At 38.9% G+C, this 112,625-nt stretch overlaps 1 protein-coding gene across 2 annotated transcripts; it reads right to left on the bottom strand.

Annotated features, from left to right (window-relative positions):
- Positions 1 to 48,243: 48,243 nt before the first annotated feature.
- Positions 48,244 to 107,744, bottom strand: Ube2e3 (ubiquitin conjugating enzyme E2 E3). 2 transcript variants are annotated; one of them, XM_028884601.2, is made up of 6 exons: positions 107,323 to 107,744; positions 105,995 to 106,216; positions 104,185 to 104,235; positions 55,512 to 55,644; positions 51,728 to 51,875; positions 48,244 to 49,024 (listed from the first exon to the last, which is right to left on the bottom strand). In XM_028884601.2, the coding sequence occupies exons 2-6, from the start codon at positions 106,186 to 106,188 to the stop codon at positions 48,927 to 48,929; spliced, it is 624 nt and encodes a 207-aa protein (XP_028740434.1). In that variant the 5' UTR covers positions 106,189 to 106,216; positions 107,323 to 107,744; the 3' UTR covers positions 48,244 to 48,926. The 2 variants fall into 2 exon arrangements, with proteins under 2 accessions (XP_028740434.1, XP_028740435.1); XM_028884602.2 differs by lacking the exon at positions 107,323 to 107,744 and adding an exon at positions 106,673 to 107,021.
- Positions 107,745 to 112,625: the final 4,881 nt, after the last annotated feature.

Below are 112,625 nucleotides of genomic sequence, written 5' to 3'. Positions count from 1 at the left end.
ATCCAGAATATATAAGGAACTCAAGAAATTAGACATCAAAATGCCCAACAGTCCAATTAAGAAATGGGCTATAGAACTAAACAGAGAATTCTCAACAGAGGAAACTCAAATGGCTGAAAGACATTTGAGGAATTGCTCAACATCCCTAATTATCAGAGAAATGCAAATCAAAACAACTCCGAGATACCACCTTACACCTGTCAGAATGGCTAAGATCAAAAACACTGAAGACACCTTATGCTGGAGAGGATATGGAGCTAGGGTGACTCTCCTCCACTGCTGGTGGGAATGCAAGCTTGTACAACCACTTTGGAAATCAATATGGCACTTTCTTCGAAAATTGGGAATCATTCTCCCCCAAGATCCAGCTATACCACTCTTGGGCATATACCCAAGAAATGCTCAATCATACCACAAGGGCACTTGCTCAGCTATGTTCATATCATTATTGTTCGTAATAGCCAGAACCTGGAAACAACCTAGATGCCCTTCAACTGAAGAATGGATAAATAAAATATGGTACATATACACAATGGAATACTACTCAGCAGAGAAAAACAATGACATCATGAGGTTTGCAGGCAAATGGATGGATCTAGAAAAAAATCATCCTGAGTGAGGTAACCCAGACTCAGAAAGACAACATGATATGTATTCACTCATAGGAGGATACTAGATGTGGAACAAGGATAACTGGACTGCTACTCACATCACCAGGGAGGCTACCTAGAAAACAGGACCCCAAGAAAGACACGAGGATCGCCCAAAGACAGAGAAATGCATGAGATCTACATGAACAGCCTGGACATGAGTGAGGGTAATGAAGGGTGAGGATCAAGGGAAAGAGAGCTTGGGGGAGCGGGAGATCCCAGCTGGATCAAGAACAGAGAGGGAGAACAAAGAATAGGAGACCATGGTAAATGAAGACCACATGAGAATAGGAAGAAGCAAAGTGCTAGAGAGGCCCACAGAAATCCACAAAGATACCCCCACAATAGACTGCTGACAATGGTTGAGAGACAGCCCAAACTGACCTACTCTGGTGATGGGATGGCCAGACACCCTAATTGTTGTGCTAGAAACCCCATCCAAGGACTGAGGAATCCGCATGCAGAGATCCACGGCTAGGCCCCGAGTGGAGCTCCGGGAGTCCAATTAGCGAGAAAGAGGAGGGTTTATATGAGCAAGAATTTTTGAGACCAAGGTTGGATAAAGCACAGGGACAAATAGCCAACTGAATGGAAACACATGAACTATGAACCAATGGCTGAGGGCCCCCAACTGGATCAGGTCCTTTGAATGGGTGATACAGTTGATTGGCTTGATCTGTTTGGGAGGCATCCAGGCAGTGGGACTGGGTCCTGTGCTCATTGCATGAGTTGGCTGTTTGAAACCTGGGGCTTATGCAGGGTCGCTTAGCTCGGCCTGGGAGGAGGGGACTGGACCTGCCTGGACTGAGTCTACCAGGTTGATCTCAGTCCTCGGGGGAGGCTTTGCCCTGGAGGAGGTGGGAATGGGGTGGGGGAAACGGGAGGGGCGACAACAAGGGAATCCGTGGCTGATATGTAGAACTGAATTGTATTGTAAAATAAAATAATAATAATAATAAAAGCTCATTCAGTTCCAAAATTCTATGTGCACATCTTGTTGACAGTCAGGATTTGGGGCACTTAGCTTAGGCTTCAATACCCTACCTAGTGAGCATGATATTCCTGAGAAAACATGAATGGATGTAGTCTAATGTATGGGTTTCAGACTGTCAAGACTGGAGCCCTAAAGCACGTGTATTGCAGGGAATTAATTTGAAACTTAGGAAAGAGTTTGTAGTGCTTGTTAAAAAGTTCTATCTAGTCAGACTAGATGAAGACATAGCTACTCTCATTTCAGCTTTATGTATTATAAATTTGCACATACGGCCTGATTCAGTATACACTGCTTGCGGCCACTATATCTAGCAAGGTAAGCGCTTTTTAACTTGTTTGTACATGTGGATATATTTTTTGATGTACATTTTGAATGTTATCTCTAGTCTTATTTTCATGAGTCCCACAAGAAGTAACAGAGTTTGATTAGTATCCATTCAAAACTTCTCTGCAAGATCTCTTTTTTTGCTTAGGAAAGAATAAATCAAAGTACCTTGAAATGTATCTTACATCCTGACACAAATCCCACACCTAGACTTGGCTCTTCGCTATCTTTGAGCATTCTTTGTCGTGTAAGCTTTAGTTATTTACGTTCATCTCTGAGTGGAAGTTAAAAACTCCCCACCTAGTTCCCTGTAAACCGAATCACCCCACCTGGAAACAATACTTCAGTTTTGAAAAGTTTAGTTCTTTATTCTCAGCTATAATGAGATCTGTTTTCTGAACTTTTCCAGGGAAGATGCAAACAAATACCTCTCACAACAGATAAGGGCACCAAGGACAGACCAAAGTCCAACCAGGCAACCCAGTGAGTTTGTTGGCCTTGATTGTGGACGAACACACATCGGTTTACAAACTTACCGGAGCATGGGTAACCCCTGAAGCACCCCAGCTACACCAAAAACTCCACCTTCAGCCTAGAAACCGTCACGTGCTCCCTCCACTTTCTACTGACGCCCTCTACGTACGCCAGTGCTTGGTTTTTTTTTAACAGTTATTCTAGCCCATTCAATAAAAACCTGTACAGCATTTTACAGCATTTCCGTTTCTGTTTAGATGGCATGTTGGCAAATAAAATCACATATTAAACACACAAAACAGAGGGAAAAAGGCTTGTGATTCATTTTGGCTATAAAATATTAACCCAAATTATTCTAGTTTCTTTGTTTGGGGCAAAGAAAGGTTTAGTTCTTAAACAGGAAATAAATTCCCTTTTCCCAGGTTGCTGGTTAGAGAGAAAAATGTCTAATTAGAAAGTAAAATAATAATAATAATATTATTAATAATAACAATAAAAGTGGAACCCTATAAAGACTGCAAATGAAAGAAAAAGCAAGTATATAATTAATAATGCCTTACACAGTGGCTTATTTCTATCCCAGATCACAGCTACTCAATTTTAGTCTGGAAAGATAATGTGAGTGTACATCCCTCTGAATTTCTCTTCATCGTTGGCCTGAGTGAATGGGAAGAGAAGCACTTCAGATCTCTTGCTTGCTATTCCTGTTGGTCTGATCAGACACAATTACCGTAGAATATTAGGTAAGGCAGATAGTGGGTGGCTTGCCAATCACATTTACTATGGAAAAAATGTTGCCACTTTTTGCCACTTCTGACAGTACTGCGAGGAATTAAACAGTGACATTAACTCAACACAATTAGACTACAGAGACTGAGTCAGTCACCAGTTTAGGCCCCCACCCCCAAAAAGTGCAGGTAGAGATGCACTAGCCACGGCTAATAGCATGAGTGAGCTGGAGGCTCTGGCCAGTAGATAAGCATTTACAGGGCCTTTGTTTTTTTTTTAATTCATCAGGCCATATGCTGCCAGGCTTTCATGCAAATAGACAAAATTACAAATAATAAAAAAAGAACCAACTGTTTTAGTGGTCAGCTGTTTTCTGTCCTCATTGCTATCCATGTGAGAGGCCAGTTAATGAAAGGGGGTTCTTGGACTTCCAGCGACACCAACCTAAGGGATAGACACTTCAAAAGCCAAGCCTCATTGGAAGCATGTTAAACCTCTGCCCTGGAGTACAACCATGCCAAGTGTCTATTTGGCTGAGAAGCAAGGCTCCTGGCCCTCCAGCTGGCCTGGACTCTGGGCACAAGGCTCAAGTGCTCCGGCAGCTGAGGCCCATTGTCCACCGATGTGAGAAGAGATAAGAGGTTAAGTTTCATTTAGGCAGGGTTAAGTTGAGGCTCATGGGTTTATCAGATTCACGAACTTTAAGTAAAGTAATCATCTTTTAGAAACAGAAAGGATTAGTCAATGCAATTTCCAATTCTAAAACTATAAGAAAATTAGCAATTATGGGCTTTTTAGAAATCTCTAACTCTTTAATAGCAAAGACTGCAAGAAAATCTCTCCAAGCAGACTCTAAACCCTTCCCTGAAATACTTGCATTTAAAACTAAAATGTTGTTAAACTTTTGAATAATTTCTGCTGTCTCTCTCCTTATTACCAAATCTTCCAGTCTGTACAAATGGAGAGTTTCACACCCTTGATAGAATTCACACATTTGTTTCCCATTTTAAAGCAGTAAACCTCTAACCAAAAAAAAAAAAAAAAAAGAAGAAGAAGAAGAAGAAGCAAACCAACTGAATTCATATCTATGTATTTAAAATAGAGCCATTCTAGAATTCTAGAGATGTTATGTTAACGTTCATTTACACCTCTATTGGGTCACTTTGAGACAATAATTTACACCTTTTTAAAGATGATTCAAAACCAGTTGTAGTCAATTAGTGTGCAACATGTTGCCGTTTGAGAATTGTCAAAATAAAGTTATCACAGAAATACATTTAGAATGCATGTGGGTCCCCTGCAGCAAAGAGAGGGTATGCTTAAGAGAGCCCAGGCCTGCAGACCAATGTTTTGTAGGCATGCAGCAGCAATGTGCTTTCTATGCTGTCCACTCTACCATGCCACTAAACATTAGTGTCTTCCTGAGTTTGATTTGTTCAACTGACTGATTGTAAACTAACTAGGAAGGTCACCCGGGCTTTGCTCTAGTGCCAAGAATGGTTACTAAATCCACTAGGCACATATCATCATAGTGATTAGAACCTTGCCCTCACCAGATCCTCATTCACATGCCCCACCAAAACGATGAGTTCAGTGGAGAAAATTTATGTTAGTACATAGAGGAAATTAACGTTCCCAAGGAAAATTAATCACACTGTAGATAAAATAGGGACAGAATATATTTCTGAGAAACTGTCTTAGAGACTCCCACAATTGGAAGTAGTGGCTTCCACTCTTACTGACACTCATGATCCTGTTTTCCAAATCAATTGAAAATCTCTTCTAATGCTTGCTTAGCTGGGAAAGGGGGTTCCTCCATGTTGCCCATTGCATATGGTCTTACACAGAATGGTCCAAATTTCTAATTTAAAGCTGAGAAAAATAGAACCCAGACTGACTCTAACTTGAACGGATATGAAAGCCAGAAGTATTTATACACAGTTCACAGGGATAAGACAAAAATTTCAGACATTTTTATGTTATGGGAAACCATGCAAGTGAGGCGTGGGAGAACAAACAGGCAGTGATCTCCTGTGGCACTGGGGCACTTGGAAGTTTAGTACTTTTGACATGCAGAATTTAAAATTTGCATTTAATGGGGTAAAAATCCTTCTGTTGTAGGAAAATCCATGCCAGAAATAGGCAAGTTTATTTGCATGGTGTAAACGAGATACTGCTATCTACTCAAGTACAAAGTGTCTATCAAACAGTGCTAAAAAACTAAGCATATAAACAACGTATTAGTAAAGCCCCAGTCTTCATCAGGTAGACTACTAATGTCACATATAAATAAAATATAGATACTCTGATACATATCAAGCAAAGATGTTATCATCTTAGCCATTTCTTATATTCTTTCTTAGCATTAGCAATACTATGTTTTTAGTTTTGAAATAGGGTGTCATGTATCCCTCTCTATGTAGCTAAGGATGACCTTGAACTGTGACTACGCCTCCTCTACTTTCTGAGTGTTGGGATTATGGCCCTGTGCCAACACACCTAGGTTAAGTGGTGCTTGGGACAGGTTTCATAAATGTTAGCAAATCACTCTACCAACTGTACTACATCCCCAGCCCTAAGTTATTACTTTACATCTTCATCTAAATTTTTCAACAGATACAAACACTAAAATGATATACATTAATAGGGCAATGTAATATTTTAATGCATGTATATATTATATATAATGTTTGAATCTGGTTAAATATTCCTTTTCAATTATTTGCCATTGCTTTACAGTATTTCTAAGTATGCAGGCCATTTTAAGTCTAGAGTCACCTACACTTTTCATTCCTACCTAACTGCAATTCAGTACCTGCTGATCAATCCTCTCATCTCCCTCCACACTGCTCTTTATAGCCTCTGCTAACACCACCCTATTTCTTAGTTTCAGAGACTGACTTTAATAGATTTGGCATATTGGTGAGACCAGGGGGAACCTGTCTCTCTGTGCTGGGCTTACTTCACTTAGCATAGTGATTTCTGTCACCATCTGTGTTGTGGCAACTGATGGAATTTAACCTCTTTAAATGACTGAATAGTTTTCCATTGCATGTAAGTACTGCATTGTCTCTATCCATTCATCAGTTGGTAGACACTGAAGTTGTTTCTGTCTTGGCTATTGTAAGTAGAACTGCAGTGGACACTGTGTTGCCGATATGTCTCTGATGCCGATTTTGTTTCATTTAGATGTGTATCCAGGAATGTGATTATTGGGTCGTGCAGTAGGTCTACTTTTAATTGTCTGGGGACCCTCCATTTTGGTCCTCTATTGGTTATATTACATGGACGGTGGATACAAATGAACTCCTAGTGGAGCTATTTCAAAGAAGACTGAACACTGGGGATAAATGAATCCATCCATCTATCCACCCACAAATATTGGTTGACTCTCCATTGATGTGCCAGGCTTACACAAATAGTTCCCTACAGTTCACTAGACAGCCAGCCTTGGTCATTGGTGAACTCCAGATTCACAGAAAAACCTTATTTCACAAAAACAAGGTGTGTGTGGACGAGGGGTGCTAGTGAGATGGGTCAGTAGGCAAAAAGCCCCTTCCTGCCAAACCTGACACTGAGTTTGATTCCCGAAATCCACAGAGTAGAAGGAGAGAACTGATGCCCCATAATTGTCCTCTGGCCTCTACATACACCCTATGGCATAAACATGTGCACACACACACACACACACACACACACACACACACACACACACAATGAATAAATACAATATAAATTCAAATAAATACAATAAGAAATAATTTAAAAATATAATGTGGAAAGTGATTGAGGAAGACATTCAACATCGATCTCTGGTATCTACATAGAAGCAGACACATATGCACATATGTTCATGCAAAATGGTACTCACACATGGACAGGACACATGAGTGGTCATGCATACACACACACACACACACAAAGAATAACTGCTTGAGAAGTCAAGAGTTGTCTTAGATATCTAAAGCTGGTACTTTCTTGTGGAAAGCCCAGACTCATTCATTCACTTATGGAACACTCCTAGACCCACACAGTCTTTACACAGCCAAACTAAGCCCTTAGAAACCATTCAACATTAGTGCCTCATTTGTGTGTGTGTGTGTGTGTGTGTGTATGAGAGAGAGAGAGAGAGAGAAAGAGAGAGAGAGAGAGAGAGAGAGAGAGAGAGAGAGAGAGAGAGAGAGAGGAAATCTGACTGGACTAAGTGGGCTTATCTGATGTACCACAGCTCAATAGACAAACAGCTTTCACCACTGAGGAGTAGAAAACATAGTGTATCTCAGTTTGCTTTATACCCCATGTTAGTGGGACATGCATCTAATGCCATGAGGAAGTCTTTGAATCCACTTCAAACAGGAAGAATCTATGTAAACAATGGCCTATTTAATGAGATCGCACATAATGGCACTCTTACTGAATACCTGGCTTCAAGTTCCCACTTTCAAAATACAGTTTTTCCTTTCTAGATTCACATAAGAAAATTATTTTCCTGGGGTACTACACATATATTTGTGTAGACAAAATTGGTAACAATGCTTTGAACATTACAAGATGGATCACTATGACATTATATATCTATACAACTAGGTTTTATATTTAATTAATCACATTAGAGAGATAAAACCACAGAACACCTATAAAGCAGTTGTGACTATTTCCATAATCCAATTTGTTCTTCAAATAAATTGCAATGGTGTGAGTGGGAAAGCTATTGTAACTCTTTTAGGGATAGAAGATAGGCTCAGAAAGTGTAAGCAACCTTATCTAAGGTGACAAAGGTCTATCAAAGACAGCTGAAATCTGTGCTTCTCATCTCAGCCTGTGTGTTTTTATAAGAACATCTAACTCTCCACAGATGTGTCACTGAGTCATCGGTTCCTTAAGCTACTGATGTGATCAGGGAAGCCATGAAGAAAAAAATCCACCCATTGTTCTTTAGAATTCTTCACTTAACTGTAAATATGACTATGTTCATACACACACACACACACACACACACACACACACACACACACACACACTCACACACTGAAATGAATAACTCACACAAGGAATGAAAGAAGCATGTCCCTCTGTCCCTCCACAGCCAGCCTTTCTGCAAAGTGTCTCATCCACACTTGTCTCCCTTTCAAAATGTTACAACAGTGTATTCCCAGCCATTTCGGCTCCCAGTGTTGGAGCATTGTCTGTCTGACTTATCTCTTGTGGAATATTTCTTTAACTAGGCAAAGATATGTTACATTTGTTTACACTGCATTTGTTTAGCTAGGCAAAGATGTGTTGCTGTTTTACCTTGCCTGCCAAGGATACCTGATTGGTCTAATAAAAAGCTGAATGGCCAATGGCTAAGCAGTAGAGGGGTAGGTGGTGCTGGCAGGCGGGCAGAGAGAATAAGGAGGAGGAGGAATTTAGGTTTGGAGAGAATGAGAGAAGAGGAGAGAATGAGAAAGAAAGTGAGGAAAATGCCTGGGGCCAGCCAGGCAGCCACCAGCCGTCAGACACAGAGTAAGACATACAGAATGAAAGAAAGGCAAAAGTCCTGAGGCAAAGTTTAGATGAAGAGAAACAGGTTAATATAAGTTATAAGAGCTAGCAAGAAATGAGTCTAAGCTAAGTCCGAGCATTCATAACTAATAATATGTCTTCATGTCATGATTTGGGAGCTGGTTGGTGGTCCCAAAGAAAGCCCATTACACTTATCTTCTTGCTTCCTAAGAATACTCCAAGGAAGCGCATGTGAGTAGTTTCAACAGAACAATTTGCTTCTTGCGTAAACCTAAATGTAATGGATTTAAAGTACTACAGACAATCAGAAGCAAACGGAGATAGGAAGATGTCCTGGGCATCCAAACTGTTTCATTAGCCAGAAAATTTGCACCACTATGTTAGAGAAATTCATGGCTTGCAGCTAACATCACTAATGTGTGAGCCCAGCACAGCTCAAGCCCTGACGTAAAGGACTTTACCTTGGGATTGCCAATGGCTTGCTCGTTGACTGGTATGCAAAGCTCCACTCTACTCTCTTAAATCAGGAGGTTCAGAAGCACTTCATGCCCCTGACTTCTAGAAGAAGCATGGGTAAATAATTAAGCCAACAGACCCCACTATTTTATACTCACTGTGTCATACTAAGTTAACAGTCAGAAGCCACACTGTTTCCACTGAGAAGCATTTAAGCAACACTGCTTCCACTCCCACGTTCTTGTCTTCCATGGGCTTGACTCCAATGACCAGTCACTGGCCTGCCATTCCATCAGCCCTCAGGTTTTTGTTTGTTTTTCCCTCACTGGGAAAGCTATTTCTAGTCCTTCTCACTGGTGGTGCTCAAATGTGGTGGGAAAGAAAAGAAAACATTAGCAGGAAGAGACAAGATACAGAGCTGACACTCTTTATGCCCAAAGATGTTCAGTGTGCATAGGAGGAGGTATGATGTTGGCTGAAGGTAGAATAGTAATTTTCACTCTACTACATGTTTTCAGAAGTACTGTTGATTGGCCCTAATGAACTGGTTATAAGACAGCTACCCATTAGGGAAAAAGGAAAAACATTCTTCCTTGATCTCTGCTTTCTAATTAGTTGATTTATACATTTTCATTTAGATACATTGAAAAAAATCAATTTTAGAACTTCGGTTGTCGGTAGTGATTAGTGATAGCACGTACAGTGCAGCTTTCACCACTAAAAAAAAAATGATTGAAAATAGTTGTTTATATTAAGTAACTCTAAACATAAAACCTAGAGAACAATGAACATATTTGGGACAAGCTCCCTAGAGACCATGTCTTCTGATGTTTGATGTACAGAGTTTTTCAAGAGAAATCATAAAGACAGTGCTATGGCCATTTGCAACTTAAATACAGAATTCAGCATTTTTATTAAATATTTGTGATACAAAAACCCTTTCCTACAAAACTAGAAATATAAATAAAAGAAAATTCTGTCTCTTTAATACTTTGTATTTACTTGTTTCTAGATTGGCTAATAACTCATTGTGTGAGAGAACATTTCTGTCACTATGGAGAAAAAGTTCATCCCAAATTATGGTCTGTCTAAATTATAATAAAATAATTCAGTTTTGAAAATGTCATTCTAACTGATTAACTAGCTCACCTTCCAATTGTATGGTCTCCGCTTCCAGATAGCAGGTGCCTCTTGCAAATCTCTACACGGTCCCCCCTGCTTCCCCAATCTCCTATGATGCTTATTTACAAATAGATAAATCCTGTGATTGTCAATAGAATTGCTTCAAGATGCTCCACTCATAGAAGAGCACCATCTTTGTGTTGCTGAGTGTGGAATACCCCCACTGAAATTATCTGATGGTTTTCTCTGATATTTTTAAGGCAACTGCCCAAGACACCGCTCTAGGGTCTGTCTTGCTGATTAACTCTGTCATTTATTAGAAAGCCACAGGCTTCTCCCTGTCAATTCAGGTTTGTATACAGATAAGTCATGTGTTGAAAGCACACTGAATGCCACCCTAACAGATGTCCAGAAAACCTGAAATATAGAGGTCAGCGTTTAAAAGCATCTCGGGAATGAAATCATTTGTTGAGACTGTCTTAAGGGCCTACTGAGGAATGCAAACTTCCTATGGTTGTCTGGGCGCTGACTGAGTTTGTCAGAACTGGACTCCCAAATTATTTCAAATGTATGAATGGAAGAATCCTTGTGTGGAGGGTTGACCTCATAAGACAGCAGAAACCACTTGACATAGTGACATAAAAAGATTCATTTGAGAAGGTCACCAGTCACTCAAGATTGTCTTTATTGGCTTAGAGCATAATGGTACATTCAGCAAAACTACAAACACCATTGGCATGGAACAAAGGATACAGAAAAGATTATGAAGCAGGATGGAGACCACAGGCAAGCTTCATTTTATATATTTTATTATGGTTGGCCCTTGGTTTATAAAGAGAAAATTGTGTAGATTAAGATGTAAGCACTTTCCCCCACATTAACAGTTTTGAACTTTGAAGCAAGATTACTGGTCCAGATCATCTGAAATGCTCTTTTTCTCCCCTCAGATCTAAGTTCTCATAAATTAGATGTGCTTGGGAAGAATCAGTATACATAAGAAAATTGTACGATTTGCATCTTCTTGTGAACTTTCATGATTATTTTAAAATTTAAAAGCTAAGCCTTGATTCTTCAGTTAAAGATCACCTGGAAAATGTTAATGTCGGCCTTCCTTCTCATGCCTGAGATAGAAAATCTATCCAGCTGCTGCATCACCACTGCCACCAATGACTCCTTTTACTCTGGACCCTGCACTGTGTCCTGTCCTCCAAGCTTTGACTTTCATCCATGTCTACCAGCTCCCCCTCTGCCTGCAAGGCATCAGCCTGCTTCTTTCTGCACCCGCAGTAGTTTTGAAGAAATATTCCCAGCTAGATCCCCAAACCTTGTATTCTGAATCAGATTTTAGGTTCCATCCAGCTCTCATATTTAGCTTGCCTAGATTCACCTTCTTCCCCCTTTTAATAAAATTTGATGATCCCCATTTGTCTGTGTTGTCCAAGCATTCCATGTTCTTCCAGCACTTTTCAAGCTTTACTTTGAGTCACTGGAATAACTTGTTATAACACAGCTGCTTCTCACTGAAGCTGGATGGATCAGACACCATACATGACTATTATGCTTCTAGGTGATGCTCACATTCTTCAGATAGGTCCTTATGCCACGGTACCCACTTGCTCTAAACTCATCCAGGTCAGGCACCATGCATGGTTTTCTCAAGTTTATATCTTCAATGAGTCTTAGACTGCTGAACATATCACAACACTCAATAAATGCTTATTAAGTGATTGGCTGGATGAATAAATATGTTATCAATATGCCCTGGAATTTAGAAATGTCTACTTAAAATAGACTGTTTTTAGACCTCCACACTCAGTTTTTGTTTTTAACTAAAATTAAGTTAAGGATGGGTATCACATTGTATTATATCTTCTCAAAGAATTATATATGCCCTGTGTCCACAGAAAATAGACAATATAAATAGTAAATAAAAATCAATAAATAAAAGAGTTGATTGAATAGGTCACTGGAAAAAGAGCTGTATCAGGTGTAGCTTGTTCATGAGGTATCCAGAAAACCGGCCATATCAAACTGGCCATATTTTTGGATAAAGAGTCTCAAATCCAGTGAAGGAAGACGGAGAGGAAGGAATATTCAAATGAGCAACCAGGAAAATATGGTCTTTTGTAGACACAGACACAGTCTAATGAGAAAAGTGCTTCGGTTAGTTGAAATGCCAAGTCAGTGGTTGATGTGCTTGGGAATAAAACCAAGCATTATCACAGGGGGAGGCAGATGGCACATTCTCCCTTCATTCAAAGCTTCACTTTGGTAAATAACAATGGAAATTGAACAACTGGCACATTACATTCCGAGCTTTGCAGACTACATTAGGAGTCTCAGAAAATGAAACTTCTCAGCCATTTCTGCCTTTAGAACACATAAGTATGTGCTGGCTTGCAGGGCTATTGAGTGGGTGTTTTCACCTGCATGGTCTAGATCCGTTCCCATGCAGGCTGTAGCCAGGGGTGGAGACCTTAGCTATATACATGCTCAGTGCACTGTGAGGCTTGTTAAATAAGTAATAATTGAGCAGATTTTGGATGGCAGACATCCCTGGTTCCTGAGATGGCTCTGGAGTTGAGGAGAGAAGAGCAGGATGGGCCAGCAAACAGAAGTCGAGGCATGGCACATGAATGGATTCTCAGGCTAGAGATGGGAAGCCACAGACAACATCTATAGATGTTTTTCTTTCTGGCATTTTCCTTGCTTTGTTCCACTGTATTTACAGAAGGTGAACTAGCTTTGAGTTCTGCCATTGCCTCATTCTTTAAAATACTATCATGGAAAGAGGTGAAAACTGTGCTGTTCCCGAAGCTTCCACCACCGTTTCACCGAGCATTGAGTCTGTCACCAGATTGTTATAAGTAAGCTAGATGCAAACAATTTACCACCAGAGGCGATGGACTTTTATCTTTTAACTATATAATATTTAGCAGGAAAGTAACAAAGGCATACATAGTCTATTTAAAGAGAGTCATACATGTATGAATGGTACAGATAACTACACAGTTTGAAATAGACTGTCAATGTAATGAGATTATGTTCATATTTTAATCTATTAACTACCTACCTATTATACAATTACTGAAAAGATTATGCTTTGATTTTGTCCAAAGCGTGGATTCTTGCAGGACCATAAGAGCTTCTTGTGTGTAGAGTATTTAAAACAGAATGAAATTAGCAGTCTGTAACTTAAAATTATACATAACATTTAGCTTCATTTAAAATTAAAGCAGTGGAAGGAACAGATTTTCATGGCATTTCCATTATGCAGAGAGGTAAACAACAAATAAATATGCCACACATGAATATGAAATTCGCAGCATGGTAATTGCTGTACTCCGTTGGCATGTGCAATATTAAATCCTCAAATAAACACTTACTTAACCTCATTCTCACACATGCCTATTGCTTTTATCAGAGGCAGAACCACCTGAAACACTCGAACACAACATCCCCAGTGAGGTACAAAGTCGGCAGGAATCACTGCTGTTCCCCAGAAATTTCAGACCTATCTCTCCACCAGCTTCAGTAGTGCCAGTATTTCCAAGAAGCAGGGACAGGAGAAGCGGAAGTCAGTTTGAAAAAGTGTTGTTCTCCCGTGATTGTTTTGCCTGTCCCTCATCCTTAACTCCTCTGCTGATGTTCAAAGGCCTTATTATGCAGACCAACAACTTTACAGTCATGCCTTCCTGCTGAGACCACACCCCAGCTCTCTCTTTCTCTAGTGCTTGTTCTATAATGTTGGTGCTGAAAACTGTTAAGCCTCATTTTCTGCAGAGAGCCTACACTCTTTATGTATGCTCTTCATAATAGCTAACGTCTGTCTTGTGCTCTGGGCCCAAGCTTGCCCTAAATTTAACCCTAAGCAATGGTTCTCTGTTTTACTCACAGCCTTGAACTGACTCATTTATGAAGAGGCCTCTGCTAATCCTGGAGTTTTTCAACAGGCAAAGGTTAAAAGGTCAACCATGGTGTCATTTCTGTCTTTATGTGTAGACAACTGGTAGAATTAATTTACATGGAGGTAACATGCTGAAGATGTTTCCTCATTTTCTACAATGTGACCAACGGTCAGGTTCACGAGAGATGCACGGTTTGAGTACTTGAGGGACCATGTGTCCCAGCAGGGGACATCAGCCTCTCTTTTAGAAGCTAGGAACCAGAACATAAGTTGATTAAACTCAATTTTAAAATAGAAGCCAAAGAAGTATGAAATCCAAAGAAAGGAAAACTGTGTTGCTCCACATAAATACCTCTAAAATTCATCGGTTTTCACTGTCCTGGTGATGAAATTAATACATCTTTGTTGATCGAAACTTAAATTTGACTCGATGGGTAAATTCAAGCCTGAGGCTTTTATGCCATTATCAGAGGCTCTGTCAGTGAGTGCTTTAACCTAATTACATTTGATGCAGCAAATCAAGAAAACCACTGCTGGTTATGACCTCTGCCAAGAGCACTCACGAGCTAGACAAATGGAGCTTAAGATGTTATTAGTTGTTCATCGCAGAGTTCCAGATACAGCCCGCCAGGAGTCTGCTGCCTGATGTGGGCATGCACCCTCCAGATGGCACTCTGCATTGGCTTGTGGCAAGGCTCTCGGGGATGCTGGCACATTTTCTCCGTCAAAATGAAAGTTTTCCAATTACAAGGAGATAATGTGAGGAGATGCAAACTTAATCTCTTGAACAAAAGGTTGCAAGCTGTGTAATAGCCATTTCAGGGGAGAGATTTCACTATAGTTCAATTGATTTAAACGTTGCAGATCACAAAATGGGCTATCTTTCCTAATAAAATGAAGGACCCAGCTGCAGTGGCTTCTATTTCACGGAGCAGGGTGCCAGTGGGCTCCTCATCTTAGGGACTGCTTCTCCGAACTCAGTGTTCTTCTGTTGAATTCTAGTCAGTGATTATTTTTGTCTTCTCTTCTGTGTGAAGGGATAACAAGAAGTCATTTCCTTCTTTAGTTAAACAGCAAATGTCTTAAATGAAGGCTTCCAGGTGTAACAGTAACACAGCTACTAGACAGCAGATCATAGAGTTTCATCAAGACATAGTAAGTGGCAAGAAAGCCTCCTTATTATCAAAACCCTTCAGACAATTAAAATGTTAGTCTTTTTTTTTCTAAGTCAGGCAACCCTGATACAAATGGAATGATAGACCTCAATACTTGCCCTCAAATAACTGACTCATTGAAGTTAGTAAGCCCAAACTTGAGTGTAAGGATACCTCTCAGGAAGACATGCACTTGACAACTGACAAGAGCATGCGGTCACAAAACAAGAAGACATCATATACCCATCCCCACAAGCCAAACAGGGACACTGCCAAACAGGAGAAAGAATGTGTGCCACCCTGCACAGAACATTTACGCTGTGTGTTGGAGGGGTGGTGGTGCTGATAACACAGTCCTCTGCTAAATGCATTGAGCTGGTTTTCAAGAGTATAAATGTTAAGTTCATCATGTAGCTCTAATATAAGCAAAGACCCTTCAACATTGTTAGATTCCTTTCTTCTGTGATTTGAGAAGAATTTACCAATACAAACTTTTACAGCACAGATTCCCATAGATTCTCATAGAGGAAACAGACACCTCTAAAAAATTAAGGCAATTTGCATGCAGAAAAATACTTCTATAATAAATTCCAAGATATTAAAAACTACATTTTAGACCTTGAAGTGGTGGATGAAATGTGTTTATATAAATCTCTGAATTGCAGCCGATGGGGCAAACCATAGCAAATAGCTGCCTTCTGTCATTTTAGGAACTAGCAACAGAACTGCCATTTCTTCACTGAAATTCAGTCAACTAAATAAAGCAGGATTATAAATTCTAAGTAGTCTCAAATGCAACATTGTAGGACCTGTAAATCAGTCAAGAATATAAGCAAGCCCTTCAAATCACTCAGGAAACTTACCAGATTCCCACTGAGGAGTTAATGTATGCAAGCAATGAGTGTTTTTAAAAAGTCTCACCATCAACATAAAGTGGGCCACAGCAGCTGCGGAAAAGCTCACCATCAGTGTTATGTTGGCTCAACTACTAAACAGCGATCACAGTGATGTCCCTTAGGAGGCATTTAAGGGCCCCAGTGGATAGCAATTTAAAAACTAAGCAGGAAATGAAAACTAGCGCCTAATCTGTTTACAAACTAGTTCTCCCTGTGTGCTTGTACCACCATCTAGTGGCTACACAATTCCCAATCTGATCATTAATAGGAACGTGATCTGGAGGAAGAGGAGGGAGGAAAAAAGAAGGGTAAAAAAAAAAACACAGGAGAGAAATGAAAAAGAAAACGGCAAGAAAAGAAGAAATTAAAAAAACAAAAAAAATTCAGGTGCATATAATTTCCAGATCTTAAAATCTAATTCATAAAATCCATAGGGCTTTGCCAATTAAAATTAAGACATTATTTAAAACCATTTGCTAGATATGAGAATTCCACAACTGATATAACAAATGCCTTATTTTTACAAATATAACTACTTTTCTAAGGACTTATCCCACAATGTAGAACCTAGAGAAATGTTTGCTTGTGCATCTACAGATGTGAATACAAGATCATATGACTCTTTGAATAGACTCAGTGTAGGTAAGTAGATTCTTTACATAAAGTATGGCACTTTACATCCTTAAAGTAAAGCATGAAGTCAGTCTTTATGGTTACTACAGAACCATATCTATTGTACTTAGTTAACTGAGTTAATTATAAAGCAATTATATGGAATGATGACTTTCATATTTTACCACTTCTATAAAGCGTATGTATTGTATTACATGTGTACAGTAGCAGGAAAGAATCCTTACACAGGAGAGAACTAAATTAGTTGGAAGCCAAGGATGAAAGGAGATACACTATAGCTTAAATCATATGCATGCATATGCATTATGTATTCAAAACTAAGTGAATTTAAATCTAGACTATTTCACATGATTAAAAGAAACTGCCACCTGTTTGAGCTTTAAATTATTAAAAACCCTCCCTGGCAATTTCCCATAGGAAGAAACACATGAAGCATTTTATATAATTGTACACTTATTACAAAATGACAAAGATTGAAACTTCACTTTTTCTATATATAAAGAAATTCATGGTCTGGAGAGATGGCTGAACAGCTAAGAGCACTTGTTCTTGCAGAGGACCTGGATTCAGTTCCCCACACCTGCATGGCAAGCAGCTCACAACCCTCAGTAACTCCAGTTCCAGGGAACCTGATGCCCTCTTCTGGCCTCTGGTGGTACCAGGCATGCATGTGGTACACATACATACATGCAGGCCAAACCCTCGTATACATACAACAAATAGCATTAACAAAGTAAAGACATTCAGCAGCTCAAAGGGAAAAATTATTTGTAAATGCCATAAAAATCAAGTGATGGAAATTCAAAACTATTTCGCCATCAACTTTGATGTGCTGTCCAGAGCCAGGCAGAGGCACATTCTTATGTGGAGATTCAAGATGTTCATGACCTCTTGTTCCTGTCTGAAATGCTTAGACCGGGGAAGGAAAGTTCACTGGGACAGCTCTAGTTAGCAAGCAGGTGACTAAAAGTAGAATTGGACTCAGTGAGTTAAAAAGAGGTCGTGGAGTGAGGAGGGAGACCTGTTTGGGAGTGGAAAGGTACAGGGGGAGCTGGAGGAGGGGGTGTGGTGGGAATGATCAAAATACATTGCAAACAGGTCTGGAAAGATGGCCCAGTGGCTAATAGTACATGCTACTTTCTTAGAACCTGGGTTTAGTTCCCCGCACCCACATGGCAGCTCACAACCATGGGCCATGTCAGTTCCAGGGGATCCAACATTCTCTCCTGACCTCAAGGACACAAGGCACACATGTGGTGCACATACATACAGGCAAAACACTCATACACATAAAATAAAGAAATACAAAACAATAATGCTGATAAGCAGAAAGGGCAGGGTCTGTCATGAGCTGGCAGAAACAGTGAGAGTACACGAGAAGGTGTTCAACGGTGCAGAAATGTGATCAAGATGGATGCAGTTGGTCATTCACAAAAGACTTGAGCCCAGATCTTCCAAAGGCCTCTTCCACAGCCACAGAAAACTATTGACATTGGTAAGATGAGAGTCATTGAAGACCTTTGTGCATTTTTCATTCATGAAATAGAAATGCTTAATTATATGAATTATTTTTGATTTATGATTTAGGCATTCCTTGTTATCATCATATAAGCTTTAGGATATGAACATTGTGAAAAGTCCCAGAGGAGACCTAGAAAGCATGGAAAGCTGGCAAGTAGGTTTGGAGAGAAGAAAAAAAAAAAAACACAATTAACCAGTTTTAGCTCTTGGGATTGTAGGACAAGAGAGAGTTCATAAAAGCCCTGATCATCTGTTAACATGTTCATCATTATCATGATTTTATCATTTCAAGAGCATTGCATAGATAGAGTCATTTAGTGTGTAGTGGCCTTTGGGGTTACTCTTTTCACTCACAGCATAATTATCTGAGGAGATATTCAGTTCCAACCAGGTGACTGACAGACACTGCTTCTTAACTCCTGAAAAAAGAAGAAATTGCATAGTGTACCTGGTTTTTTGTTTGTTTTTTGTTTTTGTTTTTCTAATCTCATTAAGGAGAATGTTCTAAAGCCAATAGACCTATTTCTCTTTTTATTTCTGTAGTTCGCTATATCTTCAAGATCCTTATATCTTGTACAATTTTCCAGGTGCTAAGTTCTGTATGATATTTCTCAAGTAAATATGCAACATACTTAATCTCAGAACCTACAAAAAAGAGAGTTGTTGGAGATCAAAGGTAAATTATCTACAGTTAGTACAGGCTACTAAGCCAATATTTGGAATATTGAAAGCTGACACCAAATCATCAAAGACTTTAGTATATACCCAACTGAGTAGATTCTCTTTGGTCAAAGCTGTAAGGAAGAGTACATAAACATGGAGCACAGTGAGGTCTTTGCTCGAGGAGGTTGGTTGAGCAGCATAACTTCGCACTGCACTACACTGACGCTCACTAGCAAAAGAGCTGACACATTTCTACATCCAATTTATATGCTATGTTCAACAGGATTCTTTTTTTTTTTCAATCAAACCCTTCACTTTCAAGACCTTATTATATATTTGCCTGCATTTATAAGAAATTAGATTCTGTAAATACCACACACACGTTCTTTCAAAAATAGCATCTTATAAAATTATAGTGAAACATCATCAATAGGGGATTGGCAGAGGATAAGATACAGACATTCAGCATCACAACCATCCCTTAGGTTGCCCTTTCTAAAGCTTCAATCAGTTCTTACACATCCCACCATCTATGTGATACTCAATGACCACTAGTTGTTCACTATTTACTATAATTTCAGAACTTCAAGAGCATTGTATAGACAGAGTGGTTTGGATATAATCTTGGGGTTTAGTTATGTTTACTCACAGCATAATTCCTGGGAGAGATATTTGGGTTATTGCCCATACCCATAGTTCATTCCTTCTCTCTGTGAGGTAGTGATGTCATTCCATCACATGAACCATATAGATGCACCATAGTTTGTTTTACTGTTTATCCACTGCAGAGCATCTAAGGTTGTTTTTAGCATGGGGAAGATGTGATTAGTTTGAAAAGGTTTCGAAGGAATATAATTACTCACTTTTCTAGGTTCTTAGAAGCTCTATTGCCATGGATACAGTAACTGAATAGTTTTTGTTTTATTTTTTGGAATATCACATAGCTGAAATAGGGTATGAAGCCTTTTCAGATTGGCCTCTTTCACTTAGCAATGGGTGTTTAAGTTCCCTCCATGTCTTCCACAATTACTAGCTCATTTCTTTTTAGGGATGAATGATTATTTCATTGTCTGAATATACCACAATTTATTCATCCTTTCTCCTATTGAATGGCATCTCGGTTGCTTCCAAGATTTGGCAGTTATGAGCGAAGTGTCTATAAACATCCATGTGTACATTTCTGTGTGGCAGTAAGTTTTCATCTCCGTTGAGTAAATACCAAGGAATGTGATCATGAGAACATACCGTAAGTGCAGAGCTTCATCTTTGAAGCATCTGTCAAACTGCTTTCCAGAGTGAAGGAACCATTTCACATTACTACCAGCACCATTGAATGATTTAGTTTCTCTGAATCCTTGCCATCATTCGATGGTGTTATTTTTTGTTGTTGTTCTTTTATTTTTTTCTAAGAGGTATGGAGTAATATTTGGAGTCTTAATTTGCATTTTCTAAATGGCTCCACTACTGAGATGTCTTGTGTCTTTCTCTATCCATTTTCTCATAGATTTATTTTTATGAAGTTTTAATATTTAGTACATGTTGGCCTTAGACTTTCATCAATCCTCCTGTCTCAGCCTCAGGAGTGCTAGGATAAAGGGTATATGTCACATGCCTAGTTATTGAATTTCTCTTTAAAATCTTGAATTTTAAGGTGCTTCCTATATAGAAATATGAAGAACATATAGTTATCAGTCATGTTTGTAACTGCTTTCTCCATGTCTGTCGATTATCTATATCTCATATTTTTATTCTTCAGCTTAATATAATAGACTGCATTTTTTATTTTCAGTATCAACAGACTTAATAAATCATTTTGCTTAGTATTTTGTTACCATTTGATGAGACATTTGTATGAGACATTTGCCCATTTTGTTATGTCTTCTGTCTTGTTATCAGGTTTTTACTAATAACTTAAAATAATTTTCATCTCTTTTCTAAAAGAGATTATGTAGAATTTCTGTTAACCATTCTTCATATTATTAATAAAATTTTCTTGTGAAAATACCTGGATCTAAAGATTTTTTTGAGAGATTTATATAATGAATTAATTTTGTTAAAGGTTATGAGGCTATTAACATTAGGTGAGTTGTGGTAGCTTGAATATATTAATTCTTTGAGAGTTTCAAATATGTATACAGTGTATTTTAATCATATTAACTCCTATTCCTCCCCTTAGCTCCTCCAAATACACCCCTAAACACCCACCTCCTCCCTATTTCACATTCTTCTTTTAAAAAATAATCCATAGAGTCCAATTTCTGTTGCCTATGTATTCACGGGGGTAGGACCATCCATTTAAGCATGGCCAATCTACAAGGGACCACACTCTTAAAGAAAACTGGCTCTTTTTCTCCCCAGAAGCCATCAACTGTTAATAGCTCCTTGGCTAGGGATGACTAGGGATGAGAAGGGTTCATGAGGCCCTCCTTTCCCAGTATTTGGACAGTTGACTGCCTTGATTTTGTGCAAGCAACCACAGCCTCTGTGAGTTCATGAGTACAGGAATCCTCTCATATCCAGAAGACATTGCCTTAGTCTGGTCCTCCCCAAACTCTGGCTCCTACAATTTCATCCTTCTCTTCTGAAATGGTTCCTGAGCCTTGCAAGGAAGCTGTGTGATGTAGATGTTCCTTTTATGGCTGATCGCTCTACTGATGCTTACTCTCTGCACTCTGACCAGCTGTGAGTTCTGAGTTAACCACTACAAAGAAATGTCTCTGGTGAGGTCTGAGAGCTGAACTAATCTATGTGTAGAAAGAAAAACAAATTGAGAAGGTAGTTCAATACCATGTCCATTTAGCAAATAATCGTAGTAGGGTTACTCCTGGCTCTATGAACTATTTGACCATGAGTACTTGCCATGACTTACAATAACAGGTGTGTGTTTCCAACTCTGAAGGGGCTCTTACACCCAATCAGGGAATAATGGGTTACTCTCATAACATCCATGGCACTGTTGTACCCATAGGCATAGCCACAGATATTATTGTCGTTCACAGCTTTCCTAGCTGGGTAAGTCTTCATTTCTTTCTGACCTCAGCATCCTTCTGGTACTGTGAGAAGTAGAAAGCAGGAAAGAAGCATCTAAGTAATGCCAACTTGAGTTCTCCATGTCCTGTGACCAAAGTATGTGGTGTTACCAGGAATGAGCCTTACCAGCAAGTTGGTAGCCTTTTTTTTTTTTTTAAATTTCTGAAACACCTGACTAATAACTTGGGAAATATCTATACACAACACTGGCAACCTATTATTCTGTATTGGGATAATCCATGGAGTCTATTTAATGATCAAACAATTTTATTTGGAGGTTAACTCACGAGACAGAATAAAAGAATTTCTCACAGGATCCTGGAAGGGTGAGATACTGTCCAATGCAGTTCTCTGGCGAGCTCTGCCCTGGTTGGCACCAGCATCCAAAACCACAAGGTAGCAAAGCTAAGAGAGACCTTGTATGTGCATCCTAGGTCTTAAGGGTCCCCGGTGGCCACGCCCCAGCGGCATGTACCTCAAGGTCATAGGCATGTGTAACAGCTACCTGCTATCTTACTATGGGTGGTGCTTCAGGGCATGGCTCAAACAACCCTCAACAATTCTGTGTGTAGAGAAACTGCAGTTGATCTCTAAAAAGTTTTGGTAAACCTTTCCCATCTTCCAAGGCTCAGCTCAGGTGTTTGCTTCATCTACAGAGATTTTGATGCCTCTTATGGAAGGAGTAGGTTTACATATGGCCTTTTCAAGCATCATTAATGTTAGTTATCTTTTTCTCCACTCCACACCTTTGCCTTCCCTCCCTTTGGCTCCCCTAGTTAAGCCTTCCCACCATCCCCCCTTTCTCCGTCATATCATCTATGTTCTACCATCCTCCACTTAAGGTGTTTCTTTCCTCTCTCCACCAATGGCTCCTTTCTAGTTTCCCAAAATGGAAAAATAAAAATTGTAGGGAGATCAGAGGCAATGTAATAAGGCAAAGAGCACATTTTAAAAAGAAGATGCTGTACTTGTGAGTGCTAGATAAAAACTCATGAACTTCAGTCCTCACACTTGTGCAGAAGGCACATGACTGACAGTTATCTGTAACCCAAATGCTGGGGGAGAGAGTGGTGCTGAGTCAGGCTGATCCCTGGAGTTCATTGGCCAGCCAACCTAGCTGAATGGATGAGTTCAGCAAGAAACTGGCACATACATGGATGTGCATATACACCTACATACACACTGTGCATCACACATGAACATGCACACACACACACACACACACAGAGAGAGAGAGAGAGAGAGAGAGAGAGAGAGAGAGAGAGAGAGAGGAGTTTAGAGCTCTAGCAAACAGCTTGAAAATGTGTTAACAATAAGAACATAGAAAACAAAGGTCAAAATAAAATAAGCAAATTTTAGAATGACCAAGTTGAAAAAGAAAGGAAATGCAATTAATATTCTTTGTTGCTTTGCTTTGGATTTTTTAATTATCATAATAATGCAACATTGGGTGCATTGTTTCACCAAATGTGAAATGATTTGAGAGGAATGTGATGAGGGAAAATGGGAGGAGATAGGGTATGCGGCACGACAGAGGCCTGGGCAAGCTTGGTAGTTCCATTTCACTGTAGCCAAACACTGGGGTTATTTTGTCTAGAAACTAATTTGAAAAAATAAGCAATGGGGATTACAATTCTTTCTGAAGACATTTGACCAACACAGAGCAATGCTACTCACAATACAAGTGTCTCGTGTGTCCACCTTCCTTCCCTCACAAAGAGGTCCAATAGATCCTCTCCAGGAAGAGTCTAATGTATACACTTGCAGGTATTTGTCAGCACACACAGATGGATGTCTCAGAAACGGAAGCAGCTCAACAGTAAGCAGCTATGATGTTAAATGTATGCAGCAATAAGGTTAGATTACCATTTCCAGAAATTCCATCAAATACGATTTTAGATGCTCTGTAAAGATAATTTTGTGATGGGATTAACATTTATATCAGTAGATTCTGAGTAAGGCAGATTACCCTGCATCATGAGACAAGACTCTCATCAGTTCAACACATTAAGAAACAACAGACTAATGTGTCCCCCAAGGAAGATGGAACTATGTTTCCAAAGTATCCTCAACAAGCCACACCTGTTCTCTGGGTATCCAGCCTGCCAGTATGAACCACAGTTTGGGCTTGTCAGCACCATAATCACATAAGACAGTGCCTTAAAAATTAAATTATAGTACACAAAACATGGGTATGGAAGGGAGAAGAGGAAAGAGAGAGGGCTTGGGGTTCGATTTCTCTTACATAGCATGTAAGGGCATACAGAGAATAGATTTGGACTTTAAAATGGATAACTCTGAGTCTGAACTAAGTAAGCTGGGGCAACTGGCAAGGTGGTTTCCATGAACACAAATGCATAAGTGTTAATTAACAAGGCACGCTTGGGGAAAGAAAAATTTCAATAGTATCATGAGAGATTCTATATGGGTAAATTTTCACAAAAATCTAGTTGCAAATCTTCTTTTAGCCAAATCAAAGATGGGGGGGAGGGGAGCCCTTGAGAAGCTTAAGTTGTAGAAAATAGGAAGGAATCACACTAACCTACTTTCAAATCATGGAAAACAGCTTCTAATCCCTACTGTCTTGAATTCGCTGTCTTATCTTGGATACATTATTTCATTCCTCTAATCTTGCATTCCGACATCTATCACAATGGGAACAATTATACCTTTCATATGGCTATGGGGATAATTAAATAAGAGGATGTATGTGAATATAAAAGCCACATTACACTGGACAAGAAACCATTAAAGAGTAATGAGTATTAGTTGCTTCCAGGGAGCAGTTTAAAGGACATCAGGTTTTAAAGTGACTCTTCTGACAGAGTGAGTTTAATATCTCTCCCACTATCTCAGAGGAGGGGGAGGGGAGGCAGGAGGAAGAAAGACAAGGTACTGATCTCTGAGAAGTAAAACCACCACTGTGGAGGGTAAGAGTGTAGCTGGAGGGTTCTCTTTAGTGCAAACTCCATCTACAGGAGCAAGACAAGGGGAACTGGGAAAATGTATTTGTTCCTCATCGAATGTGTAATGGGGTTAAACGTTGAAGAATGTAACACTTGGCACCATAATTTCTCTTAGGAAGAGAATTACTTCATTGAGGAAAACTTTGGCCACTTTCTCCAACACGGTGCAGAGCGTAGAGGTCAACAAGAAACAAGACATCATAAAGACAGAATGCTGCTTGGCACACGGGAGGGATTTCTTTTTCTTGTCTGCTTTTGTTGCTTTGTTTTGTACTTACTGGATAAAAGAAGCGAACACGAGTAAAAGCAGAGGAAAACGAGAAAAGAAGAGAGAGAAAACAAAGCTCCCTGGGAAGAGGTCAGATGAAGAACCAGGTGAGTTCTCTTGTCTCAAGATGATGACAAAACCCGGTGATGATGTTCTGAAAACTCACCCTGGCTGGGCACATCTGGCAGGTACAAAGGCTCTGGCACAGGGACTTTCTTTCTTAGGAACTGACAGTTTTTCGCTGCGCTCTAACCCTTCGAGGAAAAGTCACGAAACACAACAGAATCCACTAACACAAGTTTTTTTTTTTTAAGACAAGGAGAAAGGGATAGATGTGATCAGGCCTGCTGAAAGGACACGTGTGGGAGAAGGGGAGAGGGTACATGGGGCCCTGACTTTTTGGGCCACCCCAAGCACGCATACAGGCCCATGTGGCTATTCCACGCATGCACATAGATCACGTGGTCACGTGGCTCACAATTACGTGACCAAGCAGGGTATGGGTTTTGTAGAACGTATGACCGGGAAATGATTAAGTGTCCTGCCTGGGCATGCACGACCATGGGGGTGTGGCTGGAATTCCTATCAGGATTTTTTTTTTAAGGTTTTTCCAGACAGGGTTTCTCTGTGTAGTTTTGGTGCCTGTCCTGAATCTCGCTCTGTAGACCAGGCTGGCCTTGAACTCACAGAGATCCGCCTGGCTCTGCCTCCCACTGCCACCTGGCAGGAGCTTTTTTTTTTTTTTTTTTTTGGTTAAAGATTTATTTATTTATTATGTATACAGCATGTATGACTGCAGGCCAGAAGAGGGCACCAGATCTCATTACAGATGGTTGTGAGCCACCATGTGGTTGCTGGGAATTGAACTCAGGACCTCTGGAAAAACAGTCAGTGCTCTTAACCTCTGAGCCATCTCTCCAGCCCCATGGAGCATATTTTTTAAAATCCCTAGGACAGAGGTATAATCTACAAGTCCCAAGGAATCTACATGTTTTCAATGTACTTACTCTCCAATCTTGTTTCTTCTCAAAGCACACATCCCCTTGTGACCATCTTGAGCACATCTGCCAAACACTGTATCATTATCATCAGAGGTGCAGACACCATTTCCTCCACCTCCTGCTCCTTGGTTAAATTCCATACCAGGTTTGGCTCAGGCTCCTTCTTCCAGGAAGCCATCTTTGATTATTCCAGCTCAAAGCTACTCACCCCAACCTCAAGTTTCGCTGTTTAGGGTATACATATATCATAAAGTTGATCACATTTTTTTCAATTGAAGCAAGCTTTATTTTGGGGTACACCTGGGATTGGCCAGTCCAGCTGACTCTCCTTAGGTCAGGATTTCAGAGAGCAGCCCCTGCTGGCCTCTTGAAGTCCTTTTTATAGGAGAGAGAAGGTGTTCACAGGGACGAGAGAGTCAGCTGTTAGACATGGTTAGAAAGATATGATGAAAGGGAGGGAACAAGGGTCAGGAGACACATCATGGAAATGGGGTCATAAGTTTAGTGCCGTTTACATCAGATCTAAGAAACAGATCTTAATTACAAACAGGAGCCTTAACTTGCAAGGACTTGGCACAGGACAAACAGCAACTTATTCTTCAGTTACAAACAGAAACCTTAACCTTTACAAGACAGAGTCCCAGGATAGTCAGAGCTGTGCAGAGAAATTCAGTCCTGAAAAAGACAAAAAATATGGTAGAAAGAGATTGAGGAGGACACCTGACATCAACTTCTGATCTCCACATGCATTTGAGCATACACACACATACACACACACACACACACACACACACACACACACACACAGACGTGCACCACTACCATCACCACCACCACCACTACACCAGTTACACAGACACATAAAAATAAAAATAGCTTTAAAAGAGTTTGACAATGAAAAAGTAAAATGATTCATATTATAATAAAAATAGAAACTACTGAAAAATCTGGAGAGGAATGAAACATTACAAATATTTATTACAAAACAATACAAATTATAAGACCAAAACAGGAACAGTATACGTCACCAGTTAAGGTTTCTGTTTGCAATTAAAGCAGTTAAGAACTTGATGACATTGTAATCTTTTCACATGAATCTATTTTAATGATTGTGTTATGTGACAAGTTTACACACGTAAGTAATATGATCTGATTATTGTCTCGCCAGCATCCTCTTGTCCCTGTCCCATCCCTGTCAACCCAGACCCACCCTGACCCCAATCAATCCCTTTTTGGGATTCAATGACTCTTGGTTTTGTGATCCACTTAGTTTAGCCAGGGCCGTCTGTGTGACAATTGGTCAAAACTATCTACTGGAGCCCACTGGAGACACACAACCGAGGGGAGTGACTTCGCCCTCCTTTAAAGTATGAGAAACAAACAGTTCAGGGGTGAGGGACGGGCTCTCTCAGATCGTTTTCCATGCACGTCTGAATAGTCGAGAGCAGACCCAGTGCATCCACATAAGAAGGGCTGTGAAATAATAGATGTGACCTTTGACCTCTATAAAGAGTCTGAGCTTCTTCTGGGAAGGGACTAGTTAATTCAGTAATTCACTAGTTAGTGAAAAAGATGAGTATCACTGTTTGACATGGTAAAGATAAATAGCAAGGAATGTGTCTAAGGGTTTCACCTTTCTATGTTTAAATTGAGGAATTTTTGCTGAAAATTATAAAACATGGTTATTTCTTTGAAATTATATACTAATTATGAGCCTCAGTGGATAGTAAATACTAATTCAATTTCATTATAAAGTAAAAACAATTTAATATTAGAGGGCTAGGGTAGCCTCCACCAGTGTGTAAAACAAGCTATTGTACTTATTTATCAAGACCTTGACTAGCTCTTCCTAAAGATTTCCTGCTCACACAGTTTCCTGGAAACAACCTATTTTTGAATGAGTTCTCCAAGAAACGACAGCTAACCCTTTAACTACGTGAAATGAATCAATTATCATACTGATTTCAACAAATAGTAAGTGCACTGGAACCAACAATCTATCCCTACAAAGAATTTGCTCTACTTTGTATTGGTCACTCACTTTGCTTCCTGTGATACTGGTCAAGAAAGTAGAGTGTCCAGTGCACATGTGCTTCCTACAGCACTCTTCTGTTTTCATTGACCAAGTATTGTATTGGGATGACACGAGCCAGCAGGTGAACAGTACACTACTTGGGAGAAAAGTAGTCTTGGCTAACTCCATCAGAAATTACTACAATTTACGACTATAAAAATTCAGAAAGGATAAGCCATGAAAATTTGAACCCTTGTGTTTTATGAAATAACTCTTAAGACTTCTAACCCCCAGAAGGAATTGGTTTGTGAGACTGTCACTATAATATTATGTTAACTGCAGCTGGAATCTTAGTAAATAAAAATGACAATTTTCTTCTTGTTGTATCCTGATCTCAAAATACACAAAATAAAAATAAACCACTGAGGATGGTTCTTGGCTGTAACCCTGGGAGGAAAACCTCTAATGTTGAGTAGCATTGTATTGCGAAAATAACTTGTCTATATGTTAACCATTGTTTTAAACCCTAGTGTGTATGGAAATCATATTGGGTATTTATTAAAAGTAGACTCTTGGGGTAGGAAAGAAGGTGTGGGCTTAAAAAGTACTTCCCACACAAGAGTGAGGGTCTAAATGTGAATCCCCAGAACTCATGTAAAAGTAGGACATATAGTCTGAGCATATGTAATCTCAGAACTCCTATGGGAGATGGGAGGTAGAAGCAGGAGAATCCCTGAAAACTCATGGGCCACCTAGTCTGGGGCATGCATCAACAAAACAACAAAGAGATTGTCTCAGAAAAGATGGAAAATGAGGATAACACTCAATGTTATCCTCTGACCTCCACATGCATGCCACAGCCTGTGCACACCCGCATTCACACAGACAAATGTGTGTATATGAAGACACAACTACACACACAAAGTAGACTCCTGAATTATTTTGTAATGCTGTTATAGCATATTTTTGAGTGAGGCCCAGACATTTATATATTAACTAGCAACTTAAATGATGAGATGTTGCATCATGTTTTAGGAAACACTGCTTTGGTCTTATATGACATAGGTTCCATTGTCCCTGCAGTGGGAAGAAGAAAAGATGCTGATGAGCTTCCCCCATAGGACCAGAGCCAATCTGGGCTCAAAGGCAGCTAATTACATCTGAAATAGCCTACGTTAAAAGGGACTTATGATTTAAAAATTCCAACAAGGTGGATTATGCCTGGCATTTACCACAGTATTAGGAAAGGTTGCTATTTGGCTTCTATGTGATCAAACTTAAATTTAACAAGACAACAAATCATTTCAATGCTGTATTTTCAGTATAAAGTGGATATAATTAAGTTCCTCTTTAAATATTCAGAACTTGGTCAAATATATCTGGGTAGGCTGCTATAGATGTGGCATCCTTACATTAACTGTTAAGTTTTGGTGTAGCTACATCTAGGAGATTCTGTCTATTCTCATGTCAGGGCACAGCATGGCCAGTGTAAACAGTGTCCAGATCTAGAGAGTGTTCATTATGAGTCTGGTCACCAGAATGCTATAACAAAGGCTGCTGGCCTTGGCAGTGGTGGTCCGGGTCTTAAACACCAGTTTTGACACTTTAGTTTTATAACTTACAGTGTCAAAACCTTTTATATTGAGACTTTGGAAGGACTAAAGGTAACCACACGTGTAGATGGCCAGACACAGTGGTAGCGAGTTCTCTCTCTGCCTCTGGCTCTTCCTCGTTTCCCAGTGATGATTGCTCCAAGGGCTCGTCATTCAGAATAACTCTGAGATTCATCCCCGTCTTTATGGCCCTACTTCAGTAAATACCAAGTCTACATACTCTATTCCTACAAGCCTTCCTAGTGCCATCTACCTCATCAGGCCTGGATGCTTTGTGCATCTCTGAATTAAAATGTCCTCTCATATTCCTCAGGCTCTCTGAGAGGGTCTCTTGCCTCAGAAGGCCACAAAGCCTTTGATGATGCAGTGCTGCACACTTCCCCATGGGAACAAACTAGTCAGCTGACATATATGAGAATCCAGGAAATGACCATGTTCCTTTATGTCCCTCGAGGTCTAGGATGGCAATCAGTAACCCTTTGCCCACTAAGACCACATATATCCTTTAAAAAAAAAAAAAGAAGAAAGTCCACTGCTAACCACTCCCCAGAGATCACAATTATCTCCTTTACAGACAGCATATATAAGATGGAATCATTGTTTTAATGTATTTCAGCACATTTAGAACTGAAATCCAGATAGAAAGAGAAACTTAGTTAGAAATGTGGCCAGGGAGGTGGCTCATTCAGTAAAATGCTTACCAAGCATTCATGAGGACAAGTTTGATCCCTAGAAACTGGAAAAAAAAAGCCAGACATGGTGATATGTGCTTCCAATTCCAGTCCTGGGAGGCAGACAGGCAGATCCCTGCTGCTCATTAGCCAACCAATCTATTCCATTTGGGGAATTTCAGGCCAGGGAGAGACCCTGTCTCAAAATTGAAGCACTCAGATGGTCAAGGAGGGCAGATACCTTGTGAATTTGAGGTCAGCCTGGTCTACTTGGAGTAGGGGCTCTCACCCTTCCTAATGCTGAGACCCTTTAAGACAGTTCCTCCTGTTATGGTGAGCCCCAATCATAAAATTACTTTGTTGCTACTTCATAACTGTAGTTTTGCTACTGTTATAAATTGTAATGTAAATATCTGATGTACAGGATATCTGCAAAGGGTCACGACCCACAGGTGGAGAACCACTGACTTAAGAGCATTCTAGGCCAATCAAGGTTAGAGAGTGAAACCCTGTCTCAAACAGAAAAGAAGCAAACACCCCAAGGTGGATGGCAACTGAGAAATGATACCCAAAGTTGACCTCTGACCTGGAAAAAATTAGAAAGACTCTTACACACACACACAAAGAAAATGTTTCTCAAAAAGAAGATAGAAACCAGAATGATGTATTTAAGAATGCACATGTCAAATTATATACCTTTAAGAGCAGCTACCTTGGGGCTGGAGAGATGGCTCAGTGATTAATAGCACTTACTATTGTTACAGAGGATCAGGGTTTGGTTCCCATGTGGTGCCTCAGAACCATTGACTATAACTACAGTTCCTGAGAATCTGGTGCCCAGACACACATGAAGTACACATACACTCAGGCAGGTAAACACTAGAACACAATACAATAAAAATAATTTTAAAAAGGAACAGCCACTTTTTCTTAGGGATTCATCTAAATTATTTCTGAAAGCTGAGCAAGGGATTATGTGTTAGGAAACTAGCAATAATTAAATGATTTTCATAAATCGCATGATCTGCTGTAAATGGTAGACTTAAAAAGTAGAACAAAATTATGCAAAATATAAAACAGTGATCATAAATATGAATTTTGTTGTCTCGTTTTTCTGTTGCTAAAGCCGGCTTCAGGTCCCAAAACAGGAGCCTATTCTCAAAAAACTTTTAGGGGAGGTGATGCTCAACATCCAATATGTACTCACATGAAAATATCCCTATGTAACACAGTTACCATGCACAATAAATATATACAACCAAATTTTAAAAAAGAATTGATATCTGAAAAAAAGGTCAAATGTGTTTAGAACTTAATATTTAGGACTTATTAGATATGATCGCTGAGAAGCAGACAGTGGCCTAGCTGAAGAACAGCAAGGAGGCTTTTCATGATGGATGCGACACTCCCCTGCTTTTATCCTGAACTTTCCACAGCACTTCTTCAAAAGTCCATCAGTGGTTGGAAATCCATTTGCCAAACAAACCAAAGGCACGAGCTATAGATTCAGTTAGGCATGAGGCTGGAGCAATGGAGAGAACCTGACGAGTCAGACAGCTGAGGAAGTGGGGCGTTTTCCTGAAATAAAGACTACAAGAAACCATTTGCAATCTTTGATGTGTGCTACAACCATTATCTCATCTGACCCTCCACAGTAAGTACTATCAACATTTGCACTTTACAAATGAAAATTTGAACTACTGAGCTAAGCATCTTAGCTACGGTAAAACAGCTGGTGTGGCTGACAAGCTCATGGTGGTAACTAGCATACTGTACGTCAATCTTCCCATCAGAAATCCCTCCTAAGCAAATATGGTCTGTTTGCGATAAACCAGAAAACACTTCTTACAAGTGTAAAGATAACCGTCAAGTCATTCTTCCTCTCTGTTGAGCATAAAATTGAAGGATAAGTCCAGTTAAGTGTTTTTGTTTTGTAAAATGCACTGCATGATAATAAAATACTAGGTTCTTAATGTCTAATACCAGGCTATTATATTCAAAACAAAAATACACTGTACAGATGATTCAATATGGTATGAGTGTAAAACATGATTAACATATCTTTTTGTGTTAAACTCACTAAGCCATGTATTTTACAACTACAACCCCAAAGGATAGCAATACTAAATGTAGGAATAAGTTTGATGCAAGACATTTGCTTTTATATATTCCCTTGATGTCCCATTTTAAGATGTGAATTAATGCTTTTGTGAGAACCTATGTCAAGGAATGCATAGGACCTAGAGCACATGAGGCAGGACAGAGAATCCTATTCCTGTCAGGGTTGGGTGGAGAGCAGAAAGACCTCACAAGGTATCTTCAGAGGCAGTAGCTTCTCGATGATCCTTGGGTTAATGAGAAAAAAACACAACTGGAATTCTTAAATTCCTGGCACAAAACATCCTTCAAACATACTTTGTCAGACAATTTATAAAGAACATGCTGTCAGTCACAGGTTAGACACAAGAAAACAACAGTCTTATTTTCTGACTTGATATCTATGGTAGACAACAGGAGGGTCTGTAGCAGTCCCCAGAGAACAGTGGTTCCTGGGTTTATGGGAAATGGAGGCAGAAGTGTTTCAGGATACAGAGAAGTTGCATGCTAACCCTCAGCTGCCTCCACCTACCTAGCCAGGCAGCCCTTGTGTTCAGGAATGAAAGTACAGAATGGAGCTGAGAGGTAGCAATTGCATCTTGAAGGTTTTCAGGGCTACCTGGGAAGCCAGTGAGAGACAGTCAAGGTCTCAACAAAGCAACAGAAAGAAGATGGCAGTTGGGAGATTTCAAAGCAATCATTCTCTTCTTTGCTTAGGTAAGAAAGAGAAATTTTGAAGGCCTAAAGCAGAAGTTATTGGTGCATTTTCTGACAAACCCCTAGGCTGTTGGTCCAGGACAATGCTATTGTTGTATTACTGTTGTTATAAGAAAAATCCTTGATACCAAATCCTAACAAGCTTTAACCAAGCTCCCTAAAGGCCTCTGGGCTCTTGTGGTCATACACTTCAGAAGGGTAGCCAGGAAGACAATTCAAATGATCATCCCAATTACAAGGACACTGACTATGGAAGGAACTTGGCCTAAGTGGGTGGGGTGATGGAAGTGGTTTCCCAGGTAAAGATCCTTGATGGTCCTGTCCTGTCACTGAACTACTAAAGCTAGTTGAGGAATCCTCCACTGCAGAATAGTTTTCTGCGGTATTAAAGGACCAATGCTTGGGAAGGAACTGCTCAGGAGAGCACGGACAAGCCTACCAGTCGGCAGTGATGACCTTTGGTAAATTATATTGCTGTTTTCTTTTTTTCAATTTGAAAGGCTTTAACCTTTTTTGGTGCAGGTTAATTAACAACATTTGTAGAAAATATTGGTATGCTTTAAAGGAATAAACCTATTGATTTCTTTTTTTTTTCCATAAAATATATTTTGGTCACGTTTTCCCCTCCCCTAAACCCTTTAAATCCTCCCCACCTCCCTATCCACCCAACCTCATGTTCTTTCTCTCCCTTTCCACAAAACACAAAAATCAAAACAGACAAATTAGAAACAGTCTAGGTGTCCATCAATGGATTGGATAATGAAATGTGGAACATTTATACAACAGAATATTATTCAGCTGTTAAGGAAATGTCTCCTCATTGGCTCTGGACATTTGTCCAATGGATTTTCAAGTTCTTAAGATATCTTAAACCAAGCTTGGAGAAGATTTTATAAAGAAAAACCTGCAATATTTAGTACCAATGCTGTGTTTTGCTGAACAGCCTTATGTGTGGGTTTCTAACAATACCAACCCACTATGGGAAGGAAATGAAGATCCAAATACTTTTGAGGCCCTGTGCCTACTGATTTATTTTTTTAATCCTCTTGACAGTATTACAAGCAGCCAACACCAAAGCCAGGGCTTCTAAACTTGCAAAGATGAGAAGACACCTTGAGAGTTTGAATAAGAAGCTTCTCTGGCTAACACTTCTGGAAAAAAGGGAAATGCTGGCTTATCTTTGGAGCTTGTCAGCAGGTCTAATTCCAAACGCAGGTCTCTGCCATGGATCAGGGCAGTGTGAGGACTGCAGCTGTCTAGGGCCGTGCTGTTACCCACTCATGTCCTAGCACTGAGTTAGGAATACAAATCCGCAAGCCTTTCCTACTCTGCTGAACTTGTACCTATTTTAAGAAGCCAGTCTAACTCATGTGCCAGAACTTCTGAAGATCCCTAGGTGATGAGGATAGGACTTGCCATTGACAAAGATGTCTGTCACTACATACTAGAATTATGGACTCACGAGGGAGCTTATTGGACAAGCAGACTTTGCTGTCCAAGCTGCACAGATCAATGTACATTTTACAAAGTTCCCCAGGGGATTCCTTCCTAAGTTCAAGTTGGAAACTGAAAGAACCTGACACCCTGTTCTCCTAGAGGATTTTTCCATGTGCAGTCAGTTCCTGGGGGGCCAGCTGTATCAGGCAGTTGCTGGAATGCTTTGGGCATCTCTTCACGCTCTCAGTCAAAATTCCTACTATTTGCTTCAAAGCAGATGTGGACAATGAGAGTTTTATGAGCTAATGAGCTATAGAGCCACTAATAAAATTCAAATGTGACCAATTCCTGTTACAGCTACATTAAAAGGACATTGGGCAATGGCTGTATTTTAAGCTACAGAATTTCTAATGATGAAATTCTAGGAACAATGAGAGGAGTAAACAAAGGTGTGTGAGGGCCTGGGATAGTAAACAAATCAGAATCAGAAATGCCACTGACTGGCATTATTTGGCCTCACACTGAATTTTTTTCCTCCAGATTTAATAAGAATTGACTGGATAAAGAATTCATCTAGGATGACCTGTCACTTAGATTTGCTTCAACCATGCACCTGCAGACTAGCAGGAGTTTAGATGTCTGTACTGAAGCCAGTAATATTCACTGGTTTGAGTAGTCTAAGAATTAACTTCAACTGAGCTTGTATCTGGTGGGTTAGGGTTAGGAGTTGATGTCAAAGACTCTTGTATATACCTTACAGGTCCCTAAACACTCCTGAGTTGTACCATTCTAACCCAAATATCCACGTGTACAAGTCTGGAAACCCAGAATTACAAACATTATTACAAGATAGAGAGGCTGGTTAAAGATCACAGAAACGAGGCTTTTAAATTTTCTAACCAATTCTGATCCACAGACCCAATATCCTGAACTGATAGTCACTAATCAGTCAATGAAGATTTTACACATAATCCTATGGTTGCCAGACCATCATTACTTGAAAGAGACATACCATCAAAGTTTTCTTTTACACATACAAAATGTTATTATATTCCTTAATTTGATGAATGCAGTATTCTGAATCAGAATATATCTATATGTGAAAGTCAATAGTGATTTCAATTTTGATAACTATTTCAGCTATACACTATCTTACACTTTAAACATTTCCTCACCAATATTTATATAATCCCAAGAATATTACTGCAACATTTTCTTGTATCCAGATAAGCATTTACCTATATTTGGAATTTGTATTGTTTGAAAACCTGACCCTTTACCTCTGCCTGTGTAACCATAACAATTATTTAAAATAGCAAACTACATTAATCCCATCTTCTTGGACCACAATCCTATTCAATGCAACTGACTAATATGAGTAAGACCTTTCAAGGGTGAGATTGTGCCACATTTATATAACATGCACAACAAAAGAGCATGTTTTTGTCTGTTTAAATGTTATAAAACATTACTAATAAAGTGGAAATAAATTTTCCAATCACCTTATCAACCTCACTTCATTTTTTTGTGTGTATTGTTGTTTACAAGAAAAATTATTACATATCTGCAAGCTATGTTATACAGTGAGGGAAAAAATCAGCATTTAAGTTGTAATATTAGAATTAAAGAGTTCTTTTAGGAAACTAGTATAAACATACAATATATAATATGCCCAATAATCCATCAAATAACCACCAGCTTGAGTCTTCATTCAGTTTCAACTTCCTTTCCCATTTCTCTTAAGTAAATGAATTAGAGGATACTCTCATTGGTCTGAGTTCACTATCTATGAATCACTATAGAAGGTTTGTGTGTTTTTTTTTTCATAGTTGTTTTGCATTCTGTGTGGTCATGGTTAAATTTTTTAGTTTGGGGTATAAACATTCCCATGTCATGTTGTCCTCAACCAGACTACTATTCTCATGCCAGTCGTAGTGAACAATTTATTGTGAAGGTAGTTAGTCCTTTGGACTAAGCATGGATGCAATGCAGACACCAAGAAATACAGAAGGACTTAGGGAACCAGCCTGGTTCTACTGCCCAGCAACTTCACAAGCGGAGGCCAGTCACAGTGTCTCCATGCAACTCTAGTTTCTATACTGTAAAATGAACGTCATTATGTATAGTTTCTTTGGTACTACTGTTAAAAAAATGAGTGTATGCAAGCATCTGAAGTTTTCAAATAAAAAGGTAGACAATTACTTATTTGAAAACAGAACAACAATCATTAGAAAAATAGCACTTATTAACCAGTATCAGTAAAATGTCTTTGTATCAGTCTGAAAAAATGAATTTGCCCCTCTTACAGGTTTCTCCAACAGTCTTGGAAGGCTGGACTGGATCATTTAGTCACACACTGACATCTAGTGGAGATCTATGGTGAGCTGTGGGCTACCTTACACCCTAAAACAGTGGTTCTCAACCTTCCTAATGCTACAACCCTTTACTACAGTTCCTCATGTTGTGGTAACCCCCAACCATAAAATTGTTTTTATTGCTACTTGGTAACTGTAATTTTGCTATTATGAATTGTAAATATCTGATATGCAGGATATCTGATGTGCAACCCAAAGGATTCACGGCCCATAGGTTGAGGACCACTGGCCTAAAAGAAGCAAAACCACCACAAACCTTTATTAAAAGCATCAAGAACCGATATTAAGAGATTGAGCTACGAGGTATCTTCTTTAAGTCTTGCTTTTAATGTTGGGCAGTACACAAGGCAGAATGAGCTAGGGGACGGTGGAGGTGTGTGTGGATGGCGAGGAGCTACTTGGTCCTGTGATGCTGCAGAGTTCCACCAAACAACTTTCTAACTTACAACTCTAAAGAACACAGAACTATACTGTTACTCTTTTCAAGAGTGGACAAGAGCAAGTAAATTTTCTTAAAAATACAAGTAAAGGGAAATGAAGAGAAGATAAGAAGCATTTCCCGGGTTTTCTAGCACATATCATGAGTTAACTATTCCATGGTTAGAATTTTATTAATTCCAGACAAGCATATGTTATGTGTAGGTTTTACATATTACTAAGCATTTACCTGAATCTATTTACTTACCACACTCTGAAATAAAATATGTAAGATGTTTATTCTATTTTCCCAAGCTTTGCAAAGAATGTAGCATTATCAATAAAAGCATGATATTTTCCCTAAGAAACAAAACTGAGGGCCCAGGAGGAAGTCAATATAACACCTTCATATTTTATTTAATATACACGTATTCAAATCAAGTAAAATTAATATTTAAAGATTGTTATAGCCACGTTTTTATCTGCTACAAACTGAATTTAAACCATGTCCCCTCCACTGCCTTAGTGAAGCTGGACTGAGTACAAATGGTCTGATCCACATCAGGCTACTTTCTTGTTCTCCATTGGCATCAACCACAGGATGGCTTCCTTGTTCCAATGGACAGGAGAACCTGAAGAAGAGGAATTCTGGAAGCTGGAATAAAGAATATATATACACATGGCTGTGTGCTTAGTGTCTGTCTGCTCATGACAGACTTTCCATCACATCACTTCTGGGGAAAGAGAAAAAAACCAAAACAAGAAAAAAAAAAAAAAAAAAAACCAGGAAAGTGAAAACCTCTTACTGTTGGTCTGGAACAGTACTAAATAAAATCCTCAAAAACTATGCATGGTACAGATTTCCTCCTGAGAAGAATGTGTATGAGACTGCTGCCACTACTACATCCAAAATAATTCCAATTCTTAAAATGTTTTCCCTCTTTCATTGCTTCTGTGAATCTGAATTTCTAGAAATGATTGTCAAGACCAGCCCTGGAGTGTAAAAATCCTAAGTGAACCTTAAGGCAGCCACATTACAAACTATCCTTAAATAAACATAATTGTTGGCATTCTTAAATGTAAAAGAAATAAAAAGGCAGGAAGAAATTAGGGGGAAGTAGACGTGTGAGTGAAGAGCTGTTTGGTACTGTGATGTTGGAGACTTCCCCTAAACATCATTTTAATTTACAATCCTAAAGGACACATTGCTATACTCAGTTGCTCTGAGTACATCATACCAAACTGGTATGTAGGAAGACAAACTCACATCAGTCTTCAGCAATAGTGAATTCTAATCTTCACAGCTGAGACAAAAACAAGCAAGTAAGCAAGTAAGCAAGCAAGCAAACAAAACAACGAAATACAGGACACAGCCAGAGACCAAGCAAAAGCATGTTCTACAGTGAAATGTCATGCTGCATAGAACTTAATGGTATTTTCTTACATTTGTTCTCCAAATAACTCACAATGCCTATTGTTTTGCCACTAAATAATTTTCTCCCTCACTACATTTTTGCAGTGTTGTTCATTGGCTTTAGCCCAATTATACAACTGAAAAAAAATATTCAGATTCCAAGAAGTAGAAAAAAGCCCAGTTACAGACAAGATAGCAAATAAAACCGGTGATGACACTGTTTGGTCTTGAAGTTCGGTTTACTAAAGATCCGGAAATCAGAACTTCAGTATCGACTATCATTAGAATGTTTTATTCACTAGATAGTATGATACATTACTTCCCCGGTTTACTGAGAATACACTTACGTTTTTAAGTTGTGATCCCCATGTTTGTTCTTTTTAAAGGAAACTGTCAAAGTATGACAGGCTGTAAACTTGGTAATGTTTTCATAAACATATCATAATTTTACTGGATGGTAGGTTTTGACAGCAATAGAGTCTTGGGCAGGACCCCAGTTTTGAAACTAAGGCTACTATCCCTACTTTGTAAAATAAGCAGATTCTGGTCATTTTCATAAGCTGTTAATTATGGTGGGGGGTAATATGTCCCACTAAGTTGGTCTTCTAGTTCCATTCTCTGAGGATAATGTATTATGGAATAGTTTTCCAGATGGGTTCAAAGCTGTAAATGCTAAAGACAATGCAGCTATTAGAAGCAGTCCATGGCATGTTCTATGGGATGAATCTACATGTGGTCAGAGTACCTGTATACAATGTATTTAATCTCAGAAAAAGAATTTGCAGTAACAGTACAGAATGGATAACTAAAATTTCACCAGAATCCACCACCCTTTGTGATCTGGGCTTCCCTGGACATCAAGAAAATACAGACAAGTCTGACTTGGAGAAGCAGAGGAAACTTTATTGATCTCTTTAACCTTCCAGCAATGAGAGCAAGCACGACAGTATTTTTAACCCAAGCTCAAGAGTACACCTTTTTCCAGAACTTAAACGGGTGGATGGTTATCCCAGTACAGTGCCTCCCTAAATCACACCTCCTGGTCCACCATCACCATCACAGGCAACACCCACACCTCAGTGCCAAAGGGAATGTGTCTGTACTCTCTTTCCAGGAGTCCCCACTGGAGCACTGTATCTTCCTGTGGGCTTTTGGAATCCCAGGATAACTTACAGCTAGTATTCCTGGATGAAAAACAGGGTTATGTTAATCCTACTTTGAAAATACATGGAAAAAAAATACATTAAGAAGGATGTAATAAGGTGTAAAAAATACAAAACAATTTCCAATTTTAGTTACCAAGATACAGGACTTGAGAAATGCTAATGGATTTGTGACATGCCCTTCTATAAACACAGACTTGAGAGACTCTATTAATTGCCCATAATGTTCTAAGGGATGAATCTACATGTGGCCAGAGTACCTGTATACAATGTATTTAATCTCAGAAATCTCAGCCCAGGCATACATGGGGAGTGCAGTTTAAGTGTTTGAGAAGAGGCACTGATGGGAATAAACTTATTTGAGGTGACCGCCCTGCACCTTTAAATCACTCCAGTAATATGTGAACATTTTGTTTACCATGAGCTTAACGAACGGTTAACTTTTAAGCCTGGGAGATTTTGTGTGCATATTAAATACAACCAAGTACTAGCTAGTCTTACTAGAACCAGCACTACGATGACAAAACCAGAGACACGTGCCAAACTGCCAGGTAGGACTTATCCACCGAGTAAGAACTTGCCTCCTCATGAAGCCTCATTTCATGAAGGTGCCTATATATAGTTAAATATGGGTACATGTAGTTTGTGTCTTTGGAAGCTAAGATTTCCAAATACTCAAATTCTGAGGGAAGAAAAGTACAAAGTAGCCCACTCATCACTGAATTATTTTGGACTAAACAGAAAGCTCAATTTTAGCACTGCCAAATGCTCTTAGGTACAGACAGCAATGTGCCACCTCGCCATCTGTCTTGAAGCACCAAGTCCACGTTTAAAATATGAATGTGCCTAGCAACGGATCTTAAACAATGTATGTGTTGGTGCTTAACCGAAACTTAAACATGGTCAGGTCACAGGGCTACATGTATCAACTTTTAACTACTACAAGGAAAGTACAAAGATGTCAGAGTATCCAAGAACTGCAGTGTTCTAAACAGAAGAAAGTCTTGAAGTAGAGTCCAACGATTCATGATGCATCACTATCATTATTTCTCTGAGCAAGTATTTACAATGGACAGATTCAAAGGTTGCAGTCGGCAAGAGTGACCCTTGATTTTCACTCCAAAACAAACATGTAGAGCGGCTGACATGGACACTGCTTCATCAAGAGTACAGTGACAGAAAGTGAGGTTTCTGCAGAATGTGGACTTGCATCTGTTTAACAACAGGCAACCACTAACATCATATGAGCGGGAACTGCAAGATGGAGCTTATATGGGAGAGAGCTATATGCTAGCAGTGTGAAGAATGGACTAGAGTCTGCATCTGAAGAAGAAAGCATTCCTTTAACAAGGTTCTGGTGGACAAGGGATAGCCAAACACTGGATTTAAACAATAAGGTTAGAAAGAAAAATAAACTGACCCAAAGTCCTTCAGAAATAAGGAAAATAAAGCAATTATCAAGTTGCCTCTATATGAACTATGTTAAAGAATATTACAATCAATTTAACTTCAGAAAATAGGCATAGCCTATTTAAGTTCAGGGGGAAAAAACATTTACATGAGCTGGTACACGAACAATTACAGCAAACAGTCCTTTTTTTCCCCTCCTTTGGTACTTTCTACAATCTAGCTTGGACCTAATCACAGGCTTAAACAAAACTGCACTTGTAAAAGTCATCGATGCAAAGCATCCCCCAGGTAGATAATGAAAACCATTTGAGTCTTTGCTTGATTCCTGAATGCCACCCGATGCAAGGAGCCCCCTCTGGCATCCCTACAACTCCTCACTTCCTTTCCAGGTACTTCCACTCTCCTGGGATTCTTTGTGATGTAGAGTTAACCACCCCAGCAGCACTCACTTGGCACAGAAGCTTGGGCCTTTCCATAGTGTGAATGCTGCATCTTCACAAACGCACATGCCTAGTCCACATCTGACTGCAACGCAGATTTGCACATCCACTGTCTAAACATCCACTGCAGTGTTTAGTCAGGTACTTCAAACCCAGACTGTCAAAAATAAAGCTCTTAGCCTTCCTCCTGACCCTGTTCCCTCCAGACTCCCTCACAAATATATCTTTCTGGTCTGTTCAAGTCCCATGTATTGGTCCTTTTTCCACATCACAAAGTCAAGTCTTATCAAATATTGTTAGCTCTATCTTCAATCCAGGCACAGGCATGTCTTATGAGTCATACTGTCACCCAGGTCAGGGCCACTTATATCACTTATCTGGACTACTGTACTGGTCTCCTGACTGATCCCCCTGTTCTCGAATTTCCATACAGGTGTCCTCTCCCTTATTCACATCCTCACTCTCTCATTTTTCTTTCCCCTAACAGTAATCAGAGACCTAACAAAACTTGCCATGACCTGTATCTTTGGGGTAAAAAGACCCTCAAAGAGCAGCTTCCTATTTATAATAGCCAAAGCCCATCCAAGACCCCCAAATCATTCCATTTACCTCATCTTGTCCTAGCTTCCTACCCTTAGTGCTTACCTACTCGTCTCACACACTTCTTCTTGAACTTTCTTTCCTACTATGGAGTCCTTTTGCCAGCCATTCCTTCTGGTATACTTACTCTTATCTGGCTTATCCTTCAAGTTCAGCTCTTTCAAACTCTTATTTTTCTGTCCATGTCTTTACTAGCTACCCTCAACTCAGCTGTTGGGTTTCTAAAGAAGTTTTATTGGGAAAATGAAGATAACATACAATCTAAACAACTAGGATATACAAGGATCTGAAAATTCCTATCTCCCTACCTTTGAAGACTTGGGACCATGATACAGGATACTACCTGCTTAAAAGTAAATACCGACTTCCCTTTTCCCTCCCAACACCCACTCTCTATTTCCTTCTCCTGCTTCGGTTTGCAATATACCTCTTACTATCTAATAAACACAACTTTTCTTTAGGACTCCCTGTGTTTTAAAGTATTTAAGGATAGGGATTTTTTTTTCTTTTTTGAGCTCTAGTCTCTGCTACTAAGCATCCAGGACAATATTAATTTGTCCAAGTACACACATAATATACTGATGGAGTAAAATGAATTGGATACATTATTTCTGAAAGCCTCATTAGTGGAGATGATAGATACAAGTAGAATGTAATATGCATTTTTTTTTTTTTTTTGGTTTTTCGAGACAGGGTTTCTCTGTGTAGCTTTGCGCCTTTCCTGGAGCTCACTTGGTAGCCCATGCTGGCCTCGAACTCACAGAGATCCGCCTGGCTCTGCCTCCCGAGTGCTGGGATTAAAGGCGTGCACCACCACCGCCCGGCTTGTAATATGCATTTTTAAATGTGCCATTTAAAAACTTATAGAAAACTCATATATATTATATATATAATAATCTTCATCACTGTTTGGAGATATAATTATAACCGACACTGTTTGGTCAGGACAAATTCAGAAGGTTAGTGTTCCACTAACAATGATGAAGGAAGCAGGTAAGGGGAACCAGAACTCTCTTTACTCCCCTTAGTCTTCATACTCCACAAAAAATTACTTTTCATCACTTCATAGATAGTAACATGAAGCTGGACATAATTCCTCCAAACTCAGATCACTAGGAACTGATAAACTTCCTTTGGGTTCTTGACTGCCAGGCTTCTGATGCCAGCACTGTTCAAGCACCAACTTCTCAGAGGGTTTTCTTCCATCTTTATCACACCGAGGTGGGCCCAGTTTGCTCAGCTGATTTAAATACTCTTAAGTGAGATAACTGAAATTAGAAAGTCACTTTCCAATTAGACTTATTAGAACAATTATTGAGCAACAGAGTAAAAGGCAGCTTTTTGATCTTTATGTTATTATATTTCCCCTTTTCATAGACCCTGTAAATAGGAAATCTCAGTAATTACTTTCAACACTGAAGGGCAGCTCTCTACTACATAGCAGCATACAGCATATTATATACTTCTACATAGTTCTTTTCCTCAAAGTATTTTTTTGTTAAAATAATACCCTCAAAGACCTCATTTCCCTTCTTTCCTAAAATACTGGGACACAGTCATGAATATCTTAACAAAGGGAATATACTCTGAGAAATACGAGGATAGCCCTTCATCATTGTAAAAACATTAGAGTATACTTCAACTAGGCTACATATAACCCAAGAAACACCATTTGTAAAATCCACTCATCAAAATGCTGGCACACGGGACACAAGTCTACATATGCTTCTTTGTGACATTTTTTCTTTTTATGAATAAAAGGGGGTTAAGAAAATACCAATGATAATGGAGAACTGTGTACAATTATAAGAAAGAATGATTTCTGGTATACTGATGAACTTTTAAAATTTTAAGATTAATTCATTCTTCATTCTAAGACACTGAAAAAAGTGTTATTACTTGGCACATTTTAACAGGAATAACCAAAGCAGCAATTACCATGTACAAAGCACTGCAATCACTGTATTGAGGATTTAAAGAAGACATGCTTTGTTATACAGACAAATGCCATGTGGTGTGGGGGACAGCCTTAAGCTGAAGATTTACCTCCATGATAAAATAATCATCCAGCTAGCAGCTATGTTAGATACCAGGTATTGAGACAGAGGAAGAGGATATATGATGTCTTCCCAGGGCTCACTAGCCAAACATACAGACGTGGTGTTAAACTGAACGAAGTAAAATGCCAGAATACAAGTCACAGACATTGAATATGAAGAGTTATTTTAAAGACTGTTTTTCCTCATTTTGTGTGTATGTACAACGTCTAAGAGAAGGTTTTCTCTTTCAACCCTGAATATGTGTTCGGGGCTGACTCGGGTGGTTATGTTTGCATGGCAAGTACTTGGATCTGCTGAGCCATTTTGCTAGACCAAGAGTGTTTTTAAAATGTCAGTTAGTATGAAGTTTATTGAACATTATATAGATTGAATATGTTTGCTAAACATTATACCAACGTTTTTATTGTTATATCAGCAGAGACATCTGCTCAACTTCTCATTCAGCAGAAAACGAATACATTTTTTAACAAAGACATGTTTTTCTTTTGCTAGGGAGAAAAATCTATCTGGACAGGAAAGTGATAATAAGGATGTGAAAATGTATTCATCTCTTTATGTTTCATACTCTCGAAATAAACCAATCAATTATCAAGCACTTAAACTCTGAAGAACAAACTCTTAATGTAAATCAGTTAATGAGTTATGCAGTATATGTATCTTCTAACCACTACCTGCCCACCAAAAAGAAAAAGATAAAAAGAAGTTCTTGACTTTTAGGGAGGGCACCTGGTTTGTTGCTGATAATGGAAAATAAATACATACTTGATTCTTTGTGATGCTTGTGTAGATGGCATCTCAGAGAAACAGACTGATAAACTAACAGGTAAATGAGAGCAGTGACAGAAATGTTCAAAGGAGTAGACCTGAAAGAAACTGAGGGGATTTGAGGGGGGAAATCTTTCAGTGAATTGCATGAGACAGACCTTCATGAATGAGGTAATCGCCATGTCTCCATGCCAAGCTATTTATGTTATTCTCCGTTCTATCTTAGGCCACATCTAGGACTAAGCTCTGGCGCTCTGCTGCCTAACCTACACTTAATGACAAAGACTAAAGGATGTCTGTACCTACCCTTGTGCCCAAATCTGGATCATATACTCTTTAAACTCCGCCCCTCCCCCCAACACATGAAGTTTAGCTTCTTAGTATTTATGGATGTTGACACTGAAAGTTCTTACTTAAAATTCACTCTGGTCTTCCAGTCCAAACACAAGCAGTTGCAAGCCCAGCAGGTGGCAAACTGGAAGACACTGGTTCCAGGGCATTCCCTACAGAGAGCTGCTTGTGAGTTCAACAGTCAGGAAGGAACGGAAAGGAAGCAGCAAGAGCAGAAGCACAAATGCATAAGCCTGTGGGGTGGTCCACTTTTGCCTCAGTTCTAGGTTAACAAGGTGGACGCTGTCTGACAGTGAGCAAGGCTTTAACACTCATAACCATTGGTAAAGCAGTTACAGAAACCACTTGGCAATGTAGTCTATAACCATGCTGAAAGCACTAACAGGCCACCGTGTGTAAATGTTCCATTATACACTGGAGACAAACACTCTTTAAAACACCGAAGATCTTCCTAAGGAAAAACTGAGCCTTTTTTTTTGGAGTGAGATTTGACTTAAATAATGTATATGTATTAAAATGTAATTATTTTCACTGGGGTATTGCTTGAAAGAACTAATGTGACTAGAAATAAACGAAGATGCTTGTACATTTACTTACTCTGAATAAGGAACATTAACTGAAATATAACCATAATGCAATTATTGTTTCTTAAAGCAGTTCGACAAAAAGCAATTGATGTTTCAGCTCATACTTAAATGATCCATCTAAATGCACCATATAAACTGTAACTAACAGAGTGTTAATGACATGCATTAACATGATAACTGAAGTTTCAGAACTGCAACTGCCACATACTAGTTGTTCTTCTGTTACTTGAACACCATCGAATACCAGTGGACTGACTCAAGTTCTTTACAAATCAGAGCAAAACTCAAAAAAGTTCTTCTGAGAAAAGGTAGCATGGGTCAAATTACAAATTTTTATCCCAGTTAGTTAAGATTTCCTAGTTCAAAAGAAAAGGTCGTATCCAGATAATTAAAATACCATACTGGATATGCTTATCAATACAAGCTTTTTGATGTGGTTATGTAAGATGGTTTTTAGTATTACTTGAATGAAAAAAACATTGTCAAGTTTTTAAACAAGGAAAACTATTTTAAGTGTTCCCGTGACAAATATTAACAAGCTACTTCATAGTCATTAGAAATAAGTCTGAGACTAAAATAGGTTAAGGATCTACTCAAACAATTCTTTATCGAATTTCAGAAGTTGTAATTAATTGATGAAGAATTCTTTTACAGGCAACAGTTATAGCAGGTATGCATATCGGACACAGCTTTGTGCATTGCCCAGCTCCTCAGAGGGTCTGATGGGATGGATACATGGTGGCTTGGTCACTCTCAGACATTTACAAGTTACAGTAGGAACAGCAATGCAACACCACAGCAATATGCAGAACGAAAGCTCTCTAGCACCAAGAGAAACTCATTACCCTCGGGTACAGAATGACCAAGTTCAGCAGTGGGATGAAGTCCTTTCTACAGCTTACCATGGCTAATTAAAATTGTCTTGACTTTCATACAAAGCCTCCACTCATCACATCGACTTGAACTGTGGATTTTTTAATTTGTTTAAAATAAAAATCAGAAGTTTCCCAAGATAAAGCTTAAATCTTCTAAACATTAACATGTTGTTCATTGTTCCTCTATAAAAGGGTACTGGTGTGTGTGTGTGTGTGTGTGTGTGTGTGTGTGTTGCTGAGGATGCCAAGGCAGCCTCTACCACTGAGCTAACATTCCCCAGCCCAAAGCAATACTTGCTCTGATCCTAATAATAAATTTCCATAAATTTTATGTTACTGTATTACCATATTTAGAACCGGAAAAGACACTCACCACAGATAATTTATTCCAGGCACAGGGGGAAAAATAGTACAGTTATATTGTTTACAATTCTCTTAAGAAAGCTTAATAATTACAAGCTAAATAGTATACTTAATAATTACAGTTAGAAGTAATTTAACCTCTAAATCCATACAATTTAGTATGTCTTCAATTGAGAGTGCCACATCTGCACACTAACACACCTTCTATCTTCAGGAAAAAGAGGGCCTTTGAGCCTCTGGCTACACTTGCTGGCCATGTATCACAGTAACAATAATGCACCATAAAAATTCAAGATCAGGATTAAAGGGAAAAGCACCATAGAAAAGAAATCACAGAATAGCAACAATTATCTGACAATATTGCCCAACTTTGAATAGACATCACCAATTTGGAAACAAAATATTATGTAAGACATGGATAGAGTCCTGAATAACCCAGGACTTCATTTTCAACTCAAATACTACATCATCTGTGTAGAATTCATGGTTTTTTTGTTTTCTTTTTTAAAGGCCAATGGTTTAAATCCAGCTTCACATTTAAGCCACTATATTCTCTCCTTAAAGGAAAAAACTCTACACACTTAGATTTTTAAATGTTTTCAATTTAATAATTCATTCATTTGTACTAGTCCTTAATAATCCATCTTCATATCCACATCTTTATTTCATCAACAATCATCTCAGACACACCTTCTGACAAGACTTTCAACATTACGACAAGAAACTATGCCTTCAGGAGCATGTTTATTGTGTTTGAGATGATACATCAGTGCTCTCTGAGCTACAAAGGGTAAAAGGAAATCCTCTCATTACAAACTGACAAAGGTAAAAGGTAAAACATTTTCACAACAGCATGAACCACATACTCAGAAGTAGATCTGGGCTTAATACAAATGACATAATTCCTAGTCATCTACGGCTACTTTTATAACTTCATACAGATAATGAATTAGGCTAAAATGCACTATAATATTTGGTAGACTTCAGGACCAGTATCCTTAGTACATCACAAAATACATTTTGATATCCCAAAGAAGCAAGACTTGCAAGTAGGCATTTTAAACGTAACTAATCTACAGCTACGAAGTTCTACTCTTTATAGCATTTACCTTTTGGGGGAGTCTCCCAGTCTCCAAAGGATAAAGGCAGAGAGTAGAATCAGTATAACATATACACAGAAGTCCGTATTGTAAAGGCTATAAAGATCCGCAGCACAGTGGGAAGAGGCCTTCTGCTCCTTCACACTGCATACAAATTATGAGAATTATGTTGCGTATCTCTTGGTCCACTGTCTGGCTATCCTGTCATGTTCTGCTCTGTTGGTCAAATACTGAGTGGCTATGCTTCCAACCAGAGGATCCGCTGGAAAAGTAAAAACGACATTAAGATATCATGTGTGCTTTACATGTACAGTTCTAACATGGCATTATATTGAAAGTTATATTTTGGCAGCATTTTAAATAAGGAATGTTTTAATTTTTTCCAAAGAAAATATATTTTTTTAAATAATATATTTTTAATATTAAAAAAGCCCCCTTCACTAAAAAAGTCAATGGTAAATTAATAAGGATTTCTTAAGAGATATATTTAACAAATATTTTTAACTTTGAGAATCATACTGACTACTGTATTCACATTATTTCTACTTGCGTCTCTGCCCAAACCACCCCCTCAAATTCAAGACCTCTTCCATTATCATTGTTATATATGTGTGCATCCTCCCCTCCTTTTAGGTCCACGTGCTTAGGGCAACCATTTAGGAATAGACAGCCTATCGGGATAGTCTTTAGAAAAGACAAAGTCTTCTTTCTAATTGTAACTCTTCATTTAGGGTACGGACACACACACACACACAGTGGCATGCCAACTGCTGATGTTACTGTGCAGGTCTTGCTTAGGAAACCTAAGATATTCTGTTGAGATATCAAGGATGCAGCATCCTGATCATGCTATTCTTGACATTTTATTCAACTATGAAAGTGCAGTAGATAGAAGCTGCATTTTTGTCTTGTTATGCATCTTAATGTAAGTTTTATATAAAGCTTCCATCTCATAATGCTATTCAGAATGAAATGTTCCCTGATGGTCATACAGTTATGTCTCTAACTGTAAACGTAAGTCACTAAAAAACTGACCTGCCATTTCATTTTAAATATAAATTTGAAGTAAAAGTTGAATCTGAGATAAAAATTCTCAGCAAAGTATGTACACATGGTACAGAAAGTGTTCCAAAAAAAGCCAACACAGAACAGTAAAAGCTTTCCCTTCTAGACTCCAAAGACTCAGGATCCTCTCCCTGGCCAATAACTGCTAACACCTTTATTTTTCAGATATTCTATATATGCCTTATATCTAGGACTTAACAATATTTGTTAAGTATGAATGTATCTTTTTAAGGTCCCTCTATCTTGACATACCAGATCTTAAAGACCGTCTCCCTGTAAGTTCAGAATTGTTTCATTTTTTAATAGCTATAGTCTCTTAGTGGACACACAGGTTATTTCTAATGGTCTGCTTAAACAAATGCACAATTAATTATCTCTTCTTCTCTTCCTCCTTGAACCCTCTCAAATCTAACAGCCAAGCATACACAATAGTAACATATGAAACTCTAATTCTAAACATGACTCTAACAAGTCTGTTACCCACGTTCAATTTCTTATGAGGAATTTCAGAAGTCATTAATTATACACTAATAACTTTTGAGTTTATACAGTAACAATCTAGACTGATTGATGAGCGGTAACTACAATATCCATTACCACTCTATTTAACACAATTAGCTTTAATACAAAAAGGGAGAAACCTTCAGTTACTGGGTGAGTACAGTAAAGCACATGGCAACATGGAAGGAGGGAAAAGGAATCAAGAAACGCTGCTTAACTCTCACAGAAATGATCTGTACAGCCCCACAGTTGAGAAAGTAGAGGTTCCATAGCTGATAGTACAAAAATAATCACAGAGGGGTATGACACTGTTATGGAATGTCACTTTAACTATGAAAAGATATGTTACATTTGTTAATGCTGTGGAATATTACTTTATGTGAAGGTGTGTTACATTTGTTTCTACTGCCTTTGTTATGGCTGCAAAGATGTCTTACATTTGTTCGTGCTGCATTTGTTTAATTAAATAAAGATGTGTGCTGTTTCATCTGCTTGCATAAGGTATCTGGATTGGTCTAATAAATAGCTGAACAGCCAATAGCTAGGCAGTAGAGGGATGGGTGGAGCTGGTGGGCAGAAAGAACAAGTAAGAGGAGAAATGGGGGCGGGGACAGACGGACGGACACAAGAGAGAAAGAAAGGACATGCCTAGGGTCAGCCAGCCAGACACAAGAAGCAGTGGAAGTAGGACAGAAAGAAAGAGGCGGGGGGGGGGGGGGGGGGGGGAGAAGGAAGAAGGAAAGAAGGAAAGAAGGAAGGAAGGAAGGAAGGAAGGAAGGAAGGAAGGAAGGAAGGAAGGAAGGAAGGAAGGAAGAAAGAAAGAAAGAAAGAAAGAAAGAAAGAAAGAAAGAAAGAAAGAAAGAAAGAAAGAAAGAAAGAAAGAAAGAAAGAAAGAAAGAAAGAAAGACAGACAGAAAGAAAGAAGAAAGAAAGAAAGAAGAAAGAAAGAAAGAAGGAAAGAAAGAAAGAAAGGCAATAAGCCCTGAGGCAAAACATAGATAAAGAGAAACATTAAAACAAGAGCTAAGGTAAGGCTAAGCATTCATAACTAATAATAAGTCTATGTCATGATTTGGAAGCTGGTTGGTGGCCTAAAAGAAAACCTGCTACATGACAATAATAAACATTAAGAAACTTTTGGCCCAATTTCTAATTGAAATAACACTGATTTCTCAGAATTACTTTTGGTTTTTTTGAGAGAGAGTCTCACCAGATAGCCCCAGCTAACTCAGAAGTCTTTATGAAGTAGTCAGCCTCAGACTCACTATTCTGCTGACTCAATCTCCATGCCTATCCCTCAAAAAAATATCTTATGCTGATCTTCCTAATAATAATACTTACTTCTTGATCAACATTAAATTAAGAAGCTTTATTTGTAGATTTATAAAGATTTGCTTACCAGGGTTGCAGTCTGTCAAAAGGGAACAAATAGAGAGCAAAACTTTTGAAATAGTCAAAGCAGGACTCCAGTTGTCTTTTAGAATATCCAGGCAGATGACTCCCTGACTGTTGATGTTGCAGTGATAGATTCTGGTGCGGAAGGTAACCTATACATGGTCACAGTAGAAACAGGAAGAAAAAGAGGCTGTGTCACCAATTCGTCTCAGCAGTAACACCTCAGATGATGCTGACAACAAATTATTAACATGTAATACTCATAGGTTCGGTATAACAAGTTAAATAGTTTTAACTGACTTAGTTAAAAATGTTGTTTGTTTTGACTTAGTATAGAAAGAACTGTATTTGGCTTAGGTTTTATTAAGGCTGTTTTGTTTTTTGTTGCTGCTGCTGTTTTGTTTTTGACATGAGGTCTCTAGATATGTAACTTTGGCTAGCCGGAACTTGCTTTGCAGACCAGGCTGGTTTCAAACTTACAGCAATCCTCCTGCCTCTGTAGTGCATGCCTATAACCCCAGTACTCAGGAAACAGAGCAGGAGGGATCAGGTATGTGGGGGGGAGGGGTCCGACATCTGCTAGACAATTTCCATTTCCACTAGTGGTGCTAAGAAAAACACAATTGTAAACATAATTCCTCACATACAAATACATTCTGTTAACTTTCTCCCCTTATTTTTTCTAGTTTGTTAAAACCAATTTCCAATATGAAAAACTAGGCATGTAGAAGTATCACTATTTATAAAAATAGAAATAAAGTTTACTAAATCTTTGTTATACAGAAAACAACCAAATAAAAATTCAGCAGTCAGTAATAAGCTGACATTAAATACATATCATTCTCATGAAAACCCAATGTATGCCACTATAACATGAGGGTTCTGACCCTTTATTTGACTTAGAAAGGCAGACCTGCATACCTAAAGAGCTTTCAGAGATAACTTCTAGGATCTTAGATTCTAATGGGCTGCACTATAAAACACTCAAACACAGTCTACTCTGGAGTGTGCCCAGGTGGTTAAAGGACCAACTTGACAGAAAATGCTGTACATTTAAACAATAAAGTATTACTCAGCTGTTAAAAAAAATGACATCATGAAATTTGCAGGCAACCGGATACAACTAAAAAAATAAAAGCCTGAGTGAGGTAATAACCCAGACTGAGAAAGACAAATACAGCATGCATTAACTTATAAGTGGATATTAGCTGTTAAGTAAATGATTATCAAGCTCTAGGGGAATGACACATGGACCTCCCTGGGAAGGGGAAATAGAATACATTTTGCAAGTGGACTGAGGGTAGGTGGAGATGGGAGCAGGAGGGATCAGACAGTGGTGTGTGTGTAAGTGTGGAGAGAGAGACAACTGGAGGACTCTTAGTAATGGAGGAAACGAGGTCTTTGTAGCCAGGCAAGTCTTCGAGTGGTGGGACTGGGTGGGTTGCATTCAGTTGAGTCGTTGGCCAAGAAGATCCTGTGATCCTGTGGAGATCCTGTGATCCTGTGGAGATTCCTAAACAACCCAGGCTGATGCAAGGACAGAAGGTTGCTCTCCAAAAAGTGATGGTGAAGGGGGAGTGGACCACTGCTGAGGACAACATCCACATAACTCATGGAATGTACAGAGGATGAGCTGGTGCCTGCATGAAGCCTTCATCCCTACATTCTAGTCTCTTTGCTATGAGAAGATAATCTGCAGACTACAGAAAGAGAAACCTGGACACCAACCCAGCCACAAAACCCTCCACCTATACAACCTGTCCCGTCTGCTAGATGTGCTGGGGAAATGGTAGCACAGAAAATGTGGGAGTGGTCAAATAATGTTTGGTTTAACTTGAAGCCCATGCCAGGAGAGGGAACCCATGCCCTACACTGCCTGAATGGCCAGGAACTGGAGACTGGATAGCCCAGAAACCTAGGGTTGAACAAAACATGACTGGCAAAAAAAACAAAAACCCACAACCTATTGGAGTTGTCCATCAGGTCCCTCCCCTTGGAGATCAGGGAATCCCATGGAAGGGGGAGGGGATGTGGGAGTCAGAGGATATAGCGGACACCAGACAAGCATGGCCCTCTGAATCAACTAAACAGAGCTCATATGGGCTCACAGAGACTGAAGTGGAAAGCATGCAGCCTGCATAGATCTGAACCAGGTCCTCTGTATATATGGTAAGACTGTTAGCTTGGCTTTTTGTGGAAGTCTTAACACTGGAAGCAGGGGTGTCTGACTCTTGCCTGTTCTTGAGACTCTTTCCTATTGGGTTGCCTTGTCCAGCCTCAATATGAGGGCTTTTACCCTTTCTTATTGCATCTTGTTTTGTCCTGCTTGGCTGTCTTCTCTTGTGGGGCCTGCTCTTTTCTGAAGAGGAAACCAGAAAGGGAGTGGATATGGGGGAGAGGAGAGGTAGAGGGAAGGGGGCTGGAAGGAGTAGAATAGAGAAAGCTGTGGTGGGGATGTAGTGTAAGAGAAGATTCTTTTCTCTTCGATAAGAAAGGGAGGGAGGGAGGGAGGGGGAGGGAGGGGGGGAGGGATCATTCTGTTTTTAATTTGAGGTACACACCACTAGGTGGGACTCTTTTGCAATGTGTTAGAGAATACTTCCCAGAAAACGTCCTTTCTAAAAATCAAGTAAGTCTTTACAGACACAGAAAGATGACAGTCTCTCTCTCTCTCTCTCTCTCTCTCTCTCTCTCTCTCACACACACACACACACACACACACACACACACACACACACACACACACACACACACACGGGGAGGGAGGAAAGGAGGGAGGGAGAGTGAGAAAGACTGTAGAGAATAGATAGGATGGATGGATAGATGAAGATAAACAGATACACACATACACACATATACTGAAGACATGTATTTAAAGAGTTTTAAGATTTAAAAAGAAAAGCATTTCACACACAAAGAAATCATATAAAAATTAGAAACTTTCCTAGCTTTTTCTATTTATTTACCTAATTTTATTTCATTATTTGTTTTATATGCCTGTTTATATCTCAAGGAGAAAGAGAGAGAAAGGGTGTATATTTGGGTTGGTAGGGAAGTAGGGCAGATCTGGGAGAAGTTGGGGGAGGGGAAACCATAATTGGAATGTATTACATTAAAAATTTTTATGCAATTAAAAAAAAAAAGGAAAAGCACTTTATTAGTTGGGGGCCATGGTCCTGTCAACCTTCCTGGCACACTGGATTCCTCTATAACAAACCCAGCTACAAAGGCTAAGCTCCAGGGTTTTTACTTGAGTACTTTATAATGAGAAGTCAGAGGAAGAAGCTCTTGAAGTAAGTATCATGTTTTCTGTTTGTTACCCAGCTGAACACTCAGTTTAAATGAATTAAGGAGAAGGCAGAAGTGAGCCCGCCATTCTATTCTATATTACACTCATAGAAGGCACAAAACGAGTGTGTGTTAGTTTTTCCTTTTCTTGTTAGTTTTCTAATTTTTAATTATCTATAAATAAAGACAAAATCCTTATTATTAGCCTATTTCTGAAAGCTGTCAATAAGGTTTACTTTACAGAGGGAATTTTGCATAAGATTACATTCATTATGTTTTATTCAATGTATAATTTTATTTAGTATTAACAAATTATGTTTAATATAAAATTATTTTTAGAAGGCAGAAGTCAGTAACTTTTCGGTTTCAAAATAATAGGTTCTGAGTTTCCATATTAATTTATGAACAATAAAATAAAAATTATTACATTAATATACATATAAATTCTAGAATACCTGGGTTTGGGAGGACAATTAATCAATGTATATCTAGGTTCTTACCTTTGGTGGCTTAAATGGATAATCTGAAGAAAATGTGATATCCAGAAAAAAAACACCACCTTCATATACAGAACCTGGTGGACCAAGTATAGTTGACCTCCATTCATAAATGTTATCTCCTTTAGGCCCAGCACTATTTAAAAGAAATCAAAAATCAATATACATATCTATAATCACCTATATAAACACCTATAAACATACTTATAAAAATTTAGGTTAATACCTTAAGATAAATGAAAAATTAGAATTAAATAAACAATCTAAAGCAAATGTGCTCAGGTACACACGCATAAATTTTGAAATATTCCAAATGAACAGAAAAAAATTACAAGGAAAACACAAACACCATATAACTTTACTCAATGTGTGCGCTGCATCAACACTTATAGGTTGCTTACATTGTGATCCGTTCTACGTAAATACTTACGTGTCCTCTTCCAAAAAATAATTTACAAATCAACAGTTACAATTTCAGTAACTAAGTCAACCACAGTCATCTGTAATTTGTATGATAAAATTGTCAACTAACTCTATATCCAGTCTTGGGGTCAAGAAAATCTTATGTCCTATACTTTTAATAAATTTCATGGCAGGGTTTTATTATTTACCCCAGGCTGGCCTAGAACTTGCCTTCCTCTTGCCTTCCCAGCTGTAGTGCTATAACTGCAGGCATAATCCATCACGTGCACTTCACCACATCCACTTACCCTCTATGCCTTAACTTTCCTTTAGCATGGGTCCTACCATTATTTAATTTCTAACTTTTATTTGACAGGATATAGTCCCCTAAAAAAAAAAGTGCAGTACCGTTTGAGTTTGTGGTTCTCTCATAATGGACTCAAATAATACACTCCTAACAGAGAAGTGAGTAAGTAGTATGTCATTTGGGGGTCATGACAGTTTGAAGCAGCTGATATGGTGTCCTGTTCCTCACTTGGTGATGTTAAGCTTCAGCCACAGAAGATATATTCCAAATTTCCTACTGCTTAGTTACTATCTTTTCCTGCAACCAATAATGTATTCTTTGGTCAGATTACAACCATGCAAATAACCTACTCTTCATTCAAATTTCTTCTCTACATTTAACACTCATTTGGAATCCTCTGAACTTGACTATGACATTGGCATAATCAGGATTTTCAACTCCAGATCTTCCTCCACACTTAACAGCTGTCTTGAGCCCCTTTTGCCCCATGTGTTTATATAAATGTTATGCTAGTGATATAGTCTCATAAATTACTATTTCTTTCCAATGCTTTACAATTTACTACTGCTTTTAATTATTTTGCTACTTGAACCATCCTAGATTTGCCCAGTGGGAAGATCCCACAACACAGCTCCAACATGCTTCTAACATTCTGGCATTGTTTTAGAGTACATTCTTCCTTTCTGGCATGAAAAGATGCTCTACTGTTCCAGCCCTGGAATCAGCTTCAGGAACTCTGGGTCCTTGTAGGGAATGTTAAAAAACCCAAGACTTGAATTCTACTGAACCACAGTAACATTTTAATGCAATCTGCTCAACATCAGTATCATTTATGGAATAAAAATGTAACAGTTCAATATAATCTAAATTCACAATTTGTGGTTAGCAAAGCAACACTATGATTCCTGTAAACATTTTTCAAGCACACCTCACAAATTGCCATTTTCCTCTATTTGTTTAAATTTTCACTTTTATCTTTAATCATGTGCATATAGGGGTGGGGTGGGCAGGGAGGACATATGCACATGAGTGAAGCTGCACACAGAGTCTAGGGGACAGTTTCAGATCCTCTGGAGCTTCAGGCCACCTGATATGAGTGCTGGGAATCAAATTCAGGTCGTTTTGCAAAGGTAGCACACGTCCTTAATGGCTGAGACATGTCTCCCACCCATTTTCCTCTAGGTTTTTACATCACAAATTATCCTGGCTTTCTAAATGTTAAGTATGCATATGCTTTTGTTCTTTTAAACAGTTCATCAATTTAGAGATGATCTGGAGGTTCTCCTTAAATAGAAAGTGTGAAACAGTACTGCAACCATATTAATAATAGGGCATCAGTTTAACTGCAGGTTATGAATCTGCAAAACTGACACTGCAAAACTAGAAAACTTCAGAAGACAAAATATCAACCAATGCTATTCTATATATTCTACAAATGTTTTCTATTTATTTCTTTAATTTCGCCGTGGCTACTTCTGCTATCCTGACAGACTTCGCAAATACTTAACTTGTATAAGTATCCAAATATGTAAGAACCAACTTCCAAATAACCACACTGCCTCAGAACACCTATATTTCAGATGGATGAGCAGAAGGTAAGTTGAAGTCAATGAATTTTAATGGACTGAAAAATTGTAGACTGAAAAGATGGTGCTTTGGACAAATCCACCAACCCTTGAGGAAATCAAGATGGAGAGGATGAGGAACTGATCTTAAATCCTGTTATGTGGAGGAAAACTGAGATAGCCACTGTCAAACTAAATTCTTGATTCTCAAGTTTGCTTTTTCCCCTTCTTATGCTGCATGAGGAAGGGTTGGTTCACTTAACCCTGCTACAGCAGGACATTAAATGTAACAGAAGCGCCTGGCCTAAGGGGTCTATTTTCATTTCCCTTAAGGTAGCATTTAGGATAGAGAGGTTGGGGCAGACCCACCAAGAGGTATGGAAAAAAGGAGCTTCAGGACTGAGTCCATTAATTCAAAGCATTTCACAGGCTAGCAGCAGACCTGCCATCGAGGCCTCATAGCTGGAGGAAGGGGGATAATTGGTAATAACGGCCAAGCATTTCCTCTATCATTCCTGACTGATCTCCATTCTTTTTCTCTGTCCCATACACAGGGCAGAACTCCATAACCTTGCACTTTGCCTTACACTGTTTCAGTTCCCTCTCAGGTGAACACCACCCACAAGAATCCAGCAATGCCATCTCTCCAAACTTGATTAAGAAACAAACTTCTGTTCACTAAACTTTTCAACTTTCACCTCAAATTGCTGTTCCTTTAATTGAAAAACTTCCTTCAAAGTTTTGCCTTTACCAGTTGTCTTCAATTTCTCTCCTTCTGTTTTTAAGAATTTCAAATTGAGTTCCTTTCCTCATTTTTCTATAGGAACAACTCTTATCTAAGGTCAACAATGACATCACTGATGGACTCAGTGGTTATTTCTCATGCATCAATTAACTACATTTTAAAAGCAGTTAAGTCAACTCAAAGAAAAGAAAACCCAAGAAAGCAGAGGAAGGGGAATGAACAAAACGAAGTATGTATGAAAATCCCATATGGAAAAGCTGTTGATAATTTTTTGAAAAAGTAAAATATTAATAAAGTTAAGTCGCTTGAGTGAAGACTCTCAGTTGAGAGCAGCGGCTGCTCTGCTGAGGACCCAGGGTTGGTTCCCATGAGAACCCACATGATGACATATTTGAAACTCCAGTTTCACAAGTGTCAATGCTCTCTTCCGGCCCCAGTAGGCACTGCATGCACATAGTGCATAGACATATATGCAAGAAAAACACTTGTCATCAAGTAAAAATAAATGTCTAAAAAGATAAAAACATGAAACTAATTAGATACTGTTCATATCAAATTCACAGGGACACTAGTGTCAAAATGTACCAATGCTGCCCCCCCCGACCCCCGCCAAAAAAGAAATCAAATCAAATTATTCTGTAAATATCAACAAATTGATTCTAAAGCTTACTTAGAGAAGAACCTGGAATGTTTATTTACTCAGGAAGGCGGGAACAAAGAAGAAGGACATTACCCAACTTGAAGCCTTACAGCATGACTACAAAGAGCCAGAAAGGGCATCAGTGTGCGCAGTGAAAAAGAAGAGAAGAACAGGAAACCCAGAGAGTCTCCTAACCTTGGTTCTCTTCCTAGATGCAAAGACACAAAGGAAATGCTGGAGTAAACATGGCTTTTCAACAAATGATACAGAACTACTTACTGTAGGAAAGCAAAATGACAGAGGCAATGCCAAATGTCAAGCGTTCTCGCTGTTTGGGGCTGTGGATGATTTACTTTGGAACACTTTGGCAGTTTCTTACTAAGCACATCTTTCCATATGATCCAGCAATCACATTTGCTTCAACTTAACCAGGAAACTGGAAACTCAACACAAAAAGCTGTGCATAGCCAGTATATTCATAATCATCTAAACTGGAAAGCAACCAAGATGACCTCAGTGGATTAATAGATGTAGAAGCTGCTACATATAGATAATGAAATACTACTCAGTGCAAAAGAGCTATCAAGCCACAAAAAGACATAGATGTACCTTAAATCCACATTACTTGGTCAGAGAAGACAATTTGAAAATCTATATACTGCCACACACTGCAAGATTCCAAGCATACATCCTGAAACAAAAAAACTATGGAGGAAATAAAAAGGTCAGAAGGTGCCAGAGGGTAGACAGACACTGATTTGACAAGCAAGATGTATGTATCACTATATATTTATCAAAATCCATAAAATATTCAGCATCAAAAATGAGATGTTATGTAAACTAGGACCTTTATGTGGCAATGTATGCTCAAAGCAAGTTCATGTACTGTAATACACAACACCCACACCACTGTGGTGGGGGTGCCAATGAAGGTACTAAGGAGAAAAGAGGCAAAGAAGTACGTGTAATGCTGTAGTTTCTACCAAATTTTGCTATGAGTCTAAAATTGCTGTAAGAATGAAGTAAAACATATTAATTCAAAAGACAAACTGTAGAATGCATAAAAATTTGCATGCTAATGCATTAAGTAGTAAATATTTTTCAAGTCTTGGTTTATAAAAAACGGTTTCTAAATTACAAACACATGTACTTCAAAATTATGTCTCAAAACGAGGTATTTTGGACTCTGGAAGCATTCTAACCATAATACTATAAATGAAGCTTTCCACACCTGCCCATCAATATTAATATGAACCACTTTCCCCCATAATAGTAAATGAATAAATGCATGTAATTTTTTTAGTAAGTACACTAAAAATCAATATTTATTGTGCTATCAGGGTAAGCATTTAAAACTACATTCATTATCTACACTACTTTAGTTTAACCAGCAAAGCTTCAAGTTCACATAGTTGGCAGACAGGCACTTTGGCCTCTAAGCTTTCCTAACACAACTTTACAGTCCAAGACAAAATAGACAAAAAGATTCTAGTCACAAAGAATGAAAGGCCAAAAGAAAAGATCATTCTTGTTTAATGATTAGAAAATGAAAGACACAGGACATGATGTCAGAGACAGGTGGGCTGTGAACAGGGAGGGACAATCAGTCTAAGAAAGAAAAGTCAAGGAAAGGGGACACAGGAAGTTAGGACAGACCAGCAACCATGTCACAACAAGGATGAAATAAAGGAGTTTCTTCTGTGACAGAAGAGACAAAGGAGGCAGGACAAAGACAATAAAGAAGGAACAGACCCTAGCCTAAGGGAGGGCACATCCTCTGCAACTATGAGGTCTTGGGAAGACTGGAAACCGAGATCTGAGTTATAGACAGGAAGGAAACACAGCTATTAGCCAACCAGTAGACAGGATTAATCAATGTTATTGTTAGTGTTGATACAATGTGTGGAAAGAAAATACACTCTCACTGGTGACTGTTCCTAAAAGCACTCAGGCCATCTCCAGATTTTCTTTTTTTTTTTTTTTGAATTTTCGAGACAGGGTTTCTCTGTGTAGCTTTGCGCCTTTCCTGGAACTCACTTGGTAGTCCAGGCTGGCCTCGAACTCACAGAGATCCGCCTGGCTCTGCCTCCCGAGTGCTGGGATTAAAGGCATGCGCCACCACCGCCCGGCTTCCAGATTTTCTTATTGTTTTTTTTATTTAAATTTTTTCTTTCCTTTTACATACCAACCCGTATTTTTAAATTAAAAAGTTTCTAGAAATAAGTTAGCATATATCCTAGCACTTTAGTCAATGCCTCAAAATAAGGCAACCCCTGTCTTTGTTTCCTAAGTGCTGAGATAATAAGAGTGTGCCACACTAGGCTTTATTTTTATATGGGACTAGCTCTTAATGGCAGCCTATGCTGGCCTCAAGCCCACAGTGATTGACCTCAGCTTTGTGACAGGACTGTAATCAGGTGCTACCACTTCCAGTTTAATCTGCTCCTGACTGCTCTTGATATCACCACGATCCTGTTGGTGGCATATTAAAAATCAAGTTTCAACAAGCATTTCAACTTCAGACTTACTTTTATCATAATGGTTGTTTTATACTTTTGAATACTGCATTCATTTTCATGTGGAATGTAGTTTGTTCTCAACTATCTTTCTACATCTTAAAAACCAGGTAAAATTTAGTAATAATCATAAATAGCTAAAAAAAAACAAAACAACAAAAAAACAAGCACTTCACAGCATAAATCAGCCTTATTTAGGGTTTAGAATCACATAATTTGTACACTGCCCATAATTATACAGAAATGTATTAGTAATGTGGAAATATACCTAGAGTCTGTACCATAACTGAAAAAATAATTTTACTTAGAAGATGTATAAGCTTCAAAATACATTAACTGAACTTGTAGCTAGCCCCCTGAAAAACAAGTTCAGAAAGGAAACATCATTAAAGGCTATCTCATCTACTCCCTGCAAATAAAAACTTCAAAAAAGTCCTATATATAATGTATCAGAATTTGTATGTACCTGCCATTAAAGGACACTTCAGAATTGGTTCATTTTCATTTAAAAATGAATAATCCTGGAAATTAAACTGATGACTATTAATATCTATTACTATTAGTACTGCTAAAATAAGCAGTAGCTTCTACACTGATACATGTTCCCACAAAGAGGCAATCACCACGCCTCTTAGCATGAGTACTCTGAAAGGAAAGGAAGAGATTAGAGACAAGGAACCCTTGAAGTAGATGAACCTTTTAGGAACAAGTAAGAAAAGCAAAACAAGAAGTTCACCAAAAACCTTTCAGTCAGTTGCATACATTCCAGGGATTAGGATAAGGTTCAATAAATGAATGTTTATGCATTTAAAGAATATTAAAAGTACAAACACTAGCATCTACGGCAGTACAAAACTACATAAAACCTAAATCTAAATATCCATAAAAAAGAAACACATTTGCTAGTCCCAGTGGTACTACCTGTAATTCCCACTAGCACTTTGCCTCCCTGAATCCAACAATTCCTGTGCCCTATCTCGCCTTCCCAAATTTATGACCTCCTCTTTAGCTACTACTAACATATGTACATCGGCTCATACATAGATGTATATATTTAGCCTACTGTATCCACTTACTGCTGCTCATGTGTACATGTGTTCAGGATGACCACTTGAAATTCAGGAGCCCATCCCTGGAGGAAACTGTTTCTCCCTCTCTCAGCAGCCACTGACTGCTTATAGCTCTTTATCTAAGGAAGGACCATATGGAATTTCTCCTGTCCACACTGGCATGTCAACTAGTATTGTCATTATGCCAGTCCTGCGCAGGGGCCATACCGTTGAGATTCATGGGTGTGTTTTCCATGTCATATCTAAGGAACATAATCTCTCAGCAGGTGTCCTGGGACTAATGGCTCTTATAATAACCTCTATACCCCTCTTCTGTGATTTTCCCTGAGCTTTACGTACAGGAGTTACACTACAGATTACTAGTTGGGGCTGGGCACCTCATAATAATTTATTTTCAACATTTTTAATGACTTGTGGATCCCTGTTATAGTCTCTCACTGCTGCACAAAGACATTTCCCATTGATGAGGGGGCGAGAGCTAGAGCTACACTTAGTTGTTGGTATAATGATACATATTTAGAATACAGTTACATATTATACTGGTTTAGGAAAATGACAGGTTCTCCTTTCAGGCCTGCAACTTCTCCACTCATGGGTAGTTGGTTGGTTTACTGTACCAGGCATGAATCCCTTCCTATTTAATGGGCTATAATTTCAATTAGCTTTTGGTTATCCCCAAGATAAAACTGCCACTACTGCACCATTGTGGATATCTTGTCAATATAGTCATTGTTGTGTTTTGTAGGCTTTTCAACTGGGTAGGACTATCAACTGCTCTTCTCTCTTGGCAGCCTGCACAGCACCTACCAATATTATGAGAACTGTCCTCAAGAAGGAGGCTACCAGGTCAATTCCAAATCTATAGCTCCTAGTCCTGTGTCTGAGAGGATAGTGTCTTCAGTAATAAGGTCTCAGAGAGTAACACTGTGCAATAAAAACAGCACATATTGTTCAGCAAGACTTGTACCCCCAACTAACAATTTGAAGGGGAGATTTCCCATATCTGGCGTTGGGGTATTTGTTGGATAGTGTTCAGCACTCTCAGCAAATTAAAACTATTCTGAGATTTCATCTTACTCCAGTCAGAATAGCTGAGATAAAGAAAATAACTGGGAACGAATACTGGTGAGGATGCAGGGAAAGGGGCACCCGCACTCCCTGTTGGTGGGATAGAAAACTGGTGCAGCCACTATGAAAATTAGTGTGGAAAAAAAAAATCACAAAAAGCTAAAAAGTGTATCTACCATATGACCCAGCCACCCCGCCCTTGGCATCTGCCTAAAGGACTCATTATCCTACTCCAGCACTTGCCCAGTCATGTCTGTCGCTGTCTATTCACAAAAGATAGGAAATGGAAATAACCAGAATGTCTTTCAACTGAGGGATGGATAATGAAAATATGGTTGACATGCAAAATGGAATTCTACTCAGCTATAAAGAAAAATGAAACCATCACATTTTCAAGTAAGTTGAGGGGACTGAAAAGTACTACACTGAGTGAGGTAACCCAAACCCAGAAAGACAAATGCCACAGGTTCTTGCCAGGAGATCAGGAGATCTATCTCCAAATCCTTAGTATATAACCTGATAAATCTGAAGCCAGGAAAGAAAGGGACTCTCTTCTGAAACATGTTCTTCAATTTCAATAACTATGACTTAATATACTGTCCTGTAGAAAGAGTAGACTCTCATGTAAGATCCATGGAAGGTACCATCTAACCACTGTTACGTCAGCACATAAGCACAGACCTCCTGGAACTTTGAACCGTCCTGCACCAGTGACATGTTTTACACAAATTACTGCAAAAAATGCTATGTAACATCCTGGCTCTTTTATAAATAACTGTGACACATGAAAAGTAGTTACGCTGCTTTGAAGCCTAGTCTTTTTTTTCCCCACATATCAAGAGTGAGGCATATAATATACACTGTTTTCCTCTTTCTTTCCAGCCCTGACAATGCTGTATAATGGTTTACAGGAGGAAAATAGTATTTGTTTCATGGTGGTTTTTTTCCCCTTAAAAGGATTAGATTCATCATGTTTTACACACGCGCACACACTCCATTTGCAAGATCATGTTTATGAGGAAATTAATATTTAGTTAGATGTACACATAAAGGACTGATGGATTCAAACAGTATTCATAGCAAAACTTTCTCCTTGGGCCAGTATCAGTATAAGTCTGCTGTGGGATGTCTTTCTGTATGCTGCAAGTATGTGTTGCTATGATTGGTAAATAAAGAAGCTGCTCTGGCCTATGGCAAGTCAGGTTATAGCCAGGCAGGAAATCCAAAAGACAGGAAGAAGAAAGGCAGAGGTGAGGGAGAGGCCATCCTGACATTCAGGGAACAGCATGTAATGGTACACAGGTAAAGCCATAGAAGACTTGGCAACATATAGACTAATAAAAATGGGCTGAGTTTAGTTATAAAATCTAGCTAGCAAGAAGCTTAAGTCATAGGCTATAGCCATACAGTTTGTAAATAATATTAAGCCTTGGAGTGATTGTCTTGTAAGCAGTATCAGGACAGCGGGACAGGTGAGACTGGAGAAACATTCCAACTACAAAAGTCTTTGATCTAAACTACTACAAAGCTCATGCTTTGTCTATCTTGACATTCATCATCCAAATATAGTTGTGCATAGTAAGGAGAAACATTTTAGAAGATAGTTAAGAATGCCAGTCCAGACACAACTCACTACACAGTACACTTGTATAAGTCAGGTGAAATACTTGTAAAATTAGTCTTACATAAGTTGTGAAACTATTTTTCCAACACTAATCAATTACTTCAACAATATTTTAGTGTCTAAAAGATAATGCTAGAAGAACAAATTCTAAAGACAGTAAAATCAAATTATCAGCATCTGTAAACATACTCTCAAGTCTCTCATAATCATTGCAGCATGTAATACTAAATTAAATTAAAATATTTACCTGTAAAAAAATGTTCTAGATACCCCTAGCTTTTCTCATTATATGGAGATACCAAAATTCCTTACTTCATTTAAGTTTTACCCTGTCCATCATCCACTATCCCCTCCCCATTTCTAAGTCAAAGCCTATATAGTTCTAACTTTACCAAAACACAGGAAGAAGGGGGAAAATGACTTTTCTATCTATGAGTTGTTCACTTTTATCAATGATGGCTGACAGTTGGGGCCTGGAATATCCCTAGCATGTAAGACAGATTACATTAACTACATCAAATACTTACATGGACAGTAGTGACAAAACTTCCTCATAAAATTTTCTAAGGAGCCGGGCGGTGGTGGCGCACGCCTTTAATCCCAGCACTCGGGAGGCAGAGCCAGGCGGATCTCTGTGAGTTGGAGGCCAGCCTGGGCTACCAAGTGAGTTCCAGGAAAGGCGCAAAGCTACACAGAGAAACCCTGTCTCGAAAAACAAAAAACAAACAAACAAAAAAAAATTTCTAAGGAAAAACCATCTTTATTTCTTCAAACTTCAATTACTTCTTAAGTGAATGATTACTATTGTAAGGGTTGTAGGAAAAGCTGCTTTTCTCTCAGCTGAAAGTGAATCAAATCTTCATAATTTATTAAGAATAGATAAGTATAGACAATTGCAGAGGAGGTAGGTGGAAAAATGACACAGGAAAATAAGCCTACTAAAGAGGAAGACCTAGACATTTACTAGTTGTTCTAATTACTTGGTAATCCTACTCTCTTCCTACACAAAATGTCTTTTAAAAAAAACGTAAATTCTGGTGAAAAGAGTTATCAATTTCTACTACAACCAACCAGGCCAGAGTACTGCTTATTCATCCATATTGTGGTTTGTAAAAATGAATCCACCATGAATTGAATCTTCATAATTGCTTCATATTGTATTTAGCTTTTCACTAGAGAAAAGAGAAATATATCCTTTTATTGGAGATTTATTGAGTTCAACTATTTTATTATGGGTACCTGTAGCATGAATGATACAAAAGCCCCTGTTTACAGCCTACCTGAGGATAAAGACCTGAAACAAACCCACACAAAACAAAGCAAAAATGTGACACGTATTACAATGGAGAAGTTTGCCTTGCTGAGTGCCAGGGGCATATGAACTAGTCAAGAAAATCAGAAATGAGTGGACCAGTAGGAAGCAGTGGGTGGAAGGATACATGAGATCCACATGAGTTACCTGGCTGGTGGGCAGTAAAACCTGCACAAACTGAGTGGCATATGCAAATATGGTAGGGCAACAGGTAGGCAAAATGAACAGCAGAACCTGTAAATCAGGACAATGTGGCAGAATCCATAAGAACATAAAAGCATAGTAAGAGCTGAGCTTATGAGAAAGTAACCAGTATTCCTAATGGACCTGTGTTCAAGCAAGGAAGGATACTAACCTTTACCCTGAAGACAACAAAAGGTATTAGTCACCTTCATAACAAAGTATCTGAGATGGTTAACTTACAAAGAGAAAGTTAATTTTGTATCAGCACAGAAAATATTCCAGAACTAAGTTTATTAATGGTGCTACTAATATTAATCCTAACCTAATAATATTGGTCCCAACGCTCCTAATATTGGCTACCAGCTGGAAACAAATCAGGAATGCTAAGATTCACCAGTCCTAATCCTACCATGCCAGTTCCAGCAATTCTGACTTAAGGATCTGAGGTTACAGAAAAAGTTCATCAGGTGATAGGTATCAAGTGAAGCTATACGATTCAGCATTGAGGAAAGGATATCGGATATACATAATGACTGGGAAATGAACTAAATCAAAGTATTTCACTGCTCAGAAAAGATTAACCGAAGTTTTGCAACTGTTTCTTCTACTGTGCAGATAGATGTAACATGCCATGGTAACTTTTTGCCAAAACTCATTACATCTATGAACTGTGTATTTATCAAGGTAATATTGGTCTATTAAGTCTCTGCCAGAGGCAAGCCAGCTAGCCTTGAAAACTTCCCTGTCGTCACCTCAAAAGCTTAGGACCTTTTCTTTAAACAGATCAAATGTGAAAATGTTCACAATGTTTTTACTTATACAAGAATTGAGTGATTTTGCATCTACATTTGTCTTTAAAGCACAATGTTAGGACAATATTAGGGTCCTTACTTTTTCTGCTCTCATATATTCTGTTTTCTCTCTACTTATAAGTCCAAAACAGACTTAAAAGCATAAACACTAGGTAAAACTATTAGGTTATACATGCAAGCACTTCAATTAAGGATCTTTAACAACTGATTTTAAATTCAAATATTTAAAAATTCACACAATGGGGAAATATAGTTTAATCATTCAAAATTAATTCTAAAACATGGACCAATATACACCAGATAATAAATTAACTGATATGTTAGAAATACTTTCAATGGAACATAATGGAAACCTGTAACTCTGGAAGGGTTGAGCAAAACAGTATCAGAGTGAGGGGGTAATAACATTTAATATACAGGTTAAGATAAATTTATTTAAGTACTTCAGAAATATGTCATCATCTACAAGTATACAATAAAAAAGATTCGCTAAGAAGACCAAGAATACAATAGCCTATATGACATAAAAAGTTCTATTGGCACAGTAGTGGAATTAGAGCAGAAAAGGTTAAAACTGTGAAAGTGGTTGTTACAGTAAGTTGAATATTTCTCAGTCCAAGGTCTTATAAAGAACTCAGAGCCTCTTATTAATGAAAATCCGTACATTGTTCAAAAACTGTAGTACATAACGATACCAAGAATACAGAGGTACAGTAGCTCTTATATAATACTAGTGGGGAATAAAGTAAGAGAACTCCCTAAGGACTTCTAGACACACAAATCAAGAGTCATTTGATCAAAAACACCATTTTCTAAAAACTGTTCAACAATAATAAACAGAGGTGCAGGAAAATGCAAAACAGAAATAGAAAAGTTCAAAATAACTTCAATGTCCAACAAAACAGCTACAACTGAATTGCTCAGTTTCTAATCAACTATGATGCATCTGCTACAAATTAAGATTTTGAAAACTAATGTTTTTAGGGAAAGTTAATGACAGATTAAGGAGGAGCAGCAGAGCACAGATCTGTATATATCACTAATTAAACTGTAGAAATATGTACATATATTTTAAAGTGGAAATTATTAGTGGTTATGTCTACATTTAAATGGTTCATTTTTAGTTTTTCCTTTTGTATCCTAAAACAATTATACATTATTTTAAAAATTATCTTTAAAAATTTTTATTACACGGAAGTATGTGCCAAAGCATTTGTGAGGGAGGTAGAGGACATCTTTCTAGAATTGGTTCTCTCCTTCCATCTTGCCAGCCAAAAAGTCTCAGGAATATTAATAGCAGTTCTCACTCTCTGGCTATCTAATTTTAAGCACCAGCCCCTCTGATACCAAATTGGTCTGCTAGTCCTATTTCTCTCTTTGTTTCTCTGTTTGTCAGTCAGTCTCTCTGTCTCTCTGTCTGTCTCTCTCTCTCAGTAATACAAAAGAAACGTAAGACAACAAGACTGAACTGGGAAGCCATGGAAACAGATGTTCTAAAGCTTGGTCATATTTGACAGACATGGTAAATTAGCCACTGTCATCTATATGTGTGGTGCAGCACTTATCTCTGTGGTTATTTTGAAGATGGTGAATTTTCGACACATTCTATTTTAAGTATTGGATCTAGGAATGAATTATGGATGTTTAGACCTGAAAGGTGACTGCAGATCACAGTTGCCTGCCACTTGTTTTATAAATAAAGAAAGTGAAGTAAATGACTTTCTCAAAGCCACAGAGCTGATATGTGGAAGAATCTCAACTCTACCATTTCTTATACCTAATTTCAGTATTATTTTATCAGCAGTTTTGGAATTTCTTCAAGCTTGTTTTGTGCTGTTTTTTATACTTCATTAATCACTTTTGCCTCTTTTAATTGTCTTTATTTGATTTCATGAAATAAATGGAAGGTCCTGTACAGTACCAAGACTGACTTCTCCCTCATTCTTAATTTATCTAATATACACCACCGTCTTTTTAGTTAAACCTCACGGATAGAAAACTAAACAGAATACAACAGTGTGCAGTCAAGTCAGCAAACATGAAACATGAAAACAGCTGCTGAAGACACATAGGAGCAACTGAAATTTCACAGCAGCTTTGAGGTAAGAACAGACTGAACAACCCAATATTCATTGTATCTTTGTTTACTAACAGAAGCAAATATATCAATCTCCAAATAATCTGAAAGTTTAGGATATGACTGAAAATTGGTGGGCTATACTAAAGAGATAAGACACGAGGTGGCTAATGGGTCTTATAATAAAAACAACTGAAAAACCTAGAAGAAAAAATGAGTATGTCCCAGACTTTAATTATAATTTACCAATATTAACTTATTATCCACAAATGTAAGAGTAGAGATAACATCTCTAATAATTCTCATGCATACTGGCTTCCTAATTGTCTTGGACAAGTAACACTAAAGCATATATACTCTGTAGATCTACAAATATAAGGTTTGCTCTGATCACCTTCTACCTTGTGATGGGCATGAATTCTTCTCATAACCCAATGAGATATCTTCCAAATCATACTATCTGTTGCAAGGGAGCTTGGCTGTCACTCAATCCACCAAATGATTTTTGCAACCTGCACTATTAAAAATACTTGCATGACACAGCAGTCTTAGAATCCCAACACCTATCTTAACGATTAGTAGGACAGTGATAGTCTGTAAAAATGTTTAGTTGAAGCTTTTATGACTGTCCATTGCCTCTGTGAGGAGAGACAAAAGGTTTTAGTTCAAGTGTTGACACTCCATATGAAAACTAAACTCTACTTGAGAAAGAAAAACAGCCATGAATCTGAGAAGATTTACTCTCCATCAAATGCTTTTAGAGATGTAAAAATGTGCCAAAGCATCAGTGGAAAGCTTTCAGGCTACACTTAAGAAAACTCAAGTCGCCTGTCCCTCTCGGCAGTCAGTGCACTGACTGCATACCCTAGCCAGTTAGCTCAACCTAACAATATGACAGACGGGAAAAGATTTTATTTAAAAATAAAACTCAAGTTGTTTTGTGATGTGATTTTCAATGATGGTTGTTTTAGTACCACAAGGACTTTCTTTGTCATGAACAGAACAGTTTTTCTACTTTTAACCTATGATCCTCCTGAAAGTTCTGGTGACCACCCACCCATGTCCTTTATATTACATTTTGTATTAAATAGGAATTACATTTTATCCTAGCTTAAATGTGTATGTTACAGCATCATATACATCCACAAACAGCTTATAAAAATGTTCACCACTTAACACACTACTGAATAAATGCTATCAATTGTGATAAAAATGCCTCATGACCCAAAATCAACTCTAACGAAAAACAAAACGTTTCCTATCTACTATTTATTACACATATATCTTAAGCCCACAATTTAGTTGGGACAAATAAAAAGGAGTATCATCTGCTTAAATTTACAGATATGAAAATGGTCAAATGCAACACAATATAACAAGCAGAACTAAACAACTCACTGGACTGTAAAGGTGTTCATTATTACTTAACACAGTGGAACTATCTTTTCACAGGGGTTGCCTAAGACCATCTGAAAACAGAGATATTTACATTACGATTCATCAAAATTACACTAATGAAGTAGCAACAAAAAAAATTTTATGGTTGCAGATCAAAACAACATGGGGAGCGGATTTAAAGAGTCACAGCATTAGGAAGGTTGAGAACCACTGCCTTAACACAAGAATGTCTAACTGTGAGGTAACTTTTTTTTCCAACTAGTATGTTTTTTAAAGCACTGTCCTCAGTTAATCAAGTAAGTTATTAGAATTGTCAAGGAGATAATACAGATATGTCTAAACAAAGCACTATGCTAAATGAAGAAACCCAGTACCACACTCATACAGCCATGGGTGCTCCACCTACAAAACATCCTAGAAGAGGCAAAAATGTAGTGCCAGAAACAGACCAGTAGTTACAAGGAAGAGGGTAGAAGAAACTAAGACAAGCATGTAAAATATTTATTGGTTTAGCTACAAACTGTTCAAAATCACCAAATAAAACAATAAGTTGTTTTAGAACTAATCTTTTCTCCATGTTCATATTTCACAAAAATCTTATTCAATTAGCCTTTACCTTACTGAAATACAGCCCTTTTGATTTTGCTATGGACATTATTAAGAAACTTTATGACTTCCAAAATTAGTATCAATACAATCTTAAAACAGATGGTTTCTCATTCTATCTTCAATGCAGGTAAGCATTTATTCATGATTTTTAAAATGTTTTTTAATTGCCTTTGTAGTAGTGTAATTTACTTAAAAGTTTGCCATTTGAAAGTAAACAATCTTATAAATTCTGTCAAATGCATACAGCCCTGCAACATCCAGAAAACTGGGTTATAGAACATTTCCACCACTTCAAGAATGTTTCCTCATGTTCCTGATTTAATGCTCCTTCCCATCACATGCTCCTGGAAACACCAATTAACCTGCTCTCTCAAACTCTTGGTAGAAACACACAATGTATAGGTTTTTATGACTGCTGATATAATTACATTCTATTGTCAAGTAAGACATTAAAGTTTAGAAGGGAAGACATCCATTTTCAGAGATTGAGTTCAACTCGTAAATAAAAACTCACAAGGTTAAACTTGAAAAAAAAAAAATAGTATTAACAGGTCCAAGGTTGGTTTGCTTTTGGCTGTGAACTGAAATGGTTTTGATGACCCCTAGTATACAGTGAGAGTTAACCAGGCCTTACTCATAGATTTTGTGGTTCCTTGTCAGGTCTGCTATAGTCTCGAGTCACCTTACTCCATACCCATCTCTTCACAGTGCCTTACCTCCTGCCACCCGTTTTATACAGAAACTCACCGGTTAATTCTGTTACATTTCTGTCTGTCTCCATGTTATATGAAATTGGAGTTGCTTGAGTTCATTCATCTCATTATTTAACATTTATCATTTCAGGCTTAATAAAAATTTTTATTTTTATTTTTTTAAAACTTGTGTATTTTTTTTTAAATTCATTTGGTTCTCAAAACACAATAGGTCAGTTTCAGGTTCAAGGATGACACTAAAAAAAAACCCCATTAATAAAAATTAAAACTTGAGAAACTTAAGCTGAAAAGTTTTCTGTTGGGCTTTCATTTCCTATGCTCTTTTTAATACAGTTTTGGCCAGGTCGTCTATAAAAAGTCTCAAACAACTAATAAAAAGGGTTGTATTACAGTAGCAACCAATGTCAATAAAATCTAAATAATACTATAGAGATTCTGTCTCTCATGGAAGAATTTGTTCTGGTGATGTATATATACATGGTAAATACACATACACCTATATTTAGATATGATGTTAAAATTCTCAGATACATAGATAGAGTTGATGTAGAATGATGATTATCATTATTTACCATGTAGTTTATCTGTAGTGGTTTCTTAATGTATATACGCAGCTGCACAAGCTTTCCAATTCAGTTATGTTTTTACTCAGATTTTGTCCCAAAGGAACCAGGAAAATGTAGGAAAAGTGATAATTATTTTAGGAAAGGTGTTTATAGAAACAGTGTTAGAAATAACTGGTGGAAAGATAAACCAATTATTATGACTTGTACATATAATATAGCTATGACTAAATATCATGAGATTAGTCAGGATTGTGATAGTTTTACTACAAAAAAAGATATTAATCCTGGTGATGTTTGACATCTTGAAATAACTCATTTAAGTTATATTTTTCTGTTCTTATCCAAGATTTAAAAATTATCCAAAAACTGAATCTCTCTCTCCCTCTGACTTAAATAAACTTCTGTGGTTATGGAATCAAGTACAGTAATTTGGCTGTGTTTGGCAGATGGTGTGGTGGGTTTTTTTTTTTTTTTATAACTGTAAGCTAGTTGTGTTTTTACTACTTTTCATTCCATTTTTTAAGAAAGGATGACACATAGGTTGGAAAATGTTTCTGGGTTTTGTTTCTTAAATTTAAATGATTCTAAATGCATCTGGAGTTTGACATGAACTTCAGAGAATCCATGATTTTAATCATTCTTAATATATGAATCCACTTCTACTTTTAATAGTCTCATTATTGATTAAAAATATTCTACCTTGTAATTTGTGCAAAGAAGAAAAAAATAACACAAGTAGCTTTGTGTGTTGGCATGGTGCACATACATGAGAGTGTACACATGTTTGGTGTCCAGAAGTCCACTTCAGGTGTCTTTCTCCTTCTGACTCCCTCTACCTTACTTGCTGACACAGGGTGTTTCACTGAACTTGGTTGGAGGTCACCAATTCAGACAGACTGGCTGGCCAGTGAGCCTCACAGATCCTCCTGTCTCCAATCTGCCAGCACTAGGATTACAGACACACTGTATACCTCGCGCCTGGCTTTAATGTGGGTACCAGGATTCAAATTCAGTTACTCATTCTTACAAGGCAGGGCTTTGACTTAACTGACTGAGACATCTCTGTATGCAACATTTCAGAAATTAATAAAATGAGGAACAGATAGGGTTCCATTAAAAAATTAGAACTTATGTAGAACATCAGATATCACTATATAATAAATTACCATAGTTTTAGGAGCCGAGTGTTATTTTTCTATGACTGTTAAGTTATTTAATAGTGATAACTCTATCCATTTCAGGAAGGTGTATAGATGGTTAAATAAAGAAAAAAGTTTAATTGGTACTGTGCTTCATAAAATTTTCACAAACTCTGAATTACTGAAGATTAAATCACTACTCCTAGGAGAGATAGTTTGGTTTCTCTGGGCCTATAGTCAATTTTTGCCAATAGATCAGTATATAATTTTGCTCTGTATAAAGATACCTTATTTACTATATATTACCGATTCATTGCATTCAGATATATTTTAATATCTTAGTGTTTCACAGTAAAGTGTATACCCTTTGCACATATGTCTTCTGATTTCTTATAGTATACAATGTCACCAAACTACATATTAATTAATGCTTTTGCCTTTTTATTACATGGAGTTTGCTACATAAAGGAATCATAAATTGCTGTGAACACAGACGACTAAGGACTTCAACAGTGTGAAGTACCCTTTACCCTGAACACAGCTTCTTCCAGGCTCAGTAACAGCCATGCATTACAGAGCATAAAAACCAAAGCTGTCCAGTAGAGCAGAATAGCTGAAGACATTTGTCTCGAAGCCATCACTTTCCAGACGTGTGACTTTATGTTCATGACTGAAGTTTTCTGTTCCTTAGTATCTTTTGTACATGGAGATACTAATGGTATCTACTTCCTTAGTTTAACTGAGAATTAAATTCCTAAGTGAAAAGTGCTTAAGTTGGTGCTCAAGAAATGTCATCCATCATCATTACTATTTTAAGTCTCATCTGATGTGCACTCTCTGAGTCGTACCCCTTACTGTGGTAGTAACAAAATGATCTGACAAACTTCTATGATCCTTCTCATGTGTGTTACCTCACTCAACACCCACATTTGCTGTTGTTCTTCGAAGCTACTGTATACTCCCAGTACCATCAGTGTAAAGGGGCAGTGATGGAAGGATATCCTGCTTGTCCATGTACCAATGTAAAAATGGTGGGTCGCCAAAGACTTAGTTTTCAAAATGCACTCATTAATTCATCTAAATGAGGCTTCTGACTGTTTTCAGACCATAAATGACTGAATACATATGCTTAACTTTTAATATGAATTAGATTAGGAAAACTCCTCCATCTTGCCACCTATTTACCTCATAGGAAAAACAACCCAGAAAAGTTTCAATTCCAAATTTTTAAGTATTTTGGAGTTTCCATTCATCATGAAATAAATAAATAAGGAATAATCAGATCAGAAAATGCACTAACAAAATAGAAATTTGACAAGTGATTTATATGATATATGTAATGAGAATGCCTTACCATGTATAAATAATTGTTATTGGGATCTACTTTTTAAACATCTGTCAACATATTTAAATAAATACCTGAAAATCATTTAATAACTACCTATGTCTGCTATCCATATTCTGTCATTAATAATTATTTTTATGAAGGTAATTTGATATAGCTTGGTTTTAATTAAAAACTATATAATCTAGGGAATGAAGCAATACAAATCATTTGTTATTAGGTAATTTTACTTGAATTGTAACATTTCAACTGCAGTAAATAGATACATGATTTTTTTTTTTTAGTGCTTCACTTTAGGTTTATTAATAGAGTTAATTTTCTTGATTTCCTTATCAGGATAGCCAATTTAAAAGAAATTATTAAAAATGTTTTTAAAGCATTTCAAAAGGCCACAGCCTTTCTTTTGGCTTCAGTCCTTTGTTGATGGATTCTGGGGCTTAAGACAGGAGAAGCTAAATGTTCCTATTCTAAAAAAGTCCACAATTCTTTTTCAAAATCTAAAACTTTGGAGTGACAGTAGAGTCTCACAGGTCAAAAATTCTACACCTTAACTTCCAAGATAGTTACATTTAGAATTCAGGCACACTAAAAATATAGGTTTATAAATTGTATTCAAAGCATAAATGAGTTTGTGTTTATACTTGGGTCTCATCTCCAATTACATCCTGTTGAATATATGAAAATATTCTAAAATTGAAAAACATCTGAGTTCTGAAACACTTATCCTGAATCAAAGTTCCTTGTCTGTTATCACATTAAAAACATCAAGTATTGCTATCAGCACTAGTGTTCTGAGGCACATGTCCTATGTTAGGGTGGGTTTGGAATTTGTTCAGAAACCAGATACTTTGACCAATATATTAAAATTCTTAAATGGAAATTAGATTCTTAAGAAGCCTCGAGTCGGGTGGTGGTGGCAAATGCCTTTAATCCCAGCACTCGGGAGGCAGAGCCAGGTGGATCTCTGTGAGTTCGAGGCCAGCCTGGCCTACAGAGCAAGATCCAGGACAGGCATTACACAGAGAAATCCTCTCTCAGAAAAAAAAAAAAAAAAAAAGCTTGAGTCTTGGATGTAGAGAGTGACCTGGGCTTGGTTTCTAGAAATGCTTTTATGATTTCCCAGGATTTTATTTGCAAATATGGCATCCAGTGTCTGATTTGATTTTGTCATTGAAAATATTACCCTTGTTCAAATTTGAGATATTAAAGTAAATTTGGTTTTGTTAGATAACTGATTTTCCTTCTCCATTTATTCAAAATACACAATTTCCTAGGACATAAGCCACTTGAGGCTATTCCTTTTTATAATTGTTGTTTGACTATCTAATTATATGTGGTGATATATTGTTTGTAATCTAGGAAATAAAGCTTGCCTGAAGATCAGAGGACAGAGTTAGCCACAGAGGTCAGCCAGTCATGGCATACACCTTTAATCCTAGCACTCGGGAGGCAGAGGCAAAGATCTGTCTGAATTTCTGTGAGGTCAAGGCCACACTGGGCTACATGAGATTAATCCAGTCTAAAAGAGAAAAAGAGCCAGGCAGTGGTGGCACACATCTTTGATTCCTGCATTTGAGATCACACACCTTTAATCCCAGCACTAGGAAGGTTGAGACAAGAAGTGATATGGCTGGATAGAAAAATGAATAAGGCAGGAAGAGACAGGAACCAGCACTCTTTAAGGCTGAGGAGTTGGTGAGGTAAGAGGTGGTAGCTATGGTTTGCTCTGCTTTTCTGATCTTTCAGCTTTCACCCTGGTATCTGGCTCTAAGTTTTTATTGTAGAACCAGTTAGAACTCGTGCAACAATTATAGTTGTTAAATGCCATATCATTTTCTTCAGCATGTCGATGACCACCATGCTGTATTACTAAACTTGTCATAGAAGTGAGAAGTAGAGGGCTATTTTATTTATTCTGGATTAGAATTAATCATCATATTGGTCATTAAAAACCTTCCAAAGATCTTCACATAGTAGCAGTGAATAATCAATTGAGTGACAATCTCATGTTTAAAAGAAAAACTTATGACATGAAGGGGCGGTAGGGCAGATACATGGGCGACCAACTCCATGTGACAGTCAGAAAGCAGAACCTGCACAACGTAAGTCATCCAAAGATAAAACTCAGGGACCTGTTTCCTCCAAGTAGTCCTTATTTTGCCTAGTTCTATTACCTCCCAACTATAGTGATCTTTTTTTTTTGGTGGGGGGTGGGGGCACATGTGTGTGTATAGGGGCGGTAATCAGTGAATTAAACCATCCAATTAGGCCAGAGACTCAGGATCTCGGCATCTCTGGAAATGCCATAGCAGACACACACAGAGCTGTGTTTTACTGAGCTTAGTACAACCATGCTGACAATCCAGTTTAAACGGCAAAGCTTCTGTCAGATTTAGTCCTAGTTATTTACTATTGTTGATGTTACTATAAACTGCATCAATGTATTCTAATGTATGCATACTCATTATGCTATTTAGATTTTTTTTAATCTAGGTTGATAGTTTTGCTATCTCTGAATGGATGGACACACGGACACACACACACACACACACACACACACACACACACACACACACACGAAAACAAAAAAAAAGTTCATTTTATTCCTGTGTCTTGCTGATTCCACTGTCCAGGACCATAGGGTCCTAAGTGGACTTCCTGTCTTCCAGATTTAAACAGTGATACAAACCTTTAATTTTTTTTTTTTTTTTGTTTCGTTTTGTACTTTTTTCCTCCTTTACCAGACAGGGTCTCACACAGCTGGGCTCCCCTTTGAACTTATTGCACAGCTAAAGATGACTTTGAACTTTGATCCTCCTGTCTCCACTATCTAAGTGCTAGGATCACAGGTGTCACTACTATGCCTGGTTTTATGTGGTGCTGGGGATCCAACCCAGGACCTTTGTCCAGCACTCTGCCAACTAGCCTACATCTACTCCCACCCCTACACCTTTCGTCTTTAGAACAATGTGGTGTTTCATTACTGACCTCCACTTAAATAGCATTCTAGTGGTAAGATATAGGACACTTCTATATAGAAACCATCTCGGCCAAGTGCACTCACTAGACTGGTCTGGGTCTTGGCGAACAGTTTTTACAAGAAGAACTGCCTAGCAGCATTGCCTTCCCTTTGCGTGGCACCAATAGCATCCATTTGTTTCTATCAGAGGCTTACATGGGCTTAGACAAAGCCAGAGTTATTCATAATTGTACTCTCATAACTATGGCTCTATGAATACAGAATGAGAAACTTCAAATTGTATAAATTTTTCTAAATTCATTATACAAATGTCAGATAATGGTGGAACTTGAATACATTATGCCATCAAGGGGCTTAACAGCTCAATTCATATCCTAGATTTTAAATTTTAAAAATATATAATACATATATAGACAAACATACAAAGTTGGATGTATATCTTGAACTGTTCATACACACAGAATACTGTACAGTCATTCAACAAACTTCCAAAATTAACTTCAAGTTTAACAAAATGATAGCTGTGATTATTACATGTAACTTCTGTGTGGCTGCCAGTTATTTAAAACTGCATACACACACCTGACTTAAAAAAGCACTCATTCCATGCATGTGCACCTTTACCCCAGATACATTTTGATTTTAAAATTGTAATTTATTTAAAAGTACTAAACCATGGCCTAAACTCAGCTTGGTGACCTGAGTTCTATCCCTGGAACCCATACAGTAGAGAAAACCGATTTACGGACTGTTCTCAGGACCCCCCCCCCATCTCTCACACACACATACACACACAAAAACCCTGAAGTACATAGAAAAACTAAGTAGGCACTAAGGAAGACAACACTGAAATGGCAACTCTACCTGACAAGTACCTTGACAACTGAACAATATCTACAGTATCCACTAAAATGTGTGTGTCACTGAAACTAATCAAATCAGTGCTACCAATCTGTGATACAGAATACCTGAGTAATTCTTAAAATATACAGCATATAGCATTACATGTAACAGAGTTTCTGGGACCCTAGGGCCCCCTTATGTGCATAGGTGTTTTGCATTCATATATATATGCACATGTATGTACCATATGCATGCTTGGAGCCTGCAGAGGTTAGGACATCAGATCCCCTGAAACTGAACTGAGAAAGTTGTGAGGCATCATGTGCGTGCTGGGGATTGAACCAAGGTCCTCTTTCTCTTAACTGCTGAACCAAATCACTAACCAAAAAATCACTAAATCTAGCCAAATCATGGCTATCAAGCTAGCTTACGTTGCTGCAAGACAAGAACAAACGTGCACTATTCAAAACTGTCAAGTGCAAGAACAAAGCATGGGGCTAGCAGCAGCAGTAGCAGTGAGCTTTTCTAGTACAAGCACAGCCCTGGATTTGATCCTAAGTACCATAAAACCAAACCTGCAGCTTCCTCTGTAAGACATTTTTTTCCCAAAAGACTAGTAATTAACTCTTCTACTTTGCAGTTCAGCAAAGTAGAGTTGCCCTTCTACATAAAAATGACAATTTAATTCTAGCACAGAACACAATGTATTCTATAAAATCTATTTTGTCTAATAAACCTCATAAACAGAAACTTAAATCAAATAAATACTGGTCATGTTAAGGTAACTGAATAAAAAGTAATCCACAACATTTGCTCCTTTTTAAAGCAGTTAAAATAGGAAATGACTGATTCATTTTAAAATCCAAAATAAATCAGAACGTAAAGGCAGACACCATTATTGTAACCCGAGTTGCCAAAGGACCTCAGTGATCTAACTGGTATAGCTCACAGGTTGCCAGTGACACCAAAGATAACAAATATGGAAGGTCTTGAGCAAGAAATTAAGTTCCAAATAATACTTCTCATCCCATAGCTCTACTGCAGCCAGAGCTAATTTTCTAAAAGAAAACGCTGCCCATCTAATAGTGAAGTGTCGTAGAAAGCACTGAGCTTGGTATAACTATGCTATGCTTGGTATAACTTGCTATGGTATAACTATCCCTTACAAAACTCTTGTTTAAGCTGAATTGCCAGTGTGACCACACCAGAGGTACAGTGAGTGGGAGGTGATTGGGCTGTAAGGGCTCCCCTCAAGAAAGGATTAACGCTATTGCTATGGAGCTAGGCTATTACTTTCTATTTCTATCATCTTTTCCTTCTCCTTCCATGGGATAAAGTAACAAGATAGATGGTTACTAGCTACCAGCACCATATTGGACTTCCCTACCTCTAAAACTGAGCCAATTAATTCTGTTTGGCATAAATAACCTGATTTCAGGAATTCAGTTTTAGTGACATAAAACTGAGTAAGACAGAACTGGAATCTAGACTCTTGCTCCAGATCTTACTAAGGTGGTGACTTGACCATGTTCCCAAGTCAGGCAATCTCTGCTTAATTTTACCGAGAAGCTTGAAATAAATTAGCCTGTAAAGATCCGACCTGTTATGTGCCAAATTGAAGCTGAGAAGTCATCAAAAAGTTTTAACCTTATTATAAAGAACTTATAAGAACAAACATACTCATACATCAAAATTAAGCAGAAACAAATTTGGTCTATGAACTTCTGTATAGTTAGAAAAGCGATGTTGAATCTGTGGAGCTTCTCATTAGATTTATAATTTCACTATCAAATATATTTTTATGCATTTATCCATAACCAGGAAACAAAACAAAACAATACAAGAAAGTTCAAACTAAAAAATTAGCTTTATAACAACCTCTTTCTTGATGACAAGTGTCCTTTACCTCAATTCAGTCCTTATCACCTAATATTTACCCTTTCTTGTTTGCCTTTCTACAAGTTTATACTGTATCCAGATGTACATTTGTTTATATATGTGTATATATCAACATACACACACACACACACACACACACACACACACACACACACACACACACGAGTAGGATAGACATGAGGGAGAACATTTCTTTCTGAGACTGTTTCTTCATTTAACATTACACATTCTAGTCTAAGAACACTATACTCAACAAAGCCAGATCTCACAAATGAAGAAGAAATGTTTCATAGCAGGTAAAAAGTTGATGGAATTTTCACAAGACTGACCCTCCAAGACATGCTTAAGGGAGACTTCTATTAGATGTAAGTAACTGATAGAAAACATTCAAAATAAAGTACACTTAACAGTACAGCAAATACACATACAAAAAGAAAATCAAATCTTACTATTGCAGAAAACCCCCAAACCAGGAAGATGAAAAGGAGGGGAAGAAAAGAAATACAAAGCATCCTGAAAACAAATTACCAGAATGATACAAGTGTACCTTTTCTTACCAGTAACAGCCCTGAATATAAATAAAATTCCTCAGTCAGAAGATATAGACAGATGGGTTCAATAGCTAGAAAAATAAGTAAAAAGATATGCTATCTACAACAGATTCACTTACCAATGAAGACTTAAACAAACTGCAAAAGAATGATGAGATACACCATACAACAGAATGTGGCATTTAAAATGTTTTAAGAACTTGGACTTTACTTACTGGACTGTGAGACATGTCTGCTCTTGGCAGCACCAATTACTTCAAAGAGGATGATGGGCATCAAAGAAACTTGTTATGGAGTTTGCTTACAATATAGAAAAGTCTAGCCATTTGGGTAAGAAGCTGCACTTGCCTGGATTGCTTGACAGTATGTTGTATAAACTGGACATGCAGGACCAGTGAGAAAGTGACCACTAAACTTTGCCAAAACTAGGCAGGATGGTCTTTAAGGTTCCTTTGTAGAAGAAACTACCAAATATTCTGCAGAACACAGAGGAAAGTGACTGACAAACTTCGCCATTGGGCAGAACAGTCCTTCAAATTTCCAGCTTTAATGAAAAGTATGCCAGAGACTCTAGGCCTGTAGGCTGAAGACAGATGTCCCAATGTTACAGAGGAACTTTGGGTGACTGTCCAGGCCACCAGACGGTCTGTCATTTCTAGAATTTTGGAAGTTGCTTTCAATGTACTTCCCGTTTACTTAGGTAATATTATATCCTTCTGGGGTCTCTGATGGAGTTGAAGACTAGATAGTTATAATTTTCCTTAATTATGATAATTAGATATATAACTAGATATAGGTAAATTAGATATGAAACTTTAGACTCACAAATATAAGATAGAATATTTTCTTTAATTTTGTCAAATACAAATAGACTGGATATTGTAACAAACTAGATATTTTAACTAGATACTGTAACAAACAAATCCATATATCAAAATTAACCAGAAACAAGATATCATTGTTTAATAACTGTTTTGTTATACATAATTTTACTATGTTAAAATGGAAACCTTCCTTTTTGATTAGACAGGAAAAGGGAAGTTCTGTGGAATGGTCTTTCTGTATGCTGTGAATATGTGTTGCTACCATTAGGTAATTAAGAAGCTGCTCTGGCCTATGGTACGGCAGGATAGAAGCCAGGAGGAAAATCCAAGCAGAGAGACGGGGAGAAGGGCAGAGTTGAAGCAGACACCATCCAGCCACCCAAGGAACAAGATGTCAGCAGGCCAGTAATGCCATTGCCACATGGCAAAATATAGATTAATAGAAATGAGTTAATTTAAGATGTCAGAGCTAGCAATAAGCCTGAGCCATAGACAGAACAGTTTGTAATTAATAATAATCCTCTGTGTGTTTATTTGGGACTGAGCGGCTGTGGGACACAGGAAAACCTCTGGTTACAGGTACTACTAGTTATATGCATTGTAAAATCAAAAAGAAAAAAACATAGATGTCCAAAAGCTAAAAGCTAAAAGTGAGCTGTAGTGCTGTAACTTCAGCCCTTAGGAAGGCAGGCAAGGTAGGAGGATCACTAACTCAAAGCTCACATGGGTTACAAAGCGGGACCCTTACTCTAAATGGGAACACATTATGCCTCATAAAGGAATCAGTGTAACAGGAGGAGATAGTTTTAAATATATATAGGCATACCGTATCAGAATGGCCAATTACATAAACCAAACAAACACTGCAAGATCTAAAAGGACATGGAAAGAAGGGGGGACCCACTCAGTACAGTATCTGAGAAGCTTAATACCCCAGATTCAGCAGTGAATAGAACTTACCAAACGAAAAACAGTAAAGAAACAGTTAAACAATATTAAAGAGAAACTGAATCCAACAACCTTTTATCTAAGTGTTACAAAATACACTCTCTTAGTTACAGAACATTCCACATGATAAACCACATGCTTTCAGTTTAACACTGTTTTTCATTCTTCATTGATTACTCTTAAACATACCTGTAGGGCTAGGAGATAGCTCAGAAGGTAAAGTGCTTCTCTCCAAGCCTAAGGAACAGAGTTCAAGCCCAGAAAAACCACGTAAAAATCAGGGCATGATGGCACACACACTTATAAGCCAAGGAATGGGGAGGTGGACAGATGGATCTGTGGGACTCCCTGGCCAGCCAGCTCAGACTGTTAGACCAGGCCAGTTAGACCAATCTCAAAGGAGGTGGAAGGTGTTCCTTGGGATAGTGCCCAAGGCTGTCCCTATTATCCATATGCATATATACACAGGTGCACATATGCATCTACATACACACATACATAAATATAAAAAAATAAACCTGTATTTTGATATTATGATGACTAATATAGTCAACTTGACAGGATCTGGGATCACCTAGGAGCCAATCTTCTGGGCAAGACTCGGAAGGACTATCTAGATTATGTTCACTGACATAGTAACAGCAATTTAACTGTACACTGCGCATAGAATGTGGCACCATTCCACAGGCTGGAGGCTCTGGACTGATTAAAAAAAGAGAAAATGAGCTGAGCAAGAGAATTCATCATTCTGTTTCCTGACTGTGGATGCAATGTGACCAGGGACCTCAAGATTTCTGCTGCCATAGCTTCCCCACCATGAAGGACTATATCTCCAAACTGCAAGCCAAAAACCCTTCATTCCCTAAGTTGCTTCTACTCAAGTATTTTGTCACAACAAGACAAGTAACTAATACAATACTATTTATATTTTCATGTCTAGTCTGATATACGGTGACAAATATTAACCAGACTCCTCTGAAGCCATGGTATATGACTTTTACCATAATGGAGTAAAAGTAGAAATCAACAAATCTTTAGAAGTTGCTGAGTTACAGAGAACCAAACATACTACTTAATGAATAATGGGGCAATGGGGAAATTAACAAAAAAAAAAAAATCTTGGTAACAAATGAAAATAAAAATAGCACAGGAAAACATAGCAAGCAGGACTGCAGAGGTCTGAGTGAAGCACTATGTACCTATGTCAGGAGAAGAAAGGAGAGGGAGTAGAAGGAGTGCTCAGTGAGTAGCCTGAAGACACAATTCAGGGAACAAAAGCAAGAGCAAACCAAGTCCAAACTGATACAAGGAGAGCTATAACAAGATCAGAGCAATAAGTGAACTGGAACACTTTTAAAAAAGAAAGAAACAAAAAAGTTCCTTTTCAAAACATAACCACAATTTGAAAAAAATATTGGCTAGACTAAACAAGAAAAGAGAAAACTCAAATAAAATCAAAGAGAAAATAAAAACATACTGCAAGAAATATCATAAAAAGAGGAAGAGAACTTATGGGCTACTATCAAAAATTAAATGCTAACAAATGAGAAAACAAAAAATGCATGTAACCCTAGACACATATCACATATCCTAATCAAAGCTGAGCCATGAAGACATAGAAAACCAATTCCAAACACTAAAAACCCAGGAATATTTAGTATGCCCTAGTATTTAGTTTGTATGTAACTGTGCCTCATACCCTCAAATATATTTGGTGTGTGCATATGCGTGCGTGTGTGTGCGTGTGTGTGTGTGTGTGTGTGTGTGTGTGTGTGTGTGTGTGTGTGTGAAATAATTCAATGTTGATCTGAATTTAATTTTAATTGGAAACTCGTTTATCCTGCCAACCTGGACTCAGAAGTAGTAGCCTTCATGGAATTTAGGGAAGGAGACGAAATCAGAAGCCCTAATCCCTAAAGAGAAACTGTATCCTAGCTAGAGAAGTGAAGTCATGCTTATGAGTCAACATTATACCTCTGAATTGAAGGCTAGCACAAGGAATCTTCTCAGAATTTCTCCTACAATTGTGTCCAATTCAGGCTCTTATTGTCTCTGTACCAGCTGTAGTAGCCTCCTACAACAGCCCTAAGCCATCCACTGGTGTTTAAGTCAGCGCTCTTGGATTATCTGTTACTATATACTCTGCCAAAATCTTGACCTCAGGTTGTTCTACAGCAATTCATGACATCCAGCTGAAGTTAACCAATTCTGGGAGTAAACTTGCTTTGGTATTGTCAATAGAGAAATAAAACCAATTAATTCAAACTTTTTAAGCATTTTTACTACTTCATTAATTAAAACAACTTCACATTCACAAAAACACATTGACACTGACACCCAAATTATTAAAAACATAAAAGTACATCTTTGCATTAAATGGAATAAAGATGTACAATTGCACAGTCATGACAAATTCTTCCAGTTTTGACAACAGCTATAAACCAGGAAATCATACCCCAATGCCTTTATGGTATGAAAAACACAATGCAAATTAATTAAGCGAACATGAAAGGGAAAGGTGAGGTGAAATGTAGAATGCCTGTTTTAGAATTACCTCTAGAGGAGGTAAATACTGATTCTGCTGTGCCGCTCCATCCATTAAACTTGTGATAATCCGGTTCAAATGCATGTCCCTTTCTAAAGCCACCTCAACCTCAGAGACAAGCAATGGCTGCAGCACAAACCACACTCAGATGCCAGCTTCTCTGCTCTCACCCTGCAGTGACTCACTGATAAAATTGAATGACTGACAAAATTAAGACATACAAGTTATGTACCATATAAACAAACTTAAGGACAGAAACTACACAATCACTCTTGAGCTGAAAGAACATTTGACAAAGTTTAAGAAAATGTCCTAATACAAGTCATGGTGACATTAGGAACCAATGAAGTATAACTCAAAATAATAAAGGCAATATATAACAAACCTATAGACAACATTGTACTAACAGATGGACTGAGAGCACTGTCTCTTTGCCCTCTCTTATTCAATACAGTGCTCTAAGGCTTAGCTAGAGCAATTAGACAAGAAAAAGACACAAAGGGGATAAAAATAGGAAAAGGAGAAGTCAAACTATTCTCACTTGTAGATGCTGTGATCTTATACTTAAAAGACTGCAGTCTACTAAAAAAGACTTTATAGAATCTACTAATAAACACAGTAGTTGAAGGATATAGAAATTTAAAAGAACAGCCTGCCATCTATAACATGAACCTACAAGGAAAAAAACCTCATACAAATTAACTGGAAAACAAAAAAAGAAAAGAAAAAGAACCTAAGAATATATGTAGCCAAAGCAGAAGACCTCTACAGTGAAAACTTCAAGACACTAAAAAAGAAAAATCAAAGATCATATTAGATGATGGGAAAACTTCTCATACTCCTGGACTGGCAGAATTAATATTGTGAAAATAGCTGTACTACAAAAAAAAAAAAAAATCTATAGACTAAATGATACAACCTAAATTCTGATGTCACACTTGACAGGTCTAGAAAACACAATTCAAGAATGTATATGGAAACACACACACACACACACACACACACACACACACACAAACAAACAAACAAAAAAAACCACCACCAACTAAAACAATCCTCAGGAGTAAGAATCCAGCTAAAGGTAACACAGTATTTGACTCAAATTATATAGTGACAAAATATCCTGGTATTCATATTGGCATAAAAAAAATCAGACTAATGAAGCAAGATAGAGGACTTGGTAATAAACACACAAAGCTATGGTCACTTAATCTCTGACAAAGTTTTCAAAGAACACACTGTCAAAACCACAGCTGTTCAGCAAGTGATGCTCACAGAACTGATGTCCACCACCAGAAGACTCAGAGACCTATATACCTTTCACCTTACACAAAAATTAAGTGAAGCATCAGAGACCTATTCAAACCCTGAATGTACTAGAGGAAAAAAAAAAATTGGGATTTCTGAAGGCAAGCAAGAACTTTCCTAGCAGAAATACAATGGCACAGGGACAAGCAAGCCCCACAATGGACAGGACTCCATAAAATTCAAGTTTCTGTACAGCAAGACAAAGAGCACCATCGGAGTGCACACAGGCAGGCCAGGGTGGGAGAAACCTTCATTAGCTATATTTCAAATAAAGGGCTAACAACCAGAATTTAACGAGAACTCCAAAGCTGAAACACCAAGAAGACAAAACAGCGAATCATCAAATGAACTGATAAAATAAAGAGTTCTAAGAAAAAAAAATACATAGTAACTATTGTTAAAAGTGTTCAACATTTCTGGTCACCAGGAAAACATATATTAAAACTATTTTGAGATGCCAACTCACCCCAAGCAGAACAGCTATCATCAAGAAATCTGACAACAAATGTTGGGGAGGCTGTAGGGAGAGGAACCCGCACTACTTACAGTAGTGCAAACGAACAGTCATCATGGAAGTCAGTCTGAAGGTTCCTTAAACAACTAGAAAGAAAACTACGGCAGGCTCCAGCTGGCACTCCTGGGCAGATGTCCTAAGGCTCAATACCCTACCACAGAGGCATCTGCGCACCCACGTTTGTTTGTCCCTGCCCTACTGACAACAGTAAAGAATGGACCAGCCTGGATGTCCATCAACAGATAACTAAATAATGAAAATGTGGCACATACTCAAAATGAAGTATTATTCAGGTGAAAAACAAAAGGCAATCATGAAATTTTCAGGAATTAGGATGGACTTGGAAAGTGTACTTAAGGGAATGGAACCAAACTAAGAATGAAAATACACGTACATCTTCCCTCGCATATGTAGACCTGGTCTATAATGCATACATATATATATGAGAATAGGAGTAAGTGTGGACATAATCTAAAATGTATGAGGAAGGATGGCATGTAGCCAAAAGGATACTAGTTATGAAAGAGGTTATTATAGCTTTTTATTTTCTACTTTCAACTTTAGTTTGTTTCTTTATTTGTGGTGGATATACAAACTCAACTTTCTGAAGAAGCAAAAACCATTTTTTGAATTCCAAAACGAATCCAACATGGTGAAAGTTTGGTTGCCTATTTTTAGTGACCATTAATACAAAAGGAATTAGACATAACCTGTCAAAGAACACATTTGTCACACAAACACACTTAGGAAAGAGTGATCTTAAAAATTTTGTTTTAGTGAGAGGTATTATAATCTGAAAATTTCTCTTTTCTTCTGTTAAAATTATTATCAAAACATTCTATTATAACGTTACTTAATATGTAAACTGTACTTCTCAGTGTAAAGTATGCCTTTGAAAAATTAAAATAGATGCTGGAGAGATGGCCCAGCAGTTAAGGGAACTTGCTTCTCTTCCAAAAAAGCTGGGTTCAATTCACAGAACACATATGGCAGCTAACAATCATCAGTAATTCCAGTTGAAGAGGATCTGATGCCCTATTCTGTCCTCCGAAGGCACTAGGCAGACACATGGTGCACAGACATACGTAAAACACCTAGCCACATAAACTAAAATCATAAAGAGACCTCTCTGGGGAGGAGCCAGACTAGACGAAAGAGCATGTGGTAAGTGACCCACGGAAGTACTCGACTTAAAGCCAGGAAAGACAGGACACAGCATGAAGAGCCAGAAGAAAAATAATAAACATATTTTCTAAAATAAAAAAAAAGTAAAGACTGCTACTGAGTAACTGACTGCATCTAGCCCTACACACTGTGCTTTTCTAATGCACACATAACAGTGATAAAATTTAGCTTACAAAGATCAGCAACAATAAATAAAACTAAGTTGATACTAATTACACAATAAACAAACAAAATTTGAAAGAAAAAAAAAAAGCCTAAAGTGGAAAAGGTAACTCAACCTGAAGGGTGAACACTGGAAGGATTACCAGTTATTCTATCAACATAAAAAGGTGTGTTAACAACTGGGGTTAACTGAGAGGAAGAAGTCTGTACAATCTGAAGGTAATGAAATACTGATGCCCAAATAGACCATGAGCTTTTTAATTCTATGAGCCCGTCTGTTCTGAGTTCCTGTGTCTGCAACAATCTGATTTCTGATACAAACACGCTATTTTTAAAAGCAACTCACACAAAAACATAGTGCTAAATTTGTCCCATCAACTGCCAGAATGCAACTACACACAAACACAAACTTTGATTTATTAAAATCGTTTGAAATGGCTCACCAGGTAAAGCACGTGGTGCAAAGTTCAATCCCTGGAGTCCATGCGCAGGTGGAAGAAGACCACTGATTCCACAAACACCCTGGAGCCAGGTCACGTTAACACACACACACACACACACACACACACACACACACACACACACACACACACACCACGAATGCACAGTTCAAAAACAATTACTTAAAACATTTTCTTTGTAAAACACTCTTTTAGACTTAACACTAGCTTTCAAAATGACACTTGACAAAACAGTACAGTCTTTCCACAGTTGTCTTAGTGTATTATTGCCATGAAGAGACACCATGACCAAAGCAACTCTTACAAATGAAAGCATTTAACTGGGGGCTTGCTTAGTTTTAGAGGGTTAGTCTGTGGATCATAATGGTGGGAAGTGTACAGGCAAGCGTACAAGCTCTAAATGAGAATACAATCAAAATAAACTCTTGAGTATGACTAATATTGCTGATGTTAAGCTTATTAAGCCCACATCAAGTTATTTAACACAAATGTATGAACAAATCAAGTTTAAAATATTAACATTAATTTTTACAAATAAACACACACACACACACAGTTTCAACCCTTAACTTTAAAAGTGATTCTAAATTCTTAAAAGCAAGTAACTTTCAGACTGAATTCAAGTAGTAGTGGGGGATAGTATTGTGTTAAACTGATTAAGTTTATAGTATTAATTATCCTTCATAATCTACCCCAACCTCACATAAACATCCCATACACACATTCACAATAACACTAACTGTGGTGGTCTGAATGAGAATGGCCCCCATAAGCTCATATATTTGCAGGCTTGGTCCCCAGTTGATAAAAGTATGAAGAAAAAAAAAAAAACAGGCTTTGAAACACTTAGAATAATAAAGCTAACAGAAGAGATGAGAAAACTGAAGGCACATTTTCACATCATAGATGAAAATCCTATTAACACAGGATTGCCTGTAAATAAAACTAATAAGTAAAAAAAAAAAATCAAAGGGATTCACGAACTGGCACTTGTAGTAGAGTATGTATGTATGTATGAGTGAGTGAGTGTGCAAGAGTGCATAATAACCCTACAGTGCTCAAATTAATGAGGAGATTTCAGAATGGAATAGGTGTAAAAAGTGAAATATTGAGGGAATAAAGTATTTTTCCATAAGACACATATATACAATAATTTAAAAAAACACATAAATTTGAGCCTAAGGAGATGGCTCAGAGAATATAGCTCCCAAACTGAGAATCAGGAGTTTGGATCCCAGGACCCATATAAGCAAGACAAGAGGTGTCGGTGACCTATTATTCTGTAAAAAGATACAAAGGATCCCAAACTAGAGAGCTTGAGGTTCAGCTACAGACACAGCCTCAGTACACAGTCATCAAGGAAGACACCTAATGTCAACCTCCACAAGTATGTGCACACATGCATATGTACACATAAATGAAATGACATTCATGATAGATCTTACAATTAAAAGTTTATTACAAATTATTTTGTATTACTCCAAATAATGCTATACAAAATTAGCTTAATACAGCTCTGCAGTTTCCCATCACAGAATTCTGTAATTTACACAAGCAATTTTCTAAAGTAGAGAGATGTACCCTCCCCATACTTGACATTTGTGGAGAATAGGGGTGGAAGACACAACTCGGAGAAAACCTGACTACCATTTAGTCAGTAGGTTCTGAGGACGGTCAATATCTTCTCAGGAATATAGCATAATCTAGACCCAAATGCTGTCAGAAATACTAAGCACAGGAAGAATGTTGCTTGTCTTGAGGATTTAAATAGCAAGATTCAATTCTTGTATAAATTATTTGATTATGGTAAAAGTGAGCCTATCACTTAATCTACAACAGTTTAATTCAAAATTATTAAAAGTGGCTTGAAAGAGTGTGTGGTAATTAAGGCATCTTCTACTCTCGCAGAGGCCTGTGGTTCAGTTACCAGCACCCAAATGGCAGCACATGACCTTCCGCAACTCTAGTAACAGGGGACCAGGCATGTACACAGTGCAAATACACATGCAGGCAAAGCACCCAAACATATAAAATAAAAACTAACTCAAAAATTATAAAAAAAAAAAATTAAAAGAGACCCTATTCTAAATGGAGATATTTCTGTTAGTCTATCGCTAGGAGTTAATTATTTCTCCACAAATAACAAGTGGTTAGGACAACATCATGTTTAAAAGAACAGCTTCTGTTAACTTTTCAAAATGATTCCTCTGATTCTAAGATTTCCTAAAGCAGAGTCATTTAGCCTGAGTGTGTTTGTTTAAAAATAGGGCTGGCTCAGTAGATACAGTGCTTCCTGCTCAAGCATAGAGACAGAGTTCATATCCCCACGACTCACATTAAAAACCACGTGTATGGTGCCTTGAACAATATCAAAGTGGAAAGAAAGAGAGGAAGAATGGCTAGACATTAGGATCCTTAGAGGCTCAATGGCTATCTACACTATTCAAAACAGCAAGCTCCAGGTTCAGTGATAGATCCTGTCTCAAAAACTAAAGTAGGCTGTTGTTGTGGGTCACAAGGTTCAGAGCTGGACGAGACTGATGATTAGTCTTCTTCTCCAGTAATGTGTATAACACCTTCTAGCACCATGAATGCTAGGCAGTAAGGGATAAAGCTTTAGTTGGGCACCAGTTAGATTTCTCTATTTTCAATGGTGTTAACTGGTATTTCAGCAAAAGGGCTTCAGGCTCATGTTGTGGAGAAAAGGGTAAAAAAAAAAAAAAAATGACCAAAATATATCGTATGAAAAATTTTAAAACTAATGAAATATCATAAAAAAATAAAATTTAAATTGCCACCAGCAAGTAAGAACATTTGCTGCTCTTGTAGAGGACCCTGAATTTGGTCCCCAGCACTCTCGTGGGGCAGCTCACAACTGTCTGTAACTCCAGTTCCAGAGGACCTTCTTCTGGCCTCTGCTGATAACAACACATCAGTACATGACATAGACATCTGCACATGTGCAGATAGACACCTTACACATAAATAAAAATAAACAGTATCTCGAAAAATTATTCTGAAACTAATTACCACATTAAAAAATAAATACAAACAGCAATAAAAAAGATATCCAAGTCAACAGTGACCTCCACATGCACACACAGAGGCAAGCACACCCCCAAACATATGTGCATACAGGCATATACACACAGAAAACTTAATAAATTCTATAAGGATAATGATAGTGATACCCTAAGGCAGTACAATTCATTGAGAGACAACAAACAGGGCTAATGATTCCAAAAAGGAGAGCAGAAAACTGGCTTATCTGATGAGAAAGGAGAGGAAGCACACTGCTAAAGAGGATTTACGTACTTGTCCTGCTTTGACCACATACCTTACTCCACTGCTGCGTGATGACTTCTCTTACAGCTGTCGCAAAACACTTGACATAAACAACTAAGGGGGAACGGGCTTACTTTAGCTCATCATTTCAGGGGATTTCAATCCATTAGGGCAGACAACTGTAACTAGGGGAGCATCACTGTCCCTGATGGTAAGAGCATATGACACAGGTCTCTGCAACTGAAAGCAAAATACAGAAAACAGGACCAGAAGCAGGGCCAGGCTACATATCCTCAAGGACTGGCCCCTAGGGAAAATCCCTGCCAGCTAGTCTCTACCTCCGGTCAGTTACATAATCCACCCAAACAGTTTCACCACCTGGGACCAAGTGCTCAAAAGCTTAAGCCTACGAGGGAGCTGTTCAGTCAGGTAACATCCAAAAGACTGTCAAGTCCTGAGCATCTCCTGATAGATCATTCTGCCTATGAAGTAGTTTTGCTTAAAAAAAGAAAACAAGAAAAGAGGGAGACAATGGTTGTCTTAGTTAAGGTTTCTATTGCTGCAATGAAACACCATGACCAAAAAACCAGTCCGGGAGGAAAGATTTTATTTCACTTACACTTCCCTATCTCTGTTCATCATCGAAGGAAATCAAGACAAGAACTCAAATACAACAGAACCTGGAGGCAGGAGCTGATACAGAGGCCATAGAGGGGTACTGCTTACTGGTTTTCCCCCATGGCTTGCTCAGCCTTCTTTCTTATATAAGTCAGGACCCCCAACCCAGCAATGGCACCATCCACAATGTGTTGGATCCACCCCCAGCAATTACTAATTAAGAAAGGCCTTACAGCTGGATCTTATGAAGGCATTTTCTCAGTTGAGGCTCCCTCCTTTCAGACAGCTATAGCTTGTGCTAAGTTGACATGATTAGCCAGCACAATGGGGAAAAGGGGAAAGGGGGGAGGGGTAGAATATTAATTCAGTTTGTCTCTGATCAAACCTCTTGACCTAACTCCAAAATTTAAAAATACACCAAAGAAATAAAAGATAATAAATTACTTAATAGGAGTCTAAAAGCAAAATACAAATCACAGCAAATTCAGTTCAGTTTCTCTAATAAGTAAGTTGCAAAATGAAAAGATATGGAGAAATTTTGAGCTCAGAAAACATTAAGTTGGGAGTTCTCAACCTTCCTAATGCTGTGACCCTTTAATACAGTCCTCATGTTGTGGTGACCCCAACCATAAAATTATTTTGTTGTTACTTCACAAATCTAATTTTGCTACTGTTATGAATCATAGTGTAAATATCTGATATGCAGGATATCTGATAAGTGACCCCTGTGAAAGGGTCATTCAACACCCTACCCCAAAGGAGGAGAACCTTGAGAACCACTGCATTAAAGTCTCATCAACCAATCCTGATTTACCTGCTTTATTTGGATTCTGGCTCAAAGTCTGGGAGAAGCCAAATCACTCACAGCACATTTGTCATTTTGAATAATGACGAAGGAACTAAGATCTTGTAGTTAAGAGTTGTCTATACAATCTCTATTTTAAAAAGGAGAGATGAACAGTGCTGAGATCTGCTTATGTAATATGGAGTCAAAGGAACGAAGTGTGTAGATGAGACAACAGGGAAAGGTGACCACTGCAACTGGATGAAAACCTCATGGAGAGTTTATCATGGTGGTCTCTTTTCTTCTACATGTTTGATATTTTCCATAAAAAGTCTTCAGCAAGAAGGAAAACTGATTTACAATATATTTCAGGGTTCAAAGAAAAGAACAAAGTGAATACAACTCAAACAAAACCCTTTAACAGAAATGCTAATATTATATATAAGAAAATTTAACAAAACTGTCTTCTACATTTTTTCAAAGCATTATATAAAGAAAACGAAGAAAGCCTATTCCATAATCACATGCATGCCTCAAACTGTGTTTGTAGACCAAGTGGCAGATTTTCCCTCATTGTGACACTAGGCAAAGAGCACAAGCAGGGATACCACAAATCCAACAAATAGCCCAATGCCCTAGTCTGAAGCAGGAATAAAATCATTTAGCCAACGCCTTACTGCACCCTCTACATTTTGCTGTCACTACTTTTTAAATTGAGACAACTACAGAAAGCATCGGAAGCCATAAAAATATGCAACCACACACTTCTAAGATTCATTCTCTTGGGGACTCTAAATAAATGGATCCTCAACCTACTAAAATTTAATGTGAAAAAAAGATACATTTGTAAGAGACCTATATAATTTTAAATAGCAAATCTATCTAGAAATACTCACCTTCAGAAGGAAAATAAATGCCATTTGTAAGAAGTCAGACATGGATGTAAAGGGAGGATCATCATGATGATTTGTAAGCAAAGGAAAATAAAATAAAGAGGTAACAAAATTCATGCTTCCCTAGGCCTTTCATTCAGCCCAGAAGATGGAGCAACACTCCCAAAAGCAATTTCAGACTAGATATGTCTTTATTTTTCCCCAGACAAACTGGATGTTAAAGAGAATGACAAAGTATTATTTGCTCTGGGACACTGAAGGAGCAAAAAGAAAAGAAAGAAAAAAAGATAGGAAAAACTCTTGGTAAATGACGTAACTGGTCAAAATCCCTTCAAACAGGCTGGCTAAACCTATGACAGTGAGTATTACAATACTGTGATTCCTTCCAATTCTTTCCAAAGTTTTGTTACAAAAAGCCATAAAACTAAAACAATTATTATACACAGTAAAAGCCAAAGAGAGGTCCAGATCTTTAAAGTTTAGAAACACTAAGCTTAACCATTAGTGATACTACTTTTAATCACAACTGAGCACCACAGGTGCCATAAATAAGCCTGAGTTGTTTACTTATACTCTTATAAACTTCTAAGACGTTAAGAGATAAGACCTCAAAGTTGGAATGTAATTTTAAATCAGCATCTAAACAAACTGCAAGGTACAGAGCTGAGTGACAAAGCTCTATAAACCTGGTTTGTCACTTTGAGAACATTATATCAATTTTGCTAAAAAGACTAGCTCCTAGAGACATATTAGGGGGGGAAACTCCCCATAAAATATCTGAGAACCATTTCTGTATAAAATCATGTTTAGGAGAAACAAGTTTAAAAAACGGTGACACTATTGAAAACAAAATTATGAGGAATCTAATAAAAAGCCAACATCTGTAAAAACCTGGATCTGGTACCAGTATTAGGAGATTTACATGCATGTTCATGCTGCTATCAGCTTTAAACTTCCCTTAAAAATATTGTGTGCCTGGTAGCTTTCCCCAATAAAGCACACAAATTCTTAACTGCAGAGCTTTTTATCAAGTTCAAAGCAATCCATAAAAATGGACTGCTTTCACATTAACCCAAAGAAAAATGTAGATTTATCATTTGTCCACAAGAAAGGCATATACAAAAGACTACAAAACAGAAAACCAAAGTTTACTTTTTCCATCAACTCTTTACCTCTGTGCTTACAAGGAGAGAAGAGCAGAGAGCGGGCAACCCTGGAAATGCTTCCCAGGAACAAAATTCTTCAGAATGACACTTCCCTCCCCCAAAAGAGGAAAGCCAGCACTAAGCTGATGAAAGCAGCTCTCCTTTTCTCCCAACTTAACTACTTGAACCTTACTTGGGGCCAGATTCTAAAACCATACAATCCAACATTTTGGATACTTTCATAAAGGTGCGAGACAAAGGAATACACTTACCCTAAACACACACTGAAAGACCCACAAGCTCTGAACACTTTCCATCAGATTTTTTAACAGTGTTGTTTGAGAGAGAAAAAAAAAGTAAGGGTTTGCTTACTTCAAACCTGAAGTGAGCTGAGACTTACGCCTGATTCTCTAATGTACATGTACTACAACTTCTAGATTCCTCAACAACTCTTATTTTTACTTTTTACATTTAAACCCTAAGAGACAGTCATCCACTTTTTGTAATTCAAACAAAACAGTGTATTAATAAGTTACTGAGCTGAGAAGCATCCTGCAACAACAAGCTGCTTCTCAACTATTCCCACTTTGCTCTTGGAGAGAATGGAAGTCATCTACCCATCAAGTACGTGTTTTTGTGGCAGTATGCTTTGGTTTCTCATGGAATGCCCATGAACTCCCTCACATTTCTCAGTCCAATTTGTGTCTTATTTCCAAACCAAAGCCTTAAAACTGGCACATGACAGCATCAATTCTCTCGATTCCACTTGTTCCAGGTGCAGAGCTACAGGACAGAAGCATGGATTGAGTATGCATGGGAAGGGCTTCACAGAAGCGTGCCTGGACCCACACCGGAGTCTCCCGAAGAAGAAATGCACCTTTGTGTGCCGAGCCAGTAACTCCTGGAAGCCTCTGTCATCACAGCACAGCTACTAGAATTTGGTGTTTCTTTTTACAGCCTAATTGCACTTAAATGCTTCAAGACAATACATATTTGAAAATGGCTCATCTTGTGTGTGTTAAAGGACATCTTTTCCATGTCATTTTGTATACTAGAATGAACAGAAAAAATAAAAGTATTTTGAAAGCAAAGTGGGAAAATAACCCTATACAGAACTTTAAAAAGGAAACAGACACTTACGATTTCACTTTAAGAGTAAAGAATTCTAAACCAACCATCTAATATTTTTCCTAGTAAACACACATGTTAAAAAAAAAAAAAAAAAAAAAAAAGCGCTGATCCAAAACTAACAACCAAGAAACTGGAATCGGCTCCTCGGGAACAGGTGAAAGAGAAGCAAAGAAAGACTGCAAAACCTTTCACTGCTGGGAGCTATGACTGTAAGCTATCACTGTAAGAGCAGAGGCTGGACCAAGCTGCACGGGCTGGCTCCCAAGAGCTCTGAAGACCCAAAGTTTTTAGTAAGGTTGGCACAAAATAATTTAGTAGCAAAACCAAATTATGAGCTAATCTTAAATGACTTATTGTCTCTACACATTCCACTTAGTATGAATATTCACAATATCTTTAGTGTAGAAATATTCATATTGTGATTACAGAATGCTGTAGCAAATATACACACATTGATCACATAATGTAACCTTTCCAAAACCTGACAGTTCTTGCATCCTGAAACATACCTGGACTCAAAAGTTTGAAATAAAGGAATCTGAAACTGAGGCAATAGTTAAGGCAGCCTGGCAGGCTAGTATTTTAATAATGAAAATAAAAAGCAGATGAAGAGCATGGCTTTCTTACTAGTGTGTAATTCAGTTAGTTTAAAACTGAACTTTGATGATTCATCAATGGTATTTTTTTCCTGTTTTGGTTTGTGGTACTGAGAATTTAATTTAGGGCCTCACACATGCTAAGCAAGCACTCTACCCCTTATCTCTGGCCCTGCATACGTCTCCATTATGTTTCCTTAATAGTCCTTAGAACACCATAGATAGAATCAGCCCAAAGCACACCATGCCAATGGTACTATTAACAGTTACCAGACCTAAAAGAAACACTGCTAAAAGTATTTCTGAGCTAAAAAGCTGTAATTTAGCAGGTACTCACGGTACCAATTCCTGTGGCTTCATACATCATAATATGACACATGTAAACTCTAACAGAGGACTGGCAAGAGATGAGGACTTGTTAGGAGAGAAGCACAGGTGAATTCATTAAGCTGACATCACCAGGAAAATAGTCAAAAGCAAACTATCCAATGATCTAAGAGGCAGAAGACAGGATCAAGTGCCTACAATGTTCCTCCCAATTCTTTGGGGTGGAGGAGTTCCCTTATGTTTTACAAGGGATACAGCAGCATCTCTGATTTCTATCTACTAAATCTAGTGGCCTCCTTTTCCAATTCTCAAGAACAGTGATGTCTCTGGGCATTGGCAACTATCCCCAAGATGAGTGATAGGCGTGCAGCCCAGTACAAAATCACTGATCAAGAAGAAAAGTTTAAAAATTTAATACAGTTCATCCTCTAGTATCTAGGCATCCAGTAAAATGGCCAAATATACTTCCCTGTTTAAAGACATGGGAAGGACAATAATCATATTATATTCTCTAAACCTGTGCCTGGTTTTCTGTTTTTCTCTCATATTTGTAAAAAGCAAAAAGTCAAGTTCTGCCTTCTCAACAATCTGAACATCCAAGCAAATTACAGTATCACCTTCAAGCTGAGAATAAGGAATAAGGTATCAAACAGTTGCATATAGAGAACATAATTTGAGGCATGTAACTTTTTAAAAGTACTTATTGTTCCTACATACTTTCTGACATCATTTGAACTGAGTGTTAACAGATCCTAATAAAACTATGACCTTTGAGGGGGTACTGTTTTCAGTTACTTCTCTGGACGGGGGACTGGGGAGGGGGAGACGAGGGGGGGGTCTTTAGTCTTACAAACAGTCTCAAGTTCTCCTATATTGATTTATATACAAAAAGTAAGATTACTGTGAAAATCAATTTCTTCTTTTTTTTTTATTTTATAATTTAATTTAATTTTACATATCAGCCACAGATTCCCCTGTCCTCCCTCCTCCCGGCTCGCTCTCCCCATTCCCATCTCCTCCAGGGCAAGGACTCCCCTGGGGATTCAGCTCAACCTGGTAGATTCAGTCCAGGCAAGTCCAGTCCCCTCCTCTCTTCACCCAGGCTGAGCAAAGTGTCCCTGCATAGGCCTCAGGCTCCAAACAGCCAGCTCATGCACTAAGGACAGGTCCCAGTCCCACTGCCTGGGGGCCTCCCAAACAGTTCAAGCTAATCAACTGCCTCACTTATCCAAAGGGCCTGATCCAGTTGGGGGCTCCTCAGCTATTGGTTCATAGTTCATGTGTTTCTGCTAGTTTGGCTATTTGTCCCTGTGCTTTTTCCAATCATGGTCTCAACAATTCTCGATCATACAATCCCTCCTCTTTCTCGCCAACTGGACTCCCAGAGCTCCACCTGGGGCCTGGCTGTGGATCTCTATATCCGCTTCCATCAGTCATTGGATGAGAGTTCCACCATGACTATTAGGGTGTTTGGCTATCCGATCACCAGAGTAGGTCAGTTTGGGCCTTCTCTTATAATCAAGTAAAAATGGTAACTTAGAATTATATTAGAAATATCACCACAACTGAAATAAGGACAAACATATACAAAATAAGTATTTTCCTGGAATTTCGCACTGAGAAAATAGTCTAAAACTACAGCATAAGCTAATAATCAGAATGGGACATTCTGATAAGAAGCAGAGCAAGGATCTGAACCCAGACAGTCTTATTTCTACACTAAGACTTTCCAAACCTTAGCAAACTCATCTTTCCAGTCTTGTTACATTCGAGGTTCTAATTCCACACTTCTGAGAGAGGACGGAGCAAGGCACAGGGAGGCAGACACAACACTCTGTACTTCCCACAATTCCACCCAGGATGCAGACTGCAGGTCACCCTGTACGCAGCAAGGGTCTGACCTACCATAAAAAGCAGTTTCAGCAACACCCAGAAGACAGTAGAAGAAAATCCCCAACTGAGCTTATGAACAAGGAGCAGTTACCAGATTCTCATTTAGAACTCAGGCTTCCAGGCTTATGTTTCTTCAGGGGTAAGCTGTCAACATTTGTAAGCACCTGATTTTAGGTTTTATCTGAGATATATCATTATAAGCTTAGAACTCTAATATCTCCCACAAATAAAGCACTTCCCACATCCAAAAACTATCTACCAATACCCTAAATGTCTGCATCATAACAGATTCAATCTAAGAATGTTAAAGAGTATTTTAGAAGCATGCATTTGTACTTGTTTATACATACAGAGAAATTGGGGACTAAGTTAGAAACAGCACCTTTCTAAACAAGCACTCTCAAGTGGTGCCTGTAAGATGAGGTCACCCTGTTAGCACATCACTCCATGGTCATGTCAACAGGTTACTCTAAAAGCAGAGCAATGCCCACACAATTTTCTCTCGACTTTACTAGCTTATCAATTATTTATAGCTTAATATGAGGCCTGGATGGCAAGACTATAAATTTAAACCAATAAATAAACACTGCATCTGTGGTGGCTAATCTTCATGAGCAACCTGCTGCATTTGAAATCACCTAGGAGATTCCCCTCTGGGCATATCTGGGAGGGTGTTTCCAAAGAGACTTAACTGAGAAGAAAGTCCTATCCTGCCTGTCTGTGGGCAGCAGCACCTCATAATTCCAGAACTGAAATATAGTCAAATCAATGGAGATAACATCTTTTTTTTTTTTTTTTTTTTTTTTTTTTTTTTTTTTTTTGGTTTTTCGAGACAGGGTTTCTCTGTGTAGCTTTCTGCCTTTCCTGGGACTCACTTGGTAGCCCAGGCTGGCCTCGAACTCACAGAGATCCGCCTGGCTCTGCCTCCCGAGTGCTGGGATTAAAGGCGTGCGCCACCACCGCCCGGCTTGGAGATAACATCTTTATCAAAGTTTTTAGTGCCAGAAAAAAGAAAAGAAAAATCTACCAAACTACAAATGAATCTTACGTAAGGGCATACAATTTAACAACCAATTCAACACTTGATCACTCTGGGTGAGTAGTCCTAAGGTAAAAATGCTAATCAAAAGAAGAAACTTAAGAAAATTCTTCCTGGTCTGAGTAATTTGTCTTTATTTCTGAATTTTCCTGGATTTTTCAACCAATTTTTTCTGAGATACACAGCTATACTTTACATTTCTGCCCCGAGGAAGAATTAAATCTGTCATACTTTGACAAGCTTGTAAAAAATAAAATTCACATCCAAAACCATAATAGTATTCTGATTAAATAACTATACACCAAAAAGTCAAAAGTATACACGAAAAGTCAAAAGCATTGGTTTTTTTACATTTGAGACAATATAAACCCACATATCTTAAATGTCCTTATGAATATAGAATTTCATTTTTAATGGTAGCCTAAATCAAGATTAAATTTAAAGTATACAATCTCCACAGCCTTACAATAAACATTTTAAACATGAATTTAAAGAACACTGTGGTGTTCTTTCCCAGATCTGATATGAAGGCAGAAAAAACACAATGCAAATTTAGGCTTGTCTGTCAAAATTCTATACTTCCTGCACTAAACACTCAATCCACAAAGTTTCTACCCTAGATAAGGAGTAGACCTTTTCACACAGAATTAGACATGCCCAAGAGTCTGGTCTTTTTACATGTAAAACATACAAGAGAAGAAAGCTTGACTTCGAAGTGCCAGGAAACAATTTACAATGCCCACTTTTTTTCTAATTACTTACACAGCTTCAAAGAAATACAGATACTAAAGAAATAGAGAACCGAAAGCCGTCATCTGTAATAGTTGACAGTTATCAAGTGCAGCAGGGAAAACAGGCAAACAGCTGTGCACAAGCATGTTCTAAGTCTCCCTAGCCCCACTAGTCTAACAGCCAAATGCTAAGCACTATCTTAGTGACTGGCACAGAGGAAAAACTCAAAACACATCAAACTCTCTGCCCCACAGAAAGTGTCTATTTCCTCTAAAATAATTCTCAGTGACCTTGTGGAAACATTCCAGGGTTTAATGTAAAAGTTGGTTCCTCCACCACTGCCACACTGCTCTGAGGGCAATCAACACATGTCTACCACATTCCGTAGATTATTCTTGTCCCCTAGATCGTGCTATTTGCAGAAAAGGCAACCACCTTTTGAAATATTTGCTCCTACATGCAACTTTTAAACACCTGAGTTTTGTACTGAACTTTACATCTCTTATAATTGGAAAAATAAGTATACATATTGAAAATTAAATGATTCAGAGAACAAACTTAACTTGACCTTCTTAAATGAACCCAGATCAGACACACCATTTGGGAGGCTGGACAGATACTTCATTTTATTTTTAAAGCAGCAAAAATATGACATTACTCACTCATAATTACTTGTAAATTTCCTGTAACTAAACTAAATGGGAAAAAGTAAAAATAATTTTAATAATATTTATTAAACATAATCATAATACTACCACTTCAACATACGACAGCAAAATGTTATGCTCTGCTAAGCTTTTAAAAGCCGGGGCATATGCCACACTTTTAACATGTCATTTGAACTAATGGCTATTGGATAGCATAACCTCCTACGTTAATACTTTGGTTGGACATACCTACTTTTAATAAGCAAAACTATTAAATTCGAAATCAGATCATCTTATCAACAGATCTAATTAATGTATACAGTAAGAGGTCAATTACTACATTTGTGTCTATAGCTAACTTCAGAGGTGTGTCTGATCAACACAAGCAAACACAGAATTTGTAGCAGAAACAGATTAAACGCTCAAGCATTTTTCTACCAAACTATAACATGGCCACAACTGCACCAGACACTCTCAATCATAAGCATCTGTCTCTATGCAAATTGTTTCAATTTATCTCTAAATTTGATACATTTCATAAGCCATATAACCACTGTTCAAAATTAAGAGTATAGTGTATAAGATGAAATGGGAAAAAACAGAAAAAAATGTCACTGGTTACTTTTGATGCATCTTAACATTATTAAACACAACAATCTTAAATTATTCTACCTGGGTTCCAGTGAAATTCTTTCCACAATTACAATTTACTTTCTACTTACAAGAATTTTCAAGTAATTAGGATAATTGCTTAAAATATAAATAATTCCAACAATGTACCCTCCGGAAAACAACCACTGAAACTATTAGTTTAACACCTAGAATTTTTCCTTAAGGCGAGTGACTAAGAAATCCAACAGAAACGACTACACTCTTGTTTACTGCTGCGCTTACATTTTCTAACACTGCATTCAGCAACTTCTAAATCTGGAAGGTCAGTTCAGATTGCACACAAACGGTTCTTTAAAGCTGAAAATTTTAGAAATCACTGAAACACAGTTTGAACAAAAATGCTCCACAGACATACAAGCAAAACCAACACCATCCACACTAATTTCAGAAGCCAAAAGCCTGTGTTCGTAAGTTCACGATAGATCCATGCTAGAGAATATCGTCTCTCCCATTTTCATTTAATTAATTTTCAGTTTAGTGCACTTCAAAAGAGTGCACTAACAAATGAAGCCAGCTTCTTCGGCTGCACAGCTATCCAGGCAAGACCATTCATTTCTCAATATTTCCCCACAACTCGGAATGCAAACAAAATGTGTTTCTTACCTGCAGTTGGGAGGAGGATCAAGGGTGATTTCAGCTAGTTCCTTCTGAATTCTGTCAGTGAAATGAGAACAAACAAAAAGGCTCTGAGGCAGTCCACAGAGTAACCGGGAATCACACTGCCCTCTACCACCATGCAGTTAAATGCAAGGCTGGCTTTGCCTTCAGTAATGCTAACATGGCTGCTTCCTCTTTGTTCTCAGAGGCATAACCCAAATCCCTGAGCAGAAACTTTGCAGCTCTTTTTCTCACGTGCTCCTGTAAATAAGTGTGTCACTTCCACCTGATTTGGGAAATAGCCCTTTCCGACTACTAAGTGTAGGATATATCATCCATGAAAACACACTTTTTACCAAGGAAATTCTCTTTTCAAGCTTATATGCAAATGAGACAAAAAGGGAGGAGGGAAAACACCAGAGAATTTGACAATGATTTCAAGTCACTTTTAACTGAGCTAAAAATTAATAGGCTGCTACAGGAGCACATTAACAGTTTTTGGCAACATTTTTTTATCTGTCAGAAAAGTTTAAAATTTATAAACATCTTTGCCAATGAGAAATTTCAAATTGGCACTCACATTAACTAGGACTGTCTGTCGTCTCTGATTTTCAGATACACCTTTAAAGTTCTACAAATTTGCAGTGGGAAGAAGATAAATACAGAAGCTCAGTTACAGGCAAAGATGACACTGATGTTCTTCAAAATGAGGATGTTTTCCCAACTTCAGACGTGTTTAACATGACCCTCCACAAGATTACAGCAAACTGAGCACTTTAGATTATTTCAAAGACTGTTCCTGGTCAGTAAAATATTCTAAAGCTGTTAGCATTTGATTAGTGGTTAAAATCCACACAAAGAGTTTGAATCACAGTAAGAACGTAACATCTGATCAGTTTTTACCTTTTTCTTCCTTCATTTATGACCAATAAGAAAAATATCAACAAAACACCTGTCCTGGGTAATGCTGTGAGCACATTTCATTTTTAATTGCTTGCTTCTCTAGATATCCCAACACTACTTCCACTCATAGCCCCACTGGTAGAATTTTTTTCTGTCATCCCAGAATATAAAAGTCAACAGAAAACTGATCTGTAAGGTCGACTCAGCGATGCTTCCCCTGCTGCCGAGTTAACCTGTCAAACATACCCACAAGTTTGAAGAGTGAAGAGGAGGAAGGACTGTGACGTTTGCCGTCACCGGACGGCATCTGAAACTGGAACTGGCTACTTTTCAGTTGTATCTGCCCTCACCAGGAGGAGGGATACAAAAATTTATTGATAGTTACACCTGTGCCACGAGACTGAGAGTCTTGTTCCTCCAAACGGTGGGCCATTTTAAAGCACACCGTCAGACCTGCTTTTTCCAATATGACCGAGTCTGGTATTCACCAATTTTCTAGTAAATATTATCATTTCTGACCATTCAATGTTATGGATCGAGGCACTGCTGATCTCTAGAACGGCCCATTTCACTCAAGCATGACTCACAAAAGGAAACATCTCCAATGTACCATCTAATTTGGGTTCACCAAATTTTCCTTGCCAGCTCCTTCATCTGTCAGAGCCAGCCTCAGCTCTGCTGGAGACAACTCCTCCAGTGACCGTAGTACAGAACAAAGTCCACTTGGCTTTCAAGGCAACAGTTGTAGTAGGAAGGTTGCTGATAGACCACATACAGAATGACAGCTCATTCAAGTCCAAATTCATCTGATGGAGAAGTATTTCTGAACCACTGCCACTGCTGTTTAACCAACAAAACCACCCGGCGGGACACAAGGCAACCTGACCACCTGAGCCTGCCTTGCGGACATTACCTTTTAGCACTCGTGGATAGCTTAGCAGTCGTTTTGCTAGAAAGTTTGGTGTTTTTCTTCTGCTGGGTGGCAGAAGGTTTTCTTTCTTCCTGTTCCTCAGGCTCTGGAGCTGCAGGATCTCGCTGGTCCGCATCTGAACTGCCACTGCTGGTACTGGGGCTCTCATCATCCGACCTTTGCCTATCACTGGACATCTTGGTGAAGTTATCTCTGGGAAAACTTCTAAGGAGAGAAGGGATCGTAGAGAAATGTTCAATCTTAAAATAGTAATAATAATAATAAAATAATAATCACCCAGCAGCATGCCCCTTTCTCAATAAGCACCTATGAGAGCATTTTATTGGAAAGATTCGAAAGTCCCCATACATAAGGCGCAGCAAGGTTACAGGGATGGCTGATGTGTCTTACAACAGAGGCGTTGAGAGCTTTACCAAACTCAAGTTAGAAAACCCACTCACATTTTTCCCCCATCCCTGAGACAATCTATCAATTGTCTACTTTCTCAGAAGGCATGAAACAGATTTGCCAGGGAACTTGGGCAACGGGCATTAATAACATATGACAACTGTAAATAACAGATCTCGCTGAGAATGTTCAGAAGTCACTAATATCGTCTAAATATTTACAGGCTGACACCGGTCTGAGCTACCAAATCCTCCTTCCCAGAGAGAAACATACCCTGTTAGTCGCCCATATGCTTATTTACGGTGGCGGGTCCTCCCGTGCGCACCGAAAGCCTTAGAACACAGCACTCAAATTTTTTTAAAAAAAGAAAAAATCAACTGGCAGCCGCCCCACAAGCCGTCCCCACGGCCAGCGGCGAGGATTCACCCGGCCAAGCCGGAGCTGCCACCCGGGGAAGGGCAGGATCCGAACAGCACCTTCTGCAAAGCTCCCGGTGCCACCGACGTTCCCCGCTCGATTCCTCCCTCCCCGACCGACATTTTGTCAGAAAAAAAAAAAAAAGAAAAAAAAAAATCCGCAAAGCGGCCAAAAGCCCGAGGGCAAAACAAACAAACAAACAAAAGCCCTCCCCCACCCCCCCACCCCCAGAAGTGCAACAAATTGGCGCGGCCCGCCCCGGGGCGAGCGCCGGGGCCACGCAGCTCCGCGGTCCTTTGTGGGGAGGGCCGCGCAGGGGACCGCGCCACTGCGCCCGCCCGCCCGCTCGCCCGCCCGCCGCCCGCCGGGGGATGCGGGAGCCGCCGGCCCGCGCCGCGGACGGACGAGCGCGGCTGACTGAGGAGCGCGGCGCCCGACCGGCGCGAACAAAGCTGCCGCCCCCGCCCCGCCGCCCCCCACGCGGGCCCCGGCCCCGCCGCCCTTACCTCGGCCGCCCGCCCGGCCCGCTCGTGCGCCGCTACGCTGTTGGGGGAGGGAGAGCGCCGCCGAGGAGCCTTCCTTGAGGAAATGGAGGCAGCTGGTGGTGGGGGTGGGGGGGGTAAAGGACCGAGGGAGGGGGGGGCGGGAAAAAAAAAAAAAAAGCCGCCGCCGAGGCTCCGGCCCGGGAGTATGGAACATCGAAAGTCGCAGGCGGCCGTGCAGTGCCGCGCTGCGGCCGGAGGGTGGCGCCGCCCCGCGCTCCGGGGAGCCACGGTGGGGTGGGCGCTCGCCGCCGCCGCCGCCGCTGCCGCCGCCGCCGCCGCCGGCCGAGCTCGGCAGGGACGCGGGAGCCCCCCGCGCGCGCGCTCAGCCTCCCGCCGCCCCGGCTCGGCTCGGCTCGGCTCGGCTCCTCCCGGCCGCGCAGTCAGCAAGTTCCGAGAGAGAGCGAGCGAGCGAGCGGGCGGGCGGGCGGGCGGGGGAGGGGCGGGCGGCGCGGCGGCGGGGCGCGCGTGCTCGCCGCCGGCCTGGCGGAGGAGGGAGGTGGTGGGGGGGGGGAGAAGCGAGCTGCTCGTGCGCGCCCCCGCGCGCGCGCGCGCGCCCTCGCCGCGCCTCTCCTTTCCAACCCGGGTGGGGGGGGGGGAATGCGGGGTGTTGGGGGGGCGGGGGGGTGCAGATGCGCACGCGTCCGCCCGCGCGCGGCCGGGACAAAGAGCGCGGCGGGGACCGGCGGGCTGGCCCCAGCGCCCTTGGCCGCCGAGAGCTTGTACGGGAGGAGGAGGAGGCGGCGGGGGCGCGGTCTCGCGGGCCGCGGGTGGTTTCCGGCCTGGGCCCGCCTCCGGGGGATGGGGAGGGGGGGAGGGGAGGGGGGGGGTCAGCGCTGCCCATTGGACTACCCGCCCCTGAGGCTAGGGCTCCCCCCCCCCCCGCCCGGGGTTGCCAGGGGATCCCCGTACCTGAGCCAGGGCCCTGGCGCGTGGCTGGGGCTTCCCTGGTGCCCCGAGAGGCAACCCAATGAATGGTGTTATGGAGGAGGCCAAGCAACTCAGGCGCAGGAGAGCTGCTGCTGCTGCTGCTGCTGCTGCTGCTGGGCCCCTCCGTGAGCTGAAGGAAGAGGCAAGGTGAAGGCAGCCCTGGGCTCTGGGGGGAGGTGGAGAGGATTTTTGCGACCCCTGGGGACCGACCTCAGCTCCTCTCCGGCTCCCATTCCGCAGTGTCCCTGCCAAAGGGATCTGCCCCCTGGACGCCTTGAAAACTTAGAAATCCCGAACTGTTTTGGAAATGTCCCGCTCAAGATGGGAAAAGTGGAGGGAGGCAGTTTTGGGGGGGCTATAACCTGACGTTTCTGGCCGGCAGGGCTCTCTGCCTTGCACGAGAGACACCAGTTCTGCCTTGGGTGGATCTATGGCAGTGTCCTCATAAAAAAGTTTTAGATAAGAGATCGTGAAGGTTGCATGACTTTCGCGTTTCTTTTTTGCAGTCTCTTAACTGGAGGCCAGTTTTGCCCCAAGCACAAAATAGAAGTACAAAAACTTCCTGTTTGCAGCTTCTGAGAACGTGTTCCAGTGATGGAACCTCAAAGGAATTTGTGCATTCCTCTCCCACAAGTGTCCAGGGGCAGGGGTGCTGGGAGAAGGAGTTCATAGAAGCAAGAATGGCAGAGCCGTGAGAGATGAGCCAATGTTCAGAGAAAGAAAGAAAGAAAAATGAGTGAGCCAACACACTATTTGTCTTCCAATAGAGAGATACTCAAAACCATAAGTCATGTGTAACTTTCCAAAGACACACATTGGGTGAGCTTACATGAAGGGGCTCTATGATGGAATATGCTAGACACACAAACGTCTTTCACAATTGGTGTGTGCAAAGCCAAGTCTCCTCGATTCCTGCCAGGAGTTCCAGGTCCGGAACAGGACCCATTACAGAAGTTCACCTGGACGGGAAGAAGGAAAGGTCTTCCAGTTTTGACAAAGTCCTGTGTCCAGTGGGATCGTGATCTGTTTGTGGATCAACACCCCAACACTTTGACTGAAAGGGTGCAGGGAGGCAGGGTCTGACTGAGAAGACACCCAATTTTCCAGTATGGGACATTACAGCAGTAGCCAGCCATTTTGGAGTTTGCGCATGGTTGGGATTGCAGCCTTGGTTGTGTGTGAAAGGTGAGTTTCTGAGGGGAATTCAGTAGCCTAGAAATAGCCTGAAGGCCCAAAGGCTAATGGTTAACCACAACTCCATGACTCTTTGGTGTGTTTGGATTCATGGAGTCCCAAGCAGAGTATTTAGGAACTACCAAATACTAAAACAATTGGGAATGCACTTATAATCTTCAGTTTGTAGTTGCGCAGAAAGAAAATAGATAAAGATCAAGAAATACTATTGTTACAGGAATTAGAAAATGAGATTGCAGCATTATTAACTATCAGTTAATAACCATCAGTGGTTCAGAAGCAGCCTTTCTGTGAAGAGTGAGAATAATTGTGTACAAAGCAGAGGAGCATCCAACTGTGTGACAACCTTTGTGCAATAGAATTGTGTTTAAAGTGGCAATGGCTTTGAACCAAAAGAAGTTCAAATTGGACCGAGCCTGGAGGGATCACTAGACCTTAGTATACAGGTGGAAAAAAAAAAAAAAAAACAGACAATGTTCTTGGCAAATATCTGAAAGCTGTTTGGGGATATACAGTTCAATAATAGAGTGCTTGCCCACGTGCTCAAGGGCCTGTGTTTGATCCCTAGCACCGGCCAAAAGTAAAGCCAAAAAGTAGAACTTAACCGGCATGTATCAAATAATACTTCCCACATTGTTAAACAATGAAAAGATCTTAAGTTTAGAGAGAGCAGTACCTGCCGCCACTACACTAAGGACTCAGCTACCTCCATTCAGTTTACTAACGGGGCTGTTGAGGTGCTTTTTTAAGCCGCCCTTCAAGGTACTGTGATGTCACCGCCCTGACCCAGGAGCAACTCTTCAGTTATGAAATGTTAACATGAAATCCTCCTTCACAAGACACCCTGCTTTGCACTTGATTTTCCTTCAGTTTGTTTTTGTGATGTCTGTGTTTGAATTTGGGGAAATGTGATGAATAACCACTTCGGGTGGTATATAAGTCTAGTCTAATGCAAATTACCCCCTAAAAATCTAGTAATTTTCCCCACAAGGTGCCACCAAATAGTACCAAGGAGCAGACATCGGCTACAGGATGATTGTTCCCACTCCATCTCTCTCTCCTGTTAGTATGGGATCCTCCCAGCCTCTTACAATGCTAAGAGGGTCAGATGGAAGAGCAAAGAGTGCTCTGATACTGAAGCCAATTGCAATGGATATTACTATTCCTGTATTCCCTCCCTGTCCTCTTCCATCTTCCATTAGATACTGTGACCCCATGACTGTTTTTAGTTATGAGAACAGACAAGGCTCACATCTCTTTAGTTTGAGAGATGCTTTTCCATGGGCCTTCCAGTGGATCTGTGTTACCTAATTAATTACACACCCATCCTTTTTTTAGTGGTTTAAAAAGTTTCTGAGTTGGGTTATTGTGTAAGCTTGGGTGAGACATAACAAAGCTAAGCTCATGGTCAACAACCTAACACACACACACACACACACTATAAAATACAAACTTACTAATCTGTTCTGGGGATTCAAGGTGACATTTTTGTTTCCTTTCACTCTAACTTTTCTCAGTGTTTCTATCTTCCTCTCTTCCCCTTTTTTGGCTGTTTCTGGTACTTTGTAATCACTTGTATCCTTTCTAGCCCTGTTCGATGAACTGGGTTTGATTGCTGGGAAGCCAGGTCGAGCCCAGCTGAACTTTCCAAGGCTGTATCTGCCATAGTCCCGACAAGCAAAGTCCAGTGAGTTGCTTAGCATCTGGGGCCTCTCCAGGACTGAGTTAAACCTGCTGCAGGGCTGAGATGGAAAGGTAGAAAGGTCTATAAGCCTGGGCTTGGCTTCACTGGCTTTAGAACAGTGATCATTTCTTGCTTTATTTCTTTGAGATAATTCTGAGGGTAGTTAAGTACCAACAGGACTCTTTAAAGAATTCACATGCGTGGAATGTAAGTACCTCAAGGAGTGAAAAGGACACGAACAGGAAAAACTTTAAAGAAACGTAGTTTACTTAATTAGAAAAAGAAACAACGAAACTTGTTGGCAGAGGAAAGGCTAGGAGGAGAGGAAAGAAAAAAAGGAAGGAAAAGAAACGAAAAAGAATGTGAAAAGGATGGGGAAGAGGGAGGAAATTTCCAGAACATGGTGGTGCACATTCAGGAAACAGTGCAGCCAGGTAGACACTGAGAAGCTTTCTCAAGAAAACAAAGCAGACACAAAGACAAAAACCCTAAACTGAGATGCCTCTTAATTAGAAAAAGAAGTGAGAGATTAAGTGCTGGCAAGTCGATTTTTCACATTCCCTTTGTCCATCTTCAGAGGTGATAAAAGTTGGTAAACTCTTTAGAAAAAGTTGAGGTTTCTAGGGTTTGGTTTAATTTTACCAGGTCTTTGTACACAGCCCGGTGCCCTGGAACTCAAAGAGCTCCACCAGCTTCTGAGTGCTGAGTGAAGAGGTCTATACTACCACGTTCAGTTCAGTTTGGGGATTTTAACAGAAACCTTAAATACACTCATTCTCCTCAACCAAATCTCTCCATTTGAAGAAATGCATCTTACCAGACATGGTGACTCTTGCACTGAGCAGGCAAAGAAGAATTAATGAAAGCTCATGGCTACTCTGGACAACCAAGCAAGACCCTGTACCAAAAGAAGGGAGGAGGGGAGGAGGTGGAGGAGAAGAAACATAATTAAAAGGAAGCATCTGTTAATAAATGTGGGGGGAAACATCACTGCAAAGGTGAAAAGATCAACCGTAGGATCACGATTACACGACTGGTTTACACATACCTTGAGACCTGCTGCCGTCAGTGATGCTCATGAGGAATGTGTACAAATACAGAGGCAGGTTTTGAACTAATGTCAGCAAAGGCAGTATTTTGTCTGTCTTACTCATTGTGACGTAAGAGCCTAGTGGCATGCTAGCACAAAGACAACAAATATTGTTCAGTGGATATGGATCATACTTTCACCGCTTCCAAGACAAACCCGTCTAAGAGTATTCTGCAACGTTAGGTCTTTTGTGATGGGCGTGGATGAGCTCTTTCCTCACTACTTCCTTGTTGCTGTCCTTAAATGAAAAGCTACCACCTTTCCAGAAGGGAGGGGCAGAGAATGAATAAACACCGGTATGAACTTAGTAAACAATGCTGCTTTCACGTTTTTTAAAGTTCTGTTCTTTAATTAAAATGTGAAGGTTCA

Source organism: Peromyscus leucopus, chromosome 4 (assembly GCF_004664715.2).
Source record: "Peromyscus leucopus breed LL Stock chromosome 4, UCI_PerLeu_2.1, whole genome shotgun sequence".
In the NCBI taxonomy this organism is placed as follows: domain Eukaryota; kingdom Metazoa; phylum Chordata; class Mammalia; order Rodentia; family Cricetidae; genus Peromyscus; species Peromyscus leucopus.
This window is presented reverse-complemented; position numbering and strand designations above follow the sequence as displayed.

Coding starts and splice junctions, on each gene's coding strand:
- Ube2e3 (XM_028884601.2), bottom strand. CDS start 106,188: ATGTCCAGTGATAGGCAAAGGTCGGATGATGAGAGCCCCAGTACCAGC. Junction 104,236..105,994: donor CTATCCACGAGTGCTAAAAG/GTAATGTCCGCA, acceptor TTTCACTGACAG/AATTCAGAAGGAACTAGCTG. Junction 49,025..51,727: donor TTTGACAGACTGCAACCCTG/GTAAGCAAATCT, acceptor TTACTTTTCCAG/CGGATCCTCTGGTTGGAAGC.